Source organism: Trichomycterus rosablanca, chromosome 8, assembly GCF_030014385.1.
Source record: "Trichomycterus rosablanca isolate fTriRos1 chromosome 8, fTriRos1.hap1, whole genome shotgun sequence".
Classification (NCBI taxonomy): domain Eukaryota; kingdom Metazoa; phylum Chordata; class Actinopteri; order Siluriformes; family Trichomycteridae; genus Trichomycterus; species Trichomycterus rosablanca.
The window spans coordinates 28,150,305-28,272,200 of NC_085995.1; the positions used below are offsets into that span (position 1 = coordinate 28,150,305).

At 38.1% G+C, this 121,896-nt stretch overlaps 4 protein-coding genes across 4 annotated transcripts; 1 reads left to right on the forward strand and 3 right to left on the reverse strand.

Annotated features, from left to right (window-relative positions):
* The first annotated feature begins 5,656 nt into the window (after window positions 1-5,656).
* anxa5a (annexin A5a) lies at window positions 5,657-18,290 on the forward strand. The gene is made up of 12 exons (XM_062999986.1): window positions 5,657-5,737; window positions 6,796-6,880; window positions 8,800-8,894; window positions 10,110-10,223; window positions 12,802-12,892; window positions 13,355-13,434; window positions 14,706-14,756; window positions 15,964-16,060; window positions 16,655-16,750; window positions 17,138-17,196; window positions 17,312-17,434; window positions 18,100-18,290. The coding sequence occupies exons 1-12, from the start codon at window positions 5,735-5,737 to the stop codon at window positions 18,157-18,159; spliced, it is 954 nt and encodes a 317-aa protein (XP_062856056.1). The 5' UTR covers window positions 5,657-5,734; the 3' UTR covers window positions 18,160-18,290.
* Window positions 18,291-23,284: 4,994 nt separating this feature from the next.
* fgfbp1a (fibroblast growth factor binding protein 1a) lies at window positions 23,285-23,929 on the reverse strand. Its single transcript, XM_062999988.1, has one exon. The coding sequence runs from the start codon at window positions 23,927-23,929 to the stop codon at window positions 23,285-23,287; it is 645 nt and encodes a 214-aa protein (XP_062856058.1).
* A 4,169-nt stretch (window positions 23,930-28,098) lies between these two features.
* fgfbp2a (fibroblast growth factor binding protein 2a) lies at window positions 28,099-28,825 on the reverse strand. The gene is made up of 2 exons (XM_062999647.1): window positions 28,208-28,825; window positions 28,099-28,110 (listed from the first exon to the last, which is right to left on the reverse strand). Exons 1-2 carry the CDS (start codon window positions 28,823-28,825, stop codon window positions 28,099-28,101), a joined length of 630 nt encoding a protein of 209 aa, XP_062855717.1.
* Window positions 28,826-39,542: 10,717 nt separating this feature from the next.
* On the reverse strand, window positions 39,543-117,657 carry prom1a (prominin 1a). The gene is made up of 27 exons (XM_063000645.1): window positions 117,251-117,657; window positions 89,860-89,918; window positions 86,938-86,964; window positions 84,142-84,347; window positions 75,734-75,854; window positions 73,449-73,512; window positions 73,271-73,360; window positions 71,331-71,554; window positions 70,520-70,594; window positions 69,271-69,334; window positions 68,998-69,157; window positions 68,474-68,626; window positions 68,207-68,330; window positions 67,509-67,612; window positions 66,580-66,664; window positions 61,859-62,005; window positions 59,606-59,677; window positions 58,127-58,219; window positions 55,982-56,035; window positions 55,083-55,163; window positions 54,921-54,989; window positions 54,678-54,767; window positions 51,688-51,803; window positions 50,430-50,453; window positions 44,510-44,624; window positions 41,973-42,005; window positions 39,543-40,110 (listed from the first exon to the last, which is right to left on the reverse strand). The coding sequence occupies exons 1-25, from the start codon at window positions 117,459-117,461 to the stop codon at window positions 44,555-44,557; spliced, it is 2,583 nt and encodes an 860-aa protein (XP_062856715.1). The 5' UTR covers window positions 117,462-117,657; the 3' UTR covers window positions 39,543-40,110; window positions 41,973-42,005; window positions 44,510-44,554.
* Window positions 117,658-121,896: the final 4,239 nt, after the last annotated feature.

Below are 121,896 nucleotides of genomic sequence, written 5' to 3' on the forward strand. Positions count from 1 at the left end.
TTCACTTAGCAAATGGATACAGTTTGGGTTTTTTCTCTAGACCTTGGCAATGAAACCAGTGTTTCATGTGCTTTGTAATTTTGGATAATTTGTTGTACAGGTAATCTTAAAAGCTATTGTTAAGCAGTTAAACAGGCACTATTTAGATGGGCACATACTGTATATGCCAGCAGCTGTATTTAGAAATACATATAAAGAACAAGAAAACAAAACAATAATCTAAGTTGCTGTATGGATATTTTTGACAGAAAAATTGTCAACCACAATTAGGAGGACAAAAATTTATGTTGTTCTATAGGTTGTGTTCCCTTGGACAAAGATACACTGTTAGATTTCAGTCCTGGTTTGCTTAGCGTTCACACTCACAAAATTACAATCAAACCAAAACAACCAAAAACAAGTCATGCATTATGCATACTTGATGTATACTTTGTATGGCGTATACTTTTATGTGACACTGTTCTACACTTGTACCCATTTTCTTTCAACCTATCAGTGAATAGTTTCTTTATGGTTTTTTTTAAGTATGTTTGTTGGAACCTTCTCATTGCTAAAAGTTTGTCCTCTGCTCATTTTCTGTTTTAAGTGCATTTTATGTTCTTTTGTAGCATCATGTCCTGTGTTTGGTTTGTTTAGGTGTCTTCAGGTTGTTAGCCAAATGTACAATCTTTCAGCTAATCAACTTATTAAACAAAAACAAATAGGTCAGTTGGGTTATCCACATTCAACACAGAATGCCACTATTAATGACTACTGCAGTCTCTGAATTATTCAACACCTTTATGACAAGTGTTTTAGTAAGCACCTTTTGCTGGTTTGATCTGCCTAGGGAATCTTATGGAAGCTTAGCCCATTCCTGATAGGTAATGGCCTCTAGTTTACTAATATTCCTGGTTTTGCATGCTGCAACCTCCTTCTTCAATTCCCACCAAAGATTTTATGAGGTTCAAGTCTTACATGTTCAAGTGGACTTGGTGGACTTTAAGGTATGCTTGTGATCAAGGACCAATGATGCCTAGGCATCAGGTTTTTTACAGAGGGCATGACATTTTCTCTTGAGGATTTACTGATACTTAATCCATCTTGCTCTCCACACGCTGCAGGTATTCAGTGCCAGATAAAACAAAGCAGCCCCAGAGCATCACCCAGCCACCGCAATGCTTTACTGTGGGCAGGGTGTTCTTCTCAGTGTATGCTTCATTCTTTGTCCTCCAGACATATTATTGATTTATAAGCCAGAAATGTTTCAGTCTCGTTACATCGCTTCACAGAACAGAAGCCCTAATCTTGCTGCAGGTCTTTTGCAGTCACTTGGGGTTTTTTGGCCACCTGCCTCATCAGGAATCTGGAGACAGGGCGATATCTTCCTCTTTTTGACACATTTCATAGTGTAGACAGTGTTTCTTTAACTTTAACTTGCAGACTATGCTTCCAATGGTATATCTGGGAACATTCAGCTCATTTGCTGTATTTTGTATTGTGCAAGACAGTGATCTCCTAATTTTTGGACAACTCTCTTGACTTAGCCATATTTCTATTATGAAATCAAACAACACAATCAACAAACCCCTTTCCAGTCCAGGTATTTGATGTGTTTAATCTCAAGCACACCTGATGTAACTAATAAAACTTGATTAGTTTTATCAGGTATTCTTATGACAGATTCGCCAACATGTGCTCTTATGAGGGATTCTGTTCCAAGGGTTGAATAATTGACTACAATGACTACATTAGTCATTTAAAGTGGAATTTTGTGTTGACTTTGGAGAAACCACTTGTTATAGTAGTTGTCTTAAGCTTTTTTAAATTGTGCTTGTTTGATTGGTGTTTTGCAAACAGCTGAAAATGTGTACATTTTCCTAATAAACCTAATTTGCAATGGGGGTTTGATTATTTTTACTGCAACTCTATTTAACCACTGTTTTATTCCCCCATTCTTTTTTGGGGGCAGAAGCACTCACTATAGGCTTGAGAGCTAACCTGCTGAAGTGGGAAAGCTGTTCAGAGAAGCAATTGCTTTATTTGTTTTCCTTTTCACCCAAAGTGGAAAGTCTGTATTTTCATTTAAGCTAATTTTCCATCTAACCTATTTGCAATCAGCCATAAAGTGTTTGAATGTTGTTCACTTCTGTTGCAGATTATAGCTAATAGATAATTTAAGTTTGTTGCCATAAAAAATTTGTTGCTGCATTGTTGCCTATTCAACGAATACACCGATCAGCCATAGAATGAAAACCACGTCCTTGTTTTTACACTCACTGTTTATTTAATCAGCTCCACTTACCATATAGAAGCACTTTGAACCATATAGAAGCACTTTGTAGTTCTACAGTTACTGACTGTAGTCCCATCTATTTCTCTACATACCTTATTTAGCCTGCTTTCACCCTGTTATTCAATGGTCAGGACCCCCACAGGACCACCACAGAGCAGGTATTATTTGGGTGGTGGATCATTCTCAGCACTGCAGTGACAATGACATGGTGGTGGTGTGTTAGTGTGTGTTGTGCTGGTATGAGTGGATCAGACACAGCAGCGCTGCTGAAGTTTTTAAATACCGTGTCCACTCACTGTCCACTCTATTAGACACTCCTACCTAGTTGGTCCACCTTGTAGATGTAAAGTCAGAGACGATCACTCATCTATTGCTGCTGTCTGAGTTGGTCATCTTCTAGACCTTCATCAGTGGTCGCAGGACGCTGCCCACAGGGCGCTGTTGGCTGGATATTTTTGGTTGGTGGACTATTCTCAGTCCAGCAGTGACAGTGCGGTGTTTAAAAACTCCAGCAGCACTGCTGTGTCTTATCCACTCATACCAGAACAACACACACTAACACACCACCACCATGTCAGTGTCCCTTCAGTGCTGAGAATGATCCAACAAAGCATGCAGAGAAACAGATGGACTACAGTCAGTAATTGTAGAACTACAAAGTGATTCTATATGGTAAGTGGAGCTGATAAAATGGACAGTGAGTGTAGAAACAAGGAGGTAGTCATAATGTTATGCCTCATCGGTGTATTTACACCACAGTAAATATGTTTACTGTTGTGTTAATGATTAATCATGTAAGAATGATAACAGAAACTAATTAAATCTGATTAGCATTTATTTATTTTAGCAAACTTCCTGTTTATTTAAAAAAAATAATCAGATCATTGTGATGTAATTACAGTTCTTGTTCATTATTTAAATGGACGTCTACAATGCTAAGTAAAGATACAGTATAATGTACTGTATGTGTGACATTGCATTTCACATTTGCTGTTGTAATCACCTGTTAAAGCAGATCAAGTGACAAAGAGGATTAAAACATCCCTGGATTCCAAGCTGCACAATTCTCTAATATGTATGATAATAAAATCAACAAAGTGCACTTTAATCTGAATTAGACACACATGTACAATCTCACCATGCCCACAGATGCACTGTAATGTGTGCTGTGTGGGGTTTATTGGGACAGTTGGCATTGCACTGGTCAGCTGCAGGTCTGGGTTGAACAGTGTTGAGGTAATCTGATAAGACTCTTCTCACATCAGTCTCATCTCCCAGTAAAGCTTACAGTAATTAGAGCTGTGTGCTTTGCTCATTATCAGTCAGACTGATGCATGATGTACATGACACATGACCACTGCAGTTAAGTCCCTTGTCCATCAAATTGTAGTACAAACCAGCTGTAATCACGATTCTCTCTTTATGTGTGTTTTTCTTAATAAAATGAAGACCTTACATTTTACTTTTTTGTAGTTTACATTTATATTCAGTAACTGCTTTATCCTGATCATGGTTATAAGTGAAAGCCTAACCAGGAACACTGGATACAAGATAGAAATGCACTTAATTAATGGGCAACACATACTTTTCCTCCCACAATATAAAGACACATAGGTTAAGTCAAATGAAGATAAAAAATTGTGACGGAGTTTGACACTAACTTGAAGTGATGAATTATGTGTAAAAATGAGCAAAAAGCTCCTGCCTCTTCTTTTTGATGTTCATGTCATTAGCAACAAACTTTAGTCTAGCTTAAAGGTGTCAGTTTCTAATCAGGAGCTTCTTTCTTTTTACTCCAGGCTCAAATCACATGACGATGTAAAGCTTGCTTGAATGCTGACACTGTTAACTGTGTTTCAGCAGCTTCTAATGTTTTTGGCTGGTTCTTGAATTACATCTGACCATCCTGACAATTTTCCTCTTAGTATAAGGTAACAGTTAGGTGCAGTCAAACTAGCTGGATTTAAATAGGCAGAGAATAGTCACCAGTTATAGTCAATTCTAATTACTAATACTAAATTTGGAGGCTATGCCACAAAGTCTGTATAGCGCAGGCTCTGTCTCTAACTGATGTCTTTTCTTATTGTAGCTAGTATCAGTACAAAGATTACTAATAGAAATAAAGCTTCACAAGAACTATGCTTGTGGAGCCTCCTGGCAGCATGTGTGATGCACAAATAAAAGTTTGTTTGTTTGTTTATTAGGATTTCGCTTACCACCTGAAGCACCTGAACGTCATGCATTCATAATATCAATGTGTAATGTTTAGGCTTTAAAATATAGTTTGGACTGAGTTCTAAATATCTGTAATTGGTAAACAGTAATGCAATGTAAAATGTTATGCAGCTATCTATACTTCTTCTTTTCCTCGGCCTTTGTCCCGTTCAGTTGCGGGGTCGGCTCTCGGCGGATCACGATCCGTGCATCGTTTTGGCACAATTTTTTACGCCGGATGCCCTTCCTGACACAACCCTCCCTATTTTATCCGGGCTTGGGACCGGCACTACAATGCACTGGTTTGTGCATCTAGTGGCTAGGTATCTATAGGACAATTCAGTGTTTCCAATTAGCCTGGTGGCATGTTTTTGGACTGTGGGAGGAAACCGGAGCACCCGGAGGAAACCCACGCGGACACGGGGAGAACATGCAAACTCCGCACAGAAAGGACCCGGACCGCCCCACCTGGGGATCGAACCCAGGACCTTCTTGTTGTGAGGCGACAGTGCTACCCACTAAGCCACCGTGCCATGCAGCTATCTATACTGTCATTCCAATATTATCAGGGGTAAAGGGTTCACTTTGAATGGCCCTTTGCAATGATTCTTACAAGAACCAATTTCAAATGCAGCATTTAAAATATTAAATGATGACTTTATGCTTTAAAAATAAAGTGTCATTTTTTATTTCGTCTTTAGTTATGCTTTTAGAGTCCTTCACTACAGATGTTAGACAATTTAAAGGGCTAAGAGCACAATGGCCTTGTTTTTTTTTGGTCACTGCAATTTAAGCCAATAATCTCACTTGCAAAAGTCACAAAGACTCATTATGATAGAAAAGCTGATTGGCTGATTGTCCTATCTGACAAAAAATATAAACTGTTCATTTAATGCTTCATGTATGCAAATGTGTTAAACTGAATTTTATACCATTTGGCTAGTTGGTTTTTTGTTTCACTTGGCCAGCCATAGTCTGACCCACTGGACTAAAGTATATGGTGTCATGGTGTGTGTGTGTGTGTGTGTTGGTGTTTGAAGGGTGTGTTTTCCGTGCTGCAATAAAAACGTGTGCAGGGTATGCAGGTGCTACACAGGTGAGAAAGAACATCCAGCAACAGGTATCTTTCCTTTCTTTTCTCAGTAAGCATGTCAGACACAAAATAGCTGGACTTGTGCAAATAGATTACTTACTTTGAATTATTTTTATTTAGATTAGCACTTGGGCATCAGTGAATCATCAGACATGGTAAGAGCAACAGTGTTACTGCATTTATATGTTTTACAGGATTAACACATTTATTAAATATTTAAAGATTTTTATATCTGAAATGTGCAGTGAAACAATCAGCCATTAGTGCTACTCTACTGTACTACAGTATTGAGTTAATAAAGAAATAAAAAGTTTGTAATTAAATTTAAAGAATTAAAAAATAAAACAAACCATACAGCGTATTAGTTTTGATTGTCAGAGTGGGTATAAACAAAATATCCAATTTCAAACACATTGAAACTTTTTCGTAATTCACAATTATTTAATGTCCATGAACTTAATATTACTTGTATTTTTATGATGGACTAAAAGTGAACTGCTGCAGATCTTTAGGAACCACCAAATAGACTACCATTAAATATAAACTACTGGAGGGTGGCACGGTTAGGTAACACTGTCGCTTTAGAACATGATGGTCCATGGTTTGAACTTGAACTGATGAATGATGTGTAACCTGTAACTTACTGTCTTGTCATTAATGTAACCAAAGTGTGTAAAACATGATGTTAACATTGCTGATGATGTTTGTATTCATTAACATGGTGTCATATTTTAACTCTCCATTAAATTTATATCACAAGGTACTGCTACAATAAACCTTTAACCTTTTTATCATTAGTATCTTAACCACTTAGCAACCACTGTCCCCTTTTCTGATTTATTCTGTATTTAATTTAATGCTAATTTAATGCTCTTTGATGCTACAATATGCACATAATAACAGGAAAGAGGCTTTAAAGTATAAGAGCTGTATTTCAGACAGCAAGATGCTCTCTGCAGCTTGAGGGACAGAAGACTAATGATTCTCATATCTCACCACCTGATCTGGCAATGCTATGATGACATTAGGAGCCAAAAATACGTTTATAGCTTTTGGATTCACAAGAATAACAGTGTGATAGATGTAGAAATAAAAATAATAAAATAAAAAAAACAACACTTTTCCTTAAATGTAAACAGGTGCCATTTATTTAAAGAGAAAATAATTTCATTCTACTATTGTTAGTATTGATAAGTTGTGTTTTGTACACCAGGATTACAGAGGCAGTGTGAAACCTTTTGTGCACTTTAACGCCAAGCAGGATGCAGATATCTTACGTAAAGCCATGAAAGGAATTGGTAAGTCATTTGTATTTGACCTAATATTCATATATCACAAATATTTATCAAGCTGATTTAATTTTTCTACCTTTTACACATTTTGTAAAATGCAATAAAATGAGGATTTAAGATGTGTTCATTCTCTTGGACCTTTATTTAACTGACAAAAATAGAAAAAAAAAAATTCCAAAGTATTCACTGACCAGCTTCATTGTATTTTGTAAATATAAACTACTTTTAAATTTAATGCCTGCAACACACTCAAAAAAGTTTTAAGGTACAAAGTGTTGAAACATTCCACAGTAAGCAGGTAAATTGGTAACAGGTAAGGGAATCATGATTGGGTATAAATTATTATTTTTAAGGATTTTAATTTCGTATCTCCAGTTCACCTCACTTGCATGTTTTTGGTCTGTGGGAGGAAACCCGAGCTTCCGGAGGAAACTCACACAGACACGGGGAACACATACAAACATCACACAGAAAGGACCCAGACGACTTAACCTGTGAACCCAGGACCTTCTTGCTGTGACAGTGCTACCCACCAAACCACCGTGCCACATTGATTGGGTATGCAAGCAAAAATGGGTCATAGCTTACCACTTTGTGCCAGCATTTGTAAAAGAATTGCCAATTAGTTTAAAAAGAAGATTTCTCAATGCAACATTGCAAATATTTAGGTATTTTAGTAGCTGGTAGCTGCAACTGTGATGTTCATAAATCAACCATTTGGATAAAAAAGACTAAACTTTTATTTATCAAACACCAGTACCAAGACCTCAAAATTGCTGTATACTACTCTTACCTTTCAAGGAAACAGGAATGGGCCATTTTGATTACAATGAAGTCACACTTATTTAGACTGCAGTAACTAAAGTTTTAACAAAGTACCAAGCAAAGAGGGGATTTTTTATGGATTATTTACAGTTTATTTTCATATTTTTACAGTTATTATTATCAGCAAAATACATTTTTCTTTTATGGTCTTTACTAAGAAACTAATTACCTTTTTGTTTAAAAAAAATCACATTAAAACAATCATTTATATAATACAATTTGGGGGGTTGAATATTTTGTAAGTTTTCTGAATTTTTTTAGATTTTGGATAATATACTGTAAAGGGAAACAGTTATTAAAAAGTATTTAGACATTACAGATGAATAACATTTGAAGCTGTTGTTGGTAGTTATAGATTCAAGGCATCTTTGGTAAGAAATAACATTAGACATTAGACATGTAATTTTGGCCTTTTGCTACTGTCAAACTGTCTTCAATTCTTTAATGTCACAATATCTTGATAACTTGAAAGGACTTGAAATTCTTTACATGAGGCTTTCATAAGGTTCAACTTACTAACATGGCTAGGCTATACAAGCACGGGGTGGCACGGTGGCTAAGTGGGTAGCACTGTTGCCTCACAGCAAGAAGGTCCTGGGTCCGATCCCCAGGTGGAGCGGTCGGGGTCCCTTTTGTGTGAAGTTTGCATGTTCTCCCCGTGTCTGCGTGGGTTTCCTCCGGGTGCTCCAGTTTCCTCCCACAGTCCGAAAACACTAAATTATCCATGACTGTGTTCAATATAACCTTGTCCATGTTTAAGTTTTGCATTTTTAATACAATGTTTTTTATTCCAAATCATTTCATGTGAAAGTCAAATTGTTAAATAATTTACACAAATTTCAGAATTTCTCAGTATGTAGTATGGCCATTTTTATAAAAATGACTGTAAATGTTTTAATTTAGACAAGCTTCTGATGAGTTTAAAGGGGTATCAGAATTTTGATCCCAACTGTATATTTTACTAACCATGTTTTCTTGGGCTATAACCTAAGAGTATTTTAAGCTAATTAATACATTGGTTTTTACTCCACTATAATATGTTTATAGGTATATTAAATGGTTACATCATTGTGAGTTCTGTGTGTGATTTTTATGTGCAGGCACTGATGAAGACATGGTTCTCAAGATTTTAACCACTCGTAGCAATGAGCAACGACAAGCTATCAAAGCAGCCTATAAAAAAGCCCATGGCAAAGTAAGAAATTTTTTTTCTACCTCAAATTAAGTTTGTTTATTCAACTAAAACAAATTTGACACTTTTCCCCAGTCTTGTTTATTGCTGTAACCTGGGAGCGCATAAACAGAACATTGCATTACATATGTATGAGTGAATTTATAAAAGTTAACGGTGCTATTAAAATTCAAGGCATTGTCGACAGCAGACCTTTATTGTAAAAAGATATTGAATACTTTATAGAAAGTGGATATCCTTTGGGCAGGCATTTTTTAAAGATAAAGAAGAGTACAGTAGTAGTAATGCAAATATTAATTACGAGACCATTTCACATAAATTTAAATGATAAAACTTAGGTGAATTTAGGGTTTCACCACAGATGTTTGATGGGGTTAAGATTAGGACTTTATTTCAGTCAGCGGTGAAGGGTCGAATCAGTATAGAGGACGCATTCAGGGTAATTGGACACGACTAGACTGGGGGATAAAAAATCGGGGGAAAAAGAGGGGGAAAAATATACAAAAAAATACATAAAAAAAAAAAGATTAAGACTCCAGTGTTGTTTTGACAGTTTGTTTCAGGTTATTTTCCCTAACTTCCCTTTCAGATAAATTGTTCCGGTGGAGATTACTTAAGATTTCACGTACTGATAATTTTTCCAGCCCTGACAAAAATGTGAATAGTGTTGTGCTCTGGATCTGGAATTCGTGCAAGAATTGATGCAGTACTTGTGTGTGCTTCAAGCAATTATAGCTTAGGGCAACAGCAGTATTTCTGTCTTAGACAGAGTAATCTTTCAGAGAACAGGGCCCCACCATATTTTACAGTAGGAATGATGTTACCTGGCTGATGGCATTGCATGGCTGCATGGGTGCTGTCTACAAATTATTGTCCATACAGTGTCTCACTGAGTTTAAATTTTTAAAGAACTTTAGCTTACTCTGTTGAGTTGGTATTTAAGGAGCGGGTGGTGGAACGATATATCACACTGGCACTGCGTGGGTGTTTACAGTCTACATGCATTTTAAATAAGTCAAATTGTCAAGACATGATCAATTGTAAATGAAGTCAATATTAGACCTGCTGTTTATTACACATTAGTGAGTGATAATCCTAGGGGAAGGAAACTTCATTACCAGAGCTGTCAAGTCGAGAGCTCAATTACTTGGCCGTCAGTCAATAACAATACATAATCTTTATAGCCAGACTCTCAGCTTACTCCCTCTTTCTCTGTAGGACCTGGTGAAGGACCTCAAGTCTGAGCTGGGAGGGAAGTTAGAGGAGTTGATTGTGGCTCTCATGTCTCCTCCACGTGTGTACGATACAGACCTACTTCATAATTCTCTCAAGGTCAAGTGACCATCCTTATCTCTCTTTGTCCAGTTCACTTACCCTGTCACTACACCAACTACAGGGTGGGCCATTTATATGGATACACCTAAATAAAATGGGAATGGTTGGTGATATTAACTTCCTGTTTGTGGCACATTAGTATATGGGAGGGGGGAAACTTTTCAAGATGGGTGGTGACCATGGCAGCCATTTTGAAGTCGGCCATTTTGGATCCAACTTTAGTTTTTTCAATGGGAAGAGGGTCATGTGACACATCAAACTTATTGAGAATTTCACAAGAAAAACAATGGTGTGGTTTTAACGTAACTTTATTCTTTCATGAGTTATTTACAAGTTTCTGACCACTTATAAAATGTGTTCAAAGTGCTGCCCATTGTGTTGGATTGTCAATGCAACCCTCTTCTCCCACTCTTCACACACTGATAGCAACACCGCAGAAGAAATGCTAGCACAGGCTTCCAGTATCCGTAGTTTCAGGTGCTGCACATCTCGTATCTTCACAGCATAGACAATTGCCTTCAGATGACCCCAAAGATAAAAGTCTAAGGGGGTCAGATCGGGAGACCTTGGGGGCCATTCAACTGGCCCACGACGACCAATCCACTTTCCAGGAAACTGTTCATCTAGGAATGCTCGGACCTGACACCCATAATGTGGTGGTGCACCATCTTGCTGGAAAAACTCAGGGAACGTGCCAGCTTCAGTGCATAAAGAGGGAAACACATCATGTAGCAATTTCAAATATCCAGTGGCCTTGAGGTTTCCATTGATGAAGAATGGCCCCACTATCTTTGTACCCCATATACCACACCATACCATCAATTTTTGTGTTCCAACAGTCTTGGAGGGATCTATCCAATGTGGGTTAGTGTCAGACCAATAGCGGTGGTTTTGTTTGTTAACTTCACCATTCACATAAAAGTTTGCCTCATCACTGAACAAAATGTTCTGTGTAAACTGAGGGTCCTGTTCCAATTTTTGTTTTGCCCATTCTGCAAATTCAGTGCGCCGATCTGGGTCATCCTCGTTGAGATGCTGCAGCAGCTGGAGTTTGTAAGAGTGCCATTTGTGAGTAGCTAATATCCGCCGAAGGGATGTTCGACTGATGCCACTCTCCAGTGACATGCGGCGAGTGCTACGCTGTGGGCTCTTGCTGAATGAAGCTAGGACAGCCACTGATGTTTCTTCATTAGTGACAGTTTTCATGCGTCCACATTTTGGCAAATCCAACACTGAACCAGTTTCACGAAACTTGGCAAGCAGTTTGCTAACTGTAGCATGGGAGATGGGTGGTCTCGTAGGGTGTCTTGCATTGAAATCTGCTGCAATGACCCGGGTACTGCATTCACCAGACATCAACACAATTTCTATCCGCTCCTCACGTGTTAACCTTTGCGACATGTCAATGGCTGTAAACAAAGAGAAGCTTGTAAATAACTCATGAAAGAATAAAGTTACGTTAAAACCAAGCACACCATTGAGATGTGTCACATGTCTTCCCATTGAAAAAACTAAAGTTGGATCCAAAATGGCCGACTTCAAAATGGCCGCCATGGTCACCACCCATCTTGAAAAGTTTCCCCCCTCCCATATACTAATGTGCCACAAACAGGAAGTTAATATCACCAACCATTCCCATTTTATTTAGGTGTATCCATATAAATGGCCCACCCTGTAGTCTTTTTATCAGGTACACGCACCAAACAGGTGCATTTTGCAGGTATACCATTACTCACTGTTGCTTATCTGTTTTTATGCACTATTTGTCTGCACTACCCACCCATCAGCCATGTTTACTGTAGGACTCTTTAGGTTTTGTCCTGCCTCTTGTCCATAGAATTCAATAGAAATTCTTTCTATAAATGTACAAATGTCAGCTTAGATTTTGCCATATTTTTCATTATGGCAGAGGATATTTTGCACATGGGTAGATACAATAAATAGTTCTTGTATTTTGTTTAAAATGTTTTAAAAACACAGTGCAACTTTTTTACCATTAGGCAATTTTGCGGGATCGTTTACAGTTGTTTTACAGAGTGTTTGACCTCACCTACTTCTGCCTGCCCCTGACTTAAGACAGGCCTCTAGAACAGTGTTAACCCGCCGCACTTTACAGTAATGCTGCTTTGCCTAATACATATCACTGAACACACTTTACCTGTGTTACTGCTGTGCTGAGAAAGACCCACCACCCAAATCATGTCTTATCAGTGGTTGTATGTTAATTAATTTAAAAACTGAAATAGCATAACAATAGTATTTTTCTCAAAGAAAAATTGCACCTATGATAGCATTAACTGATACTCAGTGAGCATAGGTCCAATGTACTGTAGGTGTAACTAATAAAATGACAATTTTACATATTGTAATTGATAAATTGCTTAAAATGGTACTTCCACAAGCAAAAAAAATGGCCACAGCTATAAATGTTGTGAACCTATGTCCTTTGTAAATAAATATAAGATGTTATATAAGGTGACTTAAAGCTCATACTGAGGGTGCCTTATTAAACCCAAAGCTTGGGTTAGTACCATTAGTGCAAATGTATAATATTTTTAAATCTTTTGCAACACAGGGAGCAGGTACAGATGATAAAATTCTGATTGAGATTCTGGCATCAAGGACACCTGAGCAGCTGAAAGAGATAATAAAGATATACAAAAAAGGTATGTTTTTCTATTCCTGAGAAGAATCATTGGCTAGTCCTGTTACGTCTACAGCTCTGATTCAATTTAGATAAGATTTTGCTGTGTACAGTTAATAGACCTGATCAATAGATACACACATAAACAGCAACATGTTTTAATGCCATATATTACCTTTTAGATAATAGACTTAAGGCATGAACACATCCTAAGATGCAGGAGGTGCAATGCATTGGGTGTCTGCTATTTTGAAGAAGCTACAGTGTCATATATCAATCATAAGCACCAGACACAAGTGTGTTATCTGAGCCAGATACTAGAGAAGGAAAGCCATTCCTTATACACTAATGGAATAAATGACAGAGAGCACTTTTTCCATTTTGGCCTGTCTGGATCCATTAAGCCATTGTTGAAAGCCGTTAAAGTCATTGTCTGAGCTAATAGTCATTAATCATTTGTTGTTTTCTCATGTTGCTAATTTAGAGCATGGAAGCAAATTGGAGAAAGACATCATGGGAGACACATCTGGACATTACCAGAGGATGTTCGTTATTCTTCTACAGGTATACAATGTGTTGTTTTTACATCAGTATTCATAGAAGTAGCCTTTCCAAAGGCTTCAGCTTGTGTTAAAGAAGTTTGTGGTGAATTTTGAGTTCTACTCTAATTAATTGTCATTTTCTAACTGACAGTGCTACAGTAGCCTTCATAATTTGCAGATATTTACTACATATATAATATATAGATATAATCCACTTACACTTACAGTACAATGTTTTCTGTGCCACTAAATGACACATACACACCCACCCCCCAATTCTAACAACTAGAAAGGTGTTCCTGACATTTCTAAAAAGTTAATTAACTGTAATCCTAGAAAATCTTTTTTTCTTAGACTGTCTTATTTACTCTCTGGTGGATACAAAAAGTCTAATAAACTGGCTATGTCATTTTAGAAAAGTTTGTAATAAATAAAAGGTTAGGTATTATTGGAGGTAAAAGTTAATTATGCATTGGGACCTTACAACTGAAAGGACCTTACAACTTGTAAGCAACCATGGGAGTATGTAATCAGAGCTCTATTTGTTATATATATTTAATTCTAATTTAATATATTTAATATTTAAATCTTAAGTAAATAACTGAGAACTCCATTAAATACATTATTTAATAACCTTAATTCTCACTTATTTTTACCTGTAAGCTAGTTTACAAGAGTCTGATTAGTTTACTGAAAGGTAGGTAGCCATCAAGAATGCAAGAAGGGCAGAGTGGCATTTTTAATTCTACAAATAGGTGATAATTTAAAGAAAAAACGATTTTGCTGGCATGGTTTGGAACCGTATTTCTTGGATGGCTCACCCACCATTTGTTTTTACCTGTCTGTAAATTCAGATTTTATGTGAAACCATACAGATATTTGTAGATTTGTAATGGGTAATATTAAATGTTTATGGGCACAAAACAATCACAGTATTAAGGTGAGCAGTTTTCTTAAGCTATGAAGAAAGGTACATAGACAGAAACTAAAACAACATCCCAAAAATTGAAAGGAAACACAGAGCTAAAGATCACAGGTATGACTTAACTAAGCTGTGAAAACTAGAAGAGGGGTGCAGCCATGATCTCACCACTGTCTCATTAAAGCCGTTCTCAGGGTGAATGAAGTCTAAGTATTAATTGCATCTAAGATCCACTTGGCTGGTAACTTAATATTAGAGGTTGCTAAATTAAGAATAGCTTGTAAGCTCTGTGTGATGAGAACCTGAAGGCTGATATTGTTCCTTTGTTACACAGCTTCTTGATTTTTAATGTGTTCTGTCTCTGTGTGCAGGCAGAGAGGGAGCAGGGAGTAGATGAAAGCAGAGTGGAGAAAGATGCCAAGGTAAACACACCATGTTTATGTTTGTATTTTGTTTTCAATCATTGACATGTAGGGTATTATTCTATTCTAAATCCAGACCTCTGAAATTCTAAATACTTTTGTGAAAACAGTTTTACAAAATGTTAATCACACCTACAGTATGTGATGTATTGTGCACTATGACCTTGTATTCATACCAAAAAGAATTATTTTATGTGGCAAAATTACCTAAATCTATTTAATCTATCTGCTATCAATGTGCTATCATCACTAAAAAACAAGATAATTAATTAATATCTAACATGAAGCTTCATTGATAAAGATATTGTTGGAGAAGTTGAACTTTTGCTTTGTGTCCTACTATATTCCAGTTTAATGGTCTCAGATGCTCCAGTGCAAATATACACATTATAATTGTTTCTTAAGTAGATCAGCATTGTTTTAAGCATAAAAGGTCATTTGAAATATTAGGGTTGGTTTAACCTGGTATTTTCTAGGTAAAACTGCATACATTAAATGTAGATATAGTAAGCATTTAATTTCTGGTACCAGTACATTTACCGTTAGCAGCAAGGCCCAAAGCACATCTGTTTGATAAACTGTGCTGAAATGGCACCACTGAGTGGCACAAATAACGTTTCTGCCAAATAGCAAACAGAGAGGTAAAGCAAATCTGTACTTTAAAGACTGCTGAATGTATTCGCATCAGGTACATCTTTGTGCAGGGTGTGATGCACCAGCAATTCATATTTTAACCTTTATTAGTTTTACTAATCAACTTCTTTTTTCATAATACTTGACCTAGGCTTAAATCTCACTGCCAGTGCATGATAAATGAAAGGTCAACAGTATATGGACATACTTCTTAATTATCGACCTTGGGTGTTTAAACCACAACCTATTTATTACTATAAGGTGTAATAAATAATGGTAAAACATACATTTCAATAAATAGTATTATTATTATTATTATTATTATCATTATTATCATCATCATCATCATCATCATCATCCTCATCATCATCATCATCATCATCGTCGTCGTCGTTGTTGTAAATATGTCCATTCTGTCTTGCCCCATTAAGGTGACAAAACCCTTAACAGCAATATTGTTTTTTTTATTCCCAACTCTGTCTATGAATAGAGGTGTGGTAAGCTGAAGGTGAACACACAGACGTTACCTGACTCGTAGGTTTAAGTTTCAGTGTTCTTGCTGATCATGTTTCAGGAGCTGTTTGCTGCTGGTGAGAAGAAGAAGGGTGGCACAGATGAAGAAAAGTTTGTCAATATCCTGGGCAACAGGAGCATTGAGCACCTAATGGAAGGTAACCAACCTTAACTGTACTTTGTAAATATTCACAAATTAAGAACTTGATGCCTGCAACATACTCAAACTCATACTGGACAGGGGCATTGTTACCATTGTTTACCTCACTTTTCTTATTAATTACACTTTGTAATAGTTTGGGAAATAAGAATACAAATCTTGCTGAGTTTTCTGCCCATTCTTACTTGATACAATATTTCATCTGCTCATTAGTCTTTGTAAAGTGTTGTCTGGGAACAGATATGAACTGCAGGCAGCCCATTCAAGCACACTCATTCTGTGTCTACAAAGTCATGCTGTTGTGCAGAATGAGGCCTGGCATTATCTTGCTCAAATAACCATAGACTTCCATGTCCAAGATTTGCCTTTGCGTCAAAGATACTATAACACACATGCAAGTCACCCATACCATATGTGCCAGATGTTGGCTTTTGTTCCTTTCACTGATAACAGTCTGGATCCTTTTCATCTTTGACACATAAAACCTGACATTTCTGCATGACGGTTTCTTATGCAACGCCATCTGGAAATTCTTTTGTGATAGTATTATGATTATTATGATTATTATTACTATTATTATATTTTGTTCTAGTGTTTGAGGCATATAAAAAGATTGCCGGCTGTGACATTGAGGAGAGTATTCGTGGGGAATTCACTGGCAACCTTGAGGCATTACTTTTAGCAGTGGGTAAGAATTAAAATAAATAAAAGCATATAAAAGCATATTTCTGTAAAATTATTGTACTATTTTTGTACTTACTGTAATATTTTAGAAACGGTTTAAAACAGTTTGGATGAGATCAGTTGCCGAGTTCCTATTGTTATTGTAAATTGGTTTCGTTCATGCAACAGAGAAGCCCTTGCTAGTTGGTGGAAAGTATGAAATTATGCATTATTATTTTTACCCAGATGCTTTGTTATTTTTATAAATTATAACATTATATGAATTGCAACAAATTTATCAGAAACAAAGTAGTTTCATGTAATGTCTGTCATTGTAAGATATTTAAATGGATAATTTTCAGTAGAACTAAAAATAATTTTTGGTAATACGTACTTTTTGTTTCTCTCTCAGTGAAATGTGTCAGAAGTGTGCCAGGCTATTTTGCCTACAGCCTTCGTGAGTCTATGAGGGTGAGAATGCCAATGAGATTGCACTTTTAGTTATTCACCTAGACTGAGGCATATTCAATTTATAGTCATTTGTTTGAATTGTTTGTTTGAATCTGTTATATAATATTCTGTGCAGCGTGCTGGGACTGATGATGAGAGTCTGATCAGAATCATGATATCCAGGAGTGAGGAGGACATGCTGGACATCAGAGCCCACTACAAGAAGATGTACGGAGAATCACTGCACCGCACTATACAGGTAAGTTCAACACACATGCACATACAGTGAATTTTGAAGGAATTCAGCCCCATTGCACACACAATTCTGTTGTAGATTTGTTTTTAAATAAATATTATTAAAGTATAACCAACCAATCTACACTTAATCACTCATAATGATGATCACATAGTTTTAAAAATATTAATGCAAAATTAAAAACTGAAATCTCTTATTTGCATATATTTCAGACTGAAAATTCTGGCCAGGTTTATAATGTTTATACTTTATTTATCTTTAAGAAGTGTCTAAAATTGTGGCAAGGCATAGATCAGGGAAAGAATAGAAAATAATACGTAAGGCTTTGGGAGATCCCAGGACCACAGTGGCTTCAATAATTTGAATGAAGAAGCTTGGCATAAACTTGAGCCTTCATAAAGTTGGCCATATGAGCATCTAGACAAGAAGAGCCTTAGTCAGCAAGGTACAAAAGACCAACTGTCACTCTAAAAGAACTCCAAAGGTCCTGTGCAAGGATGGGAGAACCTGTTGAATGAACAAACATCTCTGCAGCATCTCTCCAGCAATATTCAGCCCTTTATGACAGAGTGGCAAGACAGAAGCCAATGTTGAATAAAAGGCACATGATAGCAGTTGTTGTGATGTGTGATTTGTTGTCGCTGAACATGTATTTTTCTCTGTCTTAGGATGACACTGACGGTGATTATGGAAAGGCCCTGCTTTACCTCTGTGGTGGAGATGATTGAATATTTTGTTTAATTATATCAGCTTTTCATTTACTTGTTTATGATTCAGTGAGCACACAGTTGGCATCATTTATCATCACAGATACATAATTAGCCTGGTTGTTAAAGTACTTGGTGTGATTATATATTTACTGATTTCAAAATAAATGGGTTTTTTTCACTCATTACGTGTTGCACTCGGGAGTCTTATATACCGGTAATAGCATTTTCCTCCAGTAGGGGGCAGAGTTGTATCGACAAAAAATATCATGTCCAGTCCCATGTCCAGACATGCACTGCAGTGTTGAGGAAAATCAATAAACGAAGCATAATGTCAATTTTTTTTGAAAATGCAACACGACTTAAAAAACACAAGATTTATTTAATTTATGAATTATTTAAGAATTTATTTAAGGAACAAAGTTAACAACACACATTAATTGTTAGCATAAGGTGCTTTTGACAATGGATTTTAGCTCAAGCTAGAGACATTAGTGCATTTCTTTAGCTGGCTTTGAAACATTCTAAGTTGTGGCTGAGCCCTATAAGAAAAGGACATGCTAGGACAGATAGGTTCATGGAAATTCAGTGTCTTAAGTCCTTCATTTCAGAATAATGGCTCTTACTATGGTGCACTGAAGCCTTAAAAATGATGTAGTATTTTTATATTGTCCAGACTGAAACATTTTTTAAAAAAGATGCTCAGCTCTTCTTAAAAAAACTTGTGTAATCAATCATGGGTGCTTTTATCTTTTTACACTGGTGAAAAATTAAATTATGCTCTTTGTTGTGTTTTACCCAAGTTTTCATTATGTTATTTATTTATTTATTAGGATTTTAACATCACGTTTTACACACTTTGGTTACATTCAAGACAGAAACGGTAGTTACTCGTTACACAAGATTCATCCGTTTACAAGTTTAATGTCATGAACAATTTTGTATCTCCAATTCACCTCACTTGCATGCCTTTGTTCTGTGGGAGGAAACCGGAGCTCCCAGAGGAAACCCACACAGACACGGGGAGAACATGCAAACTCCACACAGAAAGGACCACGACCACCCCACCTGGGAATCGAACCCAGGACCTTCTTGCTGTGAGGTGACAGTGCTACACACTGAACCACCGTACCATGCTGCCCTTTCTGTATGTAATATGTTTTGTTTAATAATTTAAAATCTTTAGTGTGTCAAATATGTAATAATAGAGGCAAACAGAAGTAGGGAAATTTTTTACACAACCCTGTGTGTGTGTGTGTGTGTGTGTGTGTGTGTGTGTGTGTGTGTGTGTGTGTGTGTGTGTGTGTGTGTGTGTGTGTGTGTGTGTGTGTGTGTGTGTGTGTGTGTGTGTGCGTGCGTGCGTGCGTGCGTGCGTGCGTGCGTGCGTGTGTGTGTGTGTGTGTTTAAACACTTAAATCTTATCACTAAATCCTGTGAATGGTATTTTATAGCTCCAAATCTTCTCACTAAAACCGTGTGACTAAAACTAATCCATCTGCCAATCAGAAAGCAGAGTCGGTGATCAGGCCACATTGGTCCCATGGAAACCATTAAAAAAAACTTTACCCACCAGGAAGTAAATATTACTGTAGTGCAGTGTTACAAGGATCAGGATTTCATGTGACACCTTTTTTGTACAAGCCTTTATTTGGTTTAAAGGGAGTGAACCTTTTGTAATTTAAGGATTAAAATATACAATGCCACCAAAGATTCTTTAAAAAGAATGGGAAATTTATGTAAGAGTCATTTGGTGTGTGAAGGAATAAATGATTTAATTACAGAATGAATGATTTAAACAATACATTTATATCTGGCTTATCTCAGGTAGAGGCATGCAGCTTTGGCAACAAAATAATTAATAACTGCTGTTTACAGCAATCAATCACAATTCACTTAGTCACTAAGTTTATCTCCATTTAAAACTCACCTGCACAGAGCATGTAGAGTTTGTAGTGTAAAGAAAGAACATTTTTCCTAGTTACTCTTAATGCAAATAAAATAAAAAAAACAGGAATCGTGTAAAACTATACAGAACAGAACAACATACATGTATTAATTCAAACTGACCCTAAATAAACACTTACTCCTGATCAGAGTCATACTGGGTCTCTTTGTTACTGATCTAAGTAGTTTGGCATAAATACACCTATCAGCCATGTCATTAAAACCACCTCCTGGTTTCTACACACACTGTTTTATCAGCTCCACTTATCATATAGGAGCACTTTGTAGTTCTACAATTACAGGAGTTACGATGAGTGGATCAGACACAGCAGCGCTGCTGGAGTTTTTAAATACCGTGTCCACTCACTGTCCACTCTAGACACTCCTACCTAGTTGGTCCACCTTGTAGATGTAAAGTCAGAGACGATCGCTCATCTATTGCTGCTGTTTGAGTTGGTCATCTTCTAGACCTTCATCAGTCATCACAGGACGCTGTCCACGGGGTGCTGTTGGCTGTATATTTTAGGTTGGTGAACTATTCTCAGTCCAGCAGCATTGCTGTGTCTGATCCACTCATACCAGCACAACACACACTAACACACCACCACCATGTCAGTGTCACTGCAGTGCTGAGAATGATCCAACACCCAAATAATACCTGCTCTGTAGTGGTCCTGTGGGGGTCCTGACCATTAAAGAACAGGATGAAAGCAGGCAAAAAAATTATGTAGAGAAACAGATGGACTACAGTCAGTAATTGTAGAACTACAAAGTGCTTCTATATGATAAGTGGAGCTGATAAAATGGACAGTGAGTGTAGAAACAAGGAGGTGGTCATAATGTTATAGCTGATCGATGTATACGCCACAGCAAACACCCTGACTATAAAAAATGGTGGTAGGATCATGCTTAAAAGCAGCATTTACAGTTAATCTGGTCAAGATTAATGTAAAAATAACTGGTCAATTTAGATCTTGCATTTTATTAAAATATTTGTGTCCTGAAGAAAATATTTTCATGAAATAAATAGAGGCTAATGCTAACCACTAACTGCAGTTTTTATGACACCTGCCTAACTTTATTGATTAGAAAACTAGAAAAATGTAACATGTGCACTGTGATGTTTAACTTGACCAAATGGGATTGGAAAGCAAATAAAAGATGCAAGGAAACTACAAACCCCATTTCCAGAAAAGTTGGGACATTTTGTAAAATAAAAAATAAAATTGCAATAAAAAGAGGAATTTGTGATTTGTTGATTTTTTTGAATCTTCATTTAACTAACAAAAGTAGAAAGAAAGAATTGTCAATGTTTTCACTGATTAACTTCATTGTATTTTGTAAATATAAACACATTAGCCTAGGGGTTAAGGTACTAGACTAGTAAGCTCAAGGTTGCTGGTTTAAACCCCACCACTGCCGGGTTGCCATTGTTGGGCCCTTGAGCAAGGTCCTTAACTCTCAATTACTTAGACTGTATACTGTAAGACGCTTTGGATAAAAGTGTTTGCTAAATGCCGAAAATTATTCAGTATAACAGCACTCCCTCTCATGTGATATTGCTTAAGTAAGTGATCCTAGTCATTTATGATTTGCTTGGAAATTCTTCAAAGTTTAGTTCACTGGGGTGGCTAAGCTTGATTTTTATTATACTACTAAACAATTCACATACAATTATACAATTCACAATACAACACTGAGGTGTCTAATCTTGATTTTTAATACACTAAATCATTTAATAACAAATATAGTAAAATAATAAAACATTAAAATATATTGAAAGAAAGAGTAATATTTGGTTGTTACTAGTATTAACAATAAATACAACAACAAAAACAATACTATTACATATCAGGGTGGTCATTTTTTCAAGCACTTAATCAATTGAATGTAAAAAGATATGATGCATCAATAAATATGCTATAAAATTTATTTGCTGGTTTATTTACATGTTTTGACTAGTTAGTAAATAGTAATGTTAACTAGATAACTACCTTCAACCATATTGTGCTGCGTGACTGTAAAATAACTGTAGCTAGAACGGAAAGATTTATAAAATGTATATTTTGACAAATAAAAGTTAAGATAAGAAAGTTTACTGTTATAATTTTTTTAATGGCTTTACACAAAAACACTCATTGTGAGTGTTGCCCAGCTACTGATGCTTCACACCCAGTATTTCACGGTACCAGGACAAGTTAAGCCTATCCAGAATGAAGTCTAGAAATATGTAGTTTGAGCCACAGCATAATTGCAAAGGTTAAAAAGTTAAAGGTTTTTGTATTATTATTTTTAAAATTATTATTATTATCTATTTTTCCCCACTTTTTTCCTCCCCTATTCTAGTCGTGTCCAATTACCCTGATTGCGTCCTCTATACTAGTTCGACACTTCACCACTGACTGAGGACGCCTCTCAACTGACTTGCGCCCCCTCTGGTACGCAATCAGTACAGACTGCATTTTTCACCTGCACGAGTCGAGTTCATACACTAATGAACGCTGTGTACGGAGGGTCACACCCCCATCAGCATTATTCCTCAGCCCTGTGCAGGTGCCATCAGTCAGCCAGCAGGGGGCGCAGTTGTACCAGTTATGAGGATCTATGATCCGACTCTCTACCCTTTAACCCTGAACAACAGTCAATCGTTGTTTATGCTGCCACCCAACCCAGTCGGAGAGGTAGAGTCGAGATTCGATGCGATGCATTCAGAACCCCAAATATTTGCTAACAAGATACTTGGTCAATCAACAGTTTTAGTTTCTCCAACTGAATAAATCTTCTTGTATGATAATCATGTATATATCAGTGTGGTTATATTTAGTAAAAGATTTCGTAGTTTTGCTTATTAGTTTGCAAACAGTGATGAAGCATTTTTAAAATAACAAAAGAAAAATATTTTAGTGCTGTAATTTTGTTCTACGACCTTCTTTATTGGTATATTAAGGTAATAAATATGCATCAAAAGGTACTTAACTTAGTTTAACCAGAAACATCTGTATTATTCTACCATATTGAAGAAAACACTAGAGTGAGGTTTATGAAATGTCTCTGTAGCAGGTTTACATGATCATTTGAGGCATTAGCACAAAGAAAGCTCGTTTTGAATACAGTGCAAAAGTTGAGTCTAAACGAGTCCTGCATTTTGAAGTTGTATATTGACCAGTGCTAACGTAAATGTAGCATTAGAGGTGCATTTCATTCAGCAATCGTCATTTTCAACCATAGCAAAGAAAAATGTGCAGAACGAAGACCAGGTGGAGCTGCAGTACTCTTTTGCCAGTTTCTGCTGATTCGCCAGATTTGGGCATGGTTTATCTCTTCTACCGGAAGCTGGACTGCCCTTAGCTGTGGTGTCGAGCGTGAAGTGTGCATCCTTTGGTGACTTTCCACACATCTTAGCTTTAAGCTGCGCTTTAGGATCTAGACACAGTTTCTTCTGCTTTCTTAGTGAGCGGCCAATCTGCTTCCAGTACACTTCAACGCTGGATGCATACTCAGTACACAACCTCGGTTTGGCCTTGTACTCACAGTTTAAGCTCTCTGTGCCCTTTTTGCAGCTGATACTCAGGATGAACGTTCCATCTTCCTTAATGTTGCTGCTCAGAGCTACCCATGTGCACTGCATCCCGTCCTTGTTTGAAAACTTGCCTTTATAGGGTTCATTCTGGCTTTTTAAGGCAATTTTTTTCTGACTTGTTGGCTTTGGAGGAAGCTTCTGCTGCTTGTCTTTTATTTTTCCCTTGCCATCCTTCTCACCCTTCTTTGCCTGAGCGCTTGTCAGAAGAAAGTCATGCATAATGCAGATGCAGATCAGAGTCAGAGCGATTCCTTTGACATGCACCATTGCTTAAGGGTGATCTTTGAAAACCTGCTGAGGACAAAGATTGCACAAATACAGTACTACAAAACAAAATATGACTTGTAATCATTTCTAGGGCTTTGGTTTACCAAAATCCTGCAATAACTCCATGATATTTTGTGATTTATTCAAAATGTGCAGCCTGTAATTTTTTTTAATTTTCCATGTATACCTGGCAGGCAGGGTGTGCCAGCTGTCAGCGAAGCAGATTTATTAACTCCAATATAGAGAGAAGAGTTAAGCAGCCTATGCAGCTGCAAAAAACTATATAATGATTTTACAATTTACTTTTAAGCTACTATATATTTATTTAGTAAAGCGAAAGTGAACCTGAAATTTTGGCTAAATAGTTCAAGCATGCAGTTATGTCTTCAGTGTGTCTTTATCACAGCTTAAATTGGCCTATTGGGTAAGTATAAAACCCCCAGTTTTAAAGTTTCGTTTAAAGGACATTTCGTAATAGACAATGAAACCATTCCATTGTTTTTCACATCATGGTACTTTGTAAAGAGAAACATTTTGAATTTGATTCATGCAATATACTCAAAAAAGTTTGGACAGAGGCATGCTTACCATTTGTAAACACAGTGCAGTTTTGTAAGTGCAATTTTTGCCCATTCTTGCTCGATACACGACTTTTAGCTATTGGACAGTCTGTGGTTGCCATTGTCTGATTCTCCTTTACATAATACGTCATACATTTTCAATAGGAAATAGATCTGGACTGCAGGCAGGCCAATCATGCACATGCACTCTATGTCTACAAAGCCACCCAGTTGTAGCGCATAAGCCAGCCATCATCTTGCTAAAATAACCATGGACTTCCTGGGAGAAGACGTCACCTTGATGGCAGCATGTCTCAGCATACACCTCCACATCAGTGGTGCCTTCACACAAATGCAAGTCACTCATCCCATGGGCACTGATGCACCTCCAAACTATGACAGATATTGGCTGACTCATCTAACATCTAAGATGAGCTTTGGCACAGAGAACTCAGTGGCACTGCTTAGAATTGATGTATTGATTGACTCTTTACATAATACAGTTTAATACAGTGCCCTCTGAGGGCTTGAAAATCACACACATTCAGTAGTGGTTTTCGGTGTTGCCCTACACAGGCTAAGACTTCTGTGGATTTTGTAGCTTTTAGATTGTAATATAATATTTTATAAACATTTTAATTTCCTTGGCAATGGCTCTTAGTTTTTTGAGTGTGTTGCAGTTATTAATTTCAGACTGAATGAGTTTGTATTTATATGTCTATTTATGATATCCACTCTGATACATTCATATTATTTCTAATAAGAGTCACAAATGTAAGCTGTAAAGTAACAGTTCAACTTTACCCAGAAAAGGTAAAAGTCTTTAAAAGATTAATTATCGTGGAAACATTATAATTTTATTTCACAAATAAGAAACTTGCTGTAAATTATACATTATGTGCATACTGTTGGGTTCTTATTAATACTTTTCTGAAAATCAGTGAGCAAGGTTAATGCATTAACAAGGTTTTATAAAATGTGTGGTAGACAACTCTATGATCATATTTCTAAAAAAGTAAATATTAGTCAGTATTACCTACCGTGTGTGGCGTGTTGCTCAGTGGCATGCAGTTTAGTTTTACTGACACCTGTCCTGAACATGCTCTTTATACCACACACACTCACACACACACATTGTTGGATAATCTCACTCAGGAATGTTCAAGTCATAGGGCAGAAACTTGATTTGGCTTGTCCACAGTAATGGAATCATGCCTGTTCATACTGACACCCACAGTGCTTCAGGTTTATTTTTTTAAAATAAATACACATTGTACAATTTTCTGAGGGATGTGTAAAGACCTTACCTGCAACAGTTAATCTTTTTACTGGACTGTGTCCAACTGCTTTTGAGCTGTTGTAATAGTTCAGGTAAGCAAGCTGACTTAAAAGAGACATACAGTACCTTAAAAAACTATTTAGCCCCACTGTTATTATCACATATGTGGTTGTCACAATCTGGGATTTTAATTTGATTATTATTAGCAATGTAATAAAATACCATTGTTAAATACCATTATCTAGGTACAGTCCAAAATAGAAATAAACAAAATCCACCTAAATACTGTCATTCATAAGCATTCATGCTACATACGTTATTTGGAGATGTTTTAATTCCAAGTTTTAATTCCTATTAGCCCATTTCTTCAAACAGTTGTTCAGGATCAGCTTGGTTACTTGAAGGTATTGGTGTACAGCATTTATAAGCTCCTGACACAAATGTTTGATAGGGTTGTAACCAAACTGGTCCAGACTGCCTTCTCCCTTTTTACAACATATAATTACATAAGCTATCTTTTAAATGTACAAATATATATAATAATAATTAACAATAGGGCGCTCGGGTGGCACAGTGGTAAATTACTCATGCCCACTACCTCTGGGACCCAGGGTTCAAATTTCCAGCGGTGCTATCGGCTGGTCAGACATAATATATAATATAGGGCCATGCAATGGATTGGTGTGATTCCGGAAAAGACCCACCGAGACCCTGACCAGGATAAAGCAAAGCAAATAATAATAATAACAGGAGTAGGGATGGTGTTATCTGTTTACTGAAAATTTAAGTAGAGAATGTCCAGCTTAGTCCACAATAATTTTTGTCACTTGTTAAGTGGCCACTGACTTTTCTAGCTTAATGCTTTTATATTTGAAACAATGAAATATCAAGTCAGCAAGGCAGTGAAAAATAAAAGCCAAAGCATTCAAAGTTATTATAGGAAGACTGAAGACTGATGTATAAGGTTAATTTCTGTAGCTAGGGTGCTATAAATAACCCCATATTTTGTAGGTGAATATGCCTCAAATTCCATTTTAACTAGGACACTGAGGTAATTTTGCTCAGTCATAAATCAGCTTTAGCATTTTTTGTGTGTGGCATTGAGTTTTCATGTTTCTTTACACGCAAGTCTGAAAGGTGTGGAGATTTTGTGTATCTGTTGTAAGTAAAATAATGTTTAAATACAAATGTTTCACTTCACAGAAATGAGCTCCTCGTGTAGTGTTGTTTTACCACAGTGACCATAAATGTTACGAAGAAGACAAATGTAACCTCGAATATTAACGGTGAGTTAGATTAGGAGGCTGTATTTCTAATAGTTTGGTTGTTTATTACATTTTAGTATATTATTTTATTTTAGTTGTGTTAGTTTTACTTGACTGCTTCAAGTTTTTGAGCCTACTGAAACATTTCTATGCTTTTTAAGCCACTAGTGCCCTCTGCTGTTTAACAAACCGAACACAATAGTATCAAATCCATTTTTATTATACATTAAGACATTCATACATGGTTAAAAGCAAAAAAAAAAAAAAAAATAGGAATCGTCCACTTAAAATATCCTTATCTAGTGAAAGTATTTTCTATTCTAGTTTAATCATACACAAAAATCTAAAAATTCTCTAAATTTATCTAAGCCTCTGGACAGCTGTGTCAAAATTCATGTATTAAAATGAGCTTGTAACAGATATACACATATACTGTCTAAGTTAATACATCATATAAGCATGTTTTTCTGTTTACACTGTCTATATTTAAAGAGAAAACATTTCATTTGGTGGTCTTACACTCATTTCAATCATGTTACAGTACAATTAGGTTGTGTCCATTAAACAAGAGACAACTGTATGTCAAACTCCTGAGGAGGGTTTCACAGTCCATTTCAAGGGTGTTTCAAGTCTGTTCTCTCAACAGCGTTGATCTGAGAAACAATCAACACAAAATTATTACACTTGACTATTGTATGGATGTGCAAATTAACATTATAGATACAGTATGTAACATTTGGTGATTTGGAGACATTGCATTGAAAACATCTTAAGTTGGTAGGTGGTAAGTCAATAAACATTTTGCATTAAACGGGCATGACAGAAGTAGGAACTCAGAAAACACATTAAAGCTTTAATAATGCACCTTTTCAAGTTTTTAATAGTCATATTCTTATAATTATTAGGGCATAATTATAATAATTAAGGCATAACTAACCTTTACTCAGTTTTTAAACCAAGAGATGACTTGGGTGCAGAAATCCTTCATGGACTGCCAGCAGTATTGCTGGGCCAGATTCTCAGCTGACCTCGTGAGTGCCGGTGTCGTCGGTGCTTGTGTCGTCTTTATTGTAACCACTTTCTTCAGTGTTGTTGATTTGGCAGGTGTTTTAGACACAGCAGATTTTCCCTGGTCTGGTTTTACTTGCTCTGTTTTGGGTTCATCTGGTTTTACCTTGGCTGGTCTGGCAGGCTGAGATCTGGTGGGTTGTGGTTTTACTGGCTTTTGTCTTACTGGCTTTTGTTTTGCTCCATTTGTTTTAGCTTGTTCTGGCTTGGCTTGTTCTGCAGGTGAAGGTGGCTCTTGTTTAGTCTGCTCAGGTTTGACTTGCTCTTCTTTGGCAGATGGAGGTTGTGTAGTGGCTAAGTTTGATACAGCAGTTGCTTGTACTGATGAGGCACCACGAGTCATGACCATCTGGGCCTCGTCTGATGCTTTTTTACACATGGGTGGCTTAATGATACGCTGGCCATTACAGGCATTCTGCAGCTTACGCAGTTCCCACATGATCTGTGTGAAAAAGTGTCGAGGGTTAGCGATGTAGTTGCGGCAAACCTTTGGCTTGCCTTCAGACTCGCACCAGTAAGACGCTTTCGGGCCCTGGCACTCAACACGTAGCCTGGTGACCTCCACGTGTTCCGTCACTTTCAAGTTGCACTGGTCCTTGCCTTTTGTAACAAACTGGATAGTTCCATCCCAGGCGGTTTTACTCCTTGCAGCTTCAGCAGCATCTTCTCCATGAGCTGCCCAAACACAGCAGAACAACAGGACTGCCTGGCTGAGGATCTGCATGCTGAAAGCTGGAGACGAGCGTCAGAAGAGCAGCAGATTCTGTGTAGGCTGGGCAATCTTGCTCTGCTATTTATGGTCAGTGCTTACAAAGGGGGTATTTAGGCTGAGGTAAAAGGAAACATGTCTTCTATTTAGGAAGGAAGTCCAAGAGGCAAGTTCAGCCCCCTTCCCCCGACTGCATGTTCATCTGGGGACTGTCAATGAGCACACATATGCAACTGATTAAAAGAAGCATGCATGCGTGCGAAAGGCAAAATATTTAGAGCACACACCCAAACCTGGAGGTCTGGTGGCATGATATACAAATTGCTACATAACGCACCAAAGCTATTTATAAATTCACAACAAGAATTAAATTATTTAGCAGATTTTGTCTCAGGTTCAAAACATGTGTGTCCTGGAATGCACAACTTTTATCAGTGGTGTCATTGTTTAAGAAACTTGCAAGATCATTAACATGCAACAACAAAATTAGCATTTGAGACACCATTTGAGAACATGGGAGGCCTGTTGAGTGTAGGCATGAATAGATTTGTGGTCTGGTGTGCGGCAGATTGACAGTCACGTTTTCAAGCATTCAATTCTTTTTGAGAAAGCTGGGTCCACTGAATTGTTATGACCTGAAATATAAACAAAATGGGGCCCCCAACTTCTTCCTACTTTTGGACTAATACCAAATATCTTGTTTACCTCAGGCCTTTACTGCTTTGCCCCTGAATCAAGCCTTGCTCTTGTTTTTTCACCCATTCTTCTCAATCCCTAATGATTTAATGGTTAAAAACCTCTTTATTTATTTATTAATGTACAGAAGTGTATTTATAATGATGATACCCCTATAAATGCTGCTTTTTACCCATAACAAAATGTAACAGAAGACAATAGGAACGAGGAAACAACAGTGTTTTTTACATTGTTTATTGAAGAAAAAAATAATGTAACATCTATTTCATGCATACAAGTTATTTCCCCCTTAAACTTAACTTAATAAATAGTTGTGCCACCTGTAGCAACTGCAACCAAACACTTTTGGAATTTTGGCCCAATCCTCTTTACAATTTTTTTAATACAACCATATTATTGTATTAAAATACAAGTCTTCAAATCCTTTATTTTCTTTCTTTAGAACCATTCAGGGGTGGACTTGCTCTTGTACTTCAGATTGCTGTTTTGTGTAAGTCAGTAGTGCTTAAACTTTAGATCATGGACTGATGACCAGATATTCTCCATTTAGTAGTTTTTGGTGGAATGCAGAGTTCATGGTTCTGTCAATTGTGGCAAGTTGGTCAGACCCTAAAGCAGTAATGCATCCCCTAACAATGCCTCTACCACCACCATGTCTGACTATTGGTATGTTTATTGTCGAATGCTGTTTTAACATTATGCCAGAAGTAAAATTTCTTGCCGTTTTTATCTTGCAACTCACATTAATATTATTTTAGCCAGGAATTTATCTGGGTTTGTTTGGAATTAGTCATCACTGTGCATTAAAAAAATGGTAGGCCACCCACCTCTGGGAAGGTTCATCACTGTTCTGTTTTCTGTACTTTTGTGAAACTGCTCCCACTGTGGAGTCCCCTTTTAAAAAATTTTGTTATGCATTTTCTCTTCATTTTCCTCCTGATTTAGCGCACTTAATTTTGTCTTCCGCTGCTACCAGGGATACCAGATTGCATCCGAGGAGAGCACGTCGCTGTACACGCCTCTTCCGACACATGCACAGCGCTCCTCTTCTCGCCCCTGCATTCTGCACAGGCGTCTCTTCCGCCAATCAGGGTCCTTACACAGGGTATGAAGACCCACCCACCCACACATAGTATAGCCCCCACCCTGCAGATACGGTGGACAATTAGTATCTGCTGCAGGCACTGCCAATTATGCCTGCTAGATGGCGCCCAGCCGACCTGAAGCAACTCCTCGGTTCGAAACTCGGTGCTAGTGTGCAAGCGGAGTATCCCGCTGCGCCACCTGGGTGCTCGAGTCCCCTTTTAACTTCCAAAATGGTCCTATGTTACATTGCTGAAAAGGTTCTTTTTAAACAGGAGTGAGCCTACATGTTACTGGGAATTTTTTAATGCATTTTCTCCCCTTTTTTCCTGATTTTTAGTGCATCCCATGTTTACCCAATTGCATTATACTTCCTATCTACTGGTACTGACCCCCGCCCTGATTGAGGAGAGCAAACTGTCACACGCTCCCTCCGAAACGTGTGCAGTAGCCGACTGCATCTTTTCACCTGCACAAGGCGAGTTTATATGTGGATCAGCATTATTTCTCTACTCTGCGCAGACGCCATCAATCAGCCAGCAGAGGTCATAATTGCATCAGTTATGAGGTCCCTATCCAGTATTTCCCTTCCCTAAATGAACAACAGCCAAACGTTTTTCATATAGCCGCCCAGCCTAGCCGAATGGCAGAGCTGAGATTCGATATGATGTATTCAAAATCCCAGCTCTGGTGTGCTAGCATATCTTACTGCTGCGCCACCTGAGCGGCCCTGGGACATTTTTTTTCCATTAAAATTCATTTCATTTTCATGAATTCCTACAGCTTTATCCTGGCTAGGGTAGTGTGGGTCTGATTTTTCCAGAATCACTGGGCACAATGCAGTAACACCACCCAGACATGACACCAATCCATTGCAGGGCATTGGCCATCCCTCTCTCGGACATGCTTAATTGGACGATAGCACCACTGGGTTTTCAAACCAGCTGCAACTGACCGCTGTGCCACCTGAGCACCCGTGTTTGGGATATGTGACAGTAAAAATTACAAGAAGTAGACCTAGTCGTTGAACTATATCTGTCAATGATTAGGTAGTGTCAATACATTTTAATTCATGTAAACTATTGTAAACCATGGCATGTGTTGGTGTGTATTTATCTATTATAACAGGACAGCTCTAAATAGATCCAGTTTAAGTAGATCCAGTTCTAAGTCAGTGCTTCTCGTATATTGGAGGGTATCTGATATACCTAGCATACATTACAGTGATAGTAGAATCGAATTCAAGAAACTAACCTAGCTCCTGTAAATATAAGACAAACACCTCTTACTCTGGTAAACATTTTACTGTACTAATGTAGGTGCTTGATGGTGCATAGGTCTATTAAACTAGCTTGCTGGCTGATAGCACCCAAGATTCAAACCTGGGCGTCCACACAGACATGATTTGCCTATGTTTGATGGTGGGTTGTCTAAGGCCCTGCGAAAGATTGGCACCTTATCCAGGGTATTCCTAACTTGAGCTCAGTGTTTTCTGGAGGAACCAGAATAAATGAAATGTATTAATGTATTATAATGTTGCCCAATATTATAATGTTTTCCAATCTCTGATTGGAAATTAGTGGTGGATATTCACATAATTTTAATGCCAGTTCAAATGATCTGAGAAAGCATATTGCAGTTTTAACTGAGCTATTTTTTTGTACAGTAATTTGTAGCTTGGCTAACTACAGTCTGCCTAACACTGTCTAATACAAACCAAAGCCCTTTTTAAAAATTTGACATGCAAATAGGCAAATAAAACATTCATGTAAAACTGGAACTCAAATCACCAATATTACAGAGATTCTGGTTTGGTTTATTCACAATATTTTACAGTTTAGGCAGCCTAGCTAGTTGTGTTGACAACCCTGACTGATAAATGCCACTCAACATCGTTGGAATGTCTTTAAGTGAGATTGAGACAGAGGTAGTACCACCACTGCAGCTGATGAGAAAACAGTGTGATACATTAAAACCACAGCGAACATACAGTAAACCTGGCAACCTCAGGGGTACAAGAAACCAGATTAACATTGTATCCAAGCACAGCATAACACTGTTATTTTCACAAGGTTAACTATTATTATTAAAAATATCTAGCACCATACATTATTATTATACTTATCATTATTTACAGAAATATTAACGAAGGCTTAGCAATGAACTAGCAATAAAATAAATGCATTTCTGAGTACCACTTGATAAAAATGTACAAAGATGCATTACATTCACTGTTTGATAGTTAGTCAGCAATAATCTAACATTGTCAAAAACATTTTATAATAGTTAAAAACCCTAAGACCTGAGACCTACAAAAATAGGCTTTAGCGTCAAAGAGCAATTCTGGAGCGTTATATGACAATGCCTACAGTCTTGAATTGAAACTGCTATTTAATAATTTGATGTGTCGTTGTAAGTAAAAATTGTATTTGGACATTTTCAACACAAAGTAAAACTTTGCTATATATATATATATATAAACAAATATCTCTTACAGTTTGACAGGTATTAGTCTGTAGATCTGATGAATTAATTTACATTAAAGTGTCGACAGATGGCTCATCAGCAATTTTATATTGTGTTACGTATTACACATACTGTACAAGCATATTTATAAACTCTATATATAGGTGGGTTCTTCAAAAAGTTTCCGCACCTTTTTAAAACTCTATTTATTAAGAATTTCAAAAACAAATTACTTTTATAGTCACCTTTTGATGCATTTTTCCCAGCGTCGTACCAACTTTTTAATGCCATCAGCAAAAATGTTTTTGGTTGAGCGTGTAGCCACTGATGCACCGCTGCTTTCACATCATCATCACATAAAAATCTTCTTCCCCTTAAAGCTTCTTTGAGCATCTAAAAAGGTGGAAATCACATGGCGCTAAATCCGGACTATAAGCTCTTTCTCAGTCTCTCAGACTCGACCAATTACTACTCCTCCCACCCTCACCATTTCCAACGGAAATATAAAAGTGCGGAAACTTTTTGAAGATCCCTCGTGTGTTTGTGTGTGTGTGTGTGTGTATATATATATATATATATATATATATATATATATATATATATATATATATATACAGTGCTGCTTGAAAGTTTGTGAACCACCCGAACATGGTCATTGTTTTCTAAAATAAAAATTAAAATAAGCTTATGAAATGAACATCCAAATCTCAATTTGTAAAGCAGACCTTCCAAATAAGGGACACACAGAAAAAAGATATATAGTTTCATTATTTATTCAACAAAAGTAATTTATCTTTCAAAAAACTGAAAATCTGCCAAGTGCAAAAGTATGTGAACTCTTTTAGTTAGTAGCTTGTGGCACCTCCTTTTGCAGCCATTACTTCAACCAAACGTCTTCTGTAACCACAAACGAGTGTCTCACATCTGCTTTTTGGGATTTTTGCCCACTCCTCCTGGCAGAACTCCGCCAGTTGAGAGAGGTTGGAGGGACATCTGGCATGTACCGCCCGCTTCAGATCTTGCCACAGCATTTCTATGGGATTGAGGTCCGGACTTTGACTGGGCCAATCCAGAGTGCGAATCTTCTTTTTCTTAAGTCATTCCTTGGTAGTTTTGCTGAAATGCTTTGGGTCATTGTCTTGTTGCATAATCCATTTCTGTCCCAGCTTCAACTCCCTGACTGATGGCAGGAGATTCTGGTCAAGAATTTGTTGATAGGCCTGGGAATTGATGGTTCCCTGTATGATATGGAGTCGTCCAGGTCCGGAGGCAGAAAAGCAGGCCCAGACCTTCACATTCTCACCACCATGCTTCACTGTTGGGAGGAGGTTCTTCTCTTTATATGCAGTGTTGACTTTTCTCCAAACATGGCGCCTGTGATTGTGGCCAAATAATTCAATTTTGGACTCATCTGTCCAGAGAATGGACTTCCAGAAGGCCTCTGGTTTGTCCAAGTGCTCTCTGGCAAAGTTTTAACAGGCAACTTTGTTCTTTCTTGAGAGCAGAGGCTTCCTTCTAGCAACTCTCCCATGAATGCCATGTCTATTGATTTTTCGCCTGATTGTGAACGCATGTACATTTATCCCAGATGCTGCCAGAGAGGTCTGCAACTCTCTGGAGGCAGTGTGTGGGTTGGCCTTTACCTGAATTATTATTTTTCTGGTGCTTCTTGGTGTAAGTTTTGATGGCCGTCCACTTCAGGGCAGAGTTGCGGTGATGCTGAGTGCCCTCCATTTGTAAATGATTTGTCTTACAGTGGATGGATGGAGCTGGAATCTTTTGGAGATGGTCTTGTAGCTTTCCCCAGACTGATGGGCTGTCACCACCTTCTTCCTGATGTCCTCGGATGTCTCCTTTCCTCTCGGCATTGTTTAATTGTGTGCTTTACGCCTTGGCACGACAGTGGTTTGGTTGGTTTCCTCTCCCTTTTAATCAGTGTGACTCAAAACTTTTCCCAAGGATGTCTCATTTCATTGGCCTGCTTAATTGATTACTTGAGCACCCACATGTGTTTCACCTGAGTCTTTTACCTAATTGACTTTACCAGTGCAGCTGTGGTTCATTTACTTTTGCACATGCTCTGATTCCATGTTTCATGTAGTCTGCTGGCAACTCACACATTTCCCTCAAAACAGGTCAATGGAATTGATGAACATAAACCTGACATTTCATATATAAAAGCTGGTGATGATAAAATAAGAAAATCATGGTAAAACAACAGAAAAATCTAAACTACTCAAGGAGTTCACAAACTTTCAAGCAGCACTGTATATATATAGTGGGGGAAATAAGTATTTGATCCCCTGCTGATTTTGTAAGTTTACCCCCTTACAAAGACTTGAACAGTCTATAATTTTTTTTGAAGGTTTATTTTAACAGATAGAGAAAGAATATCAACAAAAAAAATCCAGAAAAAAAACATTAAATAAAAGTTATAAATTAATTTGTATTTAATAAAGGAAAATAAGTATTTGATCCCCTACCAACCAGCAAGAATTCTGACCCCCACAGACCGGTTATGTGCCCATGAGGCACACAAATTAGTCCTGTCCCTGTATAAAAGACACCTGTCACAGAATCAGTTTCCTTCAGAATCAGATCTCAAGGGAGCTGGGAGCAGAGAAATGCTGGAAATGACCCCAAGAACACCATCCCCACCGGGCATTTCTTTGCCTCCAAACACGGCGAGTGGAGTTGATGCCAAAGAGCTCAATTTTGGTCTCATCTGACCATATCACATTCTCCCAAGCTTTCTCTGAATCATTCAGGTGTTCATTGGCAAACTTCAGACGGGCCTGTACATGAGCCTTCTTGAGCAAAGGGACTTTGCGGGCACTGCAGGATCTCAATCCATTACGGCGAAGTGTGTTACTAATGGTTTTCTTGGTGACTGTGCTCCCAGCTCCCTTGAGATCATTGACAAGCTCCTCCCGTGTAATTCTGGACTGACCTCACCTTTCTCAGAATCATTCTTACCCCACCAGGTGAGATCTTGCATGGATCTCCAGAGTGAGGGTGATTGACTGTGATCTTGTATTTCTTCCATTTTTGAATTATCGCACCAACAGTGGTCTCTTTCTCACCAAGCTTCTTGCTGATGGTCTTGTAGCCCATTCCAGCTTTGTGCTGGTCTACAATCTTGTCCCTGACGTCCTTTGATAGCTCTTTGGTCTTGCCCATGGTGGTCGAGAGATTTGAACGGAAGAAACTGATTCTGTGACAGGAGTCTTTTATACAGGGACAGGACTAATTTGTGTGCCTCATGGGCACATAACCGGTCTGTGGGGGTCAGAATTCTTGCTGGTTGGTAGGGGATCAAATACTTATTTCCCTTCATTAAATACAAATTAATTTATAACTTTTATTTAATGTTTTTTTTCTGGATTTTTTGTTGATATTCTGTCTCTCTCTGTTAAAATAAACCTTCTATAAAAATTATAGACTGTTCAAGTCTTTGTAAGGGGGTAAACTTACAAAATCAGCAGGGGATCAAATACTTATTTCCCCCACTGTGTGTATATATACAGTGTATCACAAAAGTGAGTACACCCCTCACATTTCTGCAGATATTTAAGTATATCTTTTCATGGGACAACACTGACAAAATGACACTTTGACACAATGAAAAGTAGTCTGTGTGCAGCTTATATAACAGTGTAAATTTATTCTTCCCTCAAAATAACTCAATATACAGCCATTAATGTCTAAACCACCGGCAACAAAAGTGAGTACACCCCTTAGTGAAAGTTCCTGAAGTGTCAATATTTTGTGTGGCCACCATTATTTCCCAGAACTGCCTTAACTCTCCTGGGCATGGAGTTTACCAGAGCTTCACAGGTTGCCACTGGAATGCTTTTCCACTCCTCCATGACGACATCACGGAGCTGGCGGATATTCGAGACTTTGCACTCCTCCACCTTCCGCTTGAGGATGCCCCAAAGAGGTTCTATTGGGTTTAGGTCTGGAGACATGCTTGGCCAGTCCATCACCTTTACCCTCAGCCTCTTCAATAAAGCAGTGGTCGTCTTAGAGGTGTGTTTGGGGTCATTATCATGCAGGAACACTGCCCTGCGACCTAGTTTCCGGAGGGAGGGGATCATGCTCTGCTTCAGTATTTCACAGTACATATTGGAGTTCATGTGTCCCTCAATGAAATGTAACTCCCCAACACCTGCTGCACCCATGCAGCCCCAGACCATGGCATTCCCACCACCATGCTTGACTGTAGGCATGACACACTTATCTTTGTACTCCTCACCTGATTGCCGCCACACATGCTTGAGACCATCTGAACCAAACAAATTAATCTTGGTCTCATCAGACCATAGGACATGGTTCCAGTAATCCATGTCCTTTGTTGACATGTCTTCAGAAAACTGTTTGCGGGCTTTCTTGTGTAGAGACTTCAGAAGTGGCTTCCTTCTGGGGTGACAGCCATGCAGACCAATTTTATGTAGTATGCAGCGTATGGTCTGAGCACTGACAGGCTGACCCCCCACCTTTTCAATCTCTGCAGCAATGCTGACAGCACTCCTGCGCCTATCTTTCAAAGACAGCAGTTGGATGTGACGCTGAGCACGTGCACTCAGCTTCTTTGGACGACCAACGCGAGGTCTGTTCTGAGTGGACCCTGCTCTTTGAAAACGCTGGATGATCTTGGCCACTGTGCTGCAGCTCAGTTTCAGGGTGTTGGCAATCTTCTTGTAGCCTTGGCCATCTTCATGTAGCGCAACAATTCGTCTTTTAAGATCCTCAGAGAGTTCTTTGCCATGAGGTGCCATGTTGGAACTTTCAGTGACCAGTATGAGAGAGTGTGAGAGCTGTACTACTAAATTGAACACACCTGCTCCCTATGCACACCTGAGACCTAGTAACACTAACAAATCACATGACATTTTGGAGGGAAAATGACAAGCAGTGCTCAATTTGGACATTTAGGGGTGTAGTCTCTTAGGGGTGTACTCACTTTTGTTGCCGGTGGTTTAGACATTAATGGCTGTATATTGAGTTATTTTGAGGGAAGAATAAATTTAAACTGTTATATAAGCTGCACACAGACTACTTTTCATTGTGTCAAAGTGTCATTTTGTCAGTGTTGTCCCATGAAAAGATATACTTAAATATCTGCAGAAATGTGAGGGGTGTACTCACTTTTGTGATACACTGTATATATATATATATATATATATATATATATATATATATATACTGTATATATATATATATATACACACACACACACACACCACAAACTACATTTCTGTAAAAGATTGGTCAAAGTTTTTTTGTGTTCTCATGACCTGTAATTTAACTAATTAACTACAAAGAAAAGATGTCCAATGTTTTTACTGACCAACTGTACTTTTGCACATAAAACAAATGTATAATTTAATGCCTGCCACAAGTTGGGAAAATGGCTTGCTTATTACTGTGTTACATTACCTTTCCTATTAATTATACTTTTTAAAATATGTTGCAGTTTTGCCATTTTCTGATTTGCCTCACAACCACTGTCTTTTGGTCCATCTGAGATGAGCTTGAGTCAACAGAACTACACAGTATTTTTGCAGGAAGTTAATGTATGGTTTACTTTTGGTAAAATAGTATTTCAAGTCACACTTCTTGATCCAGCAGCAGACGGTATCAATCGCTACACTTTTCTGAGGTCCCTCACATGTACTGTACTGATATACTTATCTCAGGAGCATGACAGTTTTTAATGCAATGTAGTCTGCAGGTTTAAATTTCACACGCATTCAGCGGTGGTTTGCCCTAAACAGACTGAGATTTTTTGAGGATTTCCTGAATCTTTTCACAATATTACAATATTATGCACAGTAGATAGTACAATTTCTAAATTATTTGCAATCTTTTGTTATGAAGTTTTTTTTAATATTTTGTTTATGCATTTTCTCCCTTTTTCTCACGACTTTTTAGCATGTCCAATTGCCCAATTGCGTCATGCTTCCTCTCCACTAATGTACGGAGAACGAAGCTAACCCATGCCCCCTCTGACACGTGGGCAGCAGCCGTATGCATTTTGTCACCTACACTAGGCGGGTGAATATATGTGAATCAGCCTTGTGTACACACCCTGATCAACGCACTCTTTCCCCACCTCTGTGCAGGCGCCATCAGTCAGCCAGCAGAGGTTTTAGTGCATCAGTTACGAGGAGTCCCTATCCGGCTTAATACCCCACCCTTATATGAAAAACAGGCCAATCGTTGTTCATGTGGCTGCCGGATGGCAGAGCTGAGATTCGATACAATGTATTCGAGATCCCAGCTCTGGTGTGCTAGCGTGTGTTTTTACCACTGTGCCACCTGAGCGGCCAGAAGTTTTTTTAACTGATTGACAGTTCTCTCACAAAGTCTGCCACAAAGTCACAACACCAGCTTATTGTGGAAGATTTCCAAGCAGTGTAAATTAAATATTCTTTTAAATTTGACTCCAATTTTACCCTGTCACAACTTTTTTGATTGTGTTGCAGGCATAAATCAAGTTTATCAGCCAAAACATTACATGTAATTTCTTTGTATTTTGATTAGTTAAAAAAGGTTAAAGAGAATTAACAAATCACAGATTTTTCTTTTTTTTGCATTTTACAAAATATCCTAAACTTAACAGAAATTGGGGTTTGTATATAAAATTTTAAATAGAATATTGGCTCATAGACCATCTGCATTTGATGGCATAGTGTTTTTTTTATGTGTTTAAAAATTCTTAGGGGTTCAGAGGGAACCAAAATTTTGAGAGACTTGTCCAGAATGTAAAAGCTGAGGAAACCCGACCACTCAGTGACTGTAAACAAGTACTCATGCAAATTGTGGTTGAACAGTTCTGTAAGGATCTGATGTGATACAGGCGTTAAGGTCTTCAAGAAAAATATCCATGAGTTAGGATATTCTCAGCAGGTCTAACTTACAGTTTACATTTGTGCAAAATATACAATAGAGAATGAAGATAAAGCCCAGATTGTGGCAGTGTGTCTAGGCATCTCCTTTAAATGGCATCCTTTCTTTGAACTGGTCCTCCAGTTGATCAGGTAAAAAGTCTGAAAACAGAAAATATAAATAATGCATCAAAAGATAAAGCAGACTTGCGGTACACAGCTGTGTTGAATTTTTAGGTGCTACATAAAGATGATACAACTTCCAGTGGACAGTTCATATCTTCAGTTTTTTTTAAATATAGCATTTAAATAAAAACAAACTGATTTGCAATTTAGCTTGGATGGATAACACAGACATGATTGGCTGTGCGTGTGTGTGTGTGTGTTGGCACCCTGTCTGAGGTGCATTTCTGCCTTGTGCTCCATGTTTCTGAGGAAACTGCACCCACCACAACAATAACCAGGACAAAGCAGTGGTTAAAATAAAAACGATGATATGTAAGATTCTAAGTATTATGGAACTGTATCAGAAAACATAAAGTAGGAGTGTGGACGAGTCAGACAATTATTAATGTTTTATTTATATAAATATTTTGTTTTAAAAACTCAATAGATGCTTATTTATACTTTGTATGTTACTATACCAGTGGAACAGAATATTATTATTATTATTATTATATGTAGCTAATTATAAATAATTACATCAATACATTATTGATTCTACAGTGATTCTACTGTAGTTTAACCATTTACAATGTGGAGGGGTGTCATCCCTCTGTCATCCTAGTTACTGTGGCTAGAGACAAATGAATACATAATATATAATAATTACAAAAATGTGACTACATTTCTAGAAATGTTTTTGAATAAAACAGCATATATGCAATATTGAGTTTAAGTTACATTTAGATTTTTGTATGTAATTTTATGTTTGTTTTTTTAACCTTTTGACAGCAGCACATGCCTTTAAATACTTTGTCATTAGATTGAAAATCATGCATTCTTACGTTTAACCAAAAAGAACATACACTGATCCGCCATAATATTAAAACCACCTTCTTGTTTCTACACATTGTCTATTTTATCGGCTTCACTTACCATATAGAAGCACTTTGTAGTTCTACAATGACTGACTGTAGTCCATCTGTTTCTCTGCATGCTTCGTTAGCCCCCTTTCATGCTGTTCTTTAATGGTCAGGACCCCCACAGGACCACTACAGAGCAGGTATTATTTGGGTGGTGGGTCATTCTCAGCACTGCAGTGACACTGACATGGTGGTGGTGTGTTAGTGTGTGTTGTGCTGGTATAAGTGGATAAGACACAGCAGCACTGCTGGAGTTTTTAAACACCTCATTGTCCCTGCTGGACTGAGAATAGTTCACCAACCAAAAACATCCAGCCAACAGCATCCCGTGGGCAGTGTCCTGTGACCACTGATGAAGGTCTAGAAGATGACCAACTCAAACAGCAGCAGTAGAAGAGCGATCGTCTCTGACATAACATCTACAAGGTGGACCAACTAGGTAGGAGTGTCTAATAGATTGGACAGTGAGTGGACAAAGCATTTTAAAACTCCAGCAGCGCTGCTGTGTCTGATCCACTCATACCAGCACAACACACACTAACACACCACCACCATGTCATTGTCACTACAGTGCTGAGAATGATCCACCACCTAAATAATATCTGCTCTGTGGTGGTCCTGGGAGAGTCCTGACCATTGAAGAACAGCATGAAAGGTGGCTAACAAAGCATGCAGAGAAACATATGGACTCCAGTCAGTAATTGTAGAACTACAAAGTGCTTCTATATGGTAAGTGCGCTGATAAAATGGACAGTGAATGTATAAACAAGGAGGTGGTCATAATGTTATGGCTGATCAGTGTATATTCTTGTATTAGACTGCTCTAACTTTAAATGTGTGCAGTTTTGGTATCAGCACCTCACTATGCACACATGACACTAGATACAACTCAAAGTTAAATATAAATCAAAAGGTGAGTGGAAAAAAAATGCAACTTACAGTGTAGAGCTTTAGTTCCAGTTTCAAGTTGCACTAGACAAACAAGATAAACAGAAAATGATCAGCAATCTTAGTTCATTAAATGGTCAGTTAAAGTGCTAATGAGCTTACAAAAAATAAAAGGGTACAATTACACTACGAAAAAAGCAATAGACAGAAGCAATTATAGATTTTAAAATTGACACAGTGCAGACTTAATTCAGTTGCAAAGACAAGTAGTTGTGTGTTTATAAATATGAAAAAGACAGAGGCACATGTAAGGCAGTAAATGACAAGGCACATAAGATTTAGACAGAAAGGTGAAACTTCAGGTGAATGGGTGAAAGCAGTACAGGCTGCAATCATATATCTACTATTTAGAGAGATATGCATACATATTCATGTTACAGATAGACATTACAGAGGATATTTAAAGCCAGTACGTCAGCAGCACATATTCAATGAAAATAAGCAGGTCACCACATAGACTAGTTATTTTTGCTCAGTTGTTTACATAGATTAAATAATTGCCGAATTACATCTATGAGCTTCATCTCTAATCTTTTCAGCATCATTGGGCAGCTGAACAGTCTTGGAGAAGACACCTAATTGCTCTAATTTTATCTTAAAGACACTTACAATCGGCTAACATCAGTTGGTATAATTACTGACTGTAGCTCTGTACATATTGTCAACTCCAACCATTAATCGAACTGGACCTTCATAGGACCCAAACTGAACAGTTATTATTTAGGTGATTAATCATTCTCATCCCTGCTTTGAAACATTATAATGACATGGCTGTGTGTTGTTCTGGTATATGTGCACAGTTTTTTAAATACTCTTTACACTTACTGGCTTCATTATTAGGACATCTTATCCTGTTAACACTTATTGTAAGTCTTAAGCTGTGCCTAGAGCTATCTTTTTTATGAACAATGGGCGATAATCCTCCTCCAATTTTTTATCAGTGAACACTTTCTGACAACAAGACACTGTTGGCTTTATATTTTTGGAGCTTTTTCCTTATTCTTTTTCCAGCATTAACAGTGGTGTTTAAAAATTCCAACAACACTGTCGCTGATGCAATCATCTCAGTCCAACACACTCTAACATGTCAATAAAAAATGTCAGACGGGGTGATAAGTGGTTCCTTTGTATTGATGAATGGGGTAAAGAGAGGTGACAAAGTGTACAGAGCAAGAGATGGGCTACAGTCAGTAATTGCATACCCACATAGTGCATCTGTGTGAAAGGTGTAGCTCATAATATGGCCAATGTAAGTACATTCAAGGCAATTCTTTCCAAAGAAGTGCTTGGTAAGTGTAAGTATGAAATATTAAGTTATTTTTTTTGTTTTCTGAGTGTACTGTGACATGTAATTCCAACATAGTTTAAGCCTTATCTTGGATTAAATTTAAATATTAATATTGGAAGTATTTTTGCCTAAGTTAGAACTAATCATGGCCTGGGGAAACCAGCCTACCTAAGTTTCTAAAAAAATTTTTTTCCAAATGCTGAAGTGAATAACGTATATAAGTATCAGCCTCTGTATTACGGTTATTATATTGGTTTAAGTTATCACTTTCCATTATTGTCATGCAAAACAGTTTCTAGAGTTTAAACAAAAGTGCAAAAACATTTAGTGAGCATCATCTCTCAAGACAGAGGCACCTTTTAATTAAAAGAGGTTAGAGGAGTAGACTATGGAATGTTAAACCTTAAGGCGGATCAACCACAGCAAAAGACCACATCTGGGTTCACTCATGTCAATCAAAAACAGAAATCTGAGACTACTGTGGGCACAGGTTTCCTAAAAGGTAAAGAATAAAGATTAGAAAAAATGGTTTGATAAATCTCAATTTTTACAGCAACATGCAAAAACGTTGTGTAAAAAATCTCATTGTACTTGTATTTTATAATATGCGAAGAAAAAACCTTACGGAGTGAGTGTGGGAAAAACAGCTAAACAGCAGCATCTAGAATAATAATGTTAAAACAAAAAAAACGGTTGTGTTTCAAACTACACTCAAATGAACTACAGGGTATGTAACAGTATGTTTAATTAATAAACCACCAGTTGGGTTGTTTGTCTTTTGAAGACACTAGTGAGCAGTTTGAGTTTCAAGAAACGGCCAATTGGCAGCAGCAGCGTTGTTTTTCTATTTTGTTACACTTCTGTGTGAGTCAGTGAGATTTGCAAAATTACAACATACAGCCCGTCAATCCACTCCAGATACTTGTAAGTGATTTTCTCTTATTTTGTAGACTTTAGATTTAGTTTGCTAAGCCTTATATTCTTCCAGACCTTCTTTTAGGGATTGATTGTGAAGCAATTTAGAAGTTATTTAGTAGTTGCATAATGTGCACTAATTATTTTAATAGAGCAGTGGCCAAAAGCCTTAGTCGTGTAGGCATCAGCTGTTTACATCTATAGGTGCATCTAGGGGTGCAAGTAATTAAGCAGAAAAAAATTACAGCCAGTCATGCAAAACTTAAAGTTAGTACAAGATAGTGAAAAGTGAGCCCAGTCTCCTCGTCTGTTGGGGGCTCTGTACCTTTTTGAATGAAGCAGAGGAATCAACAAAGTCTTTTCATTGGTGTCACCAGTCGCTGTGGCGAGGGGGTGCCGAGGCTCGTGGGAATCGAGTCATAGTATCATAGGCAGGGAGGCTTAAGGGAAACAAGTGAAAGGATAGTCAATGCCAGGTTTTTTTGTATACAACCTTATGTTATCCCATCTGGTGATCCAGAGGAGCAGGGCAAGAGCTTTCCCATGCCAAACAGAGCACATCACCACCCATGAAACATTTCCATTAAAATAGAAAAAGCTGCTTAATTATCCAGCTAAATAGTATACACTGAGTTAATAGTGATTTTGGTGAGGTTTTAGCTCTGTATATTCCATATTGAAAAAAAATCCACTGAAAAACATAGACAAATGGATTAGAGCAGAATAATAGATAATACTTTAAATACAAACCCAGTTTTTGAAATAGTTGGGACATTTTGTTAAATGTGGTAAAGACAAGTATCTGTGATTTGTTAATTCTCTTGAACTTTTATTTAACTGACAAAAGTAGAAACATTTTTTTTAATATATAAAATAAATTATGATCTGGATGTCTGGCAAACACTCAAAAAAAAAGTTGGAACAAATGCGTGTTTATCAACGTGTTGCATCACTTTTTCTATTAATTATACTTTTTAGTTGTTTGGAACTAAGGATACTAAGCTGTTGCAGTTTTGCTGTTATTGCTAGATAATAGGTTTTTGCGCAACAGTCTGTGGTTGCCATTGTCTGATTCACCTCTTCATGATGCACCATACATTTTCAATAAGAGACAGATCTGGACTGCAGGCAGGCCAGTCAGGTATACGCCCTCTGTGGCTACAAAGCCATGCTGTTGTAGCACGTGAAGAATGAGGCCTGGTTTTTACAATAATATACAGTGTATCACAAAAGTGAGTACACCCCTCACATTTCTGCAGATATTTAAGTATATCTTTTCATGGGACAACACTGACAAAATGACACTTTGACACAATGAAAAGTAGTCTGTGTGCAGCTTATATAACAGTGTAAATTTATTCTTCCCTCAAAATAACTCAATATACAGCCATTAATGTCTAAACCACCGGCAACAAAAGTGAGTACACCCCTAAGAGACTACACCCCTAAATGTCCAAATTGAGCACTGCTTGTCATTTTCCCTCCAAAATGTCATGTGATTTGTTAGTGTTACTAGGTCTCAGGTGTGCATAGGGAGCAGGTGTGTTCAATTTAGTAGTACAGCTCTCACACTCTCTCATACTGGTCACTGAAAGTTCCAACATGGCACCTCATGGCAAAGAACTCTCTGAGGATCTTAAAAGACGAATTGTTGCGCTACATGAAGATGGCCAAGGCTACAAGAAGATTGCCAACACCCTGAAACTGAGCTGCAGCACAGTGGCCAAGATCATCCAGCGTTTTAAAAGAGCAGGGTCCACTCAGAATAGACCTCACGTTGGTCGTCCAAAGAAGCTGAGTGCACGTGCTCAGCGTCACATCCAACTGCTGTCTTTGAAAGATAGGCGCAGGAGTGCTGTCAGCATTGCTGCAGAGATTGAAAAGGTGGGGGGTCAGCCTGTCAGTGCTCAGACCATACGCCGCACACTACATCAAATTGGTCTGCATGGCTGTCCCCCCAGAAGGAAGCCTCTTCTGAAGTCTCTACACAAGAAAGCCCGCAAACAGTTTGCTGAAGACATGTCAACAAAGGACATGGATTACTGGAACCATGTCCTATGGTCTGATGAGACCAAGATTAATTTGTTTGGTTCAGATGGTCTCAAGCATGTGTGGCGGCAATCAGGTGAGGAGTACAAAGATAAGTGTGTCATGCCTACAGTCAAGCATGGTGGTGGGAATGCCATGGTCTGGGGCTGCATGGGTGCAGCAGGTGTTGGGGAGTTACATTTCATTGAGGGACACATGAACTCCAATATGTACTGTGAAATACTGAAGCAGAGCATGATCCCCTCCCTCCGGAAACTGGGTCGCAGGGCAGTGTTCCAGCATGATAATGACCCCAAACACACCTCTAAGACGACCACTGCTTTATTGAAGAGGCTGAGGGTAAAGGTGATGGACTGGCCAAGCATGTCTCCAGACCTAAACCCAATAGAACATCTTTGGGGCATCCTCAAGCGGAAGGTGGAGGAGCGCAAAGTCTCGAATATCCGCCAGCTCCGTGATGTCGTCATGGAGGAGTGGAAAAGCATTCCAGTGGCAACCTGTAAAGCTCTGGTAAACTCCATGCCCAGGAGAGTTAAGGCAGTTCTGGGAAATAATGGTGGCCACACAAAATATTGACACTTCAGGAACTTTCACTAAGGGGTGTACTCACTTTTGTTGCCGGTGGTTTAGACATTAATGGCTGTATATTGAGTTATTTTGAGGGAAGAATAAATTTACACTGTTATATAAGCTGCACACAGACTACTTTTCATTGTGTCAAAGTGTCATTTTGTCAGTGTTGTCCCATGAAAAGATATACTTCAATATCTGCAGAAATGTGAGGGGTGTACTCACTTTTGTGATACACTGTATATGGTAGATGTTGAATTTTGCATTGTCAAATGTTTTTTTTTTTTTAAATGATTCTCTTATGAAGTTTGGCACAAAATGGTGAATCCCAACTCATTTTTGGTGGATCCTCTATTAATATCCTATTATGTTACCCTCTAATTCACCTGCTTATTGTAAAATGTTTTAAAATTGTGTATTTGATATTGTATACGATTGCTATCGTTTTATTGTATAAACTTTTATTTATTTTCTGTAATAAATTTTTTTTCTATTTTATTTATGTATTTTCTCCCAATTTTAATCTAGCCAATTTCTCATCTGCTGCTGGGGGATCCCTGATTGCAGTCGAGGTGGGTATATTGCTGCTCACGCCTCCTCTGACCTGCGCGCAGTCCTTAGCGGAACCCTCTTTTACCTATGCACTCTGCACAGGCACCTCTATCTGCTAATCAGGGTCCTTACACAGCTTTTCAAGACCCCACCCACATAGTCCAGTCATCCCGCCCTAGCAGAACCATGTCTGCTGCAGGCACTGCCAATTATGCCCGGTAGACGGTGCCCAGCCGACCAGTGGCAATGCCGAGTTTCGAACCGAGGAGTTCTGAATGTCAGCGCTGGTCTGCTAGCGGAATATCCTGCTGTGCCACCTGGGCGCAAACCTTTATTTATTGTATAAACTTTTTAAAATATGTCGCAGGTATTGAATTCTAAATGAGTTTATATCTGCAAAATACATTAAAACATCAAAAGTATTTCAGTCAGTTAGATAAAGTTTTAAGAGAATTACCAAATCACAAATTATTTTCAATGCATTAAAAAATGCCTTTTTTGGAGTCACTTTCTGAAAATGGGGATTGTAGTCTGTGTAAACACACTGACCTCCTTGACCATAGATGCCTGAGTATAAGGTTTCATTCATACTGAGCAATGCAAGGCTATGATGTGCTCTGTGTCCTGACCTCTTTTACACAACCATGTTGTTTCAGAAACAGAGACAACCCCAATAAGCATGCAGTTAGTGATGGAAACTTAGGAACAGCCTGTAAAATAGCACATGCAGGTAACATGCTGTTGGCACTGACCAAGAAGAAATAATTAAACAAAAATCCACTGGAGAAGCTGCAGTGAGTTAGTTAATGTATTGTTTGAACCATGCATTATTAGTATGAGCTATAATTAACAAACCCTCCAGACTGAGCTAGCTTTTATTTATAATGTAATTGTTTTTAAACTAAAACAGCTAAATAGTGCACCCATCATGCATTGCACCTTCTATACTTCATTATTCTTTCATTAGTCCCATAAACCCAAATCCTAAAGGTGGGCGATATGACAAAGTGTCACAGTACATTGTTTAAATAGCCTGTGCTGTTGTAAATAAATGAGCAACTGAAGTCATGTGAAAACACAACAACAAACAAATTTACAAATTCATGTACTTTAACTTTTATTTGATTGCAGACAGTTCAAACCCAAGATATTTCATGTTTTGTCTGGTCGGCTTCATTCTATTTGTTAATATATTAATTCCTGCATTTTAGGCCTGCAAAACACTCCAAAAAGTTTGGACAGATGCAATTTAGGGCTTGTAATAGGGTCGGTGATAGCTCAGTGGTTAAGGTACTGGACTAGTAAACAGAAGGTTGCCGGTTCAAGCCCCACCACCACCAAGTTGCCACTGTTGGGTCCCTGAGCAAGGCCCTTAACCCTCAATTGCACATTGTGTAAGTCGCTTTGAATAAAAGCGTCTGCTAAATGCTGAAAATGTAAATGTAATAAAGTACAAACTAAATAATTAAATGATTTTATATCAAATGGTGATTTAAATCATGATGTGTACCAAAGCAGTATCCACGAAAGGCTGAGTATGTGAGGAGCAAAGATGGGCAGACGATCTTCAGTCAACTTTTAAAAACAATGTTCCTCAAAGAAAGATTAAAAGGAATTTGCATATTTCTCCCTCTACAGTGCATCATATCATTGAACGATTTAAGGAACCTGGAGGAATTTCCGTATGTGAAGGGCATATGCACAAGCCTAAGCTGAACACCTGTGACCTCCGCTCCCTCAGATGGCACTGCAACAAGAATCGGCAAGGGATTACTTTGGTAAACCTTTGTGAAGCACTACAATACAAAGTTATATTCACAAATGCCAAACTTTACTGTGCAAAAAGGAAGCCTTATGTTAACCATGTACAGAAGCAGTGTTAAGTTCTCTGGGCTAAGGGGCATCTGAGTATCACACAGTAGAAATGTGTACTGTGGTCAAACAAATCAGTATTCTAGATCTTTTTTTTAGAAGAAATGGACGGTGCATGCTCTGGCCAAAGAAGAAAAGGACCCTCCAGACTGTTATCAGTCTTTTAAGTGTTGTGAAAAGGAATGGCAACATTTCAAAGTGGTAAGTGTCTGTTTTTGGAATGTGTTGCAGGCCTGAAATGCAGGAAAGGATGTATATTAACAAATAAAATGAAGTTGACCAGACAAAGCATGAAATATGTTGGGTCTACAATGAAATAAAAGTAAATGTAAGAAACACTGCGTTTCTTTTTCTTTTTAAATGCATTTTACATACTGTCCCAACATTTGCTAATATGAGGTTGTAATTCTACCATGCTTTTATAATTGTAGCATAGTAAAAGCTTTTATAATTCTATAACACTGACCAAATATTGCATTTCCAGAACCATGACCATCTGTGATTATTGTCAAACAATAGTCAGTTAAAATAATCAGGGGCTTTCCATGTTAAAATGAAAGTACTTATAAAATAATAATTGGTCTTCTGATTGTTTGTTCCACCTACTGCTAAATAGTTGATTAAAAAACATTTTTTATATGTGCAGGTATTTTTTTCCAGCAGCAATGCTTAAAAATCATAAAACATACTCTATTTTGTAAAAACATAATGAACTATTTCGGCATATCACCCACCTTTAATAAAATCTTGCATGCAAATCATTAGAATTCTACTCAAGGCAGGGGGTTTCGGTTCTTTTTACCTTGCCATTACAGGGTTTTGGATACCATGTAAATGTTCATTATAATAACCATTATTACCAATTTCCATACTGAAACAAAACATTAAACACAAATTATGAACAAAATAATGAAACAAATGACATGCTACTAGACAACTGGGCAGAACAATGTGCCCAGAGTAACAGAAAATGTACGTAATACACTTCTATTAGGTGATAATTTCAGCAGCCCTTAATGTTAAACACAAAAGCTTCATAAAATAATAAAAAAGGAAACACACAACAAACACAGACAAGCAAGGCCCTTCACTGGAGAAGCATTCCAAGGCTAAAAGCTTGAGAGCACAAAGATTTGTGTACAAAAAAATTATATTAGGTTTCTTGAGGAATAGAGCAGAAGGAAATTGGAAAATAAGCTTACTTCTTCATGGGAATTGTGTCAATGCTAAAAGGATACAAGACAAGCAAAAAACATTAATCTTCCATTTAAATAAGAAAATGCACCATAGAGGCTTGTGTGCAATGTCTCCGGTCAAGACACTTGGACATTTGTAAATGTTTAAGCACTATAAATGCATATGAATGACGAACAAAACAATGAAAACAATTACTATGTACTATATTTGTATTTAAAGTGCAAAGTGCCAGACAGAGAGAAATGAAATGGAGAAAGATGAAATCGGCAAAAACTGGTTATCATAATGTAAAGTGCCAAGTCCCTGAGACAGAGGAACTGAGAGAAAGGAAAAGATGGGGAAAAGAGGGAAAACAAAGAGAAAAGAGAAAAAGAACAAAAAAGACTGGTTACTAATTCTATTTTATACAAAAAGTGAAAGAAAGTGATGAGCCATATCATTTTTTACTTCCATGACTTGAGCATCTTTTAAGAGAAACAGTTAGACAGTCAAAGAGTTTTATAATCAGTGAACAAATGTTCAAAAACAACCCAATATGCTCTTGTAAAATTCTACAATTCTTGAAGATTGAGTACATCAACATCAATTGTTATAATTCTTCACCACTGATTCCATGTTTTTATTTTAGAACAGCAACCATTTGTTTTAGTTATAGAATGCTAATTGTAGAATAAATATAAACAAAACGTATTCTAGAAGTCACTGACTGTAATGCCTACCACTTGTTAAAGATTTATAACAAGAATTTACAGCTATAATTCTAGAACATAAATGAACTCTTTTAGAACATCTGTTGCAATACTAGAAGAGTAACATGTACAAATGATTAGAATTCCAAAATGATGGCCACCTGTACTAGTTGTTTAAATTCATCAGTGGAATGCTGACCGATATATTCTAAAATTGCATGATTCTAAAATACCAAACACCAAGATCTGTACTATAATAGCATAAATAACACTTTTATCATCTTTAAAAGAATAACCATTTAGTCCAGTGGTCCTGTGATCAGCTGTACACCTCAGTAAAGAAATGTTTAGAAAAATAAAACATTCTGGACCGTACTGGACAGTTTTATTAAAGAAATTACTTTCTACATTTTCTAGACTGATGTCATATTTATTGTTGGCAACTGACTGTGACCGTCATTTCCTTTTTATTAAGCAATTATGTCTTACATAAAACGTGATTTACTACAGTTCTGACTTTTAGTGACTTTTAGTTAGTGTGCCATTGTATGCAGTGTAAATCACGTTTACTTACTCATCATAGACATCTTCTGTTTCCATCCTGCGATAGAACTTGGCCAGTCTGACAGACAGGATAATGCTGGGCAGCAGAAACAGAGTTGAGCAGCCCAAGCCAAACCAAAACGTATTCTGCAACACATCAGTACATAGTATTTAGACATCAATCATATGATCAGCAAAAATGTAAAAGTCTGCAAAAAATCAATGATAATTAATTATAGATTCTGAAGAAGAGCATCAATACAACCGGAACATAGCACACAATCATTCACACTTGGGGAAATGGAAAAGAAGGAAGCCAGTTCCACTGCTGGTATGTTTTTGGACAATTGGAGAGAACCATACAGGTACTTTTCAAGAAGTGGTATCTCAGTGGTTAAGACACTGATCTACTGATCAGAAGGTTGCTGCCTCAAGTCCCACCAGTGCCAAGTTGCCTTTCGAGCCCCTGAGAAAGGCCCTTAAGCCTTTAAATAAACAAACAGTGGTTTGATTAAAAGTGTCTAATGAAAACTATTAATGTAAATGTAAATTTTGTAAAAAAAAAAAAAAAAAAAACTGAGGCCCACAATGTGCAGCTATTGTTGAGACTGCCTCATTTAATTCTGTATTTGTTTTGTGGCTGTAGGATTCAAGCAATTAGCGACTATCATAAAAGATATCTGTTTGTCACTAGGATTAACACTGCTGAAAGCTCTCTTATAGCTAATGCATAACACTGTCAGTTAAGCTATTTTTTCTCATATAAGTCAGGCTTGTTTTATTATATGGTGTTTGTAATATTTTATCCACCTCCTGTATTTCTTAAAATTTGTCATAATGGTGCCATAACTGTGATAGATTTTGACAAATCATGATTACACTAAAACTTTTTATAAAAGAGAAGCAAAACAATGGGGTTAAAAGTTGTTAGAGTCAAGCACAGAGACTGTTCCTTTCTGCCAGTGTGAAACATATACCCATCAGGATCCTAGTGGCTATTCTTTAATAAAAGAGAAACCATTTAACTTTGGCTTTAAAATATCAGGGTGTAAAAGTCTGCTGGTTGGGAAAAGACCGGACTAACTACTAACCAGGTTGTAAAGACCCTGGTTAGTAGCCTGAGACGCTTGTACAGAGGTGGAGTAATGCAGGGATCGATGTGTGACTCTCCGTGTGCGAATCCACCAAAGTACGGGCAAATAAGAAGGGGCAAATATACCCTCCTCGGACATGATCAGGGTCTCCAACAGCGGAAGACAAATTGGCTATGCTAAATTGGTGAACAAAAGGGGAGAAAAATGCATCAATAAGAAAAATCTAAATGCGAAGGAAACATGATGCCCAAAGAAATGCATGTAAAATGGAATTTATCCTGATAAGCTGGTTAGTGAATACATAGCCAGGAACAGACTGTAGTGCTATTAAATCAGGAAGCTAAAGAACAATTTATTGTAGATCAGAATAGTTCCTTCAGCAGTTAAACAGAATCACCTAATGATTAGATTCTGGAGCTAATTATTGTAGGGGGTTAGAAGGATGCGATACTTCCTGTTAATTGTAGGTTGTAGTGCAGAGTCATGTCAATGGGTTCATGCCTTTGTCCTTTTTGTCCTGTTCTTGCTTATATATACAGCTTTTTGTGTAAACAATTATAGTCAAGAGTTCGGGACTAACAAACATATTCACTAATGGAAGTGCCATACTTTTTTGGAAACAGGGTTTGTAAATTGTATTACCACGGTGTCTCATAAGAGGTCAAAATAACATGACCCTGCATAAATTCCTTCTGCTTCTAATCATACCCTTCTACCCCCTCCACAAACACACACAAACACATTCACACTCACAAATGCAGAACAGTCCATGCACCCTGCACCCTGCACCCCTATTTCCTTTTTCTGTTGATTAACACTGGGGGTTTGAGAATGCACATAGCCGGTCCTGTTCCATTCATGCTTAGCCAAACAGAACCATGTGTAATATTGACCACTGTGCTATTGAACGTTGTGTACACATATGAGCCATATTAGCTACGGAACACAGTGTTCCTTTAGTGAAAAATGTAATCCCATAAATACTGCAAATGTTTATTTAGCAACCACTAATTATTGGAGCATAAATCAAATGCAATGTATTGTGTAGTAGAAACATTTTTTTCTCTTTCATTAAAGTAGTTCATATGCCAATTTTGCAGATTTTGATACCCAGTGTTTACTTCTTTACATTTCCACTAGAGCAATGAGACTATATAGTCACAAAATAAAACAGTTTATACTCATCATGCATTCTTTTAAATCTGAAACATGATAGAGAGTACAAAACATAAAATATAGGCTCTTTGATAATCTTATTTTTCAGACAAAACAACACTTTATTGCCTAAAGTATTTGGACACCTGACCTTAAGCTGGTTGGCCATCCCATTTCAAAAACAAATGGTATTAAAATAGAGTAACCTCTGTGTGATCTTTTAAGCTATAACAACAACCACTCTTCTGAGAAGGCTTGTCACAATTCTCTGAAGTATTTCTGTGAGAAGTTGTGCCCATTCAGTCAAAAGGGCATTTGTATAGCTGATGTTGGTCCAGAAAGCCTCAATTTATGTTTCAATTCAGTCCAAAGCTGTTCAGTGAGGCTGAGGTCAGGGCTCTGTGCAGGCCACTGGATTTTCTTTAAAAGTCATGCTGGGACAAGAAAATGCTAAACTAATACTCGAAAAAAACATATCTGTCTTTTATTTAATTAATTTCTTACACCCGTTAGTAATTGCTGTGGCTGAAACACATGAATTCCAAAATTAGAAGAGGTGTTTGTTCTTAAAGTATACTGGCCCAAATGTAAACAATGGCACAGTATTTTATCCAGTCCGTGCTGCCATTTTCTCTAACAAGTTTCAAAATTAATTTCTATTTAGGTGTGTTAATTGTGGAACAGGATAAATTTAGTATGTCATTTAATTAAACATAATTATCTGTAAATAAAATGTGAATGCATATTCTTTTGTGAATCCAAGACCCCTTACCATTGAGTCCAAGAAGAAGCTGCAGGCCAGAATCTCTGCAGTGTCCACAATGTTACTGAGAGGTTTACAGGTGGCCACCTCCATCGCCAGCTGTAGAAAAGCATAAAGTACATACAACAACTGTGACCCAGACTAATAACAAATCACAGATACAAGGATTCATCAATCAATCCAAATATCTCACTTTCAGACATCAGGTCACATGACTAATTCACCCTTCGTATATTTGTATATAATACTCACCGATGTTTTGACCCAGTCTACATATTGTTTGAAGTAGCCAATGATGGACTGTTTATATTTCTCAGTTTCCTGTAGATACATACACACACAGTTAAACAGTCCATATACAGATCATCAAACATCTTTTAAATAGGTTATGTATATAACAGCTTGCTATATTACCTGAGTAACAGTAAATGTTGCATTCTGAGAAATAAGATCCTGTGCTGCATCAATGGCACTGAGTATTAATGAAACTTTATTCTGAAAAAAAGAATTTTTTTTAATACTTTTTAATACTTAATTGATTAACACCTCACATATACAAACCCTATTTTCAGAAAAGTTGGAACACTTTTAAAAATGCAAAAACAAAACCCTAAAAACTGTAATTTAACTGATAAAAACACAAAGAAAACAGAGTTTTCCCTGACAAACTAGTTGTATTTTGTAAATATATAAAACAATAGAATGTGATGCCTGCAACACACTCAAAAAAGTTAGGACAAAGGCAAAATAAGACTTATAACCTTATAAGGTTATACAAATAATACTGAAGGTTCCACATTCAGCAGTTTAACTGGTAACAGGTGAGGTCATCAAGAATGCGTATAAAAAGAGCATCCACCCAAGGTCTAGTCATTGCAAGCAAACATTATTTACAGCTAAAAATTATTTACATAAACTGCATGCAATCAATTGTAACCTTTAAATGTAACTTTTAAAATAATAATAAATCTATTTCTTCATATTATTTTCATGTTTTACCATTGCTGTATTCTGGTCAGGGTTGTTGTGGGTCCGGTTTACCCAGAATCATTGGGCACAATATAGTAACACACCCTGGACAGGACGGCAATCTATCATGGGGCATCATCCATCCATTTAGACACAGTCAATCATGTCTGTGTGTTGGATTTAAACCCTGAATCCCAGTGGTAGTGAGACAGCATATTTACCACTGCACACCCTGAGCATCCTTATTAAGGACGTAAACTTGTACTATGCAATTTCAGACAACTAGTCTTTATAGAACTACAACCACCCTGAAATAGAGTTAAAAACTTCAGTATGTCACTTACTGATAGATTTGAAGCTGTCCTCTCCAAAAAGCGGATGCTTTGGTTTAGTGCGCTCTTTAATAAGGAACAAAACATAGAGGCAACACAATAAATTTATTGATAAGTCACGTTTTGAGAATGACACGAGAAAAAAAACTTATATTGCTTATTTGCTAATGTTGCCTTTCCATTACAGCTGAACAGCAGCTTTGGTACCAGAGGTAAATAATACATTTTATATAGACATTTCAGAAAAGTGTTGATCCAAACCAACATGCTACAAGCTACTAATCATGGCTTGGTAGTAGTAATTTAAAACCAAAAATAATTAAAAATAGAAGAAGAAAAACATGCTAGACTTTTTAAAACTACTAATAATTGACATCCTGGTCAATTATTTTGCCTGTAATATAATATAATACAAAAATACGAAAGTGGCATATCGTTAATCGTAATCGTAATCATTTGTTCACAAATACACTGATCAATACTAAAGTGTTCTTATTACAATTAAGGGATAATAATTAGACATTCTTCATGACATGAAACTGTTGAAATTATGTGATTAAAGCAAATTTATTTTAATTAAGACTGAAGTAACAGCACCTAAATACACAGAGCCAAGCTACTTGTTTACATTTCTCTTGCTAGTCATGTTATAGACACCCTCTTTTCCAAAAAAACCTTTCCTCCACTACAGTCTTCAGTGCTTAGAATGAACATTACAGGTCTACTTGCAAATTTTTTTAACTTCATTGTTCAGCTCTATTTTACAGACCTCTTAAAAATAATAATTATTAAAAATAATTATTTTAAATATAGTGTATAGATAATTGGAACAACTGAACTCATGCTGCTTGGAAAAGTGTTAAAACATTATTCATAACAGGCCAGACATGACTGAATATGACCGAAGAACAAAATACATGAACTGTGGATTCAAATGGATTTTATTTACTGGAATAACATGCATGAAAAGTTCAACTAAAAATAAAGTAAATCATGCTTAATAACAAAAGGGAACTAAAATACAATAGATAAATTGTGGGATTTTGTGGACTATAGGATAATATAAGCACATTTTATGACAACAAATAAAAGGTTGATGATCACTTTTCTGATGGAGCATTCATGGTCATGCATAACTATACGACGTTCATCACAGCTTTTTTCCAGCCAAACACACATGCTTACCCTTGCTTTTGAGTATTTCTTGGAGTTGGAATTGAAACAAGTAAAAAACAAAGACATAATCACTCCCACATCAAAACTAGGACAAACTAAGAAATTTAAATAAATGTTTATTGCAACCAAGGGCCAGACTGATATGCTAAATTGTTGATATAATCACCCAATCGTTCAGTTTATTTATTTATTTATTTATTTATTTTTACTAAGCATATTACCCATATCAGAGAACCAATTGGTCCTGCCTCTACCAAAACCAAGCACAAGTCAGGAATACACAATGTGCCGGAGCACCAATCCACCCTTTGCATGTTTTGTGAAAGATAGTCTTGGAAAGAATTGAATCAAGGTTACCAAGACCCTGGTGCTGTGTGGCATGCACTCTATTTGCTGTTCTGGTGTGCTGCAATAGACTAATCAATATAATTAAAAATTCTATTTAACCATAATGCTGTTTTTTTGTTGTTTGTTTAAATTAAGTGAAATGACATTAGTTTATAAATTACTTAAAACGGTTTTAGCCCCTTTAAATGTACATTGGTGACAATTTTAATATCAGTTTTAACTTATTTTCATTTTCGTCCCAACTGTTGCTTTAAAATATATGATACACCAGTAAAATGCTTTATTTTGATATACAAGATTTTAATTAAAGGAGAACAGTCATGCTAAAAGTCATGGCTAAAATGTCTGAGTGATAATGTGATTCTTTAGTAATAGTGAATAGTGTTTGGAGTTGTCTTTAAGAATTAGTAAGTGTAGACTGGTGGGTAACGATAGCAAAAAAAAACGAAATATCCTGTCAAAATCAAATCCACAACACAGTATTTTAGCAAAAACAGCAATATGTAACTGCTTCTCTAAAATAAATGGTTTGTTTTAGCTTTCACATATTGAGGTTAGTCATCAAATACTGAACATATTAAGAACATCCATTATACAGTAATGAAACAAAGTATTAGATGAGTAATTGATTACCATGGATTGTTGAATTGGGATAACCTGTTTGTTGTGGATCTGTCGAAGTGTGTTTGCCTGAGCCTTTAATGAATCTTGTACAGAGCGTTTTTTCTGAAACACAGATACAAACCATTACTAAAGTAACAAATAATACACATTTCTTTAGTAAATGCATGTTTCTATCCCAATCTTTCTGAAGTTGGATGCAAATGTTTGGATCTTTACCTTTCCTTTTTTGTATACAGTTTATTTAACTGGATCCATTAGATTGAATCACAAGTATAACAATGAGAAAGATTTCTGTATCAATCTCAAAAAGCAATTACTTCAGGTTCCAAGATGATATGTACGAGTGATCTTCAAAACGTTTCTCCACTTTAATATTTTCATTGGAAAGAATAGTAATTGGTCGTGTCTGAGAGACTGAGAGAGAGAGAGAGCTTATAGTCTGGATTTAGCTCCATCTGATTTCCACCTTTTTGGACACTCAAAGAAGTTTTAAGGAAACCAAGATTTTCATGTGATGATGATGTGAAAGCAGCAGTGCATCAGTGGCTACACGCTCAACCAAAGACATTTTTTGCTGATGGCATTAAAAAGTTGGTACGATGCTGAGAAAAATGCATTGGAAAGTGTCTCTGTAGAAAAGTGATGTATTTGTTTTTAAAATTCTTAATAAACAGAGTTTATAAAAAAAGTGCAAAAACATTTTGAAGAACCCTCGAATAAACAACTGTCCTTAAGTACTATGTAAATGGTATCTTTGCCAAGGTCAGGAAGAAACATATTCTTTTGGATTGGCCTTCCCAAAGTCATGAACTTGACCCTATTGAGAAAATATAAATTGTACTAAAAATTTAAGCCAATGACTAAAAAGTAACAAACAAAACCCAACAACATTTGTGCCAAAAGCTTGTTAATGAACATTAAAAGTGGCTAATTAAGGTAAATGGGGCACATTACCAAAATTCACATGTATTATATGTATATTTCTGACCCAGCAGACTTAGTCATATCTCACAAAACAGTAAATATGTGGACTTTTCAAATATTTAGCTCACATGCAATGCTAGTTTTTTTTTAGTGACACAAAAATGTTGTTAAATAATGACTTGCTGTATTATAACTAACCGTCACAAGCTCAGTGCAGGCTCGGTGCATGTGTTAATTTACACGTAAAAACACAAATGATTTACCATCAGAACTAGTCATGTACACTTGTTGATACAAAGCCTAGTTAAATAAGCACAAAAAACATGCACACACACTTCCCACTGAACAAAAATTACACATCTGAGCTCTTAATCATTTCTGTCTTGCCACACTCCTACAATGAATAGGAGGCTTGTGGGAGTGAGTGCTTGCACGTGCAAAAAACCTTTAGCAATATAAGACGTGTGTTCACGTCTTTCTTATTCACTTAACTTTTAGTTTACTTAAATTAAATAGCACTTTGATGAGCTGCTTTGGGTTAATGAGAAAAAAAATGGAACTTACCAGTTGCTCAGCTTGAGTTTCTAGATCAGTAGCGAATGACAGCAAGTCAACACGGGTAACACCTTTATTAAGCTGCAAAGAGACATAAGGAAATTTAACTGTAAAGCATGATGATGGTAGCAACAGTGTTTAGGGCTGCTTTACTGCATCAGTGCAGGACAGCTTGCAATTATAACGTTATGATTTTTAATTATTATGAAAAAATTGCTCTAGTTTTAGTCTATCACTTGAAATTGGATAGTACAACAAAATATTACCCAAAACAAATAAAAAAAAGAAGTGTTTTAAAATGTTCAAATCAACTCATATTCTGTGGTTCTTGTCACAAAACCTAGTTATTGTAAAATTCCTGTTGTTTCAGTCTGATCAATAGCTACAGGGCATGCTAACTGATGTTTTACTAGTTATTTAATACTAGAATTTACATAAATTTTTGACAGAATTGCGAAGGAATGTTATACACTATATGGCCAAAAATATTTGGACACCTGCTTGTTGGACATCCCATTTAAAAAACAAATTATGTTAAAATAGAGTGACCTCTATGTGACATTTTCAGTCATAACAAAAGTCCCTTTTCTGAGAAGTTCTTACAAGACTTTAAAGTATGCCTGTGGGAATTTCTGCCATTCAGTCAAGGAGCATTTGTATGGCTCGGCTCTGATGTTGGTCAAGAAAGCTTTAATTGATGTTCCGTGTCTATCCCAAATCTGTTCAGTGGGGTTGAGGTCAGGGCTCTGTGCAGACCAGTGGAGTTTCTTTAAACCATGCTTTTTAAAGACTTTATAGACCTTGCTTGGTGCATATGGGTATAGTCATGCTGGAACAGGTTGAAAGTCTAAAATTTTCTTTCAATAATTGATTTATTTCACCTGAAACCGATGAATTCAAATCTCAGAAGGTTTGTCCCATTACTTTATCCATAAAGTGTATATGCTTAATGAATACATTTACACCATGTACAATCCAAGCAATTGAGGTTTAAAGGCATTGCTTACTTCACTTTTCCTTGTATTAATGCTTTGTAATACTTTGAGAACTGAGAACACCAACTGCTGTAGTTGTGAAATTATATTTTTTCTCATTCCTGCTTAAAGTAACAATTTATCTGACTTTATAATGCACCACACGTTTTTAATGTGAGACAGGTCTGGGCTGTAGTCGCACCAGTTTAACACCTGCTCTATCTTACTGCAACAGAATGCTGTGGTAACATGTGCAGAACATCTCTTGGAGTTGGCTTGTTAAAACAAGCAGGGACCTCCCTGAAAAAGGTTTTGTCTAGATAGCATTATACGTTAATGAAATAACACACCCACATACGAGACAAACACTGGCTTTTAAACCTTTAGAACATCTGGGGTGGCTTTTTTCACTTTGGTCTGGAGAACACAAAGTCCATTATTGCCAAAATGTAAATATTTTTCAATGGCTCATCAGCCCACAGCACACAATTTTACTTTGCACCTGGGTGTTCCAGATGAGCTTGAGCCTAGAGAAGTCAGCAGAGTTTCTGGTTTCTGTTAATGTTGTTAATGCTTTCCGCTTAACATAGTGTAGTCTTAAAATGCATCTAGACATGCAGCGACAAACTGTGTTTCTTTAGGGTCTTTCCAACATATTCCAGAGTTCATGTTATTATATTCATTAGGATGTTGTTTTTTATTCCGTGCCCTCTGTAAGATTAAAGATCACAGGCATTTAGTATTGGCTTTTGGCCTTGCCCTTTATGCACTGGAATTTTACTGGAATGTCTGAATCTTTCGATAATGTTAAGGTCTGTAGATCCCTAAATTCCTTGCAATTTTTCAAGAAGAAAAAATTGTTCCTAAGCAGTATTTTTATTTTTTTTGCAACCTTAAGTTGTACTTGCTCATTAACAACTGTACCTTTCATTAATGCTCCTATTATACTCAATCACATTTGCATCACCAGTTTTAGAAAGGTGCTTTTTTAAAAACATTTTACAGTGCTCGTGGTCTTAATTTGCCCCTTTATAAAATGCGTTGCAGTCATGAAATTTGTGTACATTTAAAAAAAATATAAAGTTGATATGGTGAAACATTAAATGTCCTTTTTGGCACTGCTTCCAATTAAATACCTGTAAAAGTTTACAAATTACTTTTTTAAAATTATTTTCCTGTTATTTTTTTTGGAATTCTGTTTGTAACTCAACAACAGAGAAGGTAAGCAATGCCAACAGCTGATAGGAATTGAAATAAAACCTAAATGTATTGTAGGGCAGAACTTTACCTCCTCTATATATGCAGCAAAGTCTATGTCTGTGAGTTCAGTCTTGGTGAAGCTGATAAAATTCTGTTTGCCCTCAGACTCCAGCAAGGTGATGGTTTTCAAATCCACCTTCACATTTTCAAACTTGCGAGACACATCCTTGGTGTACTAGTAAAAGAAAAGAAACAGTAGTGTTTTCAGATATGGTGCACAGGAATACTAAGTTATAAAAAACAGATGCTTCGGCTGCTGAAACAGTGCTGCTTTGTTTCTCAGCTCCGGTCCATCAGGAACTCCTTTACTGTTGCTTCAGTGTTGAAACCCAGACTCAACTCATTATCAACCTCATTTTGATGAATGAGTGATATTAGAGCAGAGTGAAAGAAAAACAGGACGAGGCAGGGCTGGAAATGAGAAACAGTTGGTGTGTATTTACAATTGGTTGGTGCAGTTGCAGATTCTGATTAGTTGGCTAAGAAATCATGAAGATTTTACACCACAGCAGTGTCAAATACTTGATTCTAATTTGGTTAGAAGGCCAACAAGCTTGCACAAAATAAAAGAAAATTACTTAGTGTTCAGGTATTAAAACCTTTTTAGTAGGTTTATCTATCTATCTATCTATCTATCTATCTATCTATCTATCTATCTATCTATCTGTCTGTCTGTCTGTCTGTCTGTCTGTCTGTCTGTCTGTCTGTTTATCTGTCTGTCTGTCTGTCTATCCGTCCATCCATCCATCTACAGTGCCTTGCAAAAGTATTCAGCCCCCTTGAACTTTTTAACCTTTTGCCACATTTCAGGCTTCAAACATAACGATATGAAATTTTAATTTTTTGTGAAGAATCAACAACAAGCGGGACACAATCGTGAAGTGGAACGAAATTTATTGGATATTTGAAACTTTTTTTAGAAATAAAAAACTGAAAAGTGGGGCGTGCAATATTATTCAGCCCCCTTGCGTTAATACTTTGTAGCGCCACCTTTTGCTGCGATTACAGCTGCAAGTCGCTTGGGGTATGTCTCTATCAGTTTTGCACATCGAGAGACAGAAATTTTTGCCCATTCTTCCTTGCAAAACAGCTCGAGCTCAGTGAGGTTGGATGGAGAGCGTTTGTGAACAGCAGTTTTCAGCTCTTTCCACAGATTCTCGATGGGATTCAGGTCTGGACTTTGACTTGGCCATTCTAACACCTGGATATGTTTATTTGTGAACCATTCCATTGTAGATTTTGCTTTATGTTTTGGATCATTGTCTTGTTGGAAGATAAATCTCCGTCCCAGTCTCAGGTCTTTTGCAGACTGCAACAGGTTTTCTTCCAGAATGGTCCTGTATTTGGCTCCATCCATCTTCCCATCAATTTTAACCATCTTCCCTGTCCCTGCTGAAGAAAAGCAGGCCCAAACCATGATGCTGCCACCACCATGTTTGACAGTGGGGATGGTGTGTTCAGGGTGATGAGCTGTGTTGCTTTTACGCCAAACATAACGTTTTGCATTGTGGCCAAAAAGTTCGATTTTGGTTTCATCTGACCAGAGCACCTTCTTCCACATGTTTGATGTGTCTCCCAGGTGACTTTTTATAGATATCTTTGAGAAATGGCTTTCTTCTTGCCACTCTTCCATAAAGGCCAGATTTGTGCAGTGTACGACTGATTGTGTCCTATGGACAGAGTCTCCCACCTCAGCTGTAGATCTCTGCAGTTCATTCAGAGTGATCATGGGCCTCTTGGCTGCATCTCTGATCAGTCTTCTCCTTGTTTGAGCTGAAAGTTTAGAGGGACGGCCGGGTCTTGGTAGATTTGCAGTGGTCTGATACTCCTTCCATTTCAATATGATCGCTTGCACAGTGCTCCTTGAGATGTTTAAAGCTTGGGAAATCTTTCTGTATCCAAATCCGGCTTTAAACTTCTCCACAACAGTATCTCGGACCTGCCTGGTGTGTTCCTTGGTCTTCATGATGCTCTCTGCGCTTTAAACAGAACTCTGAGACTGTCACAGAGCAGGTGCATTTATACGGAGACTTGATTACACACAGGTGGATTCTATTTATCACCATCAGTCATTTAGGTCAACATTGGATCATTCAGAGATCCTCACTGAACTTCTGGAGTGAGTTTGCTGCACTGAAAGTAAAGGGGCTGAATAATATTGCACGCCCCACTTTTCAGTTTTTTATTTCTAAAAAAAGTTTAAAATATCCAATAAATTTCGTTCCACTTCACGATTGTGTCCCACTTGTTGTTGATTCTTCACAAAAAATTACAATTTCATATCGTTATGTTTGAAGCCTGAAATGTGGCAAAAGGTTGAAAAGTTCAAGGGGGCTGAATACTTTTGCAAGGCACTGTATCTATCTATAATTCCGGATTGAGAATCTGCTGCCGCTTGCACCACCCCCAATCTGATCAAGGAGAGCTGGTTTGGAGAGCCCGCTGTTTATCACCTAAAGTGTTGGGTAGTGTATACGAAGAGCCACACTGAGCTCCATGTGACACCCCCCAGTCCTACAGGTGTTCGGACCAGTCCCAGAGATTACACATGACAGCAGGAAAAGACCCTGTCCAGCCTTTCGTCCTCAAACACTATGAATTGTGTCTTTGTGGATACCCTGCCAGGTCAGTGGCACTGCTGAGATTAGAACTCCCCAGTGAAGAGCTTGTCACCTGAGCGCCCTTCTACTGAAAACAATACCTACAGTCTTTGTGCAAATTGTGCCTCAGATTAATACCTTATCAATACCTCATATGCTTTTCCACACAGATTTTGAGAATTGCACCCTTAAAGCCATTAAAGCAATAAAGGGGACACATATATCACTAAAAATAAAATTCTCAAAGAAAATACTGGTAAAAAAGAAATTGTATGCATATTCTGACATTTCCTGTGGCACCTAGTAAAACCTGCTTAAGGACACAGTTCATTTAAATAGCTCAGTGCTAGACACCCTGCATGGCTTCATATTTTCACAAGCAGAAGTTGTTGGTTTGCCAATTAGCTGGAATTTTTTTTTTTTTTAAATTGAGGTATCCTGAGCATAGTGATTCTTTAAGGATTGGATATATTTAGAGAAATACCACATAGCATGATGCTGTGGGTTAAGTAAAAGGTTTGCTTTTCTGCTTCTGAATGGTTTCTTGACTTATACCACATTTCTGTAAACAGAAGCTAACTTTAGTGTTTACCAGGTGGGTCAAAATCTTGACAATTTGACATGCAGAAAGCACATCTTTAGTCAGAATAAAAGCAAATGCTTGTGCTTTTTCTTATTTCTGCATGTATACTTGTGGACTAGTTCCAGGTAAAATTTTCCAGTCACTGACCAACTACACCCACATTTAGCATTTATTACATTATAGTGATTGTTTTAATTGAAAAATGATACCTAGTTTTCAGATCTTTCAGATATATAGAGATGTGAGTTTAGTTTAATGTGGTATGTTTGATCTTCACTGTCTGTGTTGGGGACCATCTCAAAAGGGATCATTACATGGGGCCCCCAGGATTCAGTCTATCTATGTGTGCAGTTGAAAACACTTGTGCACTTGTTCAACGAAATTTCAGTAATGTGGGGCACAATCATGTTGGTCTCTTGCTGAGAGCAGCAAGTAGAAAATAGTTTTACATAGGCCTATGTACAAAATGTTTAGTAAACATCGTATTGGCGTTGCTACATAGCTAGCCATAACCATCACAGTACTGTTAGTCAGCCACTACTTATAGCAAAGCAATATAATAATTTAAGTTGACAATTTAATACAAGTTAAATTTTTAATTATAGAAAATCAATTGACAATTAATTAGTTCATGAATTGGTAGACTTCAACAAAAAAGTTATTGACAAGTTTGCCTAGATAAAAGATAGTCACATGTCTTTTTTTAAACTCTGAACATCACTAGTGAGTCTGTTTTTCATTCCTACATGGCGTGTTTTTTGGCTGTAGGTTAAGGCAGGTTTTTTCAAACTTTTTTCAAGCGACCCACATTTTGTCCATGTTTTTTTTATGTGACCCAGACAACACAAGAAATGCATCCTACTCTCTGTACAATCTTGTCCCACTGTGGTTTTAAATACGTTACATAAATCCTCCATAAAGGGGCATCTGCCAATAAGTTTATTTAACTATTATAATTATTTTTCTCTGCAACCCATTTTTTTTTAAACCATGGGTTAAGGCACTAAAAACACTGCGTTTCCCTGCTCTGAAATGTTGCTTTGGATGTGTTATTATAGTTGCAGACCACAATGATTGTATACTGCTTGAAATGTGATGCTCTAAAGCACGTAATATACCATTTGCGTGAGATCTAACGCTGTTTTTGGTGACATCACTCATATTCTGTCCTCCACTTCTGCTAACTCCTGCTTTACATTAATGTGTGTATTTGTGACTTCACTGATAAGGTTCAATACTGTACACTTCACTCAATTATAAAATGAATCTCATTAAATTAATTCCTATCATTATTATTCCAATTATTATTATTTAGACTGGCATGCTGTGAAGATCATTGTATCATTAGGGGATACCCGACTGTGAAACATTTCTTGTGTACTGCCCTAAAATCCCAAAACAATCAACACGTACAGTGTAGGGTACAGGCATACAAGGATTGTCAGTTTTAAATAAGGAGGAAAACTCCAGAAACAATCAGTATCAGGAAAGTTAATCCTAATGCAATATAAACCATATGCTATGACATTACTTACTGTAACTCATCTAAGCAGTTTTTGTACTTACCAAGCTGGTGTTAAGCAGGGCTGAGATGTTAAACACTTTATCCAGGTGAAGGGCAGAATGAATCCCTCTGTTCTCCTTACAGTTACTGCAAACAAAGATAGAGAAATATATAGAGAACAAACGAGAGAGAGAGAGAGAGAGAGAGAGAGAGAGAGAGAAAAGAAAAATATTATGAAAGAATGTATGTAAATCTAATATTAACTGATTTTCTGTATCACTTTTGAACTGTTTAGTTAATGTGGGCGTCTAATTTGACGCTTTACTGCCCCCTGCTGGAACACACAGGTGCTGATCTTAGTTCTACTGACTGGTAAATTGCTGTATTATAATACACGTTTATATGTTAGTAATGATCGAGGTGAGGAGCTTTAGCCACACTCATTGCTAAAAGGTGTGAAAAAATTAATTGTCTATAGAGTTATATGCCTTCAAACTCTGCAAAACATTTTGGGAAATACCCTTTTCTGTACCAGCATGACTGTACCCCAAAGTCTATAAAGATCGGTATAAGGAGTTTGGAACACACAGTCACACACTCACTTGTTAACTTAGAGTAAATACTTGCACCTTATATTGTTAACATTCACGAGAAATAAAAAGTAATAGTGTCTTTTATATGACTCAACCACTGCTGAGATCTGGGTTCAAATCTCATCATTGGCTATGTCTAAGGGGGATAGGTGACCAAAGCCCTGCAATGTATTGGCACCCTTAGTTCAGTGTAATGAGGTGGTTAGGACATTATTGAGGCTCACCAAGGCAATATTTGCCTTGTGCCCTGTGTTTCCAGGTAAAATCTGACCGGTTGCGATCTTGGCCTAGATAAAGTGGTTGAGGAAAATGAAATAATAGTATCAGAAAGAGTTGACTCCTTCAAACAATTATAAAAAGGACAGCTTGAAGCTAAATACATGTCAACTATTCTTCACCTGTAAAGGTTGTCCACAGTAAGGTCCAAATTTGGATCATTGTACAGGTAGCCAGGGATGAAGTTCTTCCATGATGGGTGCACCAGATTTGGAGTGTCCAACACCTAAACAGCAAACAAACAAACAAACTATTAATTTATACAGACCTGGAAAACAGAAACGTTAAGTAAGCTAAACATAATAATCCAATTTACTTAATGGCTAAAGTCTCCTGGATGTCCAATTCTAATTACGAAGATTGTAAATTATGTCAGATTTTGATGATATAAATTGTATTTTGGGTCAGATTTGGTAATCCAGAGCAAATTTGCACTTACTTTCTCAGTGGACAGGGCAGCTGTTTAGCTAGTACTTTAGAGTTTAAACCTAAAGTTAGTTAGTTAGTTCCTTCCTTGCTTCCTTTCTTCCATCCATCCATGCATCCATCCATGCATCCATCCATGCATCCATCCATCCACCCATCCATCCATTAGACTGAACTAAGTGATAATGGAAGTTTGTGATAACTTGTGCTTTATAACTTGTGCTTTGTGGCATGGATGTATGGTATGCTTGTGGCATGCTGGATGAAGCCATTTAAAAATGGGTAAGTTGTGCACATGGTCAGCAACAATACTCCATGACATTTTTAGTATTAAGGGACCTAATTCTGCCAAGAAAACATTCAAGCACAACCAAGTGTGGTATAAAGTTCTTACCTTAAACAGCTGCCTGGAGTGGAAAGGTTCACACACCAGTTTCTCCAGATTTCCACCCACCAAAAATGTGACCGTCACTGCTCCCATTAGCACCCAACAAAACAGGAAACTAAAACCTACACCACTGAGAGACAAATAAAAAATACAGCATGTGAGTAAACAGGGCTGCTTTAGTTACTACCAGAGATAAAACATTATATTTATAAGACCTGAAATTATTGCTAGAGCACACTTATAATGTAGGTCTAATTTAAAAGCATCACTCACGCCATGAGCAGGTTCCCTCCAGTGTTGGACACACAGCCACGAGTGGTCGGAGAGGCATGTCTGTCAAATCCCAAAATTCCACATAAAAGCCCCAGGAAGTTGAAGGCCAATATAAGTGCCACCATACAGCACAGAGTGATGCAACCGACCCACCTGCAGTCAGAATGTTATTTAAAAAAATGAGTAAGGAATTTATCCACACTGTTTGTAAGATAACGTGTTTCATTGGATCAAAGCTGGATCAAAGTACAATAATAAGGAGGTATTAATACTTATTTTTCCTAGACAGTTTAGTAAATTATTAAAAAGGTTTTGGTATTTTTTCTTTTTCCAATATTTAGTCCTGTCCAGTTGCCCATTGCAGTTGTGATCTCTGCTGCATACATGTTACCCAAGCTGGCTGAGAAATGCTGCTGGGCAAAGTGTATTTCCACCAAACATTTAAACAAAAGCCTGTTAAATCAGTCTTGGTCTTAATCTTGCTTTCATCTGGAAAGTTAATTTGCTGTGTGCACAGACAGTACCTGTAGAAGTCCATTTGGTCAATCTCTGGGTACATGTCCTCGATGCGTGAGTGTGTGTGACTGATAAAAATTGTAAAGTTGTTGACAGTAGCCTGAATCGGGAACAACCTGGAGAACCTGGTGATGTTGTTGCCGATGTTATTCAATAAACCTCGCACTCCTAAAACCAAAGCAAGGTGGATGGAAGAAGGTCGGTCAACATTACGTCAAAGGAAATGTTACATTATTACACTTTAATTGTGAAAGTATGCAATATTTAATCATGCATCTCACCTTCTGCTACATTTCTGGTCTGGTTTGTTACTATAGCCGGGGTGTCATTAAAAGCCAAAAGACCCTGGAGGATGAGAAAAACATACTTGTGTTAACCTTTTATTGTGAAAACAGGCAATAGATACATTTGTGGTAAAACGGTACATAAGGTGTAAGATGCTGTGTTAGTATTTTCGAGACTATTAATTCCCTGTTTGGTAGTGATAGACTAAAAATCAGAAGGTTGCTGGTTCAAGCCTCACGACTGTGAAAGTTGCCACAATTGGGGACTTCAGCAAGGCCTCCAATTGCTTGGACTGTACATGGTCACAACTTTAAGTAGCTTTGGGTAAAGGTGTCTACTAAATGCCATGACTGCAAATCCCTATTTTTAGTATTTTGAATAAACTCAGTTTCTCTGAGCACTCTAGCAGCCTCTGCTGGTTATACAACAGTTGGACTGTTCCAAAATGTATGAAGCTGATTGCAGCATCTTTTCACAATTGATAGGGTAGACTATGCTGCTCTATCTGTATTCCTCTACCACTTGGCAGATGGCACTTTTGAGACTCGAATGCAGGTCAAGACAGTAGTACCAAACTTTATAATTTAAAGGTCTTGGGAACAACCTATTTAAATATGATGGCACAATGAAAAATGTGCGACTGTGCTACCTAATGATTACTAAAACATAATAATAAAAATATATATTTTTGGATTTTTGCGAAATTTTCTCCCCTCCCAATCTAATTGTATAAAATTTTAACTTCCTCCACTGCAGAAGACCCCCAGTCTGACCAAGGAGAGCTGCTGACTGTCACAAAGCAGTTTCACATACGGAAAGTCACAAACTACAACCCATGAGACTTCCATCTCCCATGCAGGTACAGTGTCAAGCCAACAGAGGCTAAAGTTGCAGCAGCAATGAGGAACCCTTCGACCATCCCTCAAGTGGGCTAGTGCATTTAACAACTGTGCCACCCAAGGGCCAGCTCAAAATAATTGTAATAAAATAATGGTAATAAAAATACACTTATTCAAAAGCTGTGACATTACTACAGTACCACTGTCGAAGCTGCCAGACCAATACAGAGATTTAAACATAATTAAATGAAAAAAAGACAAAACATATACAAATACAGAGAGAATATATAGTGACAGCTTTATTAATACCTATGTAGCATAGCCTTATTGGATCCAGCAAATACAACATTCTAAATAAAACAGGCTTTTTTAAAATATCACATTTTTGTAAAACATTTTAATGTACCTTGTGAAGTAGTTGGCTTAGGTTGATCTTTAGAACGTCATTCACTTTACTCAACTGCTTAGATACACCAGACAGCTAAAAGACACACACAATCAATTAGTTTATTTCAGATAATAGAATTTGTAGAAGTAGAATTGAGCCTCCTTTGGGTATTTAACTCTGAACTCTTCTCACATAAACAACTATCGCAAACTACGAATTGTAATAATTTAACAATAAAATGAAGCTTTTTAATCAGGCACTGCTTTTCTCAGTAAAAAACAACACTGTAAATACTAAAAATCAATACGATTGATCCAAAAACATTATCTTCATTAATTTCAGATAGAAATACTAAAAATGTTAATAGTTTAGGGACTGAATACAGTTTTAGGGAACTATATAAATGTTTTTGTTATCTTAAGGGTAAGATGGACAGTGGTAGCCTAGTGGGTAAAGGGTAAAAGGTTAGGAGTTTGAATCCTGGCTCTGCCATACTGCCACTGTTGGGTCCTTAAGCAAGGCCCTTAACCCTCTCTGCTCCAGAGACGCTGTACAATGGTTGACCCTGCGCTCTGACAACAGCTTCCAAACGATTCTAAACTCTCCCATTGTTAGTGGAACATTTTTTATATTTTCTTTTGTATAAATAGTGTTTGGCAATGTGAAAGAAAGGAAATATTATAGGCTGTACAACTCTCCAAGCAACTGTATTAAATGAACAGAATGTAAAAGCAATTACAAATCTCTGACCAGATAACCTGAAATATGATATATGTTACAAGTAATCCACAATCCGTCATTTGAGGATTAAATAGAGAGGTAACTGTACCCTTGAGTAGTTGGCACTGATCTCGAGTTGGCTAAGAGAGTTATGGATGTTAAGGCAAACGTGAGAAGCAGGCGAGAGTGTATCAGTGCAGACCGGGTCATCGAGAGCGTTCGTGATGCCCATTCGCACCATGCTCAGGTTAGTCTGCAGTTTCATCGTGCCCGTCTGCAGAGTCACTAATGTTGTATTCACAGTGTCCAGAGCCTCCTTTGTTTCCTTCATCACTGTGAGACACACACAAAGACAAGCCAATGGCTTTCATGTCTACATACTCAAGGTTATATTTTCATCCAGGGATGAAGAAATGTGTTTCAAACTGGCCACCTGAAGGTGAAATCATCTAAAAGGTAATGCATTTAGCAACATAATACAAAATAAACAAAACAGTGGCAAATATATACTAAGCAGAAAAAGTGATTGATACAACTAATATTATAGACCAACACTTATTCATATACTGATATAAAACAAAAAGTAATCAGAGTATACAGTTCTACTAACACTCAGCTGCCAGTAATGTTTTGGAACTTTGATCTTTAATATAAAAATGATTGTTAAATACATTCACAGGAAGACATGAAACTGATACCACTACAAGTATTGAATACACCTTTTTAATATCTTTTTAAAAAATATTTATTTATTGTTATTTTAGTTTACAGTTGCAGTTTAACTTTCCTAATGATAAAGCGCTGCAACACTGACCAATATGCCAACCCCCCTAAAAATGTATGTGATTTATCATCTTCTGTTGCATTTAAAGTTTTTTTTTTAAATAAAAACATTTTAAATTAAACTACATTTGCATTTTAACATTTCAGCTTTCATGCACATAATCCTGCTTTTAAAAATTATGTTATGATTTTCAACGATACTTGAATTTAGAAGCCCAGCGTGCAGAGCCGTCACTACAATAAGGGACATACACAGTATATACATATGGTTTATAAAACATAATAATATGTGCATTGGCTGGCCCTTCACCTTTTGTGTAATCAAGTTTAATTCTATTGTGCACATGTTTAACATGCTTTTAATAATTCGCTGTGGAGCCCCATGCTGACAGCAGCCAATAATAAAATAACAGTGCTGAACCATAGTCATTAAAGTACTGTTAGCCACCACTAATAGCAAGCCAATATAATAAACTGACCATTTTTTATACGAAGTTAGCATATATACAGAAAGTGGACTTTGGCATAACAGTTATCGACAAGTTTTGTCTGCTGAAAGTTCGTTGTGTGTCTTTTCTTTTAAAGCAGTTAACATCACTGGTGTGTTATTTTGACTGTTGGCACGGAAAGCATTGGGTTTCCCTAATCAGAAATGTTTATTTGTGACTTAATTCGACTTAATTTGTGACTTGATTTTGTGTTTGGATTTACTGAGCAAGTAGGTTTGTGGGTAGTTTCAGTGACGAGTCGCCACTGCTAGTGTGTTTGTGGTTTATCGATTCTTCACAGAACTGGCTAATTTTAATGTATTATTTACCTGATCAGTCTAAAACATGGCAGCACATTTATCAGTTTCTAAATGAAAAACTAATTCACTGAAAAAAGACCATTTTGCATGGAAGGTAAAAGAGGAAGAGGTTGGAAAGCAACAAGATGGATGGATACAATTAGAGGAACAATGAACAAGCCATTAAAAAGCCTTCAGATCCAAACAGAAGGTGGTTTTGTGGAAACAGTACCCATATTGTTGTGTGGAGGTGGAATCGTAATGACAGCACTTAATAATAAATAAAAGTTAAGGTAGGTGTGTTTATGTGCTCTAAGGCTGTGTGCATCTGGTAGGTGGTTTGACAAACGTTCTGAGTCATTAGCCATTTTGACTAATTGGCAAGAGTCGATATGTTTCTTTATCATTAGTAAGTATTTACAAGGTTTAAGACATTGTGAGCATACAGAAGAGTAAAATTTAGCTATAGAATGTTCTACCTCCAGCCATGTTTAGTGCTTCATCCAGGACAGGAAACACTACTTTGCCCAGTTCCTCATGTATTCTTCCTGCCAACAACTGACCTATATCTGTACACACACATATACATCAAGATCATCAAAATACACGATGAAAACTGTTTTATAAATCACACTGTAAACAATCTGACAAACTTACTGTCTAGATCACAGAGCACCTGCTTCTTGGCGGTTCCATACTGGGATATCAGATAATCGATTTGCTAGGAGAGAGAATATTAGAATTAAACCAGTGATTTATATATATATATATATATATATATATAGATAGATATTAAACAACTTAATTGTTGTATTTTGTGTCTTTTTTTAAAACATTCAATAGGAGACATGTCTCGACTGCACCTGTACTAGCACCTGTACTCCCTAATTTAGCAATGGAATATGTGGTTAGCCGTTGTCATCTACAATAGTCGTCACTCTTCTGTCAAATCCTTCTAAGATTTTGGAGTGTGTCTGTAAAATTTGTGCCCATTTAATTGTAAGTGCATTTAAGAAGTCATTAATGCTGTATAAGTGGGTTTCTTTTACAAATGATGTTCCAATTCATCCCAAATGTTTTCAGAGGCATTGAGGTCAGGGATCTTTGCAGGCCACAGGAGTTTCACCACACTGAACTTGTTAAACCATTTATGGACCTCTATTTGTGCTAAAAATTGTTGGCAAAAAGTTGAAAGCCTGTAATTTATTTCACTTGTTTACACATTAGGTGTGACTAAAACACCTTAACTCAGTAATTCAGAGGCCATATACAGGGGTTGGACAATGAAACTGAAACACCTGGTTTTAGACCACAATAATTTATTAGTATGGTGTAGGGCCTCCTTTTGCGGCCAATACAGCGTCAATTCGTCTTGGAAATGACATATACAAGTCCTGCACAGTGGTCAGAGGGATTTTAAGCCATTCTTCTTGCAGGATAGTGGCCAGGTCACTACGTGATGCTGGTGGAGGAAAACGTTTCCTCACTCGCTTCTCCAAAACACCCCAAAGTGGCTCAATAATATTTAGATCTGGTGACTGTGCAGGCCATGGGAGATGTTCAACTTCACTTTCATGTTCATCAAACCAATCTTTCACCAGTCTTGCTGTGTGTATTGGTGCATTGTCATCCTGATACATGGCACCGCCTTCAGGATACAATGTTTGAACCATTGGATGCACATGGTCCTCCAGAATGGTTCGGTAGTCCTTGGCAGTGACGCGCCCATCTAGCACAAGTATTGGGCCAAGGGAATGCCATGATATGGCAGCCCAAACCATCACTGATTCACTCTGGGCATGCAACAGTCTGGGTGGTACGCTTCTTTGGGGCTTCTCCACACCGTAACTCTCCCGGATGTGGGGAAAACAGTAAAGGTGGACTCATCAGAGAACAATACATGTTTCACATTGTCCACAGCCCAAGATTTGCGCTCCTTGCACCATTGAAACCGACGTTTGGCATTGGCACGAGTGACCAAAGGTTTGGCTATAGCAGCCCGGCCGTGTATATTGACCCTGTGGAGCTCCCGACGGACAGTTCTGGTGGAAACAGGAGAGTCGAGGTGCACATTTAATTCTGCCGTGATTTGGGTAGCCGTGGTTTTATGTTTTTTGGATACAATCCGGGTTAGCACCCGAACATCCCTTTCAGACAGCTTCCTCTTGCGTCCACAGTTAATCCTGTTGGATGTGGTTTGTCCTTCTTGGTGGTATGCTGACATTACCCTGGATACCGTGGCTCTTGATACATCACAAAGACTTGCTGTCTTGGTCACAGATGCGCCAGCAAGACGTGCACCAACAATTTGTCCTCTTTTGAACTCTGGTATGTCACCCATAATGTTGTGTGCATTGCAATATTTTGAGCAAAACTGTGCTCTTACCCTGCTAATTGAACCTTCACACTCTGCTCTTACTGGTGCAATGTGCAATTAATGAAGATTGGCCACCAGACTGGTCCAATCTAGCCATGAAACATCCCACACTAAAATGACAGGTGTTTCAGTTTCATTGTCCAACCCCTGTAAGTGACACTGCACATCTTTATCTAGTCAGCACACTATTATCGAATGGCATGGGCACATGGTCCATATCCCAAATTTTTCCTAGACAAAATCAAATACTTATGTAACTACCAATCATTCTAAAAAGATTTTATAGGCTAAATTGTACTTTTGTCCACTCAGCTGTTAATCCATACATGTGGTTATCTAACATTACATTCACCATTTAATCTGTCTATTCTGTTTATTAATGCCTACAGCCATTAAAATGACCATCTATCAATCTATTTGTCCATCTATCCCATTGGTCAGTCAATCCTTTCACCCATTGACCTGCTCATTTAGTCATCCATCCATTTATCCATACATTTATCCCTTCATTCACGTTCTCCTCCAGGTTCCTACTATTGAAAGATGCCAGTTAAAATGTGTTTACTGTTGGAGTGTCGTTGGCGAAGGTGTATAAATCTCTCAGGTTGCTATTGACCAGCCTCCTCATGCCCTTCAGCTGAGAACTCAGGTTTTGATTGGCAGCATATGCACACAGCACCCCGGCACTGGCATCAAAACAGAGAAAGAGGAAAAAACGAAAGTTGTGGTACCCTACCAGTAGATGGCAGCAATCACACATCCTTACAGATCTAAAGCAGTTGTTTTAGTATGACATCACTGATACAAAATAAACATACTCACACACTAAAATTCTATTGTTCTCAGATCTGTACACATATCCATATTACACACACACACTTGTATAATACTATAATCCAATAGGAGGTACAGGAAAGAACTAACTGGGTTAGTGAGCAAATAAAATGGCTTATCATAAAGACAAAACGTGGGCGGCACGGTGGCTTAGTGGGTAGCACTGTCGCCTCACAACAAGAAGGTCCTGGGTTCAGTCCCCAGGTGGGGTGGTCCGGGTCCTTTCTGTGCGGAGTTTGCATGTTCTCCCCGTGTCCGCGTGGGTTTCCTCTGGGTACTCCGGTTTCCTCCCACAGTCCAAAAACATGCCACCAGGTTAATTGGAAACACTGAATTGTCCTATAGATACCTAGCCGCTAGATGCACTAGTGCATTGTAGTGCCGGTCCCAAGCCCGGATAAATTAGGGAGGGTTGTGTCAGGAAGGGCATCCGGCGTAAAAATTGTGCCAAATCAACGAGCGATCATGAGGATGACTTGCTGTGGCGACCCCTGAAAAAGGGAAAAAGCCGAAAGAAGAAGAAGAAGATCATAAAGACAAAATGTGGGCCTGTTACATGAACCAGTCAGTAAGTATGTAAGCTCTGGAACTAGCTCATAAATAAACACAAGAAATGAATCAGTATTATGATGAATACATCAGAAATCTGGTGGACTCGCGTCACAACAGACCATGCAAAATAGCTTATATCACAAATATCCTGCTAAACAACTCTGGGGTAGCTCAATCTGGTAAAAAATGGTTTGCCAAGTAGAATACCATCCACACAGACACAGGAAGAACATGCAAACTCCACACAAAAAGGACACAGACCGCTCCACCTGAGAATAAAACCCAGGACCTTCTTGCTGTGAGGTGACAGTGCTACCCATGAGCCACTGTGCCATCCAGTAATAAAACAGTGACACCTATTAATACTCATAATACTCAGAAACCATATCAGTGTAAAAAATATAGTTTCATAACATCACATAGTTTTAATACCAAATGGTAATGGATTAAGTTGTGTCCCACAAAATTGCACACAAAATGAAAATACATTGGTGTTGAAGATTGATTGATTACCTGCTCGCTCTCCCTTTTAGTTATGCTGTAATAATTAGGGCTGCCGGAGTCTAAAGCTACTCTCTGTAAAACTGATTTTACATTTTTAACTACATTTTCTGTTGTTTTACCCCGAGGTGGTCCTGAGGGAAACCTGTTTACCCACCCGAGGTTAAGGAATGAAGTCGAGACTGCCGTGCCGACAATGCTGCTCCTGCCAGATGTGACGGAAACCTGCCGTGTTTGCACCAAGAATGTCAAGAACTCACTACAGACTTTATCACAGACTGAATAATAGTCTGAATAATGGACTGAATAATAATTCCAATTATTTTTGCTAGTTATAACTTTTAGTTCATTTTCATTTGTGTGTGGATGATTAGTGTAAATCCTATTTATTTAAAGTATCCTCCAGGCCACCCAAGAAGGTTGGGTCCCTGCTGAGTCTGGTTCCTCTCAAGGTTTCTTCCTGTAATTTTAAAGGAGTTTTTCCTTGCCACTGTCGCCCTCGGTTTGCTCAACAGGGGTTTTTGTATCTGTTGGTCCTGGATTCTGTAAAGTTGCTTTGAGACAACGTCTACTGTAAAAAGCGCTATATAGATATAGTTGACTTGACTTGCCACCTTCTCCCTTGGAAAAAGACACACCAGTGACTGAGGGGAACAAAATGGCCTCTTTCTCACAATATTTGCCCTAGTTTCTTTCACTTGCAAATGCTTCAGTGAAACCATGGTTTAGGTACCATATAACCTACACGATTGAGGTAAAAAATATACCCGTTATGGACATTTATGTTATGGCATAGGTTCTAGTTTTTGGAAATGTTCATTTTCTGTAATAAGAATAGTTTTGGCATTATGACCACCCTCCTAATGAGCCAAAAACATTAGGACCATTCTCCTAGTGCGCCAAAATATTTTTTGGAATGTGGTCATAATGTTTTGGCTAATTGAGGGTGGTCAAAATGTTTTGGCTCATTGGGGTGGTCATAATCTTTTGTATGTTTCATATACTTCTTTTTACTGCATTTTACAAAATGTCCCAACTTTTCTGGAAACGGGTTTGTAGATAGTTCTGGGTAACACCAGACCCACCAAGTGGTTAATAAAGATGAATGAATAAATTAGTGCATTGTTCCAGTGTTAAAAAGTTAGACTCATCTTCCTTAAGAACAGCTGAGTTAAGTTATTATTTCCTGTCAGTCTCATTTTAAAACCTTAATTGAGTGTAACGTGTAATGTCAAAGCTTTAGATTCGGCGGTTCATCCTGACATAATTAAACATCCTCATTTAGGCTCATTCAGAGCACTGGAAAATGCAGCGTTTAGTTGGTGGGCATGAGGCTCATGTTTCCACAACACAATGCCCTGCTGTATTTCGGCTGTATACCCGCAGCATTCCTAGCTCCCTCTCCCGGGGTTTTAGAGCTCTGTGTGGGGGTGAGAACCCTATTAGGTGCCTTTCTAAACAGGGGCCGACCTGCTGGGTCTGGTTTCGGCCAATAACGTTTCTGTTCCAGATCCACTCACTGGCTTTCCCCGAACCTGCTTTGCAGGGCTGTAACGTGATCAGCCTGTCACAACTAAACAGACAAAGGTCCGATTGAGACAAAGACAGCCACTGTGGAGGACCTCAGAGATGAACAGAGGGTGAAGAGTGAGATATAATGAACAGGTCGTATACATAAGCAACACTGATCCTCTTTTTACCTACCTGTTCTGTTTACTACAAACCCCAGAAAAATTCATTATTGTAAAATGTAGCAACAAGAAAAATATGTGGTTTATTTCTCTTGGATTTTTAACTGCCAAAATCAAACTGCCAAAATTTGATGCGTGCAGCCACAAAAAGTTGAGATGATGTGTGTTTAGCACTGTGTTCCATCACCTTTCTATTAAGGAGACTTGTCATGGTTTGGGAACTACAACTGCTTTCTTTCAATCCTACCAAAGATTTTCTATGAGATTTAAATCTGGTAGATTTCAAGACTGGTTCTTTAACCAAGCTTTGGTTGACTTGGAAGTCTGCTTGGGATCACTGTGCTGCTGGAAAGTCCAATAATCACCAAGGTTTAATTTTACCACAGAAGGCATAGCATTTCTCTTTAAAATGCTTTGGTATTTCTGTGAATCCATGAGTCCCAGTCAAAGATTCAAGTTAGATAAGTCAAGCCAGGATTGCCAGTTCCGGTAGCAGAGAAAAAACATCCTCATACCCCTTTTCCACCAACGTGGATCCGGCTCAATTCCGGTTCGCGAACTTGATTTTGAACCGGTTCCGCGTGTTTCCACCAGGCAAAAGAGGTTCCAGACAGTGAACTAGAGTTCTAATCTGGCACCACAGAATACTTGTTTTTTCAGCGCAAACCGTGATGTCGTCTGTGGGCGTGTCCCAGTGTAGAGGTTTGGGTGCTTTTACATGAGACATTATAACATTATTTAGAATTTAAACCACTTTCATCTTTTAAAGTTCACCTGATTAAATTCTGAGCCAGTTTGCCGCTCATATTCACTGATTTTTTTAAAGAGATGAACTGTGTAATATGACGTGATAAAAGTGACCAGGACAGTATAAACGCTTAACGTGAAAAATAAAGCGTAATGTGGCTTGTTGTACTTAAACAATGACTGATGAATTTTGGCAGTACAGAGCGCTTGTAACCAGTAATAACGGAGAGAAATTGAGTGTTTCTGTGTCGTACTTTCAGTACATTCAGCCACGTTACACTTTATTTAGGTGAAGCTTTTTGTGGATACAGCCACACCACACGTTAAGTTAATACAGCTAAACACAGATACATGTAAAGCTTTTGGTTGGATTTTTGGTGAATTTGATGGTTATTTCACACAAATGGATGTTCGTATCATGGAACTTTCATGATGTTTTATCGCTCAAGCCGAGCACTGAGCAAATCGGCTATTTGCGCCGAGGGTCGCGGTGACGCTTCTCACGTCAATAATCTAAAGAAAACAACAACTGCTGCGACAAACACGCCTACGTCTCCTTATCACCAGTAGTTGATCGATGCTTTTCGCATAAAAAACAAACATCTGTAACAACAGCACAAATGCTTGCAGGTAATCTACACGCTCCGCCATCATGTTACTACTCTTTACTTTCATTGTGTAATGCCCACCGATGATGACACACGCTTGGTTCCCAAAAACTGATGGAAACGCGGGTCGGTTCTCTACAAAACACCAAGGTTCGAAGAAACCTGAACAGAACCGGTTCAAGAACCATGGTTCTTTTGGTGGAAAAGCGCTATGTGACCCACATCCATGATTGACCATGAGGTTAGTTTACTCCCAGTCATAAGTATCGCCTTTCTTGCACAAATCGTTGATCCATATGTCCAAACAGATCTGGTTTTGAAGAGGCATGCATTAGTGTCTGGCTATGAAGTTCTAGTTTCCTGCCCCTTACATACGTAGACCCAATACACACATTACCAACAATCTCCCAAATAACTACACACATGCTACAAAAAAGCAAGATTTCCAATAATGTCTCTAGGAATGTTCAAGGTCTTTGAAATCTTCTTAGACCGAATGCTCCTTTGATGCTATGAAATTATCTCTTCTGTCAGCTTTTGTGCCAGTTAAATAACAATTATATGACCAATATATAACAAATATAACAATTGGGATTTGTTGTATAATTGTTTAAGGGTTTTCAATGGTTTAATTATGTTGTTACCCAACTTTAGGTCATATAGACTAGCAGTAGCTGTTATGTAGGGGTAATTGTGACATGGCGATACTATCATACATTATTTTCTTTGTTAATTTGTTCTGTTTGAAGAGAAAATCCCTATTACAAATTCTCAAGGTTGAAGTCATCTGAGAATGTGTTTTAATGACATACATGAAACTCAAGGAAATCTTACCGTTTGTACAACGGAACTGACATGGTCAATTTTTACTTGCTCTTTTGTAGTGCCAAATCTAAAATGTGGTTGTTTTTTTTTTTAGTTTTACGTGTTTTTTTTTACGTCACTGACTTTACGTGTTACAGTGACTATATAAATTACAATAAAAAGGACTGTATTACATTTGAGGAAAAATACAGTAGAAGCATGTTTACTTTTTGCCCCCACTGTATCACAATCAACAGTTAACAGTAATGCTTTGCTGTTATACAAAAAATTTAAACATTAGTGAAGAAAATGCAACTATATTCTATTGCTTGGTATTTCTGAAATACCAAATAAATAAATGAATGCCATTACAAAGGAATCTCGTCTGATTTTAGAATTGCCTAAAGCGTGTTTTGTTGTGCCACCATCACTCAATGTGTGCTGACAGTATCCTTAAGAAATGATACTCTAATAAGCATGAAGGCACTAATGAGAAATCAGTCCTGTATGCTAATTGGGAATCTTAGCTTGTATGATTTGCTCCCTGTATTTTGCAGAAGAGTAACCGAGTGTATGAAAATAGGCAGATTGAATGAGGACAGCCGAGTAAGGCAGAATACTCATGAGATTAACAAACACATTAAAAACAGACAGGAAGAATGACTGGTAAGGCTGAAAAAACCAAATACAATGTTGTAATCATGTACATAACTGCATACCTCTATATTTATGGTCACTTTATTAAGATACAAACAGATACAAACAAGGCCTGTCCATGACTGTCAGTGTTTTATCAGCTGTTTTTCTTTCCAAATATGATTTTACTGAATTAGCAGTGTGCCTGGGATCATTATCATAATGAAAAATAAAACCAGTTCCAATCAGACGCTTTCCAAAAGAAATGGCAAGATAAATTATAACCTGTCTGTACTTTTCAGCATTTATGATCCCATCAATTCAGACAATATTGCAGAAATGCAGCCCCAAACCAGGACAGACCCTAAATCATGTTTCACTGAAGGCCGCAAACACTCATTCTTTCATCTTTTTTCAACTTTTTTCAATCATACTGTCGACGATTGGACCCAGAAAGTACATAATCACATTATCTATTAAGATATGAACAAAATGTTTAACCATAAAACATATTGCATACATTTTCCACTCATTAGCATTGCATAATATTGAGATCTGTCAGTATCGCCATCAGTTGTTGATATGGAAGGAATGTTTTAGAAGAAAATCGCAGAAATCCCCTCCCTCCCTCCAGGTAGATTTGCCCTCCAGTGTAGCAGGTTGACCAAAGAAGCAGTAGCAGAAAGTTTACTTAAACAGGTTTTTAAACAGCAGCGTCCAACACAGCATTATTTGCTTTTTTTCTTTTGAAGGAGCAAATATTTACAGTGAGTACATAAAAAACAAAAAGAAATGTGTAACTAGACAAGAAAAACTGCCTTAGTAGATGTGCTAACAATCCAGACTATATTACTGGACCTGGCCCAAGGATATCTACTAGTATAGGCTCTAGGTGCCACCTACTTAGCCTCAGCTCCGCCTTCGGGCCAATCCAACTACAGTTACTACAACTTTAACTCTCAAACACTCAAAATTCATAGAAAAAGAAAAATATACACAAAGACAATATAGCCAAATGTGTAAACCCAGACACTACTAAGCATGAACCAATAACGTTCATAGTAATCCATGGCAGGACAATACTTCACTAATCCCCTGCTCTAGCTCCAGTAATAGTACCTTCCATCGTAATGGCAGGAAACCCTCCTATAAATGAGCTGAATGGTACAGGCACCTCTGTTTGTGAGTGCCTCAAGACTGCTGCATGCAAGTAATTAATGCTAAGTTAAATAAATTTACATAAATCTTAGTAATGTTGAGTAATATAAAGAGACTGGAATGTTATTTATCAAATCATGAAGTAATATTAATGAGAATAAAAAAAAATCGCATTAGAGAATCTTTTGAACCCTAACAACCACCAAACAATATCCAGGTAATGCTAACGGCTAACATTTAGCCAAGATCCCCTCATTGCCAACAAAAATGTACATTGTCTTATCTATTTACAGTTTTAAGGGCCCAGATATGTGTGAGCTTTAGCACATCTTAGCCTATTATACCCTGTTCCCCTTACATAAAAAAGTTTCTTGGCTGCTGATCAAGCGTTTGGTTTGTTTGGCATCACAATAAAGTTTCCATATACTGAGCCAGGTACTCACTGGACTTCTTTCAGTCTCTTAAAGAAGAAACTCTGAGAACCGTCTCATCAGATTTTAAAGATTTTCTTGGCCTTCCAGTTTTTTTTTTCTTTGACCTCTCCTAATTCTTCAAATTTTTTCATAAGTCTGAATATCACATGCTGAGTATCCAGTTTGTTTGCTGATTTCCTTGTGAGAGTGGCCTTGCTGATACAACAGTATGATTTTATGTCGTTTAATTGTGATTGCTGACATTTTAAATGAAATGAGGTGATTGAAAGTCATAAACATATTTGCAAGCCGCCAATAAATTAAACTCGTACAACACGTGTATGTAATGCATGTCCTTCACAAACTTTGGTGTAACAGACCTATTTCACAGCAATCATTTTTTTACATGGATTAATACTGGTATTAACAATGATTAATTAGGGTTTCGTTTCATTTAGGTTTAAGAGAGACAGGTTTATTTGTTAATATGCAACCATTCTTGCATTTTAGGCCTCTCTGTAATTTAGCCTTGTCCTGGGTTTGCCTCTCTGTTCCCGTCACTGTATAAGCTTCATTGAAACCAGTGGGGCTCTGGGGATTTAATATACGAGTGCAGCAGCTGGGTCCATCGTCTCCAGGCAGTCAGACTTGGGCAATGGAATCTCCAATAAAGAGGTGCCCAGATAAAGTTCTTATACACCAGAACAGAATATTTTGTACCCCTGCCTCAAGGTTTCTATTGAGAACTGAAAGAGTAATAAGTTGAATGTGGAAACAGCAGTACATTTCCTCTGAATCTCTAAAATATTTTGCGACTTATTGGAAAGGTTTCTTAAATACGTTGCAATTATGGTAAAGGTGTTTTAGTTTTTTTATGTTTATATGGGCCAATTTATTAGGTTTGTTATGTGCAATAGTCATTTTATAAGCTACACCTGCCATATAGGTTCATTTTGACTGTAGTTCATACATTAAAAATACACTGCAACCATTTATGCGAACCACACATTCCCAGCCTCCCACACTCACGTGATGATGAAGGTAGTAGTTAGTAGAAGTGTGGTGAGCAACCCTCTCTGACAGTCAGCGTTCTTCCTTTGTCTCTGGTGCATCTCTCCTCCACAGTTATCACAGCAGCGGCACATACAGAAGAGCAGGCCAACCAGGGGCATGAGCACAAAGAACAGGAGCCCAATGACGGCACACACCACAAAGCCCAGCTCGTAGTAAATCACCTGCACACATTATGCAAACGCCCAGACACACACACACCACATTACACACCATATTAACTGCATAATGACTTTAAAGGGTGGTACTAGATTATAGTGAGATAATGTGCTGGGAGAAAGATTTGTACAATACTGTAAGTAACTGGTATAAATTGGACCACTGGGAACTGTAAGAATGCAGAGAAGGTTAAATTGACTGGACTAGACAAAAAAAGCTTTAGTCATTGTGGATTAAAGTCCTCTTTAGAGTAAGAGAAAGTAGATGGGCTAGTAACAGCAATAGTAATAATAATAAAAATTGAGCAAGAAGAAGAAAAAAACAAAAAAAACAAATGCAATGTTGTTTTAGCCTACAAACAAAATTATAAAAAAAAAAACTTGATGTTTTTGAAAATCAAACCTTTATTTATTCTTTTTCAATAACCCTGTTAAATGCTTGACATCCCTCATAATAAAGAATTACCACATTTACCATGCATTCTGTCTCACAGTAGCTTTTATGTGCTGAAGGCCAGCAGTCATTATGTACATAATGCGACAAATGACATTATGTATGGCGGCCTGGGTTAAGTGATATATTTCAGGCATGAAGAATTGTCCTTGTACAATTAAAAAACAAATCTAAATAGTCCCAGCTAACAGAAAGCTTTGGCAGGTCTGTGTAAATGAGCTCGGCTCTCTCCAGGTTGCAGACTTCAGGTCTCCTGGTCTCACTGAGGCGGTCTGGTTTTAAGCTGTGTAATAAAATCAGGCTTTGTTAGCCTCCAGTTCTTCTGATATTTTACCTTACTGAGATCATCTGGTTTGCAAAGGTTTACATTCCCATTAACTTTACAGTTCTCAGGTCTATGTCAGTAAGACGTAGTAAAAAAAAAAAAAAAAAACATGGCAAATAACCTGGTAGTATGGGTGCGGTACTATATTTTACTTTTTATTTATTTAGTTTTGGTAAGGGAAATGTTCTTAGTCACAAATAAAACGTGCTAGGGTTCAATAATAATATGACAATTTTATTGGATATTTTAAATAATACAGAAAATTAAATGCTAATGACTTTGTTACTAACTCTACAGTCCACCGATCTGTTGCTATGTTCAAAAATGTTCTGTATATACACCAATCTCTACTGGACAATAAAGGGGTTAGATTTGGTTTTAACGTTATATGGTGAAAATTTTTTCTATTTTATTAGCATGTAAACTGGCCTGTTATTTTTTGTGCTTAGTGATTTGGGGAACCAGTTGTTTTCCTGCCCACGAAGACTTAAATGGATCTATGGTAAAAAAAAAACTCAGCTCCAACTCAAAGAATTACTGTGTTTAATAAAGTTACTTTAGTCCTTGCTACAATGGGAAGCATTGGGGGGGGGGGGGGGGGGGGGGGAAGGGGGGTGCAGCACAGCTAATATTGTCAATGTTCTCCAAGCTGCTTGCAATAATATACACTCACTGTCCATTTTATCAGCTCCACTTACCATATAGAAGCACTTTGTAGTTCTACAATTATTGACTGTAGTCCAACTGTTTCTCTGCATGCTTTGTTAGCCCCCTTTCATGCTGTTCTTCAATGGCCAGGACCCCCACAGGACCACTACAGAGTAGGTATTATTTGGGTGGTGGATCATTCTCAGCACTGCAGTGACACTGACATGGTGGTGGTGTGTTAGTGTGTGTTGTGCTGGTATGAGTGGATCAGACACAGCAGCACTGCTGGAGCTTTTAAACACCTCATTGTCACTGCCGGACTGAGAATAGTCCACCAACCAAAAATATCCAGCAAACAGCGCACCATGGGCAGCGTCCAGTGAACACTGATGAAGGTCTAGAAGATGAGCAACTCAAACAGCAGCAATAGATGAGCGATCGTCTCTGACTTTACATCTACATGGTGGACCAACTAGGTAGGAGTGTCTAATAGAGTGGACAGTGAGTGGACACGGTATTTAAAAACTCCAGCAGCGCTGCTGTGTCTGATCCACTCATACCAGCACAACACACACTAACACACCACCACCATGTCAGTGTCACTGCAGGGCTGATGATCCACCACCTAAATAATACCTGCTCTGTGGGGGTCATGACCATTGAAGAACAGGGTGAAAGCAGGCTAAAAAAGTATGTAGAGAAACAGATGGACTACAGTCAGTATTTGTACAATTACAAAGTGCTCCTATATGGTAAGTGGAGCTGATGAATTGGACAGTGAGTGTAGAAACATGGAGGTAGTTTTAATGTTATGGCTGATCGGTGTATATTTCTCAGAGAAGTCTGGCAAAAAAAAGAAAGGCAGCTAGAGGCCACCGAATGTTCTTCTGTCTTCTCCTGGTACATCCAAATGTAATATTGACAATATTCACAACAGTTGTAAAAGTAATGAGTATGTAAATGTATGTGTATTGGACATTTGACAAATATATAAAAAGACATAAAGAAAATAACTTAACATTAAAATAATGTTAGATGAGAAAGCTACAAGGTAAGAGGTGTGGTTGAGGATGAACATTAACAAAGAACAGGGTGTAATTTTATATGGAAAGTGGATAATAAAGGACAACTGAGGAATGATAAGGGTGCTAGGTGAGCACACACTTTACCTGTAATGTCATAACAATGTTCTCTGGCTGGGGAGAGCCAGATGATGAGAGGCATGCAGAAAAAGAAAAGGACACAGGAAACAAAGTAAAAGATGGTCAGATATAGCAGCAGGCACATAAAAGGCAAACAGAGCACTTAAGAACCAGGAACAAGGTGTAATATTGCATTACTGGGAACATATCACCTTTGTAACAATACCTTTGTATTTCTATTCATTTGACTGAACAAAAACTGTTATCTAGGACTCCTCATTCTTAAGTGTAGGGATAATGCAAATATAACTGAAGAGAATGAATGAACATGGTTACAGAGGATTCATGCTGCTTTTTTTTACATGACAATATGGAAGTTTTAAAACTAGAAGTGTACTGATTAAAATTTTTACCATACCAGAGCTTTGAGTATCAGCAAATCCACAATACTATAACAGTGTTGTGTTTTATAGCCTCTTTTCCAACAGGGCAGTTGTCTAATGAGCTTGTTGTCTAATGTGCTATCGCCCAGCCAGGCACCTATACAATTGGCTGTGTCTGTTAAAAGTATTGGTCGAAGGTATTACTCATTACTACTGCAGTGTTCTTTTTGTGAACCTGTCGCTGGCAAGGTGAACAGAAGTGGTTGGCAACCATCAGTGGATTAAGGATACAATTAAACATGGCTAGTTTGGTGCAAAGCAGCCCCAGAGCATCACCAGATCACCACCATACTTTACTGTAGGCAGGGTGTTCTTCTCATTGTATGCTTCATTCTTCTTCCTCCAGACATATCGCTGAACTATAGGCCCAAGAAGTTCCAGTTTTGTTTCATCGCTCCAAAACTGTGGCTTATTTAAATGGTTTTGAGCATACTGAAGCTGACTTATTGTGCTTTTAAATCAGTAGAGGTGTACGTCTTGGAGTTCAGCATTCATAACTTCAGTGTTTAGTATGCACCTTACTGTTCGAACTGAAACCTCAGTACCTGCTGCCACCAAATCTTGCTGCAGGACTTTTGCAGTTACTCAAGGGTTTCTGGCCACCTGTCTCCTCAGGAATCTGGTGACAGCCGATGTTCCTTGAATTTTGAATTTGCAAACTATACTTCTAATTGTATTTCTAGGAACTTCCAGTGTCTTTACTCTATTTTTGTACCCCTTTCCTTGTTTGTGCAGGGCAGCTATCTCTTCTCTTAACTTTTCGGACAACTCTCTTTTTGACCCTCTTTTTGACCCTCAAACCTCTAGCCAGTCCTGGTATTTGATGTATCTCAACCACGCCTGATGCAGTTAATGAAGACCTTGAATAGATGCATCAGGTATGTCTGAGACAACATATGAGGGATTCTATTCAGGAAACATGATACAATAGTCATTAAACTACTCAGGGCTTTGTAAGAGACTGTTCTTCCCCCTGCTGTGATAACTAAGTTAGTCAAAGCCCTTCTTGGTCAGGAGTGAAGGTCTACAGCAGTAATTGGATGCAGCTAGATTGGGGAGAAAATCTGGGAAGAACGCAAAAAGAAAAATCTTCAAAACATTGATACACAGTTGATTCACATTATTGTGACCACTTCCTATTTTTGACAGCAGCAGCGTGTAGCTCATGAAGGAAGTTACGTTTCGTGAGCTGGCTTGGTTGGTATATAAGGTGTGCGATAGGCTGTCTGCACATATATCCCTCGTTGCTGTCATGGGTAAAATTGTCTTCGCTGGGGCAGATGGGATCATCCAGCAAGACAATGCGACATGCCACACGGCTAGAAATGTCCGACACTGGTTGAAAGAGATTGACCAAGACTTTCACATACTACCCTGGCCCCCTGATTCCCCAGGCTTTAACTCAACTGAGCATCTGTGGGACCACCTTGATCGTTGTGTTCGCTCTATGGATCCTTCCCCACACACCCTCCAGCAGCTGTGGGATGCACTGCCATCAGCATGGCTCTAGATACCGGTGACAACCTCCCAGCCCGTCTAGCCACTGTTCATGCTGCACACGGCGATTACTCTGGATTAGCTGGTTGTCCAAATAATGTGACTCGACTGTGTATATTACAATACAGTTCATTTGTTAATGTTGGGGGGGGGGTGGTCATTTATCTTATTTATTGTTTATTAAAGTAATAGAGGCATGCTGACCACTCCTAAAATGGAACAGTATAGATGCTCATTATACAAATTATGAATTTTGAGTAAACTTCTATGAATTATTGTATTATTGAATTACTTTTTTCTTTTATTATTAACCATTATTATTAACAGTTATTTTAATTTGTCCCAAAATATTCTGAAGCCAGTGTGTCTAATGAACTTTCAATGAGCCAATGTACTTAGATGTATTACATTTACATTTTTGGCATTTGGTAGATGCTTTAATCCAAACTGACTTACAGTTGTGACTGTATGCACTGCAAGCAATTGAGGGTTTAGGGCCTTGCTCAAGGGCCCAACAATGGCAACCTGGGGCTTGAGCCAGTAAGTGAGATACCACTGCCTAACAATGAGTGAGATGATTATGTTACACCAGGTTTGGTAATTAAATAATCCAGTTTCTCATTTTTTGAAGACTGTCAAGTACTTGACAAAAATACTAGTACAGACACACATCTTTAACATGCAGCAATATCTCTGTAACTATTGCAGATTATCAAGGCATTGCCACAACGCTCCTTATCTCCCCAGGAACAAGAGATCCTGAGATTACAGAACTTGAGTTGCTGCTTAATTAAACCTTTCATTACCAAAACAACAAATGGCTTCTTCTATAGCATGCCAGACAAGCCATTGCCAAAACCAATTAAAGGCTCTTGTACAGTGATTATACAGAAATGAAGGCTCTCCTTCAGCTTTCAGAATCAATTAGCAGCCAGCTGGAGGATAGACACTGTCAGACAATGTCCCCCTCAGTTCAACAACCTGCACAGGCACATGTGCTCACACTCACCTTCTGGTAGTCAGACTTGATGGCTTCAAACCTGTCCTTTGCTACATCGATGATGAGATCTGCAATGACAGGGAAAAACAAGGTTTGTTTACATGTGAGGAGGTTTCAGAGTGGTTTCTGCAGTGATGACCAAATGCGTTCTGACTTATCTCTATACAGAGCTGCAGGGATTCCGAAAGTGGATGCTACCAGTAAGGTGAAAATCTAATCTATAAAAAAATACTCCCTAAATTACAATTAATTTTAGGAAACAAAGTTACATCAACTGTCGTGGTATCACAGCGTTGTAGTGGTTAAATAATATAATTTGTATAATTTTATTTAAAACTTAAATTTTACTTAGAGGTAAGTAAAATTAAAGTTCTAAATAAAATTATACAAATTATATAAAATTATTAATAAAATATAAAAAAGATTTTGTTTTATTTTGGTATGTTTTAAAAGAAGACACATCGATAACATATATAAATTCTTACAGACATTGATAAGAGGCAAGGATAGAACCAAGGTTGCTATTTACAACTATTTCAGAACAGCTGAAAAAACTAAGCTGTTAAAATCTAAAAGACTAGGAAGAGTCACAAAGCCATTTTGAAGCTCTAAAACTCCACTAAACCACAGTAAGCCAAGGTCAAAGGCAACAACAAAAAGTTGTCTATTGCTATTAAACTTGCCATTAAGGCATTTATTTCTTTATAATTCTGAGGGTGTAACAGATACAGATGGGCCTGTGTAGTTGGTGAAGAGGCACTGGTTATTGACGTGTCAGCTTCCCTTTGTTAGCGTTATTTCGCTCCATGTAGGAGTGTTTTTATATGTCTTTGTTCTCTTACAGATTTGCCAGCTCCTCTGTATGGCAAGCTGCCCCAGTGGTGATGTGATGACCCACATACTGTTTGGTGTGGGCTTACCGCTCGTCTTTCACTGTCCCCGGCTTGCGTTTAAGTTTTCCTATCTTTACTTTTTTTCAGAGAAACGGGTTGTGTTATGCAGCAGGATAAAGATCCAAAATGCAAAAACTACAAAACTAAAGTTATACTTATAATAATATTCCTCTCCAGTAGTGTAAAGTGAATTCAGTAGTGAGTCACATGGGAGATGTGTCCTGCTGCTTTTGCCATTTTGGTCAATCACCTGCACCTTTTGAGTGTTAATTCGCTCAAGGAGGGAGTCATGCTTTCTCCCTGTCACACTTGCCAGCTTCTTTGTTGGCTAACCTGTTTATCTCTAAAACCGTGATACCCTGCTGCCCAATCCAGTTTGGATTTCCACTGGTGTACAATGCCATAACACATGTTTCTTTCTGGGAACTCGCTCAGTTTTGCAGTGTTTTGGAACTCACAGCAGAACCCCATCCCGTTTAAAAAGTAGACCCTGCCCAGAAATCTATGTTATGTGTGGGCTGTGTCAGTTGATGCGGTTCAGGTGTCGCTCATGGATTATCACTTACTCCTGGTTCTAAGAGTTTCCTATCTTTCCTTTTTTCTCCTGAGAACTTAGTTGTCACAGACGGCCAGAGCCGTCATGTCATACTGTGACGACCAGTTCTTAGCTGTGTGCTATCCATGTTCTATCCACTTTCTCCACTGCAAGCCACATTATTTATTTGCGATTGTCCCCGTTCTTTGTCAGTGGCTAAATATCTTACACTTGGGTTCATTTTTCACTATCGCAGGTGTGGGGCTTCACCTCATGCTTTACTCGCCAGGTTCGACCCGCCCTGTTACAATTAGAGATGCTGTGCTTGGACTATGTTGATATTGGATTATATTTATGTTTTGAATAGCTAAAGGAATCAAGCAGAAAAAAATAAACACAGCAACAATTTTCATTCTACAGTACTTGGTGCAATGCAGGGCTTTTCAATCCACACACAGCAAGACTGTGGGAGGGAAAAATGCAAATGTGTGAATTCTGACAACCTCATCCATCTACAGTTCTATACTCTTTTAGGGATTCAACCCCAGCACTGTTATAAATGAGGTTGCTCAGGGCTTTGTTTTTGTTTTTTCAAACTCTGTCTATGTGTTCCTGAGAGAAAAATCACCTTATGCTTTGAGAAAGGATCCATAATGACAGATGCCATGCTAGCAGTGACTTCCCATTTATATGCAGCCGAGGCTGACAAAAGCCGGCTGCTCTTTTCTTACTTATAACAAAGACTAATACATTTCTTGATAGTATCTAATCATTTTCTCACTGATTTGTCGTCATACACTTCTTTGTATATGACAAAAGCTTAATGTAAGCAGGAAATGTAACTAAAGTTTGTATTAATATTTCACTTTTTTTTCAAGTTTACGTGTCTAGGAACTCCTTAGTTTTTATCCATTTCTTTATTTCACTCTTGTATGAACATAAATTTCACCTCCAAGCTCTAACTATTCAGAAGGCTGCCTGGGGAACAATTTAACTTTTTATTTAACCTTTATTTAACCTAATGTAAGTGCTTAAACATGCTAGAAAATACAAAATAGCTTAAATTTAAATATGTTAAATGGTCAGATGGGATAAATTTGATCTTTTTGACAATGAACACCCAATATTAACTACCTAATACTTCCAGGTGCATACATATAAGGTATAATAACCACAGAATCCAGCTTTTGCAATAACTATCTCAGGGCTCTGCCATAAGTCCCACTGAAAAGCCGTGAGTTGCTATTATGTTGGCAAAGGAAGGTTACATAAAATGCAGGCATGTCAATAATTATGAAACTATTGTAATAAATAAATATTATTAAATCATTGTAATACATTTTTTTAAATACGATTTTTTTTAGAATACATTTATTTAATAATTATTTTATTTAATATTTATTTTTAATCATTTTTAACAGGGTGGTCCCCTCCCCTAGAGATGGCAAATCTTAGCAATCCCACGGCAATTCATTTAGCAAGCAGTTAGTCAAAATGTTTAAGATGTCAAAGTCTAAAGCAGCTAAAAACACTACTCAGGTAACTGAGTTTGGAAAACTCCCAGCTGATTCTGTGAACGCGTGGGGGGTCAAATCATGTAGTCAAGTATTTTTGCATTTGAGACAGAGCCTTTACATTCAACTACATTTACATTAATCTATTAAGGTAGGCTGTGTATTGTAGCTTCTATTTATTCTATAATTCAAGTTGTGAGTGTTATTTAATGACTGCCGTAAATTGTGGCATTTTTCTTTAAAAGTCTGTAGAATCTGTGATTTTTAAGCAAATTTTCCAGTGAATTTCGTAGGGCCCTAGTTATAAGCAACAAGATTAATCCTCTTGAGAACCTTAAAAAGTCAAATGTATCAGAGCCTTGGATACTAAGACCAAGATAAGGTTTTTAAAGACAGCCAGTCCTCTTGCCTTGGGTAAAAGGAAATCCCAATCATCACTTCTGGTTTGTGGCAGTCATTCTAGATGCAGTGGTCGCTCTTAGTTTAGCTCAGGCTTTTTGCCAGGCCCTTTTGTAATGATGGACAAACTCCTGGAATGATGGGATGTTAATATTGGCCTCTTGCTCTGAGAACATAGGCGGCAGAATACCCAAACTGGAATTTAGGTTAACATGACCAGAGATAAATACCAAAGGGTGTTGTGTGCATTTTCCGCCCAGGATGAGGGGTAGGTCAAGACCAGACATGGGAGTCATCGCTTAAGATCTTGATTGATTCTCTCTGACCACCCATTACATTGTGGATGAAAACCTTTTAAAACCTGCTAGTAAACTGTGATCCCCAATCCAAACTAGGATTACTAGGTAAGCCGTGAATTCTGACTACCTTGCCCATGATTATCTTGGCAGTTTCTTTGGCTCAAAGGAGCCTGGATAATCAGATAAAATTTGCAGACCTTCAAAAATTACTGTGTGTGTGTGTATGCTAGGTCTCGCATGAATACACGACAGCTTTGCCATGTTGTCACTAAGCCCCGCAGATCAGCATTATGCTCAGTGTACCATGACACTGCCTGCTCCACTTCCATATCTCTCTGATTTGAAATGGGAAAACATATTTTGCTAAAATACTGCAGTTGCAAAATATTGCAACATCATGTATAAATTTATTCACTATTTTTAATCATAGCAAGTTCATTGGTAATTTAGTCACATTCCTTTTTTAAGCTTACCACCCATCCATCTTTTCAGCCTCCCATTCCCCCACATGAAATCTCCCACCAACGCCACTTTCATCACAATGCATAGCTGTGTGCTGTCTAGTGTGTGAGAGAGAGAAAAACGAGGGCAAGATTGAAAGATCTGCACTTCCTTTCAGTACATAAAATTTTCTCAATACTTCCATGTGTCTGAGAAGGCTTAATTTACCTATGTATAACTATGCACTTTTAAGCATGAAAAATACTGAAATATTCACAAGTTAATGCTCATATCTTGATATTTATGATGCAGCAGTACCCAATTCAAAACAGCATCATTCAAACAGGTCTAAATCCACTTGGGAACGCTTAAATCGGTAAAGCCAAAAATCATGCATGAATTTTACACCCTGGTTTTTTATAGCTCCTGTTTCTGTCAGTCCCAGTACAACAGGCGTGGTGTCTGTGCCTATCAGTCTCACTAAAGGAGGTGTAGCCCTTGTCCCTTTCAGTCCTGATAACAGAGACATAGCCACTGTAACTTTTAGTCCCAATAGAGAAGGCATGTCTGTCTATCCCATTATAGGAGGCACGGCTTTTGTCCTTCTTATTCACAGTCAAAAGAATGGCAACTGACTAGTCCCACTAAAGAGGCCCATAAATCTTAAAGGCATAACCTTCGTACCTGCCAGTCCAGTGAAGGAGGTTAGTTTCAGCAAAGGAGGCACTGCCCTGTGTCTGTGAAATTATAAATTTTAACACATTATAACTCCTGAACAGTAAAGGCACCTTTACATAATCAGGCTTAAAATCATTAAAGCTGACCAAAAATGTAACATGGACAGAGCACACACAAAGGAAATAAAGGTGTTGCTGGAAAAAAAACACGCCCACCCACCCAATATTTAGATATGCTCAAAATGTGCCCCCCAATTTATAGATGTAAAAAAATATACATATCCATTAGTGTTGTGAAAATAACATTTGGCTAAATAGTCAGTAATTGTATAAAGTAGAACATTTTGGTGAAAATGGGCTCATTTGCAAGTGCTAATCAATCAACCATCCCTAAAGTTAGCTATCATAGCTAAATTAAAAAAAAAGCCACACATTACTGCAGCAATCAACAATAGCCACAGGCGGCCACTCAGGTGGCGCAGTTGTAAAAACACACGCTGGAACCAGAGCTGGGATCTCAAATACATCGTATCAAATCTCAGCTCTGCCTGCCGGCTAAGGCTGAGTGGCCACATGAACAACGATTGGCCTGTTGTTCAGATATGGGTGAGACTAAGCCGGATGGGGTCTCTCTCCCATGACTGGTGCAATTACGACCTCTGCTGGCTGATTGATGGCGCCTGCACAGAGATGAGAAAAGAGTGCTCTTAAAAAGAAAGCCCATGTGAAGTCCCATTAAAGTATCAGTCTTTTTAGTGGAGTCTGTGTAACAAAGTAGATGGTAGTAGCTTTCATTTTTTGCATATTCGTATCAAATCCTGTGTAGCTGTACTTGCTTATAATAAATCGCAGTATTAGTGTTTGATTAAAGTGCAAGTAGTTTTATTTTTAACTGCTGTCATCTTTCATATACAGTGAGTCATTAGGAGCAAGAAGAAGGGTGGCAGTGATATTTGCAATTTGTTTTTTAAACTGGCTTAGAAATAAGTAAGTTGAGAGCAGTAGGAAAATAAGTACTAGTCAGATAATAGAAGTATACAGTAGTACAAGTATGGTGAGCTTGTGTTTCTTAAAATAATAATTGCCAAGCCGCTTAGGTGGCGCAGCGGTAAAGTACGCTAGCTCACAAGAGTTGGGGTTTCGGATACACCGTATCGAATCTCAGCTCTGTCTCTCTGACTGGGTCGGGCGGCTATATGAACATTGATTGGCTCTTGTTCTGCGTTAGAGGGTAAGAAAGTCGGATCATAGGTCTTCATAACTGGTGCGACTGTGGCCCCTGCTGGCTGACTGATGGCGCATGCACAGGGCTGAGGAATAATGCTGATGGGGGTGTGTCCCTCCGTACACAGTGCCCATCAAGTGTATGAACTCGACTCGTGCAGGTGAAAAATGCACTATCTGTACTGACTTTGCGTACCGGAGGGGGCGTATGTCAGTTGAGAGGCGTCCTCAGTCAGCGGTGAAGGGTCGAATCAGTATGGAGGACGCATTCAGTAATTGGACACGACTAGATGGGGTGGAATTGGGGAAAAAAGAGGGGGAAAAAATATAAATAAAAAAATATATATATATAAAAATAATAATAATTGCCATTCGAATCAGATATGATCAACACTCAACATCATTAATGAGCAAATATTGAAGAGGAGATTGGAATATAGGACCAGAGGAGTGGAGGAGAAAGGGCTGGAGAAGAAAAGAGAAGAAAGCATGACTGAGCAGATGTCCAAGTTCAACCAAGTGTACTTGTACTTAAATTAAACCAATTTCCTAAATCTTGGTCAAAATAGCTGCGCTTGACTTCATATAGCAATGTATAGGTTTTTGTTTATATGATTATGGTTATACTTTATTAATACCTTATCTCTGGCATTACAATACACTCTTATTGATCTCATACCCCCAGTCCTTCTGTAGAATGTTCCCTCACAATGTTCAATTCCTGGCTATGGCCTTTTCTAATAGTAGCTATAACAGGTAACACTGAAAACCAGCCAGGCTATTAAACACTAGAGCAGGTATATTCTTTTACATTAGTGAATATTACACACAAATATAATATAAATACAAAACTACCACCAGAAATAAAACTATACGAAAACACTGCATGAGCTACATGCTAACAACAACCCAAGCTAAGCTGCTGAAGCTAATAAAAACAAAGCTACACTAAACTATGCAATATGCTAAACACTAAACTAACAGAAATGAAACCCTATGCTAATCACTAGACTAAGAAAAAAGGAAAATAACAACAATAAGTATGAATAAATACAAAAAACACTAGAGAACTTGGAAATGGCAAACGATAGCACAATGCTGTGTCAGAAATCCATGAAGTGGAAGGTCATGTGTCAGGGGAAAACAGGTGAAGGATAAGTCTCAGGTGAGTGTGATCATATCATGATTTGTGCTAAGCATGATGGAACTCTGTTACAGTAAATATCTGGAGAAGAAGGTGAACAAGCTTTTTACTGCCATATTCTTAAGGACAATGAGATGTGCATGAACTATGCCATTAAAAAAAGCATAATTTTTCTCATTAGTTAAATATGTCAATATTATAGTGCATTATATCACTTTCTAACAGACAACAATTGTTTCTTTAGAATTGTCTCTTTAGACCAGTTGTCCTTTATTTGATTTTGTTTTCATGTTTTACCACTGCTTGATTCTGGTCACGGTTACAGTGGGTCCTGTTTTCCCAGAATCACTAGTCACTATGCAGTAACACACCCCAGACAGGGTGCCAGTCCATTGCGAGGCCACAACCACCCTCTTTTTCTCCTATGCTAATGTCTGTATGTAGATGCCCATCCAGCCGCTAAGGGTTTGAACCCTGGATCCCAGCTGAACAGGTCTAGCATCATTTACTGCTGTGCCACCTGAGCACAATGCATGTTAGAATGTTAAATAGAAAATATTATCCTTCGAGTTAAAAAAAAAGAAAAATAAATAAATATAAATAATTTTGTAATTAAGCAATTAAATAGGATTATGACAAAAGGCAGGAATCAAACCCAGAGCACCTGAACCCAAGTTGTTGTGCTGCATTTAAACAGAATTCTAAATGTATGAGTGAGTCAAATAGAATACACAGCACATTAAACAGTACAAAGTAACTCAATTAGGACACCGAGTGAGTCTAACAGCACTTTGTTTAATAAGTCAGAGGGATGAGCATCATTAAGAAGGCATAATTCTGGAACACTTAAACACCCCTCACATTAACATTTACTGCTACCATGGCTTAAGGAAAAGCTACAAGACATAAACCTATATTAGGATCATTCTTCTGAAGCAGGCTGTACAAAAAAGGCTTGTTTTACAGCAACATTTGGCTTTTCTCACATATTTATTTTTAAATATAGCCATTGTATATCAAAGCCTGAGGGTGATACACAGATTTAGATCAGAGATGATGCTGCCAGACATGTCTATATAAATCTTTATCCAACAACCAGAAGAGATTTGTTTCACATCAAAGCAGTTTCCAGTTAATAAGAAAGAGTAATAGTCAAGTAGTGCTATGATTATCTGTATTGGCCTTTCCTTATACAACACTAATTGTACCTGTTAAATGCCAAACCAGGCTTGTAGCAACATTCCTCACAAAATTCATTCCATCATGTGGTTGCAGTACAGAGAATAGCCTAAATGCCTGTCTTCACCAAGTTCTGAGGGGTGGATCAATATAAATATATCAATATTTTTTTTGTATACAGGCATCATTGTTTTGAATTGAATTTGGGCAGCTGGAGGTAGCCATTAACAAGTGTGTGCAGCATTGGGTAGTATGGCAGCACTTCAATAAATTAAAAGCCAGGAACATAGATTAAAAGCCAGGCGTGCAGCTGCAAACTGAACCACTTGTAGAGGTATGATGGTAGACATGACAAGGGTTAGGTTTGTGATGAGCTGAAATTTAAATTGAGATATCTATTAGGCATGCAGGCAAAAACTTGGACGTCTGAGGAAGGAAATGAGGATAGGAATGGTGGTAGAAGCCATGGGTAGATATGACTTTACCAAAATAGTGGGTGTACATGATAAATAGTAGAGGACCAGGTAAGGAACCCTGAGGAACAGTTAGAAGATTACCCAGAGCAGATGTAGATCCCCTTCATCACACCTGCCAATTGTTGTCCAAAAATTCCAATTCTGCATTGTTTTATAGATCAGTATTCCAAACGTTTTGGGATTAATCTAGGGGCTTATATGGCAGATCATATGCCATATTTCACACTCCCATAAATCCCATTTTCATTAGTCTCTTTCAAAGTATAGTGTTATAAACACTGATCCTAGGTGAGGCAAGTGTAATGTAAAGTACTTTAGATGTCTTTACGGTATCTGGATGGTCTTTATGGTGTCTTTTATGGTGATTTTCTTTGTAACCCCGTGGGGAAACTTCAGCAGGTTGGCATTTTTATAGTTTCTACTATCTGAAAATAATAACTCATACAGTGGTTGAGTTTTAGTCTTTTAGAATCATAGTGCTTTAAAATGTTTGTAAAATATTTTTAGTATTTTCTATCTTCTATTAACTTTTTTTTAACACAGGGTCATTTATTACCGGGCAGCACAGAAAGAATAAATAATTAAAGATTGCTACAAAAGCAATGAAAACACTGCTTCCCAACATCCTATCCTTGTTAAGCAGGATTTTCTGCAGTGACAGCAACCAAAACAAAGTTACGGAGTAGACTGGACATAAGGAACACACTTCGGGTGTTATTGTCTCCTATCAACCGTCCAAAAAAAAAAAAAAGCTCAGGGTTCCCACTGATTTTCCATCACTGGTGAGTAGTATTGTTATGCACTTTGTGTTTTTTATTATGCTCGTCATATAATTCTATTTTAAATCCTCCCGTCCCCGCCGGTCCGTGAAGTTATATCTTATATGAAACCGGTCCGTGGTACAAAAAAAAGATTGGGGATCGCTGATATAAACAAAGCTTTGAATATGATAAATGGTGTAGCAAAATCTCTATCAGTGGACACTTGATCTGGTCAGATAGTACATATCATTATATTTACACGCCACAGAACATGACATAATGTTTCTGTGGAAAATTCTATGTGACAGACTGTGGTGGTAAGTCTTACGATTACTTCTTGTGAAACATATTAATCTACAAGACTGACCAGCATCAAGCCTGGCAGTATTCAATTAGCTAACCTTCCATACCAGTAAAATGATTGATTAAATAACCCAGTCAGCAAATATTTTTTCGCAAGGGTGATACTGGTGGTCAAGGGGGAAGGTACTTTTCACAGTCCTGTATATCCTTCTTGCTTTCATTCATGGTAATCCATGCAGCACTGTGCTGACGTTTCTCATGTCCCAGATGAGCCTAACTCCTGTTGTGCATGGAAATCAGTGCATGTGACTCATTAGCTCAGGGAGTTGATTCACTGCACTGATGGTTATAGAGAAGTGATCTGCATCAGAACATGAACAATAACAACCTGTTCAAGCAAACACAAGGCAAAGCACCCGCTTCTGAAACCATGGTAGCAGTTACTAGGGATAAGAGAATGCTCCTACATCAACAGCAAAACTGGTAAGGACTGAAGCAAAGTGAGATCCTTGCTTACATTTAAGAGTATAAAAATCATCTAATAAAGGCATCAAGTGCTAGAGAGTTTAACCTAGGGCTGGTGTGTTAAAAAATCCAGCAGTCTATTTAAATACACTACAGGTTTGTCCAAAAGTATGTGAATACTCCTCCTAATTACTGAGTTCAGTCACATCCATTGCTCACATGTATATAAAATCACTCTCATTCACTCACTTTCTAAGCCACTTGTCCTAATCAGGGTCGGTTTGCTGGAGCATATCCCAGCTCTCAATGGGTGCAAAGCACACAGAAACACCCTGGCCAGGGTGGCAGTCCTTTACAGGGCAGACACACAAACATCTAAGGGCATTTTAGTATCTTCAATGAACCAGACTGCATGTCTTTGGACTGTGGGAGGGAACCGGAGCAAGCTTTGAAAATCCCACACAGACATGTTGAGAACATGCAAACTCCACACAGAAAGGACCCAGACCATTCCACCTGGGAATCGAACCCAGAACCATCTTGCTGTGAGGTGACATTGCTACCCACCAAGCCAAGTCCTTATATAAAATCAATTAAATTATATAATGTACATGCTTCTCTTTATTTGTTGCAGCTTGACTGTGTCCCTGTGTTTTCACAGATTTGGTGTAGAGGAACTCGAATGAACACCTTTGGCATAAATTGTAACATTGCGGCCCAAAAGCCCTCCCGAAGAGTGGATGCTGTTATAGCCACAAAGTTGTGGAGGGAGGTGATACAACAAGCTCATCACACTAGTTGCCTGGTAAGAATACACCTTAAACAGGACACCCATTCATTGCAGGGCAACACACACGCACCCATTCACTCATTGATCTACACACAGGGGCAAATTGTGTAGTAAATGAACTTTCTGCCTATTTTTGGAGGTAACCACAGTACCTGAAGACACTGAAAGAACATGCAGAACTTGTTAGACAATGACCGGTGGCAAAAAATATTGTTACTAGTCCCTTTTAGGAGAATGACTGGCCCCAACTTGGCCCTTCTAGTTAAGATGGTCTAGAACCTCTTTAAGGTATGTTTTCATTTCAGTTTCATGTTTTACCACCTCTTTATTCTGGTCAGGGTTGCGATGTGTCTAGTTTCCCTGGAATCACTAGATGCAATGCAGTTTTCACAGGGCCATCCACAAAAAAAAACTACATAACCATAGCAAACAACTCAAACATCCTTCGTGGTCTAATCAAACCCCGCTCTGTACCACGCAACCTCCGAGCTACTAGTCTTGCTCGACTTGATCCTCCCCCCAGGACTAGAGGAAGACCAGCATCAAGGCTCTTCTCTGTACTGGCACCCAAATGGTGAAACAAACTTCCTCTGTCTGTCCGAACATCTGAGTCTCTTGCTATCTTTAAAAAACTATTAAAAACCCACCTCTTTACTAAGCACTTAAGCTGACTTGTACTTCTAACCTCTGGTTCTAACAGATTTTAGCAGATTTGTGTTCTTGGACTGTTGTTTACTTAATCTAGAGTAATTAAATGTTTACACATCTGTAAGTCACTCTGGATAAGAGCGTCTGCTAAATGTCGAAAATGAAAATGTAAACATCCCTGTCAGCATAAATGATTGGATAATCTGCAAGTGAAAAGCTCATGGCACAACAGAACCCAACTCTGAAAATAATTTAGTGTGGAAGTTTGAACATCATGATTTGGAGCATTACATATCATTTAACTAATTAGGAGGGCGGCTCAGTGGGTAGCACTGTTGCCTCACAGCAAGAAGATCCTTGGTTAGATTCCCAGGTGAAGTAGTAGTTTCTGTGTGGAGTTTGCATGTTCTCCCCATGTGTTTCTTTCCACAGTCCAAAGACATACAAGTGAGGTGAACTGGAGATACAAAATTGTCCATGACTGAGCCTGACATTAAAAACTTGAACTGATGAATCTTGTGTAACCTGTAGCCACCTTTCCTGTCATTAATGTAACCAAGGTGTAAAACATGATGATGAAATCCTAATAAATAAATAAATAAATAAACAAACATGAATGCATTTTCCCAGGCGTATGAAAGACAAATTTGGGCTAAACCTGTAAAATAACCCCAAAAATAAAGTCAAAATAAGTCAGGGCTACTACCTAAAAACTAAGCATAGCATGCACAGCATATTCATAGAGAAGCATTATGCAGTATATACTGGGCCAGTATGTAGTGCAGCAAAATGCTTCTAATAGTACATGGTGCTGTTGCCATGGAAGCCATGATGTGAAATGAGGAGGACAAGACTGGCAAAATGGCTTGTCATAACAACACCCTCTGTGATTTTCTCTGCAGGAAAAATATAGTATTCTGATCTGTGTAATTTCCATGGACATGCTAAGGCTTGTGAAACTTCTGTGTATGGTACATTTTACCATGGTGTTTTCCAGTGGGACACTGCTCTGACGTTGGAGAAGCATGTGCCTTTTAACAACTTGGTTATGATTACATAATTATAACAGGATATTAAAAGTTGCACTAAGCTACAAAAATATTTAGGACCCCAAATCCTCTTTTGATCAGAACTGCAATATGACTACTAGGCAGTGAGCAAATTGCCCACATACATATTGTGCTTGGTCCATGTTAATTTGTCCTTTTTAATTGCTAAATTCCAGTAGAGAAAATCCAGGATATAAATTACTACGATATATACAACAATCAGCCATAACATTAAAACCACCTCCTTGTTTCTACACTAACTGTCCATTTTATCAGCTCCACTTACCATATAAAAGCACTTTGTAGTTCTACAATTACTGACTGTAGTCCATCTGTTTCTCTGCATGCTTTGTTAGCCTCCTTTATGCTGTTCTTTAATGGTCAGGACCCCCACAGGACCACTACAGAGTAGGTATTATTTGGGTGGTGGATCATTCTCAGCACTGCAGTGACACTCACATGGTGGTGGTGTGTTAGTGTGTGTTGTGCTGGTGTGAGTGGATCAGACACAGCTTTGCTAATTGAGTTTTAAAATGCAGTGTCCACATAATGTCCACTGTATTAGACACTCCTACCTAGTTGGTCCACCTTGTAGATGTAAAGACAGGGACGATCGCTCGAGTTGGTCATCTTTTAGACCTTCATCAGTGGTCACTGGACGCTGCCCATGGGGCACTGTTGGCTGGATATTTTTGGTTGGTGGACTATTCTCAGTCCAGCAGTGACAGTAAGGTGTTTAAAAACTCCATCAGCGCTGCTGTGTCTCATTCACTCATACCAGCACAACACACACTAACACACCACCACCATGTCAGTGTCACTGCAGTGCTGAGAATGATCCACCACCCAAATAATACCTGCTCTGTAGTGGTCCTGGGAGAGTTCTGATCATTGAGGAGAAGAACTATATATTTTAATTGTTAGAATGAAACAACCATCTAAAAAGTTCTAGCAGAGGGCCAGTTTAGGTGCTGCAATGGTCTAATGCATTAACCAACCAACAAGGAAACTGCGGTTCAAGGTTTATGACTGAGGACACTGCAGCAACAATGGTGCCTTCCATTTGTTTAAAGCACTGGAATGAGCAGCAGAGAAATACAAAGAACACAGCATGCTCCTCTGCATGTGTTATGACTTACTGTAGTATTGGTGTTGTGAATGAATACGAACGTAATAATACCTATGTATAAAATAAAAAATTAACTGAGCGCTAGAAAGCTATAGGAAATTTAAATTAACGCAAGATTAAATTAAGGCAAGATGTGGCCAGGAACAGCATCACAGAAATGTTGTGGTCTTAAAATGTTGGCCATAAAAGCTTGAGAACCTCAGGTGTACTGATGTTTTGAAAGTGAAAGACCTATTTGCACCACATAATCCTGTCACTGTCTTGTTTTTGCTCATAGTGGTTGATGCTGCATGTGCATTCAGAACAGAGCGCAAAATGTCAGTGTGTGTGGGAGAGAGAAACTGCACAAACTGTGCATTCATTTGCTTTTGGCCCAAGCAACCCACCCTTTTCTATCTTTACCAGCACTCATGCTATTACACAGCACACGTACAGTGCCTCATGGTTCAAGCAAAGGGGGACCATTAGGGCCCTCTAGGCAAGTGGTGTATACATTTTTCCTTGTCGGGGGCCAGATGGAGTAGAAAATATGGGGTCACAGACATTTTTGTAATAAAATAAATAAAAATATAATAGACCTACCTTAGTGCTAACAATTACTTATTACTAATTACTTATTCCTTATTATTTGAGTGACTACTTATCTATCTTTGACAGTGTGTAAATTAAGATTTTAACTTAGATTTCCCTTACCAGTTGATTATTATACTTATTTAAATTAAACGTACACACTTTACTTTAAAAAAATGTAAAATTGACAAATGAATGTAATCATGTTATAAATCTAGTCAGTTTGGAACTGAATCTTCAAATGCATGTTCCCAAACAAAAGAGTCTGTTGTGCAAAATGAAAGCCATATATCAAAAACATTCTGAAACAACTATGTGCGCACACTGACATTAAGAAAAGAAAATGCCTATGTTAACCATGCCCAAAGGCAGTGTTAAGTTATCTGGTCCCAGAGGCATTGAGGATGAACCATCATACAGTGGAAATGTGCATTGTGGTCAGACAAATCGGTATTTCAGGTCTTTTTTGGAAGAGATGGACGCTGTGTGCTCCGGAACCAAAGACGTAAAGGAACATCCAGACTGTAATCAGCAACAGGTCCAAAAGCCAGGGTCTGTCATGGTATGGGGTTGTGTCAGTGAGCTTGGCAAATGAAATTCACATTTCTGTAATGGCAGAATTAAATGCAGAAAAGTACATTGAGATTTTAGAACAACATAAGCTGCTTTTTAAGATGACATCTTTACCAGGGATGTCCATGCTGCGCTCATTACAAAGGCATTGTTGCAGAAGAAGAGGGTACGAGTACTGGACTGGTCTGCCTGCAATCCTGACCTGTCCCCAATAAAGAACGTGTGGAACAATTTGACCCAAAAACTGCAGCCTTGTACGATTGCACACCTTAAGACATGTTTGAAAGAATAATGGGATAAAATAGCACCTGGAAACACTTCACTGACTGGCATCATCGGAGCCAAAATGTCTTTAAAGTGTTGTGAGAAGGAATGGCAACATTACAAAGTGGTAAATGCTTTAACGTCACCATTTTTTTTAGAATGTGTTGCAGGCCTGAAATGCAGGAATGGAGGTATATTAACAAATAAAAATGTACCAGATTGACATACTGCTGATTACATAGACATGCGTGACTGTGGTCAATGTTACACATGTTTCAACTAGAGATGGACCGATCGGGGTTTTTGGCACCGATTCGGGGGGGGGGGTTAGCAGTAAATAAACTTAAAAAGAGCCTCACAGTAAAGATAAACCGGAGCAGCGTGCGCGCGTGCGTGCGTGTGTGTGTGTTTGTGCCTTTAGAAGAGACGCTTTGTTCACAGTATCGCTAGTAGTGATTCATTGATTCATGAGTTGATTCGTTTTTATGTGAAGCGTAAGTTTCTCTTCTCAGTTATCTCTCCGTGTTTACTGTTATTAATTAAATGTCGTGGTTTTAAATAAACACCAGCTACTACAGAACATTTTGTGTGACTCTCTTACATTAAAAAGCTTAATTAAAAAGCTTAATTAAACTGCTATTACCACAGATCTGTAACCGAGTCAGACTCGTTCCGTCTAAGGAGCTAAAAGTTTTCTAAAAGTTCAGCAGATGATCCTGAACTAACGAATTTGGTAATGAATAAACTTTTGCCTCGGATTGGCTCTGTAACATCTTCTGTTCTCATCTACGTACATCACAAGTAAGAACCGCTTACGATTTACCAAAGTGAACCAGGAGTTTATATAACGTGCTGATAGAATCGACTAAGATGTGACCGGGTTGAATTATCTTTTTAAAGTAAATATTACAATCAGCAAAATTACATCGTAAGAGCTTTCACGATGGTTTCTGTACGATTGTTGATGAATGGTGATGTGATGGTTGGTGCTTCGTAGCTCAAAGTCTGGATCAATCCACTGAGCTGTTAACTTAACGTGGTCTTTATATATCACACGATCAGATCGGCTACTTTTAGGAAATATCGCCGATAGCATATTTTGATAAAAAATCGGCCGATACCGATTCGTAGCCGATCGATCGTCCCATCTCTAGTTTCAACAGCTTTTAATACCGGTAACTCTGTTTTTGGTGGGTACAGAATGAAATCTGACAATCCTGACACATTGTTTCTCTTCATTAGCTGACAGTTTGGGTTTTCCCCCATAACCTTGATAAGACACAAGACATTCCATCTATTTTAAATGGGTGCAGTCAAACTAACTTTATTGATTTGGACACAAAGGAATCAACTTTAGTCGATCATAATCACTAATGAAAAATGTAAAATATATCCCATAAATTAAATAGCTTTGTAGAACTTTCTACAACACCAAATGAATCTAAGTTGCTTGTTTGTATCATTTTGACTTGACAGACATTTTAAGAATAACATTAAAAATATAAAAACATTGATGAGGTTGTCATTAAATTCTACACCAGACTTAAATAAGTTACACCTACTTAATCTCAAAACCAGTTATCAGCATACTCAGAGAATCTTCACTCTCCATCTTTTTCTATGTCCTCTATGAACCCTCTAGGATGAGGAGAACCTGTGGCATTACTAAATTACCAGGAACTTCTTGTCTTAATACCAGGCTCTTACCTTAAAGTAACTTTGCAGCAGCACTGATATACCACCTCTGGATAAAACCCTATTAATTGGATTTAGTACCTCGGGTTGAGTGAAAAGGCCACAGTTTGAGAAGCTCTGTTTGATAAGTGGAGTGGAAAGATGTTCAAAGATTTGTGAGTGAGTCGATTTGAAGAAGCAATTTGCTTTCACAGTGTTCAAACGATTCAGTAGCAGAATGAGGGGGCAGACACAGGACTGTTGGCAATCTTTCCTTTGTATGCTCACACTCATTCTCAGGCCTTTGTGCCTCAGTTGAGTGTAATCCAAACCACACAGCATGAGCAACAAAATGTGTTGGTGTTAGTTTGTAAAGAACTGATTAATTAGCACAACTGAAAATAAATGCTACCCTAAATCCTACCTGGTTAGGTGCTTGGGGATGCAACACATAGTGTGGGTGCCACACAGCGCTACAGTCCTGGGGGCCTGGGCCTCTTAAGTCTGTGAGGGTTTTTTTTGGGGGGGGCTACTCCATTTTTCTTCCACCTCCCTAAAACATACAGAAGCTGGCTTGGCTGCTTTAAAGTTCCTTTTAAATGTGAATGAATGAGTCTGGGTTGTGCTGTAAAGGATGGTAGCCCTGCCCAGGGTGCATTTCTGCCTTACAGCAAGGTGTGTTGTACACATTGCTGCTATATCCAAAAATACCTGTCTTTTCTTTCCAATCTGGTATAATGCCTCGCTGATATGATGAGGTGAGCTGGAGCAAAAGTGTTACAACCCTAGAGGTTGTTAGTTTGGGTTTAGTTTTTAGTTCTGGAACATCCATTGTTCATGTACAAGATGTAATTCTTATAATAAATGATATGCTCCCAGCTTTGTGGCAACTGATTATAAAGGTACCTGTTCACCCATGCTTTGCCCCTGTGCACAAGGGGACATGGTGAACACATGGTTTGCAAAAAGCCTCGTCTTCAACCATGTTAAAAACCTAAAGGCCTTTTTGTCTCACATTTGTGCCTGACTTCACAAATGCTCTTGACTAAATGGGCATATTTTCCAAGATTTTATGAAAAGCCTTTCCAGAGATGGGAGGATTTTACAGCTGCCACTCTGTACAAATAAATGTGGTTTGAAAAAGACAATTTCAACAAGCTCATGGTCAGGTGTCCACAGACTTTTGACTATATACTGTTCACAGTTTAATATTTGATGCACAAATGAGTTAAAATGTTCAAACAGAGGTGATAGGCATGGTGTATTGTTTGGATTTCATGTCCTGTATTCTGTATTCATTTAAGTGTTTTATGCATTAATTGTGGGTTGTCTAAAATATACTGAATGTGGCTCACTTGTTGAAGTAGTTCGGCAGTGAACCACGTTAAGAGTCGTGTCCTTATGTGTTACCAGTTTGGCCGGCAAAGTGAGCATGAAGGAGCAGATTGATTGATGTCAGTTTCTCCTAATTGACAATCACCTGTGCTCTTATGAGCGTAAATTTGCTCCAGGTGGAATTTTTCTATATATCACTGTTTCACCCTCTCTGACTTGCCAGCCTCTCTGTTGGCAAACCTGTTGGCAATTTCTCTGAAGCTGTGTAACAAGGCTTGCCTGGGTTTCTGCTGTGATGTGAGCATACTTATTTCTTTCTGGAAACGTAGCCTGGGTCATGCCTTATAAGAGAAGTACCTTTTTAGTCACAGTATTGTTCTAGCTTGGTTAAACATATTGTACTTGGATTTATCTTACATTCTTGCACTTCATTGGCAAGGCATGACCCACCCCATTCCATATACACACTGTTATTGTGGTTGTATAGAATTTTCTGTAATGGTATATACCTCTGTGACATGACTTTTAATTCCTTGTTAAAAGCTATTATTGATTATGGCTTGTGGCCTCTCTGTGCCTATTTAAATATGGTTACTTTGACTGCAATTACTAGACTAAGCCAGACTAAGTCTGAGAAACTCACCTCAGAAGTTCAGATCATACAATGCAGATTTTAATGAGGTGTAATTGGCCTCAAATTTTGTTCTGGCTACAAAGAGTCTTTGTCCCCACTTGCTTTTAGGCTGAAATATCTTATGAATTCTTTACACTATCTCATTAGAGATTAGAGAGTCTGGTCCTGCGAGACTTCCCTGTGCCATAACACTGTTACTAGGTGTACAGTATGTCTCACGAGGGTGTTACTCCATTCTGTTCATTACTTTTATGAAAGCACATTTACATAGTCAAAAATTCCATTCAGCATTAATGTAACTCATAATTAAATTGTAACATTTACAGTAGTATCCACTATCCAGCAATAGTTTTAACAAGTACAATCTCATTCAGTGGCTAGTATAACTTTAATTAACTCCACCTTAAAGTGCATCAAAATTGGAAATAGGGTTTCCGTCATATTATAATAAACTGAGATTTCTCTGGATTTTCTAAATCTTTACACCCAATAGATGATGAAACACCTAAATTACTGCATTACATTTTTTTTCTTCAAACTGAGGCAACAGCCTATCTTTGCTTTTATAGACTAAGCTTTTAGTTCATCTTTAGTTAGTTTGTTTGTTTATTAGGATTTTAACATCACGTTTTACACTTTGGTTACATTCAGGTAGTTAGAGGACAGGTAGTTACTGCTTACACAAGGTTCATCAGTTCACAAGGTTCTATCAAACACAGTCATGGACAATTTAGTATCTCCAGTGTGGTTGGTTCAGTCAGTGCAGTTTATAAGACAACACAAGCACATTTATCAGATGTAGTGATGTAGGATCTACAGTTTAGGTCAAACATTTATATACAATTGTAAGATTCATATATTTTATTACAGTCTCGGGACCTCTAACTGTAACAGTGTTGCAATAATGTTAAAATATAATAGTGCACATGGACAGTTGTCATGAGAACCAGAGGTTTTTATTAGGGCTGGCACCGATCCGATACTCTGTATCAGTATCGGTCCGATATTGGCCCAAATCACTGTATCGGATATCGGAAGGGAAAAAAACGTGCAATCCGATCCGATACTGTTGCTTAATGTAAATAACACTTAATGTAAATAACACTTAATGTACATAAGGCTATTGTTTGTGTGTAAAGTAAATAACACACAAAGATCCAACAGAGTGCCGTTTATTACCAGCTCACTTGGCAACTGCCATAACATCTTGATGACATCATTAACATGTGCCACTGATCTACAACTCATCTGCAACGGCTATTCAGAAATTAAAACACACTGATCTACTTAAACTTAGCATTTTAAAAAATCATCTACTACTGCCACATCTAAGAACACTGTTTAACACAATAAAAATCATTTATAAATGATAAATCGCTCAACTGAGATAAAGAAAACCTATCTCGTCCTGGCTTGGAGATATCTCACATGCTCAACGATTAATTCACTAGTGTTATTAAATAAAACAAACTACACCGTTTCCCGTTTAGCCACAGATGTCCTCTTCAAAATACAGCAGGGTTTAACAATCTAAAAACGTGACAGAACTTTAACGGAAAATCTCACACCCAGAAGGTCCTGGGTTCGATCCCCAGGTGGGGCGGGCCGGGTCCTTTCTGTGTGGAGTTTGCATGTTCTCCCCGTGTCTGCGTGGGTTTCCTCCGGGTGCTCCAGTTTCCTCCCACAGTTCAAAGACATGCAAGTCAGGTGAATTGGAGACACTAAATTGTCCATGACTGTGTTCAATATAACCTTGTGAACTGATGAACCTTGTGTGATGAGTAACTACAGTTTCCTGTCATGGATGTAACCAAAAGTGTAAAACATGACGTTAAAATCCTAATAAACAAACAATATTGTACAATTGTATTTAATTATTTAATTCTATACAATCTCTATAAAACATTTTATTGTAAGGGGGGTTTAAATATTGCTGCAATAGTAGTTAGCCCAATCTTGACTGTAAGCTAATTCAAATTATTATTATTAACCCTCATTGTTGTTATTATTATTATGTTTTAAGCTTGTCTGATAACAGCTAACCCTTGACATCTTCTAACAATTAAAACACCTTGACAAAATGTGCATTCCTAATCAACAAGCGATTTTTCCGAGCCCTATTTTCATGATTCAATTAAAACATAATTTCTTTTATTAGGTCATTTTTGAACCAGTCCCCAGTGGAAACAGCAGCCTTCAGGGATATTAAGGGATGTGAGCACCAGTGACAAGGCTTAGTCATTAAAAAGATAACAAGAACAGAGCTGATGTGAAACTAGGAATTTGCAGCAGTGTTGGTGGTACTGTTCTCTGGCCACAGTGAAGGGGGCAGTGAGGGTTATAGTGCACTGGGTGCCTGCAGACTTGCTACACAGACCGCCATCTGTGACAAAGTCGTTTGTACCCCTCAGCAAAGCTGGCCAGCTGGCACCCCTTGACTCACTTTGAAACACGGCCAGTTAAAGTTCTTACATTTGACTTGTTTTACCCACATTAGCATTCTGGCCATATTGATTGGGTTTATATGCCTCTTTATATGCCTCTTTTTTTGGTCACATTCTTCTGATCGGTGTTGCCAAATAACTCAAACTTTGTTTCAAATGACCCAAAAACAAAAGGCACAAATTATAGTCAAGACTTTAGGGTGCCAGTTTTGGAGAAAAAACTTTTTTTTTGCACACCCCCATGCTCATGGCAACATAAAGCTGACCTGACTGTGAACAATGTCAACTGTGCCTTATTGGCTTTTGATTCATGGCATATATTTATAATCATAAATTCATGGATTAAAAGCCATATGTGGGTTAAAATTAAATTTTATTTAAAACAGATTTTAGCTGTTTTGTCATTTAATTATATTTTATAGATATAATCTATATCTATAAGAGATAAACCCTTAATCTTGGGGTCTGGCACCACCAAGAAATGCTGGGCATGTAACAAGCCCACCTACCATAGAGGCAGGGGGTGTGTGTTACAGAATCATGCCCACCAGATGGCGCCCAGCCGGCCAGTGGCAACACCGAGTTTCGAACCGAGGAGTTCAGAAACTCGGTGCTGGAGTGCTAGCGGAATATCCCGCTGTGCCACTTGGGCGCCCCTGCCATGCCATTTTTTGCCAAGTGGTCTAAGATGATTGATAGTAACATTTCCTGTAATGAGGCAATTGCTGTGCCCTCACCAGTATAAATTTGCTGCAGCTGGAAGAGATCTTTGTTGACCACCTCACTGTGAGCTCTTTTTATATCAGTTGGAGCCCTGCACCTGCAAGGTTGCCAGTACATGAACCCAGTTCAGCTTAACCACGGTAAGCTGGTTGTTTTGCTATCGAAGACGAGTTATCCATCTACGCAAGCAGCTCTTTCTTTGATCCTTAAATCTTTTCTCTTTTTTTGCTGTATGGTGTTTGTGCTTGAGCAAGCTGCTCCCAGAGGCAGTTTATTGACAAGACAGCAGTTTATTGAGCGAAACCCCACAGCTAGATCTACACTGGACATGAGCTGCTTCTCCATTCCTGTTATAGGCACCTCCTTTCTCTTTCTTTGCTTTGTGTATGTATTAGGGTTGGGCGGTATGACGATATTACCGTATACCGCGGTATTCAAAAATGGTGACGGTATTCAAAAATGGTGACGGTATTTTTTAAATGTGAAGCGCCGAATTTCTGCTTCAGGTTTACCTTGAAAACTGAGACTTTAGGACATGCGCGCATCCACAGTGAGGGAGGGGTGGGAGGGGTAGGCGGTTGGAGCTCGCTGATTGGCTGTGGGGTGCTTACTGGTGATCAGAGCTCTGCTGGTGATAACACAGAGAGACGAGTGAAGAGCCACACTGGCTAGCGTTAGCTGTGAGCTAACAAGCAGAAACTGAAAAACGGCTCGTCTTTTAATTTTTCAAAATCAACATTTTTTATCAGTTCAACCGGAAATGAACACAAGCGCGTGCATGCGCGGACATGTACTTATTTACTAAATATATCTTCAGTGTAAATCGAGCACAAATGTTGAGAAAAAGGAGCAAACAGTAATAATGACTTTACGCCCAATCCGCTGTTCTGACTCTTGTCTGCCATAGATTTTCCTGCCTATGTAAGAACTATTTTTTCCTAAATAAAAGCGCTATATTAAGAAAAAAGAACGTCTCACCTGTCGTGTAATGTGAATTATAAAATATATTGTCTGGCCCTTTAAGAAAGTGAAGCGCACTATAGGGCGTAGGGAGCGAGTGTGTAGGGAATAGATCGGATTTGTACCGTTTCTGTGCTCGAGTTTTGCACTGAGCTTGTGTGACATGTAAAGTAGCGTTCTCGTTAACCACTCAAATGTTTGGACTTTGAATTATTTTAACATTACTTTACATCACCGTCATCGCAACATGAACATTTACATTCATATTTTTTGTTACGGTATAGAACTTAATTCTGGATTACAGGCATAACTAATCGTACACGTTCATACACTTTTAAGAAATATCTGTAACTATAAACTAAGCAGTTAACTTTTGAAATATATTGAAGTGTGTAGCTGCTATTATTCTGTTTTGTGTGGGCAGAGAGAGATTACAATGCCAAAAGGTTATGTGTTAATGTTTGTGTTAAAGTGTAATTGATACACATGCATTTATACTTATGCGTATTTATTATAGATCAGATAAGCAATGTTTGATGTTCAGATTGTTAAATCTTTTTATAATAAAACATTGAAATATTGTAATTACACTGTAAAGTTTGTCCGCGACACCAAACTTTACCCGCCGCGGTAATACCGTATACCGCGGTATTTCCTGAAGACGGTATGACGGTATGAAAATCGGCAATATCGCCCAACCCTAGTATGTATACAGTTTTATTTTACTGTATGCAGCAAATATGCCATGGTAATCTTGGGTACCACACAGGGTGCTTTATGTAACACCAGTGGTTCTCATACAGCAGAAAAGAGAAGCATTAACTGAACCTAGGGAGCTCTCTACATAGACAGCATTTTACGTCATCCTACACGCGCCCCAGAGAAGGAGGCTGTTCGAAATCCTAGATGCCTTAATATGCTGTCTAGTAAGGTACCTTAAAATTTCAACGCTATTTTGACTCAAGAACGAGTGAGCATCCAATGCTGATTTAGTGGTGAAGGCAATCCCAGCATCCATTGCGGCACAACTTTACTCACAGAAAAATTAAAATTTTCAAACAAAATTACATTATTATTGATTTTTAATTTGTATAAGCATGTACAAGTGTCATTTATTTGCAAATTCGGGCTTGTCAGTGAATTTAACCATTTTCGGTACTCGGAGGGAGATGTTAGTTGACATGCTAGCGCGTTGTGCCACCTCATCCCATTGGTTTGAATGGCATGCAAATAACGGTGTTAGCTTAGTTAGCCAAAACTGATGGAATCACTGTCTAAGTAGTGTGTTCGAATAACCTGCCTTAGAAGTCAATGACTTATTAGAATCATCTCTACTTAGGCAGCTGCCTATGTAGGCAGTAAGACAGCAAGGCAGCTCACTAGGTTTTCGAACACACCCATAGTTACACCCCCTCTAACAGCTACATTGGTCCAGCAAGACCAGCCAAAAAAAATCCAACCAATTTTGTTATAAAAGTGTTTAATTTCTCTGAGCCATATCCTATCAAGCTTTTACTTGTTTGGTTGTACATCATTGTTCGGCACAGGGTAAAAAAAAAAAAAAACTCCAGTAAGATTGACCTTACTTTTGTGTGCTGATTTTTTTTCACAGGATGCCAATCTAACCCATCAAAACTCACACTCACTCAAACCTAGGTAGTCCACCATCTGCATGTTTCTAAGAGGTATCATAACTAAAATACCCAAAGCAAACCTGTTAATAAAGAAACAGAACAAACCAGACCATGCAACACTGAGCAATGTGAAGTCCAATGGAACCAATAGAACCTACTGTTATATAAAATGGGTGTACACCTTCAGCACCCTGGAGAATAAAGCACATCAGCATATGGTACTTCAGATTAACGGATTATCTAGTGATGGGACACACCAGGCCACAGGTCTAATCTGCAGGATTCTATTGATGGAGACAGCAACGAGGCAAACTTACAACCACAGCACACACACACTATACGACCAAACGTATGTGGACAGCCAACACTGAGCTAGTTGGGCATCACATTCCAAAACCATGGACATTATTATTATTATTACAAAATAGTATTTGTAGGATTAGGCAATGATTTTGAGTAAGAGGGCCTGGCTTGCAATCAAAATTTTATTTTATCTTAAAGGTTTTTAATATGATTGAGGACAGAGCTCTGTGCAAGCCACTGGTGTTCCTCCACACAAGACTTTTATTGGACCTTGCTTTGTGCCCAGGGGTAGTAGAGCCATGCTTTAAAAGCAAAATCATGACTAATACTCTGTATACAATAGGATTATTTACTTCATTACTTCAATACAACATGATATGCTTAATAGTATATTATCACATGGTAAGCTTAGAACTATTTTAACTTACCCTGCTACGATTATGATGAAAATGCTTAGAATAAATACAAATAAAAAATCCAACTTGTTTCTACCTGTGACCAATGCAAGCTAGCAGCCTGCTGTGTCCAAACTGCATACACTTCCTTTGGATGTTGTAATGATTTATTATTACTTGTATGTTTGTAATATATAAATTATAGCTATTTTCTTACAATAGTACAACTTTATTTTTTAATATTAGAACTGTCATCATGTAATCTTGGAACTTACCTTATTTAACTTTGTATTTCCCTAATAATTAATCAATTACTTCAAATAGAAATATGACTTTTATTTATTGTGACTATAAATTATTTTAAAACTTTCAATACATTCTCATATTGCAACTTCTAAATGGTTTACCTAATATATTTATTCATTTATTAGGATTTTAACATCATGCTTTACACACTTTGGTTACTTTCATGACAGGACAGCTAATTACTGGATACACAAGATTCATCAGTTCAAGTCATGGACAATTTCATATCTCCAGTTGACCTAACTTGCATGTCTTTGGACTGTGGGAGGAAACCCACGCAGACAGGGAGAACATGCAAACTCCACATAGAAAGGACCTGGACCACTCAACCTGGAAATCGACCCAAGGACCTTGTTGCTGTGAGACAACAGTGCAACCGACTGAGCCACCGTGCCGCCTGTTTACCTAATATATAGTTTTATTTTTAAATCAGCACTTGCAACTTTTTTCCACAGAGTATACACCAATCAGCCATCACATTAAAACCACCTCCTTGTTTCTTCACTCACTGTCCATTTTATCAGCTCTACTTACCATATAGGAGCACTTTGTACTGTAGTTCTACAATTACTGAGTGTAGTCCATCAGTTTCTCTGCATGCTTTGTTAGCCCCCTTTCATGCTGTTCTTCAATGGTCAGGACTCTCCCAGGACCACCAGAGAGCAGGTATTATTTGGGTGGTGGGTCATTCTCAGCACTGCAGTGAAACTGACATGGCACTGATGGAGTTTTTAAACACCGCACTATCACAACTGGACTGAGAATAGTCCACCAACCAAAAATATAACAAGCTAACAGCGCCCTGTGGGCAGCGTCTTGTGACCACTGATGAAGGTCTAGAAGATGACCAACTCAAACAGCAGCAATAGATGAGCGATCGTCTCTGACTTTACATCTACAAGGTGGACCAACTAGGTAGGAGTGTCTAATAGAGTGGACGGTGAGTGGACACGGTATTTAAAAACTCCAGCAGCGCTGCTGTGTCTGATCCACTCACACCAGCACAACACACACTAACACAACACCACCATGTCATTGTCACTGCAGTGCTGAGAATGATCCACCACCTAAATAATACCTACTCTGTGGTGGTCCTGACCATTGAAGAACAGGGTGAACGCAGGTTGAAAAAGCATTCACAGGAACATATGGATTACAGTCAGTAATTGTAGAACTACAAAGTGTTAAATGATAATTAAAAATAGTAACAACCAAAATAATAATTTTCTTGACCAAAATGACCTAATAACAAAATGTAGTACCCCAACCCATTAATCCTTGTGATATTAGAATTAACAACTTTATGTATGTCTAAAAATATTGGAACTTTATTTCTATAATATCCAAAAGAAAGACATATTTAATACCAGAACACCAGTTTCTTTACATATTTATTTTTAAATAGAATTTTTGGTGCTGTAATATCAGAACTCCCAAAAATATCATCATATTCACAGAGCTTTAGTTCAAAATTTGTTCCTCAGGACCCCCACTGGCTTCTCCTTGGAGGGCCCTTGGAATCACCCTCACCTTTACAACACCCTCTGGTTTAACACACCTGTCGTGCCCACACACGGGTGCATAAGTACATGTACACCTGAAAAACAGATCTCCTGCTGATGCATGTTTTGTGATAGAGCACGCATCGATCAGGCTTACCTTCAGGGAATGGGTTGGGTTGAACCACATGCAGATAGGCGCGCATCATGTTAAATAAGAGTCCGATCGGTCCCGGTTCATAATACGCTACCGTTTCATACATTCCGGCGGGCACGAGCCCGAAATCTAGCGTTGCTGTGCTGGCGGGAGCGTCTCCGCGAGACAAGCCGCCACAGCAGAGCAGCAGCAGCACGAGCTCGGGTCTCCACATCTCGAACAGGTGCGCGCAAACCAAAAAACCCAAATAACCCAGAGGAACCGCGACCCTGTGCGGACGGTAAACAGGGAACCGGTTGGATTAAACTAGTCAGAAAAAATGAGGGCAGCGGTAAGGGGTCACGTCCTAGTTTCTGTAGTCCGAATCATGATGACGGTGGCGTCCGCAGTTTTTTATCTCTGTCTCAACACCGCAGGTTCTCACTGCTCTGACTCTGAATGCGCTCTGCGCGTGCTGGTGAGCAGCGTCGACGGATGCGCGTGCACGTTGTCTCCATACAGAAGCCTAGATAAAAAGCAAAAGCGAGGTGAAATCGCGCACTCTGTCGGCCGAAATGTGAAATGCAGGACAAGTAGTTCAGAGCAGCGTTTTTCAAACCCTGGGTCCGTGACTCTTGGGTGGGTCGTGAGTCAAAAAAATGCATCGCAAAATAATAAAATTAATAATATTTAAATAGACTCATTTTAACAGGCACATAACACAAAAATGGACTTGTACACGAACACCCTTTGTGGAGGCTTTATGTTACACCTCGGAAACCACAGTGAGACCAGATTGCCTCTATTTTTATTAATTGACTATATTTCGTTTTTGTGTGCCGTTTTGATGCATTGTTTGTGTTGCCTGGGTCACATTAAAATGATGGACAAAATGCTGGTGAAAAAAGTTTGAAAAACCCTGGTTTAAAGTGGCGGCTCCTGCCAAATCTCTTAGGGGGGCAATTGTTGCGATGATGGCCAAGGTGACGCGTTCAGTGGGTAAATTAAAGCTTAAATAATTAACATCTTAAGTCATCTGTCAGCTTGCCCTGACAAATAACTTTGCACATGGAGACAGACCAGCTTTACCATTAATCATAAAATTAAGTAAAGCCTTCACACTAACAATTTAATTCAGTCTTCATCAGATAGCATTTTATTTTAGGTGCAGCAGATCCAGAATAAAGATTGGCATCGGGGCTGATGTGCAATGAATAAAGAAGTACAATTAAACAATTGGGGAGATACAATAAGTGCAATCACAATTCACAATTTAAAAATTACATTACTTACTTGTAATTTATTTGTTACTTATATGATTTTCCCCCCTTTGTAGATATTAGATGTTTAAATTTGGTCTGGGTGGCCCTAATTCTTAAGTTGCTAATTTATCCTGATTACACGATGGAGTTGCTCTGAACTGAGGTAATGGTAGTCATGGTGACGAGATCGCTACACCAGGTTACGTGTGACGCAAGCACGTAAGTGCGAGCCCTCCCAGAACTCATTCAGATTGTATTGCAGCACCTGCAGTTCGAAAAAAAGAGCCTTAATATGAGTCTATGAGAGCAATCCGGGGCGATTTTCAGTCAGACTGAAGTCGCCCCAAAAGGGGCGGTACTGTACGGAACACAACTCGACGCTGATTGGACGATATTCACAGGCAAGACAGACTCCAGAACAGTCACAGCTGTGATAGAAAATTTCTTCCCTTTCACCCTTTGGTGGTGCGTCGCCCGATCGCCCTAAGGAACGAGCCACCTCTGCGTCGGAACTACATACATTTTTACCGGTCAGTTTATTGAAAACAGCACACAAATACCTTGTGGCAAATGCTCCTAAAGACATAAACAACTTTGTCAGCTGCACATTTAAACTGCCAATCTCCCAGTGTTATATGGGCTGTTGACAATGATGCACCCAAATACTGTGACATGTTAGATTTTGCATCATTCGCTGGTGACAGCATGAATCGTCTTTGGTAGATGGAACTTAACATTCATTTTTTTTAACAAGCTGAAATGTGGACTTTTCTGACCACAGTACACATTTCCACTGTCTGTATTTATCGCAGTAGCATGACAGTTTCTCATGCAATGATATCTAAGGGCTTGAATGTCAAGCACATTCAGCAGTTGTTTCTAGCCTTGCCCTATCAGAACTCTTCTGGCAGGTGTAAACTGAAAAAGACTGGAAAGGTCACAAACCTTCAGAAAGAAAAAAGGCAAGAGAAGGACGTAGACACCGAGACTAAGTGAGGGACAGAGAAAACACTGAGGACAGTGTCAGTCCTCCAAAAGGAGATTAAACCTGTGAAGCCCACTTAAGTATTGTGATGACTGGAGCTGGATTAGACACAACCTGTCTGAAGGTCAGTGGTGCTGACAGTCTGCCGATGTGTTCCAGCCAGTGCTAGAGCTAGTTCAAAATCAGTAGTACATTCCATAAATTCCACACAAAGTAGAAAAAAAAATGATGACACCTCCTAAGATTCAAACCAGTATCTCAGCAGTAGTGGGCTAGCATGACAGACCACTGAGCTAGCTGAGTGCCCCTTCATAAAATGTAACAGCCAAAAGGGCTTTTAGAGAGGGCCTAAGATATTCTAATTATCATATTTTAAAAGTAAGCAGTTCTAATTTAAATTTTTGTCACTTAACATAGTCTGTAACTACATCAACAATCAAAATGTAATCCGAAACTCTATTTTGCACTTGGAATTAATAGTATGTAGAAACGCCACCAGCTCAACTCAGATGGACCAAAGGACAGTGAAAATGTGTTCTGTGGTCAGATAAGTCCACATTTCAGCTAGTTAAAAATGAATAATGTTAAATTCCATGTATCAAAGACAGTTCAGATTGTTATCAGCAAATGATGCAAAATCTAACATCTGTCACAGTATTTGTGTGCATCTACCCATTTGACAAACAAATCTTTGACAGCAAATAAATCCTTCATACCTGGCTGTTTAATTTGTGTTGGAATGGTTAAATTAAATAAGTCTCCCTTTCAGAATTTTACCGCCTTTGCTCTTGAATGATGATTGGTTCAGCTACAAATTTACAGAGGAACATGCAATAATAATTTAATAAGAGACCAATTTCAAATAACAGTAAAACTGACCAATCACCTGTCCCTCTAAAAAGATTGGCTTTTTATTTCCAACTTTATGACAACTTCCGCCCGCTGTGACAGCTGATTTTATGCAGGCTGCTGCTCACACTGTTTGTGTAATGAGAAGGTTTATTTGGGAAAATGGCCACTGTGCAGATATTAGTGGTCATTTTTCATAGCTAATGTGTTACTAATGGCTGCTCGGCGATGTGCGTGTTGTCGTGATGTAGAAGCTTATTATAAAATTCAGTTGGTTTTTCAGAGTGTGACTGTGATGTGTTTTGAACCCTGCCAGGTTGTCTCCATGTAAGTGCACACAGAGCATGTGCGATAATTATTATTATTTTTTTTTTGTAAGGAGGATTTGCATTTTGCTCAATGGGCATTTTTACCTTGTCCTATTTTACCCAGCCAAGAATGGTTTCAATTGTCCCTTCTTTTCATTACATGTCGTGTCTTATCTAGGCAAAACAATGCCATTGTTATGCAAATGTGTTTTTTGTAATTTATGTGACATGAACAATTATGCCGTAACATGATATGTTTTCCCCCCAAACTGTTGCTACAAAGTTGGAAGCATATATTATTGGCACCCCTAGATATTCTTAGTAGCAAAATGTAACTAGCATTTTAGTTTTTTATTTAAAGTTGATCAAAATATCTATGAACTTTCTAGCAGTATTATTATTAATATTACTTACATTTTATATACTGAAGTGTATATGAGGTGACATGTCTAATTCTGTTATAAAACATATCTGCTTGCCTGAAAATGCATATATCTACAGATCTGGCAACAATGTAAAAGCTCCAATCAACTGGAACTGTAACAAACTGGCCCAATTTGGGATGATGCCCCAAGTTTGTTTTGCCCTCATGCACAGTGCAGAAAATGGTAAAAAAACAAAAGACAAAAATCCTCAAGGATCACTGTTGGAGAGTTACAGAAAAAAAAAAATCACATCTTGGGGTCACCAAGTCTTGGAAACTACCAGACGACATCTTAATTTTGGAAGGTTTGCCAGACTTAAAGCCTTTTTCTGTCACGTAACCACAAAAAAAAACCAAAAAAAAAACCTGGATTTTGCCCAACTGTCCTGGGACTTTTTGGCACCACATGAAACAAAAATTGAAAAGAATGGTTACACTGAAAAGAACCTGAAGCTCACTGTTAAGTTTAGTGAAGGGTATGTGATGATGTGGCACTGTTATTTAATTCAGTGGCCATGAAAACCTTGTTAGGGTACATGAATAACACTCTTCATCATGGCACCTGTTAGTGGGTGGGATATATTAGGCAGCAAGTGAACATTTTATCCTCAAAATTGATGTGTTAGAAGCAGGAAAAATGACCAAGCGTAAGGATTTGAGCGAGTTTGACAAGGGCCAAATTGTGATGGCTAGACGACTGGGTCAGAGCATCTCCAAAACTGCAGCTCTTGTGGGGTGTTCCCGGTCTGCAGTGGTCAGTATCTATCAAAAGTGGTCCAAGGAAGGAACAGTGGTAAACCGGTGACAGAGTCATGGGCGGCCAGGGCTCACTGATGCACGTG

What these genes read in the sequence shown, in the direction of transcription:
- anxa5a (XM_062999986.1), top strand. An exon ending in ATAAAAAAGCCCATGGCAAA is followed by an intron (nt 8,895 to 10,109) that starts GTAAGAAATTTT and finishes CTTTCTCTGTAG; the next exon opens with GACCTGGTGAAGGACCTCAA. An exon ending in CACTGCACCGCACTATACAG is followed by an intron (nt 17,435 to 18,099) that starts GTAAGTTCAACA and finishes TCTCTGTCTTAG; the next exon opens with GATGACACTGACGGTGATTA.
- fgfbp1a (XM_062999988.1), bottom strand. Translation starts at nt 23,929, where the DNA reads ATGGTGCATGTCAAAGGAATCGCTCTGACTCTGATCTGCATCTGCATT.
- fgfbp2a (XM_062999647.1), bottom strand. Translation starts at nt 28,825, where the DNA reads ATGCAGATCCTCAGCCAGGCAGTCCTGTTGTTCTGCTGTGTTTGGGCA.
- prom1a (XM_063000645.1), bottom strand. Translation starts at nt 117,461, where the DNA reads ATGTGGAGACCCGAGCTCGTGCTGCTGCTGCTCTGCTGTGGCGGCTTG. An exon ending in AGCACTAAACATGGCTGGAG is followed by an intron (nt 71,555 to 73,270) that starts GTAGAACATTCT and finishes TGTGTCTCACAG; the next exon opens with TGATGAAGGAAACAAAGGAG. An exon ending in CCCTGCTTAACACCAGCTTG is followed by an intron (nt 62,006 to 66,579) that starts GTAAGTACAAAA and finishes TTCTTTTACTAG; the next exon opens with TACACCAAGGATGTGTCTCG.